The 144,179-nt window shown below is 39.8% G+C and overlaps 2 protein-coding genes across 2 annotated transcripts in view; one reads left to right on the plus strand and one right to left on the minus strand.

Moving 5' to 3' along the window:
* Positions 1 to 48,996: 48,996 nt before the first annotated feature.
* LOC137239860 (uncharacterized) lies at positions 48,997 to 111,237 on the plus strand. The gene is made up of 5 exons (XM_067765599.1): positions 48,997 to 49,609; positions 49,689 to 50,019; positions 77,650 to 78,520; positions 107,553 to 107,846; positions 107,919 to 111,237. Exons 2-5 carry the CDS (start codon positions 49,967 to 49,969, stop codon positions 108,270 to 108,272), a joined length of 1,572 nt encoding a protein of 523 aa, XP_067621700.1. The 5' UTR covers positions 48,997 to 49,609; positions 49,689 to 49,966; the 3' UTR covers positions 108,273 to 111,237.
* An 11,873-nt stretch (positions 111,238 to 123,110) lies between these two features.
* The window catches only part of LOC137241528 (neurotrimin-like), a 27,054-nt gene continuing 5,985 nt past the window's right edge, over positions 123,111 to 144,179 (minus strand). The window contains exons 2-7 of the mRNA XM_067769122.1: positions 124,375 to 124,472; positions 123,818 to 124,319; positions 123,464 to 123,745; positions 123,327 to 123,398; positions 123,205 to 123,266; positions 123,111 to 123,161 (exon numbers count right to left, since the gene is read on the minus strand). Of these exons, the coding sequence (XP_067625223.1) occupies positions 123,111 to 123,161; positions 123,205 to 123,266; positions 123,327 to 123,398; positions 123,464 to 123,745; positions 123,818 to 124,319; positions 124,375 to 124,472 (1,067 nt within the window). The remainder of the gene's footprint in view (positions 123,162 to 123,204; positions 123,267 to 123,326; positions 123,399 to 123,463; positions 123,746 to 123,817; positions 124,320 to 124,374; positions 124,473 to 144,179) is intronic.

The raw sequence follows: 144,179 nt of genomic DNA on the forward strand, positions 1-144,179 counted from the left end.
AACCAAGATGTGCCACTTACTCTGTTGTGCCTCTGTAATATTGATCACATTTTTCACCCACTTGGCATTAAATTTTATTTGATATACTACGTTGTTCTGTTGCTCTTTTCCCACCGGATCCTTTGTTTTTGTAAAAATATTTCTTAAAGTGAAGTTTGGCTTGTGTGCACAGTTCACATTTTTAATTTTCATTATTTTATGAAGATTTTGGTTGTCCGTTAAACCCGGATAAATGTTACTCCGATATAATTTTTGGTGAGTTTCTTCGGATTTTAGTGTTTCCTTTTTATCTTCGCGAATTTTGTTTGTTACATTTTCTATTAATTTATCAATAAGCTTTGTGGATAGCTGTTTTGTACAAATGTTTATAATCTTGTGTTTGTTTTCTGGCATAAACTCGTGGTCAGTGAGTAATATTCACCCCTATTCTGCATTTCGATTTGGATTGGAATTTTTTCGATTTGGCAACTTTGGTATTCTGTGTTCCAATCTCTTTCGATCCAACTTCGAATCGTTCGATTTTGTGTATTCTGCATTTCGATCGTAGTTCCGTTTTCCTAAGTTGCAAATATGTTGGCGGAAAATATTTTCTTATTATTTTTTTATTATAATTTATAACAGAATTTTAACAAAAAATGTAAGTAAAACTTGTTGAGAAACGTAAAAGTCTTGATGGTGATTGTTTTTTATGTTTCCAACACAAGTGCAGTATGAGGCGTTGGCTAATTTAATGGCAACAAAGCTGGATATGATGACTCCTGGGAAGCCAGCCTTCGCATAAAATTCTTGCTTCGCTTGCATTTTCTCCTCTTCACTTTGTTCAAATGTTATCCACTGAGGGCATAATTTTGGTTGCATTACATCCAGAATCGTAGACAGTGACTTTGACACTGTTGACTCTCCCATTCCTACATTATAATCCGCCCCTATTCCATGCTGGTAACTGCCTTCTGCAAAAAATCTCAAAGCAGCTACTACAATATTAAGGGCAGATGTCAATGCCGAAGTCCTTGGACGAATTTTCCCCGCAAAAGTATCTAACACGTACTAGAAAGCATCCTTATTAAGTCGAAAGTTTTTTTTTTTTAACCTAAATAAGAAAATAAGTCATTAAACTTTACCACTTTTTAAGTTCAATCTCTTACAATTCGTTTACACAAATCGCGCAATATTTGCCTTTCCATTCTCGCCTGCCCATTTTCGTATGCGTTGCTTTCCAACTCCGCCGCGGCTATTGATTCCATTATAATAGACATCTATAATTTGTGTCTGTTCGTTGGGTCCAGTTATATGCCAAAGCAAGCTGCCGGAGTAGAGGAAGGTGAAGCGAAAACGTAAATAATCCTTGCGGAAAGAATAAATAAGTTTTTATAAAGTATTTTAGGCCAGTGCAATGAAATTAGCATCCATAAAATTCAGAAAATGTCAACTATATTCGTGCAGGAATCCGTTTTAACAAAACTTGGTGGCCACGGCAGGGAATTGGCCAAAAGAACGACAAAAACACACTTACATTTATGAAAGCATTTCACTCAAAAAAATATAACACTATTGCTTTTTTTTGTGTTTTTTTTTTAAATTTTCTTTAATTTATTTTGTTCCAATGTTCACACATACCGTACAAACAGCTGATTTCGAAAAATGATTTGCTCTTCCTCTTCTCGTTACGATTCCGTCGTAATGCAGAATACCCAACTTCGATTAAAGCGGCAATTACCCACCGACGTGTGCCGTACGTACGGACGTTTGTCGTACGAAACACGTTTGACCGAACCCTCAAGTCCGTAGGCATCATGTGTGCGTCTGTGTACATGTACATAACATATTTTTGTGCGTATTGTTAACAGCAAAGCACTGTTTGCATGCATGCTTATGGAAACATCAATTTTTTCCATTTTAATTTTTGATGTTGTAAAAGGCTGGAATCAATATTAACGCCCCGATTCTAGGGTGGTAACAACATTCTTTACTACGGTAACGAAATCATGTGGAAACTTTTACACCTTTTTGGTATTCTGTCCGCGAAAGTAGCCGGATAATTTTTTACCTACAAAAGTAGGTGGTTACATCGAAATAACCAAACAACAGCTGTTGTTTAGAAAAAGGCAAAACTGAAAAATAAAGAATTGTAAGCGCAAATAAGTTAAGATAATAGTAAAAAAGTGTTGCCTCTTGCTATATATTATATATTTGTTTACATTATGTACTTTCACAGAATAAATTACAATATAACTATATAAAATCTTATGCATGTATGTACATATATCCACATCGTCTCGTTTATTTGTTAACCTCGTATCTACGAGTGACACATTTTCGGTAAAGCCATGGCGGAACCATACAAGATGGCAGCATGGTGACATACCTACAAACATAAATAAAAATTCTATGTACTTTGTTTTTGTAAATTCGATGGACAAATGTCAAGATAATACTGCGCCGGAGGTTGATGTATCAAATCAAATAAAAGAAGTTTATATTCAGCTGTCGCATGCTGCCACTTTGTATCGTTCCGCCATGGGTAAAGCGAAGAAAACCAACTTTTAAATTTCACCACAGACATTGGTGAGTTTTTCGGTGATGGACAGCGTTACCACTTTGGCCAGAATTGCGAATAAAAGAACTGGTAACGATTTTCGGTTACATAATGTTCTGGGGACTATTTTACCGGTAACGCTCAGAATCGGCCCGTAAGTAAATATAAATAGATTACATATTTATAATCTGCACTTTTACATAATTATTTCGAACTATTTTCACAATTTTTCAAACTTTAATTAGGTGTTTTTATTAGTACACAAAAATTTACTAGGCAACTCTGTCTAGTGAGAGAGCGACCAGCTGACACGTTTTTACGCAAAAAATCAAAATTGTTTTGATTTCTACGTTCCGGGTTACATACGTACGGGCGTTGCACGTCGGTGAGTTTTTCCTTTACATTGCACATCATAAGATATGTCGTGTCAGCTGACACATTTTTTTGTACGTACGTTCGTGGGTAACTGCCGCTTAAAGCAGAGCGTAGAACGGAAACGTAATAGAAATGCAGAATAGGGGTGATTGATTTTCTAATTAGGTTCTTCGCTGTGTTTAACTTTTGCTTCTATGGATGGTTCGAATGGCAATTAATTGTTCTCCCCCGATGAAATGGTTTTCGTGTACCATTTCGTAGACCTAAAAGTAATCCGTAAAAATAGAAAATGTACAACGAAATGGTACACGAAAAGCATTGCATCGCGGAGAATAATTAATTACCCTTCGAACCATCCATGGAAGCAACCAAAATCTTCATAAAATAATGAAAATTAAAAATGTGAACTATGCACACAAGCCAAACTTCACTTTAAGAAATATTTTTACAAAAAATTCCCGGTGGGAAAAGAGCAACAGAACAACGTAGTATATCAAAGGAAATGTAATTGCAAAGTGGGTGAAAAATGTGATCAATATTACATAGGCACAACTAAACGGCAACTGGGTATACGGCTAAACAAACACAGAAGAAGATGCGAAAAATAAAAAGACAACGGCTCTCGCGCAGCACCTTACAAAGAGTGACCATACAGCGGATTTTGTCCATGCACAAATATTAAGGCGGTGACACAATCACATTTTTCATATAGATGCGTTTAACACCAAGCTTATGCATTCCAATAACATCGCAAAAATCAACCAAGATGTTGCGTTTGTAAATATGAAGGAACTTCAACTTGCCAATTGTAGTTTATTACGCCTTGCCCATTCACATACAAAATTCGCGAAGCACTGTTGTAAACATTCTCCCTATACAACAAAAATACTTGTTAACATATTAGCAGTGTTTGTTAACACGTGTATATCCGTTTACGCTTAAACCTTTATATGGACTGCTAAGCGACAAACTTTAAATACACCTCTGAAATTGCTGCGCATAAATTTTGTCCTACTAAATTTCAATACGCATTATACTCAGGTGTAACTGAAATACGTGTCTTTGTTTCACCCTCTACACTAATTCTATGTATTCTATGTGTGTCCACAATTCATCGCAACTGATTCAGCTATATGTTATACCCCATGGCCATCAGAGCGTTGTGTCTCCGCTTTTCGGTACACCCAGTTGCTGTAGCTAGTTGTTTAACCACAGCCGTTAGATGGATTTCCATTAGCATTATCTAAGCGAGGATAGGCGTTTTTTTCACGCGGAAAGGAAACGTATACGCGTGTAAAAAAAACACGGCTCTTTTGTGTCGTATTCGATTGTTATATTGCAGTTTTGAATTGCGAAAAATGTTAAAAATTTTACCAACCAGTGGGAAAAATAATTTCACTTGCAAAGTGTGCCATCATTCTTAGTCAAAGCAAATGTCAAATTCTTCTTCTTATGATTTGCTTGGAACAAAATTTGAGAGATGGCTACTTTTCAATATCAGATGGCGCCAGTGTTGCTCATTCTACTGTTCTCCATAAATATACGTGCAATCTACTCATAATGCATAAGCTTGTGTTTAATACGGCAGTTACTCACGAACGTACGTACCAAAAACGCGTCAGCTGACACGACCTATCTTATGAGTGTGCAATGTAAACGAAAACTCACCGACGTGCAACGCCCGTACGTACGTAGCCCGGAACGTAGAAATCAAAACAATTTTGATTTTTTCCGTAAGAACGTGTCAGCTGATCGCTCTCTCACTAGACAGAGTTGCCTAGTAAACTTTTGTGCGCTAATTTTTAACCGTTTGCAATTTTATGCAAAAACACCTAATTAAAGTTTGAAAAATTGTGAAAATAATTCGAAATAATTATGTAAAAGTGATGATTATAAATATGTAATCTATTTATACTTATTTAATATGTATTCCGGCCTTTTACAATATCAAAAATTAAATTGGAAAAAGTTGATGATTCCATAAGCATACATGCAAAATGGTCAATGGCAACAGTGCTTATCTGTAAACAATATACACACAAATATGTTATGTACATGTACACAGACGCACACATTGATTCCTACGGGCTTGAGAGTTCGGTCAAACGTGCTTCGTACGACAAACGTCCTTACGTAAGGCACACGTCGGTGGGTAACTGCCGCATAACTCATCTATATTAAAAAGTGTTTATGTGAATTTCAAAGAGGACGCCAACAATATAAGCAACATTTATACCGCAGTTGTACAAAGAGCGAAGAGACAATCAAAAATCAGTGATAGTTAGTAATCGCCGTCTTTCGGTGAGTTTTACAGCTCCGGCTCACGCTCAATTCTCACGGGAATGCTCGGGATCACTGAGAGATTTGAGAAGCAGATATCGTGAAATTTTCGCACACGTGAAATGTGATAGGCAGATGCCGCCGCTGTTTTTCATTCATACGGCGAAAGGCTAAGCAGCGACATCTATTTTTGAAAAAGTAGGTATTTTAAAGGCCACGTTGCCAACCTAAAAAGAAGTAATTAACAAATAATCTGGCTCACAAATTGAACCAGACTTCTATCTGGATTTATCTGGCTCAAATCGTTGTTGTTGCATTAACATGCAAAATTATTTATCTGGCTCAGGATTTTGCCACCGGATGATAACTAATATGTAAATATTGTCACGGATATTACCATCACTAAGTTATCCCATCACTAAGGCGATGCTAAGGCCATGCCAAGCAGTATTTACGTTAATAATCAAATCAAGTATACACATACATATATAAGGCAGCCCAGAGAGATGTCACACACAGATGCATTTACTTATACGCCTATGTGCGCGCGAGAGACTGTAAACTACAAACATTCACATCAATAATTCAATCTTTATGTATCTACATAAACGAATAAATAATTGCGTCTACACATATGTACCATGTACGAATACAAGCAGCGGAGAGTCAATGCGCAAACACATGCATATATCTGAGAAGTTTGAGAGCTACTGGACTAGTAGATTCTGGAAGCGCCTAAAAGATGTATAAAATTGTGCAATTTTAGTTATAGCTGAGAAGTTTGAGAGCTCATGGACAATGCTAGTACATTCTGGAAAAATGCGAACGAGGAAACCAAAGGGTATAAAAGGCAACAGATGAAGACGCGCTGGAATTCAGTTTGATTTGAGTTATCAATCAGTTTGGTTACTAAGCCAGCGAGTAGCAAAGTATAAGTGTATTGTGAAGTACTTTAATAAAGGCCATTTTTCCATTATTCAATATTGGAGTTATTTATTCAACAGTTTAGTGATTCGAACTTAGCAGAGGATTGTAAATAAGAGGATTTGCAAGCAATTTCGTTACAATTGGTGTCAGAAGAGGAATTGTTGAATAAATTCCAGAGGACAACAAGGACATGGCAAAGTTCAGTGAATTGAAGATCCAGCAACTAAAGAAGGAGTAGGAGAGCCGTGGATTGAATACAAGCGGCGTTAAACTTGAACTTCAGGCACGGCTACGAGAGGTAATGGAAGCGGAAGGAATTGATGTGGAAGAGTATGACTTTCATCTTGATGGTGAGGAAGTAACAAAAATTGAAGAGAAAAACGAAACATCGCAGACAGTTACGAGCACAGACTTGAACATGATTTTGGCTGCAATATCTGCTCAAACATCGACAATGACATCACAGATGGAATCCCAAGAGACACGAATTACATCGAAAATTGAAGCACAAGAAACGCGTATGTCAGAAATGTCGACACAGATTACATCAAAGATGGAGACACAACTGAAAGAACAAGAGGCACGCATAACAGTACAACTCGAAGCGCAAGAGGCGCGTATATCATCAAAACTCGAAGCACGTATGGACGAGAAAATAACGCAGTTTGAAGAAAAAATCGAAGCCGAGGTGGATGCTTTTAGAGGTCGTATACAAGAGTTGCAACTAAATCGCCCAGCAGTTTCAACGAGTAATAAAAAGGTAAAGACACCATCCTTTGACAGTTCTGTTCCTTTCCAGGTCTTTAAGCTACAGTTTGAGAAGACCGCAGCAGTGAACAATTGGAATGCGGAAGATAAAGTTGCTGCACTGTTCGTGGCATTGAAGGGGCCAGCAGCGGAAATCCTACAGACGATTCCCGAAGGAGAGCGGAACAATTATGAAGCATTGATGGCTGCTGTAGAACGACGATACGGAACTGAGCATAGGAGACAGATATACCAAATGGAGTTGCTGAACCGCTTCCAGAGGCCTGGTGAAACATTGCAAGAGTTTGCGTCGGATATTGAAAGGCTAGCACATTTAGCGAATGCGGACGCACCCGTGGAATACACTGAAAGGGTAAAAATTCAGAGCTTTATAAATGGCATACGGGACGCCGAAACAAAGCGAGCTACATACGCAAACCCAAAGCCAACATTCGCAGAAACGGTGTCACAAGCTCTGATTCAGGAAACAGCGGCGCTTCTGCGTAAGCCAGTTTTCAAAGCACGCCGTGTGGAAGTAGAAAGGCCAGAGTGGGTAGACACAATTTTGGAAGCACTGAAGGGATCTCAACAGAAGAAGGCCGGAGTTATTAAATGTTTCAAGTGCGGCAACTCAGGTCACATTGCACGTCATTGCGATCTTGGTCCTAATAGTTCCAACAATGTGGGTGGCCGTAAACGCAAAGCTGGCGAAAATGAGCAAGAGCGTGTCGAATGTAAAGAACGAAAACTTGCCCCGGCTATTGAATGTCCTGTGATATCTGTGTCGCAAATTGGAAGGAAATCAAGCAGTCTTACCGTCAGAGGGAATGTGGATGGTAAAGAACGTGTACTGACTGTATATACGGGCGCATCTCATTCCTTGATTCGATCTGACTTGGTCAACAGGAGAGTAAAGTCATTACCTGGAGCAAGGTTGCGTACGGTCACAGGCGAATATAATCAAGTCCAGGGCGAAGTGGTATGTGAGGTATTAATTGGGAAAGTCATGGTTCTACATAAATTCGTTGTGGCGGAGATCGTTGATGAAGTCATATTGGGAGTGGACTTCTTGGTTGACCATGACGTCAGGATCGATATGCGGAGAAAAATTATGCGCTATAAGAACCAGGACATACCACTTAACTTTAGTTTGGAAAAAGGGTTCAGCAGTAGTCTGGTACTGGTGGAAAAGACTCGACAAAGGCCACGAAGGTCAAAGGCAAAAGTTGATAGATCGAATGGGCCAAATAAATCAAAATAAAAAGTACCTGCGAGAGAAACACTGGCATTGACAAAACCTAAAAGACGTAGGAAAACGAAGCAACGAATTTCCGAGAAAGAATGCGAGGGTAGTTTCAAGCCGGAGCGCACTACTGTTGTAAAATGTGGGAACGATACCGATTATGCAAAGAAAATTCGTTCAGCGCAAGCTCTACGAAGTGGTTCATTGACCAAACAACAGAGTGTGAAGGAACGGCCCAGGGTAATGAGTAGTAAGATGAAACACTGGCATGACAAGTACTTTAATTCGGAAGGTTTCTTGGCGGGAGATTTGGTACTGTTAAACAGCCCTCACCGGCGGAAATGTGTTCCAGCCAAATTTCGGTGCAGTTGGGAAGGCCCGTACAAGGTTGTGAAAAAGATCAGTGATACCATCTACCGCATACAAACCATTGAGAAACCACGGAGTAGAAGAGTGGTACATTTGGCGATGTTAGCAGCGTTTAGATCGAGAGATTTATCTGATCGGGACGGGAGGAGGGCAGTGTCACGGATATTACCATCACTAAGTTATCCCATCACTAAGGCGATGCTAAGGCCATGCCAAGCAGTATTTACGTTAATAATCAAATCAAGTATACACAAGGCAGCCCAGAGAGATGTCACACACAGATGCATTTACTTATACGCCTATGTGCGCGCGAGAGACTGTAAACTACAAACATTCACATCAATAATTCAATCTTTATGTATCTACATAAACGAATAAATAATTGCGTCTACACATATGTACCATGTACGAATACAAGCAGCGGAGAGTCAATGTGCAAACACATGCATATATCTGAGAAGTTTGAGAGCTACTGGACTAGTAGATTCTGGAAGCGCCTAAAAGATGTATAAAATTGTACAATTTTAGTTATAGCTGAGAAGTTTGAGAGCTCATGGACAATGCTAGTACATTCTGGAAAAATGCGAACGAGGAAACCAAAGGGTATAAAAGGCAACAGATGAAGAGGCGCTGGAATTCAGTTTGATTTGAGTTATCAATCAGTTTGGTTATTAAGCCAGCGAGTAGCAAAGTATAAGTGTATTGTGAAGTACTTTAATAAAGGCCATTTTTCCATTATTGAATATTGGAGTTATTTATTCAACAGTTTAGTGATTCGAACTTAGCAAAGGATTGCAAATAAGAGGATTTGCAAGCAATTTCGTTACAATATGTTTGTTTGTATTATACTGTGATATTATAATTAGTTATATAATCAATGCAAGTAATAATTGTCAAGATTGAATTTTCGTGTTTATTGTTGGAAAAAGTGGTTAATTTTTATATATTTGATATATTTTCAAATAAAACAGCTTTCTGAAGATGACGCAGTAAGCGTCGAAACGCGGTAATAGCTATCATCCGGTGGCAAAATCCTGAGCCAGATAAATAATTTTGCATGTAAATGCAACAACAACGATTTGAGCCAGATAAATCCAGATAGAAGTCTGGTTCAATTTGTGAGCCAGATAATTTGTTAATTAATTCTTTTTAGGTTGGCAACGCGGCCTTTAATATACCTACTTTTTCAAAAATAGATGTCGCTGCTTAGCCTTTCGCCGTATGAGTTAAATGAAAAACAGCGGCGACATCTGCCTATCATATTTCACGTGTGCGAAAATTTAACGACATCTGCTTCTCAAGTATCTCAATGATCCAGAGTATTCCCGTGAGAATTGAGCGTGAGCCGGAGCTGTAAAACTCATGCGGCAGTTACCCACCGACGTGTGCCTTACGTAAGGACGTTTGTCGTACGAAGCACGTTTGACCGAACTCTCAAGCCCGTAGGAATCAATGTGTGCGTCTGTGTACATGTACATAACATATTTGTGTGTATATTGTTTACAGATAAGCACTGTTGCCATTGACCATTTTGCATGTATGCTTATGGAAACATTAACTTTTTCCAATTTAATTTTTGATATTGTAAAAGGCCGGAATACATATTAAATAAGTATAAATAGATTACATATTTATAATCATCACTTTTACATAATTATTTCGAATTATTTTCACAATTTTTCAAACTTTAATTAGGTGTTTTTGCATAAAATTGCAAACTGTCAAAAATTAGCGCACAAAAGTTTACTAGGCAACTCTGTCTAGAGAGCGATCAGCTGACACGTTCTTACGGAAAAAATCAAAATTGTTTTGATTTCTACGTTCCGGGCTACGTACGTACGGGCGTTGCACGTCGGTGAGTTTTCGTTTACATTGCACACTCATAAGATAGGTCGTGTCAGCTGACACGTTTTTTCTACGTACGTTCGTGAGTAACCACGGCTTTACTCACGAACGTACGTAGCAAAAACGTGTCAGCTGACACGACCTATCTTATGCGGTAGTTACTCACGAACGTACGTACCAAAAACGTGTCAGCTGACACGACCTATCTTATGAGTGTGCAATGTAAACGAAAACTCACCGACGTGCAACGCCCGTACGTACGTAGCCCGGAACGTAGAAATCAAAACAATTTTGATTTTTTCCGTAAGAACGTGTCAGCTGATCGCTCTCTCACTAGACAGAGTTGCCTAGTAAACTTTTGTACGCTAATTTTTGACCGTTTGCAATTTTATGCAAAAACGCCTAATTAAAGTTTGAAAAATTGTGAAAATAATTCGAAATAATTATGTAAAAGTGCTGATTATAAATATTTTATCTATTTATACTTATTTAATATGTATTCCGGCCTTTTACAACATCAAAAATTAAATTGGAAAAAGTTGATGTTTCCATAAGCATACATACAAAATGGTCAATGGCAACAGTGATTATCTGTAAACAATACACACACAAATATCTTATGTACATGTACACAGACGCACACATTGATTCCTACGGGCTTGAGAGTTCGGTCAAACGTGCTTCGTACGACAAACGTCCTTACGTACGGCACACGTCGGTGGGTAACTGCCGCATTATGAGTGTGCAATGTAAACGAAAACTCACCGACGTGCAACGCCCGTACGTACGTAGCCCGGAACGTAGAAATCAAAACAATTTTGATTTTTTCCGTAAGAACGTGTCAGCTGATCGCTCTCTCACTAGACAGAGTTGCCCAGTAAACTTTTGTGCGCTAAGTTTTGACCGTTTGCAGTCTGATACAAAAACACCTAATTAAAGTTTGAAAAATTGTGAAAATAATTCGAAATAATTATGTAAAAGTGCAGATTATAAATATGTGATCTATTTATATTTAATTAATATTAATTCTAGCCTTTTACAACATCAAAAATTAAATTGGAAAAAGTTGATGTTTCCATAAACATGCATGCAAAATGGTCAATGGCAACAGTGCTTATCTGTAAACAATACACACACAAATATGTTATGTACATGTACACAGACGCACACAATGATTCCTACGGGCTTGAGAGTTCGGTCAAATGTGCTTCGTACGACAAACGGCCGTACGTATGGCACACGTCGGTGGGTAATTGCCGCATAACTGCCGCATAACTGCCGCATCACTGAAAGACGGCAAAAGTAACACAAAAACAACAAAGTGTACTTATTTAAAACGACCATAAAAGTTCTACCCAGCAAACCGGAAATTGTAAATGTTCACCAAAAAAAAAAAACAAAAACACGAAAAATATCACCAAATAGTTTTTTTGTAAACATTTACAATTTACTTTCACAGTTAAAATATTTATAAACATTTACCCTCAACGCTTCAAAATGTTTTCTGAAAAACATTAAAATATATTTAGTATTGAAAACGCTTATATATCGTTTAATACAGCAAGTTTACTTTAAGTTACTTTTAAAAACATTTCCAGAAATGCCTGTTGGATTATTAAAAGCTTACATTACGTTTGCTTTGCTTGTTGACATCAGTTCAATTCGTCAAAAAACAAAAAATCTAAGTTGTATAATTAAAAAGCTGGCAGCTAAAAGGCTGGAATTTAAGTGCAGATATAGGGCGCTTCACCACAAGTGTTCTCACTCGAAAAACTTGATATCTTCAAAATCCATTCAAGTTGGTGAACATGTTGTCATTGTAGTGGACATCACCTCTGAAAACGCTGTGGTCCAAATATGAACAGATTGCGATGATACTCGGTGCCGAAAATTGTTTTTTCTTTGCGATTTTTTCAATATACTCATGGACCTTTAATGGTACGGAAAACATCCTATCAAAATCATCCAAACTTTTATTGTACATCGAAATTTGGATAAAAAAACGCAAGGAAAAAACAATTTTCGGCACCGAGTATCATCGCAATCTGTTCACATTTCGGCCACGGCGTTTTCAAATGTGATGTCCACTGTAGGGTTATATTTATATTCAACTTTAAATGTACCTACTTTAAATAAATTGAATTTTTGGTTCTTGTTAATTTTTTATATTTCAATTTTGGAATGATTGTTTCAAAAATTTTCATTCTGATATAAAATTTTAAAAACGAATTATTAGCATACATTTAGGAGTCATTATAATAAAGATATTTTATAAAATAAAATAGTGCGTGTATAATAAATAGTGGTATAGTTAACGACTACCTAGTGCGTGCTCAATAAATAATGGTATAATTAACAACTACCACATTGGCGATCAGCCAGCCTTTTTTAAAAGCATGCAAAACAACCCAAAATATAACTACAACAAGATTAGCAGAAAATTTACAAATGCTCAGTGCCATTACTTGATCATCTTGTTGAGATCCTGAACGCTGAATGTATAAAAGCTAGAAAGCAACAACATCAAGAAGAAAAAACGCTCCTCGTTGATGTAAATTGCTGGGCAACAATTAAAAGCAGAAAAAACGCCTCAGCTAAAGCTATAAATTGGAGCCGAACAATAACATTGAGCTGAGAGCGTAATCCTTGTGCATTTAAGCCAAAATTTTATTCAAAGCCAAGTCACAGTAAAGCAGAATTTCAATCTACAATCCAATCCCAAACAACAATCTAAATTCAACTAAAGAATTCATTTGAAATAAAGAACAGTGAACAACAACAACTACAATAGAAAGCACGTACGTGTGAGAACGTGTGGAGAAGCAACTTAGGAAAATTTGTTACGAAGTTTTGGGTCTTCTGGACAAACACCTTTATTTCAAAATCAATAAAAAATAAACAATTGCGACAACTATCAACAACAAATAAAGGAATTTGGTGAGCTGTATCTAACATTTAGTTTATTTAAATTTATATTATTTATATGTATATGTATATGTATATGTATCAAAACAAATTAAACATTTTTGTTTTGTAAACGCTCCTTTCCGGACATTTTTTATTTCTTCCTATAATATAATTTTTGTAATTATTTTTATTAACAATCTTTCATTCACCATCATAATACACGTACATCTACACCACGAAATCAAGTAAACGATTCGTTTATTGATTTGGATAATGAAAATTGTCAAAATGATTTACCAAATCCATATGCGAATCAAAATAACGAAATTTTGGCTACATCGGTAAAACGTCCCCAATTTTGGACTAATTGCCCTGAGGCATGGTTCATCTATGCTGAAATGCGATTTAGTCGAAAGAACATTACTCAAGAAGGGACAAAATATGAATATGTCATAACTGCACTTCCGCAGGAGGTATATATTCTTGATTTTATTCAAAATCCTCCTGAAGGTGAGACATTTTCTGCATTAAAGAAAATTTTAATTGAACGGCATTCATTAAGTGAGAATGCCAAGTTAGATCGAGTGTTATCCGATTCAGAAATGGGAGATCGTAAACCTTCTGAATTTTATCGGTCTCTAGTGCTACTCTCTGGAAACAATTTTAGCAAGGAAATTCTAAAAAGCTTTGGATAGGGAAGTTGCCAAAAAATTTAAGTATTACCCTGCTAGTTCGAATTCGACTGAAATAAGTGAATTAGTTAAATTAGCCGATAATATTTGGTAAGCTTATAATAAAAATGAAATAGCTTCAGTTAGTAATTTTCCAAATTCTAAAAGCGAAAATACAACTATTTCAAATTTAGTTCAAACAATTAACATTATTTGCAAAAATTTTGAAAAATTATCATTAGAGATCAGTGAAATTAAAAATCAGATCAGTCAAAATTATTCAAGGTCCCGATCTTTTAGTAGGAATCGCTTTAGAAGTCCCTCTAGATATAGATCAAAGTCTCGTGACAACCCAAATTGGCTCTGTAGGTATCATTATAAGTTTGGTAATCAGGCTTTGAAGTGCGAACAACCATGCGCTTTTAAAAATAACAATAGTTCGTCAAACTAAAGTCATCCGTTGTTGAGGCGACAAACAGCGGAAATTTAGACACCTTTACACGTCGCTTATTTATTTTTGATAAAAAAAAACAAATTGAATTTTTTTAATAGATAGTGGAGCAGAAATTTCAGTGCTTCCGGTTTCAAAATCTTCATGTTCGAAAAAGTCATCAGATGTTATTTTAACGGCAGCTAACGGTTCAACGATTTCGACATACGGTAAAAAACTTTTAACTATAAATTTGGGACTGCGTCGCGAATTTACGTTCACGTTTTTAATAGCAGATATAGCTAAACCAATTATCGGTGCTGATTTTCTGTGTAAATATGGTCTCTTAATTGATGTTAAACGCAAATGCTTAGTAGATCCGGTAACAAGTCTTTCAGTTAACACAATTTCATGTGTTTGTAATGTTTCGCTACCAAAAGTTTTCGCTGTTGATGACAAATTTACAAAGTTATTGAAAGAATTTCCTTCTTTATTTTCTGAACCAGATTATTCACAACCAGTTAGACATACAACAGTTCACAGACTAGTCACTGAAGGAAATTTACCATTTTCTAAACCAAGGCGTTTAGACCATATTAAATTCAAAGTAGATAAAACTGAATTCGATTTTTTAGTAAAGACAGGGATATGTAGGCCTTCTAATTCAGCGGTAGCATCTCCTTTGCATCTTGTACCCAAGAAGGAGTTAAATGACTGGCGTCCTTGTGGAGATTTTAGAAGATTAAACGTTGTTACAGTCCCTGATCGTTATCCTTTGCCCCATGTTCATGACTTCAACATGAATCTCAGAAATCAGAAAGTATTTTCGAAGCTAGATTTGGTAAGAGCTTACCACCAAATTCCAATGGCAGAAGAGGATATCTATAAAACTGCAATTACTACGCCTTTTGGCATGTTTGAATTTGTACGAATGCCTTTCGGGCTTAGAAACTCCGCACAAGCTTTTCAACGGTTTATTAATGAAGTACTTAATGATTTAGAATTTGTTTTTACATATATATATATATTTCTTAGTGGCAAGCGAAAATGAGGAACAACATTTCAAAGATCTTCGCGTACTATTTCAGCGCCTCACGGAGTACGGTTTAAATATAAAACCAAGTAAATGTACTTTTGGCGTAACAAATGTTGACTTTTTAGGACATAATATTTCTGAAACGGGAATTAGGCCCTCGGAAGAAAAAGTTTTAGCCATTCGAAATTTTGATCGTCAAAAATCTATTAAGCAGGCACAAAAATGTATTGGTATAGTTAATTATTACCATCGATATATACCAAAATTAGCAGAGTTTACGACAGTTATCTATGATTTAATTAATAGAACAAATAAGAAACGAGACAAGATTTTAATTTGGGACGATATCTAATCTAATCTAATATCTAATCTAATATATATTATAAATGGCAAAGTTTGGATGTGAAGATGTTTGGATGTTTGGATGTTTGGATGTTTGTCCAGACGTTTGTCTTTGTGACTCAATAACGCAAGAACGGCTGGACCGATTTGGATGAAATTTTGCACACATATAGCCAATATTCTAGAAGGATCTACTAGCTATATATTTTTCAAAAGGGGCGTGGTCTCCGCCCCCTAGGAACAGTTATAATTTAATTATTATATTTTTTCGTCTTTGCGACTGAATCACGCCAGAATGGCTACACGGATTTTGATGAAATTTGGGACACAGACAGTGGTCTACTAGCGAAATTTTTTTCGAACATGGAAAGAGGGGTAGGGGTCCCACGACCCCTTCGAGAAATAATTTTTCAATAATTTTTACACATTATAACTTTACGTATACTGGCCTTCACCAATATCACAGACTCAAGGGGTCAAATAAGTCAAGGGCTTACAAAGTAAGCAGTGACACCCTCCGCCCGCCCCCCTTTATCACCCCCTCTGGTGTAAAATCTATAAATTGTTATAACTCAATATAAATTTTCTTCTAAATCAATAGTTTTTGGTATCTGGTACATACAGAACGAGATCTAGACAATTTTGGAGGAACGATCAGTGGTCCTCTCCTCTACTCCCGCCATCCGCCCTCCATCAATTGCTTTTATTAGCACGCTTATATTAGCTTTACCTGTATGTTTCTATGTAACTTTTTATTCGCTCCAATGCGCCTGCTGCCTTATTAACATGGTTTTATAATTAGCTTCACCTTATTTGTAATCCCGTAAGGGTCATATCGAGACCCTTCCGGGATCATTTCTGGATGGTTTTCGGGATCGGTCCGGGATTACGCCGGGGTAATTTCGGGACTTTTTCAGGACTATTTCGGGATCATTTTGGGACCCTTCCGGGATCATTTCTGTATAGTTTTCGGGATCCGTCCGGGATCCCGTCGGGGTTATTTTGGAACATTTTCGGAACTATTCCGGAATCATTTCGGGACTATTTCGCGATCGTTTGGGGACCCTTCCGGCATCATTTCTGGATGGTTTTCGGGATCCGTCCGGGATCCCGTCGGGGTACTTTCGGGATCATTTGCGTACCTTGGAGACATAAATTCTTGATGGTTTCCGGGATCATTACGGGACTTTTTCGGGGTTATTTTGGGTCCCCTTAGACATCATTTCTGGATGGTCCTCGGGATTCGTCCGGCATCCCGTCGGGGTCATTTCGGGACTTTTTAGCGACTAATACGGGATCATTCGGCATCATTTCTGGATGGTTTTCGGGATCCGTCCGGGATCTCGTCGGGGTCATTTGGGGACTTTTTCGGGATCATTTGGGGGCTCTTCCGGCATCATTTCTGGATGGTTTGCGGGATCCGTCCGGGATATCGTCGGCGTCATTTCAGGACTTTTTCGGGATCATTTTGGGGCTCTTCCGGCATCATTTCTGGATGGTTTTCGGGATCCGTCCGGGATCCCGTCGGGGTCATTTCGGGACTTTTTCGGGATCATTTGGGGGCTCTTCCGGCATCATTTCTGGATGGTTTGCGGGATCCGTCCGGGATATCGTCGGGGTCATTTGGGGACTTTTTCAGGATCATTTGGGGGCTCTTCCGGCATCATTTCTGGATGGTTTTCGGGATCCATCCGGGATCTCGTCGGGGTCATTTGGGGACTTTTTCGGGGTCATTTTGGGGCTCTTCCGGCATCATTTCTGGATGGTTTTCGGGATCCGTCCGGGATCCCATCAGGGTAATTTCGGGACTATTAGGGGATCATTTGGTAACCTTTCCGGCATCATTTCTGGATAATTTTCGGGATCCGTCCGGGATGCCGACGAGGTCATTTCGGGACTATTTCGGGATCATTTGTGATACCTACCGGCATCATTTCTGGATGGTTTTCGGGATCCGTCCGGGATTCGTCGGGGTCATTTCGGGACTTTTTCGGGATCATTTTGGGGCTCTTCCGGCATCATTTCTGGATAGTTTTCGGGATCCGTCCGGGATCCCGTCAGGGTCATTTCGGGACTTTTTCGCGACTAATACGGGATCATTTTGGAACCCTTTCGGCATCATTTCTGGATGGTTTTCGGGATCCGTCCGGGATCCCATCAGGGTAATTTCGGGACTATTAGGGGATCATTTGGTAACCTTTCCGGCATCATTTCTGGATAATTTTCGGGATCCGTCCGGGATGCCGACGAGGTCATTTCGGACTATTTCGGGATCATTTGGGATACCTACCGGCATCATTTCTAGATGGTTTTTGGGATTCGTCCGGGATCCCGTCGTGGTCATTTCGGGACTTTTTCTCGACTAATACGGGATCATTTGCGGACCCTTTCGGCATCATTTCTGGATAGTTGTCGGGATCCCGTCACGGTCATTTCGGGACTATTAGGGGATCATTTGAGAACCTTTCCGGCATCATTTCTGGATTGTTTTCGGAATCCTTTCGGGATCCCGTCAGGGTCATTTTGGGACTATTTCGGGGCTAATACGGGATCATTTGGGGATCCCCTAGGGGTCGTTTCGTGACTTTTTCTGTTTTATTTCGGGATCATTTGGGGACCCTTCCGGCATAATTTCTTGATGGTTTGCCGGATCCATCAAGGTGATTTCGGGACCATTTTGGGATCATTTGGGGATCCTTCCGGGATCATTTCTGGATCTGTGCGGGATCCCATCCGGGTCATTTCCCGACTATTTCGGGATCATTTTGGGATCCTTCCGGAATCATTTCTGTATGGTTTTCGCGATCCGTCGTTGATTCCCTCGGAGCCATTTCGGAACTTTTTCTGGAGTATGTCGGGGTCATTTGGGGACTTTTTCGGGATCATTTGGGGGCTCTTCCGGCATCATTTCTGTATGGTTTTCGGGATCCGTCCGGGATCCCGTCGGGGTCATTTCGGGACTTTTTCTCGACTAATGCGGGATCATTTGGGGACCCTTTCGACATCATTTCTGGATAGTTGTCGGGATCCGTCCGGGATCCGGACGGGGTCATTTCGGGACTATTTCGGGTTCATTTGGGATACCTACCGGCATCATTTCTGGATGGTTTTCGGTATCCGTCCGGGATCTCGTCGGGGTCATTTGGGGACCTTTTCGGGATCATTTGGGGCTCTTCCGGCATCATTTCTGGATGGTTTTCGGGATCCGTCCGGGATGCCGTCGGGGTCATTTCGGGACTTTTTCGCGACTAATACGGGATCATTTGGGAACCCCTTCGACATCATTTCTGGATGGTTTTCGGGATCCGTCCGGGATCCCATCAGGGTAATTTCGGATATATTAGGGCTCATTTGTGGACCTTTCCGGCATCATTTCTGGATAATTTTCGGTATCCGTCCGGGATGCCGACGAGGTCGTTTCGGGATTATTTCGGGATCATTTGGGATACCTATCGGCATCATTTCTGGATGGTTTTTGGGATTCGTCCGGGATCCCGTCGGGGTTATTTCGGGACTTTTTCTCGACTAATACGGGATCATTTGCGGACCCTTTCGGCATCATTTCTGGATAGTTGCCGGGATCCGTTCGGGATCCCGTCACGGTCATTTCGGGACTATTAGGGGGTCATTTGAGAACCTTTCCGGCATCATTTCTATATAGTTTTCGGAATCCTTTCGGGATCCCGTCAGGGTCATTTCGCGGTTTTTTCGGGATCATTTAAGGATGTCTTTCAGGATTCGTCCGGGAACCCGTCAGGGTAATTTCTGGACTTTTCCGAGACTATTTCGGGATCATTTTGGGACCTTCCCAAGATCATTTCTGGATGGATTTCGGGATTTGTCCGGGATGCCGTCAGGGTAATTTTGGGGCTATTAGGTTTGAATTTGAGGACCTTTCCGGCATCACTTCTGGATGGTTTTCGGTATCCGTTCAGGATCCCGTCGGAATAATTGCGGGACTTTTTCGGGATCATTGGGGTCCCTTCCGACATCATTTCTGGATGGTTTTTGGGATTCGTCCGGCATCCCGTCGGGGTCATTTCGGGACTTTTTCTCGACTAATACGGGATCATTTGCGGGCCCTTTCGGTATAATTTCTGGATAGTTGTCGGGATCTGTTCGGGATCCCGTCAGGGTCTTTTCGGAACTATTGGGAGATCATTTGAGGACCTTTCCGGCATCATTTCTGGTTAGTTTTCGGGATCCTTTCCGTGTCCCATCAGGGTCATTTCGGGACTTTTTCGGCATCATTTAAGATTGGTTTTCAGGATTCGTCCGGGATGCCGTCAGGGTCATTTTGGGACTATTAGGTGATCATTTGAGGACCTTTCCGGCATCACTTCTGGATGGTTTTCGGTATCCGTTCAGGATCCCGTCGGAGTAATTGCGGGACTTTTTCGGGATCATTTGGTGTCCCTTCCGGCATCATTTCTGGATGGTTTTTGGGATTCGTTCGGCATCCCATCGGGGTAATTTCGGGACTTTTTCTCGACTAATACGGGATCATTTGCGGGCCCTTTCGACATCATTTCTAGATAGTTGTCGGGATCCTTTCGGGATCCCGTCAGGGTCTTTTCGGAACTATTAGGAGATCATTTGAGGACCTTTCCGGCATCATTTCTGAAAAGTTTTCGGGATCCTTTCGGGGTCCAGTCAGGGTCATTTCGGGATAATTTAGAGATGGCTTTCAGGATCCGGTCGGGGTCATTTAGGGGTGCGTTCGAGATCCCGTCAGGGTCATTTCGGGACTTCTTCGGGACTATATCGGGATCATTTCTGGATGGTTTATGGGATCCGTCCATGACCCCTTACCTTCTGACCTTTCTGGCATCACTTCTGGATGATTTTCGGTATCCGTTCGGGATCCCGTCGGAATCAATGCGGGACTTTTTCGGAATCATTTGGGATTTCTTCCGGCATCATTTCTGGATGGTTTTCGGGATTTGTCCGGGATCCCGTCGGGGTTATTTCGGGACCTTTTCGGGGCTAATACGGGATCATTTGGGGATCCTGTAGGGGTCGTTTCGTGACTTTTTCTGTATTATTTCGGGATCATTTTGGGATCCTTTCGGCATAATTTCTTGATGGTTTGACGGATCCATCAGGGTCATTTCGGGACCATTTTGGGAACATTTGGGAAACTTTCGAGATCATTTCTGGATCCGTCCGGGATGCCGTAGGAGCCATTTCCGGATTTTTTGTTACTTTTCCGGGATAGTTTTTGCACCCTTCCGGGATCATTTCTGGATCTGTGCGGGATCCCATCTGGGTCATTTCCGGACTATTTCGGGACCATTTTGGGATCCTTCCGGAATCATTTCTGTATGGTTTTCGCGATCCGTGGTGGATCCCCTGGGAGCCATTTCGGAACTTTTTCTGGAGTATGTCGGGATAATTTAGGAACCCTTCCTCGATATTTTCTGGATGGTTTTTGAGATCCGCCCGGGAGCCCGTCAGGGTTATTTCGGAACCTTTTCGGGATCATTATGGAACACCTTCAGGGATCATTTCTGTGTGGTTCTCTAGATACGTCTAGAATCGTGTCGCTGTCATTTCGGGTTTTTTTGGGACTATTCGGGGAACTTTTGGAGACCCTTTCGGGGCATTTCTGGATGGTTTTCGGGATCCGTCCGCGATAGCGTGGGGGTAATTTCATAGCTTTTTCTGGATAATTTCGGGATCATTTGGGATCCTATCAGGTTATCAGCTCATTTAGTTCTTTTTTTTACTCAATTACAAAAATAAAATGCATTAGACAGAAAACAAAATTTTAAACAGATAATAAGTAGGCTAACGCGAATAGCCCATATATTTAAATTTCTCCTTGCGGACGGGGCCGCGGGTAAAGGCTAGTATATATTATAAATGGGAAAGTTTGGATGTTAAGATGTTTGGATGTTTAGATGTTTGGATGTTTGGATGTTTGGATGTTTGGATGTTTGTCCAGACGTTTGTCTTTGTGACTCAATAACGCAAGAACGGCTGGACCGATTTGGATGAAATTTTGCACACATATAGCCAATAGTCTAGAAGGATCTACTAGCTATATATTTTTCAAAAGGGGCGTGGTCCCCGCCCCCTAGGAACAGTTATAATTTAATTATTATATTTTTTCGTCTTTGCGACTGAATAACGCCAGAATGGCTACACGGATTTTGATGAAATTTGGGACACAGACAGTAGTCTACTAGCGCAATTTTTTTCGAACATGGAAAGAGGGGTGGCGGTCCCACGACCCTTCGAGAAATTATTTTTCATAATTTTTACACATTATAACTTTACGTATACTGGCCTTCACCAATATCACAGACTCAAGGGGTCAAATAAGTCGAGGGCTTACAAAGTAAGCAGTGACACCCTCCGCCCGCCCCCTTTATCCCCCCTCTGGTGTAAAATCCATAAATTGTTATAACTCAATCTAAATTTTCTCCTAAATCAATAGTTTTTGGTATCTGGTACATACAGAACGAGATCTAGACAATTTTGGAGGAACGATCAGTGGTCCTCTCCTCTACTCCCGCCATCCGCCCTCCATCAATTGTTTTTATTAGCACGCTTTTATTAGCTTTACCTGTATGTTTCTATCAAACTTTTTATTCGCTCCAATGCGCCTGCTGCCTTATTAACATGGTTTTATAATTAGCTTCACCTTATTTGTGATCCCGTAAGGGTCATATCGAGACCCTTCCGGGATCATTTCTGGATGGTTTTCGGGATCGGTCCGGGATTACGCCGGGGTAATTTCGGGACTTTTTCTGGACTATTTCGGGATCATTTTGGGACCCTTCCGGGATCATTTCTGTATAGTGTACGGGATCCGCCTGGGATCTCGTCGGGGTTATTTTGGAACATTTTCGGGACTATTCCGGAATCATTTCGGGACTATTTCGCGATCATTTGGGGACCCTTCCGGCATCATTTCTGGATGGTTTTCGGGATCCGTGCGGGATCTCGTCGGGGTCATATGGGGACTTTTTCGGGATCATTTGTGGGCTCTTCCGGCATCATTTCTGTATGGTTTTCGGGATACGTCCGGGATATCGTCGGGGTCATTTGGGGACTTTTTCGGGATCATTTGGGGGCTCTTCCGGCATCATTTCTGGATGGTTTTCGGGATCCGTCCGGGATCTCGTCGGGGTCATTTGGGGACTTTTTCCGGATCATTTTGGGGCTCATCCGGCATCATTTCTGGATGGTTTTCGGGATCCGTCCGGGATCCCGTCGGGGTCATTTCGGGACTTTTTCGCGACTAATACGGGATCATTTGGGAACCCTTTCGGCATCCTTTCTGGATGGTTTTCGGGATCCGTCCGGGATCCCGTCGGGGTCATTTCGGGACTTTTTCGCGACTAATACGGGATCATTTGGGAACCCTTTCGGCATCATTTCTGGATAGTTGTCGGGATCCCGTCACGGTCATTTCGGGACTATTAGGGGATCATTTGAGGACCTTTCCGGCATCATTTCTGTATTGTTTTCGGAATCCTTTCGGGATCCCGTCAGTGTCATTTTGTGACTTTTTGGGGCTAATACGGGATCATTTGGGGATCCTCTAGGGGTCGTTTCGTGACTTTTTCTGTTTTATTTCGGGATCATTTGGGGACCCTTCCGGCATAATTTCTTGATCGGAACTTTTTCTGGAGTTAGTCGGGATAATTTAGGGACCCTTCCTGGATATTTTCTGGATGGTTTCTGAGATCCGTCCGGAAGCCCGTCAGGGTAATTTCGGAACTTTTTCGGGACTATTTCGGGATCAATTTGGTACCCTTCAGGCATCATTTCTGTGTGGTTATCTGGATAAGTCTAGAATCGTGTCGTTGTCATTTCGGGTTTTTTTGGGACTACTTCGGGAACTTTTGGAAACACTTCCGGGGCGTTTCTGGATGGTTTTCGGGATCCGTCCGCGACAGCGTCGGGGTCATTTCGTGGCTTTTTCTGGATAATTTCGTTATAATTTTGCGATCCTATCAGGTTATCAGCTCATAAAGTTCTTTTTTTTACTCAATTACAAAAATAAAATGCATTAGACAGAAAAAAATTTTAAACAGATAACTTTACTAGCCTTTACCCGCGGCCCCGTCCGCAAGGAGAAAATGAAATATGTGGGCTATTCACGTTAGCCTGCTTATAAAGTTATCTGTTTAAAATTTTTTTTCTGTCTAATGCATTTTATTTTTGTAATTGAGTAAAAAAAAGAACTTTATGAGCTGATAACCTGATAGGATCCCAAAATGATAACGAAATTATCCAGAAAAAGCCACGAAATGACCCCGACGCTATCGCGGACGGATCCCGAAAACCATCCAGAAACTCCCCGGAAGTGTTTCCAAAAGTTCCCGAAGTAGTCCCAAAAAAACCCGAAATGACAACGACACGGTTCTAGACTTATCCAGATAACCACACAGAAATGATGCCTGAAGGGTACCAAATTGATCCCGAAATAGTCCCGAAAAAGTTCCGAAATTACCCTGACGGGCTCCCGGACGGATCTCAGAAACCATCCAGAAAATATCCAGGAAGGGTCCCTAAATTATCCCGACTAACTCCAGAAAAAGTTCCGAAATGGCTCAGAGGGGATCCACGATGGATCGCGAAAACCATACAGAAATGATTCCGGAAGGATTCCAAAATGATCCCGAAATAGTCCGGAATTGACCCAGATGGGATCCCGCACAGATCCAGAAATGATCCCGGAAGGGTGCAAAAACTATCCCGGAAAAGTAACAAAAAATCCCGAAATGGCTCCTACGGCATCCCGGACGGATCAAGAAATGATCTCGGAAGGGTCCCCAAATGATCCCAAAATGGTCCCGAAATGACCCTGATGGATCCGGCAAACCATCAAGAAATTATGCCGAAAGGGTCCCAAAATGATCCCGAAATAATACAGAAAAAGTCACGAAACGACCCCTAGAGGATCCCCAAATGATCCCGTATTAGCCCCGAAAAGGTCCCGAAATAACCCCGAGGGGATCCCGGACAAATCCCGAAAACCATCCAGAAATGATGCCGGAAGGGATCCCAAATGATTCCGTAAAAGTCCCGCATTGATTCCGACGGGATCCCGAACGGATACCGAAAATCATCCAGAAGTGACGCCGGAAAGGTCCTCAAATGATCACCTAATAGTCCCGAAATTACCCTTAAGGGGTCATGGACGGATCCCATAAACCATTCAGAAATGATCCCGATATATTCCCGAAGAAGTCCCGAAATGACCCTGACGGGATCTCGAACGTACCCCTAAATGACCCTGACGGGATCCCGGACAGATCCCGAAATCCATCCAGAAATGATCTTGGGAGGGACCCCAAATGATCCCAAAAAAGTCCCGCAATGATTCCGAGGGGATCCTGATCGGATACCGATAACCATCCAGAAGTGATGCCGGAAAGTTCCTCAAATGATCACCTAATACCAAAATGACCCTGACGGCATCCCGGACTGATCCCAAAATCCATCCAGAAATGATCTTGGGAAGGTCCCAAAATTATCCCGAAATAGTCTCGGAAAAGTTCAGAAATTACCCTGACGGGTTCCCGGACGAATCCTGAAAGCCATCTCTAAATGATCCCGAAAAAGTCCCGAAATGACCCTGACTGGACCCCGAAAGGATTCCGAAAACTATCCAGAAATGATGCCGGAAATGTCCTCAAATGATCACCTAATAGTTCCGAAAAGACCCTGACGGGATCCCGAACGGATCCCGACAACTATCTAGAAATGATGTCGAAAGGGCCCGCAAATGATCCCGTATTAGTCGAGAAAAAGTCCCGAAATGAACCCGACGGGATGCCGGACGAATCCCAAAAACCAGCCAGAAATGTTGCCGGAAGAGACACCAAATGATCCCAAAAAAGTCCCGCAATAATTCCGACGGGATCCTGAGCGGATACCGAAAACCATCCAGAAGTGATGCCGAAAAGGTCCTCAAATGATCACCTAATAGTCCCAAAATGACCCTGACGGCATCCCGGACAGATCCCGAAATCCATCCAGAAATGATCTTGGGAGGGTCCCAAAATTATCCCGAAATAGTCTGGAAAAGTCCAGAAATTACCCTGACGGATACCGGACGAATCCTGAAAACCAATCTTAAATGATGCCGAAAAAGTCCCGAAATGACCCTGATGGGACCCGGAAAGGATCCCGAAAACTAACCAGAAATGATGCCGGAAAGGTCCTCAAATGATCTCCCAATAGTTCCAAAAAGACCCTGACGGGATCCCGAACGGATCCCGACAACTCTTCAGAAATGATACCGAAAGGGCCCGCAAATGATCCCGTATTAGTCGAGAAAAAGTCCCGAAATGACCCCGACGGGATACCGGACGAATCCCAAAAACCATCCAGAAATGATTTTGGAAGGGACCCCAATGATCCCGAAAAAGTCCCGCAATTATTCCGACGGGAATCTGAACGGATACCGAAAACCATCCAGAAGTGATGCCGGAACGGTCCTCAAATGCTCACCTAATAGTCCCAAAATGACCCTGAGGGCATCCCGGACAAATCCCGAAATCCATCCAGAAATGATCTTGGGAAGGTCCCAAAATGATCCCGAAATAGTCTCGGAAAAGTCCAGAAATTACCCTGACGGGTTCCCGGACGAATCCTGAAAACCATCCTTAAATGATCCCGAAAAAGCCCCGAAATGACCCTGACGGGATCCCGAAAGGATTCCAAAAACTATCCAGAAATGATGCCGGAAAGGTCCTCAAATGATCCCCTAATAGTTCCGAAATGACCGTGACGGGATCCCGAACGGATCCCGACAACTATCCAGAAATTATGCCGAAAGGGTCCGCAAATGATCCCGTATTAGTCGAGAAAAAGTCCCGAAATGACCCCGACGGGATCCCGGACGAATCCCAAAAACCATCCAGAAATGATGCCGGTAGGTATCCCAAATGATCCCGAAATAATGCCGAAATGACCTCGTCGGCATCCCGGACGGATACCGAAAATTATCCAGAAATGATGCCGGAAAGGTCCACAAATGATCCCCTAATAGTCCCGAAATTACCCTGATGGGATCTCGGGCGGATCCCGAAAAACATCCAGAAATGATGCCGGAAGAGCCCCCAAATGATCCCGGAAAATCCCCAAATGACCCCGACGATATCCCGCACGGATCCCGAAAACCATCCAGAAATGATGCTGGAAGAGCCCCAAATGATCCCGAAAAAGTCCCCAAATGACCCCGACATACTCCAGAAAAGGTTCCGAAATGGCTCCGAGGGAATCAGCGACGGATCGCGAAAACCATACAGAAATGATTCCGGAAGGATCCCAAAATGATCCCGAAATAGTCCGGAAATGACCCAGATGGGATCCCGCACAGATCCAGAAATGATCCCGGAAGGGTCCAAAAACTATCCCGGAAAAGTAACAAAAAATCCCGAAATGGCTCCTACGGCATCCCGAACGGATCCAGAAATGATCTCGGAAGGGTCCCCAAATGATCCCAAAATGGTCCCGAAATGACCCTGATGGATCCGGCAAACCATCAAGAAATTATGCCGGAAGGGTCCCCAAATGATCCCGAAATAAAACAGAAAAAGTCACGAAACGACTCCTAGAGGATCCCCAAATGATCCCGTATTAGCCCCAAAAAAGTCCCAAAATGACCCTGACGGGATCCCGAAAGGATTCCGAAAACAATACAGGAATGATGCCGGAAAGGTCCTCAAATGATCCCCTAATAGTCCCGAAATGACCGTGACGGGATCCCGACAACTATCCAGAAATGATGCCGAAAGGGTCCGCAAATGATCCCGTATTAGTCGAAAAAAAGTCCCGAAAGGACCACGACGGGATCCCGGACGAATCCCAAAAACCATCCAGAAATGATGCCGGTAGGTATCCCAAATGATCCCGAAATAGTCCCGAAATGACCTCGTCGGCATCTCGGACGGATCCCGAAAATTATCCAGAAATGAAGCCGCAAAGGTTCCCAAATGATCCCCTAATAGTCCCGAAACTACCCTAATGGGATCCCGGACGGATCCCGAAAACCATCCAGAAATGATGCCGAAAGGGTTCCCAAATGATCCCGTATTAGTCGCGAAAAAGTTCCGAAATGACCCCGACGGGATCCCGAAAACCATCCAGAAATGATGCCGAAAGGGTTCCCAAATGATCCCGCATTAGTCGCGAAAAAGTACCGAAATGACCCCGACGGGATCCCGGACGGATCCCGAAAACCATCCAGAAATGAAGCCGGATGAGCCCCAAAATGATCCCGGAAAAGTCCCCAAATGACCCCGACGAGATCCCGGACGGATCCCGAAAACCATCCAGAAATGATGCCGGAAGAGCCCCCAAATGATCCCGAAAAAGTCCCCAAATGACCCCGACGATATCCCGGACGGATCCCGAAAACCATCCAGAAATGATGCCGGAAGAGCCCCCAAATGATCCCGAAAAAGTCCCCATATGACCCCGACGAGATCCCGCACGGATCCCGAAAACCATCCAGAAATGATGCCGGAAGGGTCCCCAAATGATCGCGAAATAGTCCCGAAATGATTCCGGAATAGTCCCGAAAATGTTCCAAAATAACCCCGACGGGATCCCGGACGGATCCCGTAAACTATACAGAAATGATCCCGGAAGGGTCCCAAAATGATCCCGAAATAGTCCCGAAAAAGTCCCGAAATTACCCCGTCGTAATCCCGGACCGATCCCGAAAACCATCCAGAAATGATCCCGGAAGGGTCTCGATATGACCCTTACGGGATTACAAATAATGTGAAGCTAATTATAAAACCATGTTAATAAGGCAGCAGGCGCATTGGAGCGAATAAAAAGTTAGATAGAAACATACAGGTAAAGCTAATAAAAGCGTGCTAATAAAAACAATTGATGGAGGGCGGATGGCGGGAGTAGAGGAGAGGACCACTGATCGTTCCTCCAAAATTGTCTAGATCTCGTTCTGTATGTACCAGATACCAAAAACTATTGATTTAGGAGAAAATTTAGATTGAGTTATAAAAATTTATGGATTTTACACCAGAGGGGGAGATAAAGGGTGCGGGCGGAGGGTGTCACTGCTTACTTTGTAAGCCCTCGACTTATTTGACCCCTTGAGTCTGTGATATTGGTGAAGGCCAGTATACGTAAAGTTATAATGTGTAAAAATTTTGAAAAATAATTTCTCGAAGGGTCGTGGGACCCCCACCCCTCTTTCCATGTTCGAAAAAAATTTCGCTAGTAGACTACTGTCTGTGTCCCAAATTTCATCAAAATCCGTGTAGCCATTCTGGCGTGATTCAGTCGCAAAGACGAAAAAATATAATAATTACATTACAACTGTTCCTAGGGGGCGGGGACCACGCCCCTTTTGAAAAATATATAGCTAGTAGATCCTTCTAGACTATTGGCTATATGTGTGCAAAATTTCATCCAAATCGGTCCAGCCGTTCTTGCGTTATTGAGTCACAAAGACAAACGTCTGGACAAACATCCAAACATCCAAACATCCAAACATCCAAACATCCAAACATCCAAACATCCAAACATCCAAACATCCAAACATCTTAACATCCAAACTTTCCCATTTATAATATATACTAGCCTTTACCCGCGGCCCCGTCCGCAAGGAGAAAATGAAATATGTGGGCTATTCACGTTAGCCTGCTTATAAAGTTATCTGTTTAAAATTTTTTTTCTGTCTAATGCATTTTATTTTTGTAATTGAGTAAAAAAAAGAACTTTATGAGCTGATAACCTGATAGGATCCCAAAATGATAACGAAATTATCCAGAAAAAGCCACGAAATGACCCCGACGCTATCGCGGACGGATCCCGAAAAACATCCAGAAACGCCCCGGAAGTGTTTCCAAAAGTTCCCGAAGTAGTCCCAAAAAAACCCGAAATGACAACGACACGGTTCTAGACTTATCCAGATAACCACACAGAAATGATGCCTGAAGGGTACCAAATTGATCCCGAAATAGTCCCGAAAAAGTTCCGAAATTACCCTGACGGGCTCCCGGACGGATCTCAGAAACCATCCAGAAAATATCCAGGAAGGGTCCCTAAATTATCCCGACTAACTCCAGAAAAAGTTCCGAAATGGCTCAGAGGGGATCCACGATGGATCGCGAAAACCATACAGAAATGATTCCGGAAGGATTCCAAAATGATCCCGAAATAGTCCGGAATTGACCCAGATGGGATCCCGCACAGATCCAGAAATGATCCCGGAAGGGTGCAAAAACTATCCCGGAAAAGTAACAAAAAATCCCGAAATGGCTCCTACGGCATCCCGGACGGATCCAGAAATGATCTCGGAAGGGTCCCCAAATGATCCCAAAATGGTCCCGAAATGACCCTGATGGATCCGGCAAACCATCAAGAAATTATGCCGAAAGGGTCCCAAAATGATCCCGAAATAATACAGAAAAAGTCACGAAACGACCCCTAGAGGATCCCCAAATGATCCCGTATTAGCCCCGAAAAGGTCCCGAAATAACCCCGAGGGGATCCCGGACAAATCCCGAAAACCATCCAGAAATGATGCCGGAAGGGATCCCAAATGATTCCCTAAAAGTCCCGCATTGATTCCGACGGGATCCCGAACGGATACCGAAAATCATCCAGAAGTGACGCCGGAAAGGTCCTCAAATGATCACCTAATAGTCCCGAAATTACCCTTAAGGGGTCATGGACGGATCCCATAAACCATCCAGAAATGATCCCGATATATTCCCGAAGAAGTCCCGAAATGACCCTGACGGGATCTCGAACGTACCCCTAAATGACCCTGACGGGATCCCGGACAGATCCCGAAATCCATCCAGAAATGATCTTGGGAGGGACCCCAAATGATCCCGAAAAAGTCCCGCAATGATTCCGAGGGGATCCTGATCGGATACCGATAACCATCCAGAAGTGATGCCGGAAAGTTCCTCAAATGATCACCTAATACCAAAATGACCCTGACGGCATCCCGGACTGATCCCAAAATCCATCCAGAAATGATCTTGGGAAGGTCCCAAAATTATCCCGAAATAGTCTCGGAAAAGTTCAGAAATTACCCTGACGGGTTCCCGGACGAATCCTGAAAGCCATCTCTAAATGATCCCGAAAAAGTCCCGAAATGACCCTGACTGGACTCCGAAAGGATTCCGAAAACTATCCAGAAATGATGCCGGAAATGTCCTCAAATGATCACCTAATAGTTCCGAAAAGACCCTGACGGGATCCCGAACGGATCCCGACAACTATCTAGAAATGATGTCGAAAGGGCCCGCAAATGATCCCGTATTAGTCGAGAAAAAGTCCCGAAATGAACCCGACGGGATGCCGGACGAATCCCAAAAACCAGCCAGAAATGTTGCCGGAAGAGACACCAAATGATCCCAAAAAAGTCCCGCAATAATTCCGACGGGATCCTGAGCGGATACCGAAAACCATCCAGAAGTGATGCCGAAAAGGTCCTCAAATGATCACCTAATAGTCCCAAAATGACCCTGACGGCATCCCGGACAGATCCCGAAATCCATCCAGAAATGATCTTGGGAGGGTCCCAAAATTATCCCGAAATAGTCTGGGAAAAGTCCAGAAATTACCCTGACGGATACCGGACGAATCCTGAAAACCAATCTTAAATGATGCCGAAAAAGTCCCGAAATGACCCTGATGGGACCCGGAAAGGATCCCGAAAACTAACCAGAAATGATGCCGGAAAGGTCCTCAAATGATCTCCCAATAGTTCCGAAAAGACCCTGACGGGATCCCGAACGGATCCCGACAACTCTCCAGAAATGATACCGAAAGGGGCCGCAAATGATCCCGTATTAGTCGAGAAAAAGTCCCGAAATGACCCCGACGGGATACCGGACGAATCCCAAAAACCATCCAGAAATGATTTTGGAAGGGACCCCAATGATCCCGAAAAAGTCCCGCAATTATTCCGACGGGAATCTGAACGGATACCGAAAACCATCCAGAAGTGATGCCGGAACGGTCCTCAAATGCTCACCTAATAGTCCCAAAATGACCCTGAGGGCATCCCGGACAAATCCCGAAATCCATCCAGAAATGATCTTGAGAAGGTCCCAAAATGATCCCGAAATAGTCTCGGAAAAGTCCAGAAATTACCCCTGACGGGTTCCCGGACGAATCCTGAAAGCCATCCTTAAATGATCCCGAAAAAGCCCCGAAATGACCCTGACGGGATCCCGAAAGGATTCCAAAAACTATCCAGAAATGATGCCGGAAAGGTCCTCAAATGATCCCCTAATAGTTCCGAAATGACCGTGACGGGATCCCGAACGGATCCCGACAACTATCCAGAAATTATGCCGAAAGGGTCCGCAAATGATCCCGTATTAGTCGAGAAAAAGTACCGAAATGACCCCGACGGGATCCCGGACGAATCCCAAAAACCATCCAGAAATGATGCCGGTAGGTATCCCAAATGATCCCGAAATAATGCCGAAATGACCTCGTCGGCATCACGGACGGATACCGAAAATTATCCAGAAATGATGCCGGAAAGGTCCACAAATGATCCCCTAATAGTCCCGAAATTACCCTGATGGGATCTCGGGCGGATCCCGAAAAACATCCAGAAATGATGCCGGAAGAGCCCCCAAATGATCCCGGAAAATCCCCAAATGACCCCGACGATATCCCGGACGGATCCCGAAAACCATCGAGAAATGATGCCGGAAGAGCCCCCAAATGATCCCGAAAAAGTCCCCAAATGACCCCGACGAGATCCCGCACGGATCCCGAAAACCATCCAGAAATGATGCTGGAAGAGCCCCAAATGATCCCGAAAAAGTCCCCAAATGACCCCGACATACTCCAGAAAAGGTTCCGAAATGGCTCCGAGGGAATCAACGACGGATCGCGAAAACCATACAGAAATGATTCCGGAAGGATCCCAAAATGATCCCGAAATAGTCCGGAAATGACCCAGATGGGATCCCGCACAGATCCAGAAATGATCCCGGAAGGGTCCAAAAACTATCCCGGAAAAGTAACAAAAAATCCCGAAATGGCTCCTACGGCATCCCGAACGGATCCAGAAATGATCTCGGAAGGGTCCCCAAATGATCCCAAAATGGTCCCGAAATGACCCTGATGGATCCGGCAAACCATCAAGAAATTATGCCGGAAGGGTCCCCAAATTATCCCGAAATAAAACAGAAAAAGTCACGAAACGACTCCTAGAGGATCCCCAAATGATCCCGTATTAGCCCCAAAAAAGTCCCAAAATGACCCTGACGGGATCCCGAAAGGATTCCGAAAACAATACAGAAATGATGCCGGAAAGGTCCTCAAATGATCCCCTAATAGTCCCGAAATGACCGTGACGGGATCCCGACAACTATCCAGAAATGATGCCGAAAGGGTCCGCAAATGATCCCGTATTAGTCGAAAAAAAGTCCCGAAAGGACCACGACGGGATCCCGGACGAATCCCAAAAACCATCCAGAAATGATGCCGGTAGGTATCCCAAATGATCCCGAAATAGTCCCGAAATGACCTCGTCGGCATCTCGGACGGATCCCGAAAATTATCCAGAAATGAAGCCGCAAAGGTTCCCAAATGATCCCCTAATAGTCCCGAAACTACCCTAATGGGATCCCGGACGGATCCCGAAAACCATCCAGAAATGATGCCGAAAGGGTTCCCAAATGATCCCGTATTAGTCGCGAAAAAGTTCCGAAATGACCCCGACGGGATCCCGAAAACCATCCAGAAATGATGCCGAAAGGGTTCCCAAATGATCCCGCATTAGTCGCGAAAAAGTACCGAAATGACCCCGACGGGATCCCGGACGGATCCCGAAAACCATCCAGAAACGAAGCCGGATGAGCCCCAAAATGATCCCGGAAAAGTCCCCAAATGACCCCGACGAGATCCCGGACGGATCCCGAAAACCATCCAGAAATGATGCCGGAAGAGCCCCCAAATGATCCCGAAAAAGTCCCCAAATGACCCCGACGATATCCCGGACGGATCCCGAAAACCATCCAGAAATGATGCCGGAAGAGCCCCCAAATGATCCCGAAAAAGTCCCCATATGACCCCGACGAGATCCCGCACGGATCCCGAAAACCATCCAGAAATGATGCCGGAAGGGTCCCCAAATGATCGCGAAATAGTCCCGAAATGATTCCGGAATAGTCCCGAAAATGTTCCAAAATAACCCCGACGGGATCCCGGACGGATCCCGTAAACTATACAGAAATGATCCCGGAAGGGTCCCAAAATGATCCCGAAATAGTCCCGAAAAAGTCCCGAAATTACCCCGTCGTAATCCCGGACCGATCCCGAAAACCATCCAGAAATGATCCCGGAAGGGTCTCGATATGACCCTTACGGGATTACAAATAATGTGAAGCTAATTATAAAACCATGTTAATAAGGCAGCAGGCGCATTGGAGCGAATAAAAAGTTAGATAGAAACATACAGGTAAAGCTAATAAAAGCGTGCTAATAAAAACAATTGATGGAGGGCGGATGGCGGGAGTAGGGGAGAGGACCACTGATCGTTCCTCCAAAATTGTCTAGATCTCGTTCTGTATGTACCAGATACCAAAAACTATTGATTTAGGAGAAAATTTAGATTGAGTTATAAAAATTTATGGATTTTACACCAGAGGGGGAGATAAAGGGGGCGCGCGGAGGGTGTCACTGCTTACTTTGTAAGCCCTCGACTTATTTGACCCCTTGAGTCTGTGATATTGGTGAAGGCCAGTATACATAAAGTTATAATGTGTAAAAATTATGAAAAATAATTTCTCGAAGGGTCGTGGGACCCCCACCCCTCTTTCCATGTTCGAAAAAAATTTCGCTAGTAGACTACTGTCTGTGTCCCAAATTTCATCAAAATCCGTGTAGCCATTCTGGCGTGATTCAGTCGCAAAGACGAAAAAATATAATAATTACATTACAACTGTTCCTAGGGGGCGGGGACCACGCCCCTTTTGAAAAATATATAGCTAGTAGATCCTTCTAGACTATTGGCTATATGTGTGCAAAATTTCATCCAAATCGGTCCAGCCGTTCTTGCGTTATTGAGTCACAAAGACAAACGTCTGGACAAACATCCAAACATCCAAACATCCAAACATCCAAACATCTAAACATCCAAACATCCAAACATCCAAACATCTTAACATCCAAACTTTCCCATTTATAATATATATTAGATTAGATTAGATAGATAAGCAGGCTAACGTGAATAGCCCACATATTTCATTTTCTCCTTGCGGACGGGGCCGCGGGTAAAGGCTAGTCTAATATATATATTATAAATGGGAAAGTTTGGATGTTAAGATGTTTGGATGTTTGGATGTTTGGATGTTTGGATGTTTGGATGTTTGTCCAGACGTTTGTCTTTGTGACTCAATAACGCAAGAACGGCTGGACCGATTTGGATGAAATTTTGCACACATATAGCCAATAGTCTAGAAGGATCTACTAGCTATATATTTTTCAAAAGGGGCGTGGTCCCCCGCCCCCTAGGAACAGTTATAATTTAATTATTATATTTTTTCGTCTTTGCGACTGAATCACGCCAGAATGGCTACACGGATTTTGATGAAATTTGGGACACAGACAGCAGTCTACTAGCGAAATTTTTTTCGAACATGGAAAGAGGGGTGGGGGTCCCACGACCCCTTCGAGAAATTATTTTTCATAATTTTTACACATTATAACTTTACGTATACTGGCCTTCACCAATATCACAGACTCAAGGGGTCAAATAAGTCGAGGGCTTACAAAGTAAACAGTGACACCCTCCGCCCGCCCCCTTTATCACCCCCTCTGGTGTAAAATCCATAAATTGTTATAACTCAATCTAAATTTTCTCCTAAATCAATAGTTTTTGGTATCTGGTACATACAGAACGAGATCTAGACAATTTTGGAGGAACGATCAGTGGTCCTCTCCTCTACTCCCGCCATCCGCCCTCCATCAATTGTTTTTATTAGCACGCTTTTATTAGCTTTACCTGTATGTTTCTATCTAACTTTTTATTCGCTCCAATGCGCCTGCTGCCTTATTAACATGGTTTTATAATTAGCTTCACCTTATTTGTAATCCCGTAAGGGTCATATCGAGACCCTTCCGGGATCATTTCTGGATGGTTTTCGGGATCGGTCCGGGATTACGCCGGGGTAATTTCGGGACTTTTTCGGGACTATTTCGGGATCATTTTGGGACCCTTCCGGGATCATTTCTGTATAGTTTACGGGATCCGTACGGGATCCCGTCGGGGTTATTTTGGAACATTTTCGGGACTATTCCGGAATCATTTCGGGACTATTTCGCGATCATTTGGGGACCCTTCCGGCATCATTTCTGGATGGTTTTCGGGATCCGTGCGGGATCTAGTCGGGGTCATATGGGGACTTTTTCGGGATCATTTGGGGGCTCTTCCAGCATCATTTCTGGATGGTTTTCGGAATCCGTCCGGGATATCGTCGGGGTCATTTGGGGACTTTTTCGGGATCATTTGGGCGCTCTTCCGGCATCATTTCTGGATGGTTTTCGGGATCCGTCCGGGATCTCGTCGGGGTCATTTGGGGACTTTTTCGGGATCATTTTGGGGCTCATCCGGCATCATTTCTGGATGGTTTTCGGGATCCGTCCGGGATCCCGTCGGGGTCATTTCGGGACTTTTTCGCGACTAATACGGGATCATTTGGGAACCCTTTCGGCATCATTTCTGGATGGTTTTCGGGATCCGTCCGGGATCCCATTAGGGTAATTTCGGGACTATTAGGGGATCATTTGGGAACCTTTCCGGCATCATTTCTGGATAATTTTCGGGATCCGTCCGGGATGCCGACGAGGTGATTTCGGGACTATTTCGGGATCATTTGGGATACCTACCGGCATCATTTCTGGATGGTTTTTGGGATTCGTCCGTGATCCCGTCGTGGTCCTTTCGGGATTTTTTTCGACTAATACGGGATCACTTGCGGACCCTTTCGGCATCATTTCTGGATAGTTGTCGGGGTCCCGTCACGGTCATTTCGGGAATATTAGGGGATCATTTGAGGACCTTTCCGGCATCATTTCTGTATTGTTTTCGGAATCCTTTCGGGATCCCGTCAGGGTCATTTTGGGACTTTTTCGGGGCTAATACGGGATCATTTGGGGATCCTCTAGGGGTCGTTTCGTGACTTTTTCTGTTTTATTTCGGGATCATTTGGGGACCCTTCCGGCATAATTTCTTGATGGTTTGTCGGATCCATCAGGGTCATTTCGGGACCATTTTGGGATCATTTGGGGACCCTTCCGAGATCATTTCTGGATCCGTCCGGGATGCCGTAGGAGCCATTTCGGGATTTTTTGTTACTTTTCCGGGATAGTTTTTTGGACCCTTCCGGGATCATTTCTGGATCTGTGCGGGATCCCATCTGGGTCATTTCCGGACTATTTCGGGATCATTTTGGGATCCTTCCGGAATCATTTCTGTATGGTTTTCGCGATCCGTCGTTGATTCCCTCGGAGCCATTTCGGAACCTTTTCTGGAGTATGTCGGGGTCATTTGGGGACTTTTTCGGGATCATTTGGGGCTCTTCCGGCATCATTTCTGGATGGTTTTCGGGATCCGTTCGGGATCCCGTCACGGTCATTTCGGAACTATTAGGGGATCATTTGAGGACCTTTCCGGCATCATTTTTGGATAGTTTTTGGAATCCTTTCGGGATCCCGTCAGGGTCATTTCGGGGCTTTTTCGGGATCATTTAAGGATGGCTTTCAGGATTCGTCCGGGAACCCGTCAGGGTAATTTCTGGACTTTTCCGAGACTATTTCGGGATCATTTTGGGACCTTCCCAAGATCATTTCTGGATGGATTTCGGGATTTGTCCGGGATGCCCTCAGGGTCATTTTTGGACTATTAGGTGAGCATTTGAGGACCGTTCCGGCATCACCTCTGGATGGTTTTCGGTATCCGTTCAGATTCCCGTCGGAATAATTGCGGGACTTTTTCGGGATCATTGGGGTCCCTTCCGACATCATTTCTGGATGGTTTTTGGGATTCGGCATCCCGTCGGGGTCATTTCGGGACTTTTTCTCGACTAATACGGGATCATTTGCGGGCCCTTTCGATATCATTTCTGAATAGTTGTCGGGATCCGTTCGGGATTCCGTCAGGGTCTTTTCGGAACTATTGGGAGATCATTTGAGGACCTTTCCGGCATCATTTCTGGTTAGTTTTCGTGATCCTTTCCGGGTCCCATCAGGGTCATTTCGGGACTTTTTCGGCATCATTTAAGATTGGTTTTCAGGATTCGTCCGGGTTCCGTCAGGGTAATTTCTGGACTTTTCCCAGACTATTTCGGGATAATTTTGGGACCCTCCCAAGATCATTTCTGGATGGATTTCGGGATCTGTCCGGGATGCCGTCAGGGTCATTTTGGGACTATTAGGTGATCATTTGAGGACTTTTTCGGCATCACTTCTGGATGGTTTTCGGTATCCGCTCAGGATCCCGTCGGAATTATTGCGCGACTTTTTCGGGATCATTTGGTGTCCCTTCCGGCATCATTTCTGGATGGTTTTTGGGATTCGTCCGGCATCCAGTCGGGTTCATTTCGGGACTTTTTCTCGACTAATACGGGATCATTTGCGGGCCCTTTCGGCATCATTTCTAGATAGTTGTCGGGATCCGTTCGGGATCCCGTCAGGGTCTTTTCGGAACTATTAGGTGATCATTTGAGGACATTTCCGGCATCATTTCTGGATAGTTTTCGGGATCCTTTCGGGGTCCAGTCAGGGTCATTTCGGGACTTTCGGGATCATTTAGAGATGGCTTTCAGGGTTCGTCCGGGAACCCGTCAGGGTAATTTCTGAACTTTTCCGAGACTATTTCGGGATAATTTTGGGACCTTCCCAAGATCATTTCTGGATGGATTTTGGGATCAGTCCGGGATGCCGTCAGGGTCATTTTGGTATTAGGTGATCATTTGAGGACCTTTCCGGCATCACTTCTGGATGGTTTTCGGTATCCGATCAGGATCCCCTCGGAATCATTGCGGGACTTTTTCGGGATCATTTGGGGTCCCTCCCAAGATCATTTCTGGATGGATTTCGGGCTCTGTCCGGGATCCCGTCAGGGTCATTTAGGGGTGCGTTCGAGATCCCGTCAGGGTCATTTCGGGACTTCTTCGGGACTATATCGGGATCATTTCTGGATGGTTTTATGGGATCCGTCCATGACCCTTAAGGGTCATTTCGGGACTATTAGGTGATCATTTGAGGACCTTTCCGGCATCACTTCTGGATGATTTTCGGTATCTGTTCGGGATCCCGTCGGAATCAATGCGGGACTTTTACGGAATAATTTGGGATTCCTTCCGGCATCATTTCTGGATGGTTTTCGGGATTTGTCCGGGATCCCGTCGGGTTATTTCGGGACCTTTTCGGGGCTAATACGGGATCATTTGGGGGATCCTCTAGGGGTCGTTTCGTGACTTTTTCTGTATTATTTCGGGATCATTTTGGGACCCTTTCGGCACAATTTCTTGATGGTTTGCCGGATCCATCAGGGTCATTTCGGGACCATTTTGGGATCATTTGGGGACCCTTCCGAGATCATTTCTGGATCCGTCCGGGATGCCGTAGGAGCCATTTCGGGATTTTTTTGTTACTTTTCCGGGATAGTTTTTGCACCCTTCCGGGATCATTTTTGGATCTGTGCGGGATCCCATCTGGGTCAATTCCGGACTATTTCGGGATCATTTTGGAATCCTTCCGGAATCATTTCTGTATGGTTTTCGCGATCCATCGTGGATCCCCTCGGAGCCATTTCGGAACTTTTTCTGGAGTTATTCGGGATAATTTAGGGACCCTTCCTGGATATTTTCTGGATGGTTTTTGAGATCCGCCCGGGAGCCCGTCAGGGTCATTTCGGAACCTTTTCGGGATCATTTTGGAACACCTTCAGGGATCATTTCTGTGTGGTTCTCTGGATACGTCTAGAATCGTGTCGCTCTCATTTCGGGTTTTTTTGGGACTATTCGGGGAACTTTTGGAGACCCTTTCGGGGCATTTCTGGATGGTTTTCGGGATCCGTCCGCGATAGCGTTGGGGTCATTTCGTAGCTTTTTCTGGATAATTTCGGGATCATTTGGGATCCTATCAGGTTATCAGCTCATTTAGTTCTTTTTTTTACTCAATTACAAAAATAAAATGCATTAGACAGAAAACAAAATTTTAAACAGATAATAAGCAGGCTAACGCGAATAGCCCATATATTTAAAATTTTCCTTGCGGACGGGGCCGCGGGTAAAGGCTAGTATATTATAAATGGCAAATTTTGGATGTTTGGATGTTTGGATGTTTATATGTTTGGATGTTTGGATGTTTAGATGTTTGGATGTTTGGATGTTTGGATGTTTGTCCAGACGTTTGTCTTTGTGACTCAATCACGCAAGAACGGCTGGACCGAGTTGGATGAAATTTTGCACACATATAGCCAATAGTCTAGAAGAATCTACTAGCTATATATTTTTCAAAAGGGGCGTGGTCTCCGCCCCTAGGGACAGTTATAATTTAATTATTATATTTCTTCGTCTTTGCGACTGAATCACGCCAGAATGGTTACACGGATTTTGATGAAATTTGGGACACAGACTAGCGAAATTTTTTTCGAACATGGAAAGAGGGGTGGGGGTCCTACGACCCCTTCGAGAAATTATTTTTCAATAATTTTTACACATTATAACTTTACGTATACTGGCCTTCACCAATATCACAGATTCAAGGGGTCAAATAAGTCGAGGGCTTACAAAGTAAGCAGTGACACCCTCCGCCCGCCCCCCTTTATCTCCCCTCTGGTGTAAAATCTATAAATTGTTATAACTCAATATAAATTTTCTCGCTAAATCAATAGTTTTTGGTATCTGGTACATACAGAACGAGATCTAGACAATTTTGGAGGAACGATCAGTGGTCTCCTCTACTCCCGCCATCCGCCCTCCATCAAATGTTTTTATTAGCACGCTTTTATTAGCTTTACCTGTATGTTTCTGTGTAACTTTTTATTCGCTCCAATGCGCCTGCTGCCTTATTAACATGGTTTTATAATTAGCTTCACCTTATTTGTAATCCCGTAAGGGTCATATCGAGACCCTTCCTGGATCATTTCTGGATGGTTTTCGGGATCGGTCCGGGATTACGCCGGGGTAATTTCGGGATCATTTTTGGGACCCTTCCGGGATCATTTCTGTATAGTTTTCGAGATCCGTCCGGGATCCCGTCGGGGTTATTTTGGGACATTTTCGGGACTATTCCGGAATCATTTCGGGACTATTTCGCGATCATTTGGGGACCCTTCCGGCATCATTTCTGGATAATTTTCGGTATCCGTCCGGGATCCCGACGAGGTCATTTCGGGATTATTTCGCGATCATTTGGGATACCTACCGGCATCATTTCTGAATGTTTTTTGGGATTCGTCCGGGATCCCGTCGGGGTTATTTCGGGACTTTTTCTCGACTAATACTGGATCATTTGCGGACCCTTTCGGCATCATTTCTGGATAGTTGTCGGGATCCGTTCGGGATCCCGTCGGGGTCATTTCGGGACTATTAGGGGGTCATTTGAGGACCTTTCCGGCATCATTTCTGGATAGTTTTCGGAATCATTTCGGGATCCCGTCAGGGTCATTTCGGGGCTTTTTCGGGATCATTTAAGGATGGCTTTTAGGATTCGTCCGGGGACCCGTCAGGGTAATTTCTGGACTTTTCCGAGACTATTTCGGGATCATTTTGGGACCTTCCCAAGATCATTTCTGGATGGATTTCGGGATTTGTCCGGGATGCCGTCAGGGCCATTTTGGGACTATTAGGTGAGCATTTGAGGACCTTTCCGGCATCACTTCTGGATGGTTTTCGGTATCCGTTCAGGATCCCGTCGGAATAATTGCGGGACTTTTTCGGGATCATTGGGGTCCCTTCCGACATCATTTCTGGATGGTTTTTGGGATTCGTCCGGCATCCCGTCGGGGTAATTTCGGGAATTTTTCTCGACTAATACGGGATCATTTGCGGGCCCTTTCGGTATCATTTCTGGATAGTTGTCGGGATCCGTTCGGGATCTCGTCGGGGTCTTTTCGGAACTATTGGGAGATCATTTGAGGACCTTTCCGGCATCATTTCTGGTTAGTTTTCGGGATCCTTTCCGGGTCCCATCAGGGTCATTTCGGTTCGTTTTCGGCATCATTTAAGATTGGTTTGCAGGATTCGTCCGGGATCCAGTCAGGGTAATTTCTGGACTTTTCCAAGACTATTTCGGGACAATTTTGGGACCCTCCCAAGATCATTTCTGGATGGATTTCGGTATCTGTCCGGGATGGCGTCAGGGTCATTTTGGCACTATTAGGTGATCATTTGAGGACCTTTCCGGCATCACTTCTGGATGGTTTTCGGTATCCGTTCAGGATCCCGTCGGAATAATTGCGGAACTTTTTCGGGATCATTTGGTGTCCCTTCCGGCATCATTTCTGGATGGTTTTTGGGATTCGTCCGGCATCCCGTCGGGGTTATTTCGGGACTTTTTCTCGACTAATACGGGATCACTTGCGGGCCCTTTCGTTATCATTTCTAAATAGTTGTCGGGATCCGTTCGGGATCCCGTCAGGGTCTTTTCGGAACTATTAGGAGATCATTTGAGGACCTTTCCGGCATCATTTCTGGATAGTTTTCGGTATCCGTCCGGGATGCCGTCGGGGTAATTTCGGGACTTTTTCGCGACTAATACGGGATCATTTGGGAACCCTTTCGGCATCATTTCTGGATGGTTTTCGGGATCCGTTCGGGATCCCATAAGGGTAATTTCGGGACTATTAGGGGATCATTTGTGGACCTTTCCGGCATCATTTCTGGATAATTTTGGGTATCCGTCCGGGATCCCGACGAGGTCATTTCGGTATTATTTCGGGATCATTTGGGATACCTACCGGCATCATTTCTGGATGGTTTTTGGCATTCGTCCGGGATCCCGTCGGGCTTATTTCGGGACTTTTTATCGACTAATACGGGATTTTTTGCGGACCCTTTCGTCATCATTTCTGGATAGTTGTCGGGATCCGTTCGGGATCCCGTCGGGGTCATTTCGGGACTATTAGGGGGTCATTTGAGGACCTTTCCGGCATCATTTCTGGATAGTTTTCGGAATCCTTTCGGGATCCCGTCGGAATAATTGCAAGACTTTTTCGGGATCATTGGGGTCCCTTCCGACATCATTTCTGGATGGTTTTTGGGATTCGTCCGGCATCCCGTCGGGGTCATTTCGGGACTTTTTCTCGACTAATACGGGATCATTTGCGGGTCCTTTCGGTATCATTTCTGGATAGTTGTCGGGATCCGTTCGGGATCCCGTCGGGGTCTTTTCGGAACTATTGGGAGATCATTTGAGGACCTTTCCGGCATCATTTCTGGTTAGTTTTCGGGATTCTCTCATTTAAGATTGGGTTTCAGGATTCGACCGGGATCCCGTCAGGGTAATTTCTGGACTTTTCCAAGACTATTTCGGGACAATTTTTGGACCCTCCCAAGATCATTTCTGGATGGATTTCGGGATCTGTCCGGGATGGCGTCAGGGTCATTTTGGGACTATTAGGAGATCATTTGAGGACCTTTCTGGCATCATTTCTGGATAGTTTTCGGGATCATTTCGGGGTTCAGTCAGGGTCATTTCGGGACTTTTTCGGGATCATTTAGAAATGGCTTTCAGGATTCGTCCGGGAACCCATCAGGGTAATTTCTGAACTTTTCCGAGACTATTTCGGGATAATTTTGGGATCTTCCCAAGATCATTTCTGTATGGATTTCGGGATCAGTCCGGGATGCCGTCAGGGTCATTTTGGTATTAGGTGATCATTTGAGGACCTTTCCGGCATCACTTCTGGATGGTTTTCGGTATTCGATCAGGATCCCGTCGGAATCATTGCGGGACTTTTTCGGGATCATTTGGTGTCCCTCCCAAGATCATTTCTGGATGGATTTCGGGATCTGTCCGGGATCCCGTCGGGGTCATTTAGGGGTGCGTTCGAGATCCCATCAGGGTCATTTCGGGACTTCTTCGGGACTATTTCGGGATCATTTCTGGATGGTTTATGGGATCCGTCCATGACCCCTTAAGGGTCATTTCGGGACTATTAGGTGATCATTTGAGGACCTTTCCGGCATCACTTCTGGATGATTTTCGGTATCCGTTCGGGATCCCGTCGGAATCAATGCGGGACATTTTCGGGATCATTTGGGATTCCTTCCGGCATCATTTCTGGATGGTTTTCGGGATTTGTCCGGGATCCTGTCGGGGTTATTTCGGGACCTTTTCGGGGCTAATACGGGATCATTTGGGGATCCTCTAGGGGTCGTTTCGTGACTTTTTCTGTATTATTTCGGGATCATTTTGGGACCCTTTCGGCATAATTTATTGATGGTTTGCCGGATCCATCAGGGTCATTTCGGGACCATTTTGGGATCATTTGGAGACCCTTCCGAGATCATTTCTGGATCCGTCCGGGATGCCGTAGGAGCCATTTCGGGATTTTTTGTTACTTTTCCGGGATAGTTTTTGCACCCTTCCGGGATCATTTCTGGATCTGTGCGGGATCCCATCTGGGTCATTTCCGGACTATTTCGGGATCATTTTGGGATCCTTCCGAAATCATTTCTGTATGGTTTTCGCGATCCGTCGTGGATCCCCTCGGAGCCATTTCGGAACTTTTTCTGGAGTATGTCGGGATAATTTAGGGACCCTTCCTGGATATTTTCTGGATGGTTTTTGAGATCCGCCCGGGAGCCCGTCAGGGTCATTTCAGAACCTTTTCGGGATCATTTTGGAACACCTTCAGGGATCATTTCTGTGTGGTTCTCTGGATACGTCTAGAATCGTGTCGCTGTCATTTCGGTTTTTTTTGGACTATTTGGGGAACTTTTGGAGACCCTTTCGGGGCATTTCTGGATGGTTTTCGGGGTCCGTCCGCGATAGCGTGGGGGTCATTTCGTAGCTTTTTCTGGATAATTTCGGGATCATTTGGGATCCTATCAGGTTATCAGCTCATTTAGTTCCTTTTTTTACTCAATTACAAAAATAAAATGCATTAGACAGAAAACAAAATTATAAACAGATAATAAGCAGGCTAACGCGAATAGCCTATATATTTAAATTTCTCCTTGCGGACGGGGCCGCGGGTAAAGGCTAGTATCTAATAAAGCTTTCGAATGCATTAAAGAAAAGTTTGCATCTGCGATATTGTTAAATCATTTTAACAAAGATGCAAAACTTTCTTTAAATGTAGATGCATCCAATACGGCAATAGGTGGTGTCATACATCAAACGTTCAATAATAAATCAGAACCACTTGCATTCTTTTCAAAGAAATTGTATCCATCCCAAATTAAATATAGTGCATTTGATAGGGAACTGTTAGCTCTTTATTTGAACATTAAACATTTTCGTTACCTTCTAGAAGGACGTCAATTTACAGTTTTCACAGATCACAAGCCTCTAGTATTTGCTTTAAATTCAAAAACAGAACGCAGTCCAAGACAAACTAGACATATGGAATTCATTGCACAGTTTACGAATGACATAAGGTATATTAAAGGACAGGAAAATGTTGTAGCTGATACATTATCTCGTGCGTTTGAAGTAGAAGCGATTAATAATTCGGACATTAATTTAAAAATTTTACAAAGTGAACAACAACAAGATAGTGAATTAGGCAAACTTACCTCAGAGCAAACATTTTTAAATTTGAAACTAATAAAAATTCCTGTTCTTAACTTTAATATATGGTGCGAAGTGTCAGGAGAAAATCTTAGACCATTCATTCCAAACAATTTAAGTAAAATAATATTTGATATGTTACATGGGATTTCATATCCTGGTAGTAGAGCTACACGTCGTTTGATAGTTAAGAAATATTTTTGGCCAAAAATGAATAAAGACATCAATACTTGGTCCAAAGAATGTATAAGTTGTCAAAAATCGAAAGTACATCGTCATACAAAATCTCCAGTTGTGAAAATTACAATTCCAAAAGCTAGATTTGAACACATTCACTTAGATATTGTCGGACCCTTGCCTGTTTCAAAGGGATATCGTTACATATTAACTATAATTGATAGATTTACACGTTGGCCAGAGGCATTCGCGCTAAGAGATATTTCTGCAGTTACGGTTGTAAATAAATTTTTTAAGGAATATATTTCACGTTTTGGGGTTCCATTGGAAATAACAACGGATCAGGGATCTCAGTTTACTTCAAACTTTTTTTCAGAATTAACGAAACTTCTTGGAAGTCATCAAATAACGACTTCTTCCTATCATCCCCAAGCTAATGGAATGATAGAACGCTTCCATAGACAGCTTAAATCTTCAATAATTGCTAGGAATGGGTCCAGGGATTGGTATGAGGAGTTACCAATAGTGCTTATGGGTTTGCGATCGATTTTTAAGGAAGATATTTCGGCAACACCAGCTGAAATGATTTATGGCCAAAATTTAAGATTACCTGGTGAATTATTTGTTTCAACTACAGAGAATGTAACTTCAGCGGATGTTTTAAGTAGTTTGCGGGAACATTTTAAAAATTTTAAATCAAATTTGGAACATTATCATAATTCTAGCGGTATTTTTCTTCCAAAAGATTTAAAAGATTGTCATTTTGTTTTTGTACGTGTGATAAACAAACATTCCTTGCAGCATCCGTATGAGGGTCCTTATAGAGTTATTGAAAAAGATATTAAAAACTTTAAAATTGAGATAAATAATGAAATTAAATCTATTCCTATTGATCGTTTAAAACCAGCAATGATTGATAAAATACAGAAACAAAAAAAGAAAGTTACTTTTAATTTATTTAACGTTAAATCTCCGGAAGAGGGAGTATTGTAGGGTTATATTTATATTCAACTTTAAATGTACCTACTTTAAATAAATTGAATTTTTGGTTCTTGTTAATTTTTTATATTTCCATTTTGAAATGATTGTTTCAAAAATTTTCATTCTGATATAAAATTTTAAAAACGAATTATTAGCATACATTTAGGAGTCATTATAATAAAGATATTTTATAAAATAAAATAGTGCGTGTATAATAAATAGTGGTATAGTTAACGACTACCTAGTGCGTTTACAATAAATAGTGGTATAATTAACAACTACCACATCCACTACAATGACCAACTTGAATGAATTTTAAGAATATCAAATTTTACGAGTGGGAACACTTGACGGGAAGAGCTCCATATCTACCTTTTAATTCCAGGCTTTCAATTGTGGTAATTAATTACTTAATAGTAGGGTCTTCATAAAGGCATTCCAGGTACTCTATTTCATCATTTTCCTCAATTTGGGCTTGCATGACGATGTCGGTGCAACGTTGTAAGACCACCGCCCGTTTCGATTAGTTCAAGTTTGAAAGGACAGAGCACATCATCAAACCAAATCCGCTTATTTCTGCACTAAAATTCTCAAGTTCGGCCCAACGTGCACATATGTACCTCCTTGAAAGTTTTCACCGTTTCCATGGGATTGCGAAAGTAACATATCCAAATTGTTCTCTGAAGTATAGTTTGATTCGGAAACCGTAGCCGTAGTTTTGTCTAAAATTTGAGAGCTCTGCCGCATTCTGTTGAAATAGAAAACTTGATGGTAAACATTACATATTAAGTCAATTGGTTATACTCACGGGCGAGATACTATATGCGCTCTTAAAAACTGCAGGCTTACTAATAGTGCCAACGGCTTTCCATTAGACGCACCGCTTCCTGACGTGTTTTTCGTCTGGCGAATTTCTTTCGAAAAGCGTTCTCTCAAATTCCCCCATCGCTTTATTGCTACGGGTGCTATTGCAAGCGTTGATATATGCATTAATGTTGTGTATAATATGTATAATTACAAATTTACGGTATTCTTTTTTGCTTGAACCTTGAAATCTTTATTCGCCTTATCATAAAGGCAGGGCAAATCGCGTACCAACCCTATTAGTTTAAAATCATCCATAACTTCTTTACAAATAAATAAAGTAGTTAAATAAAGTATGTATGTATGCACAGACAAAAATTATAGCACAAACAAAACTATAAAAAAACTGCGAATTAGCAATCAGCTGTTTATGAATATGGGAGAAAACCAAAAACCAATTGGTTGGATATGGTATGCTTATGGCTAGGGCGTTATGGTATTGCACCATAGCATAGTTACATTGATTTCCATAAGACAGGTTGGATCAGCTCTTTTATATGGATAAGGATACGTCAACTTTGCCTGCCCCTTAAGGAAGTTTAATTGGCCCTTTACTGATTCAGCTATTACGTGCTACGGCCCCATAGTACAGTTTTAAATTTTGGCACATTTTAACAACTCTGTATAAAAAATTGGGCACTTATGCCACCCAGCTGTTTTGTGAGCGCTGCTAAACTTTTTGGCCATTCTCTCTGTCATAGATGAATGGATTTGCAACTCTTTGTTTCGAGAGAGCGCTGTCAAAATGCAAATTTTTTAAACATTTATCAATGATGCTACTACAAACAAAAATGAATAGATCTGAAAATGGGGATTTTTGACATACATTTCGGCGATTATAGTTTCAATCATTTAATAAAATGATAGTCGTAAAATATTTATTTCCTTAAAGTTATTTTACAATAATACGACCAGTTAGAGTTAAATATAAACAAATCTAAGTAAATTTACATTTCCATTAAATTAATTAGTCAAATATTGTAACGCATTTAACTCGCAGTTAAAACCATATATTCTTTTGAAATTTCAGAAAATCGGACGTATGATATAATAGTTAACATTATTTAATGGATAGGGCTTATCCTACATATCTGGCGTTCCAGGTCCTGTGATCAAAATGGACTGGTTGCATCGGGATTTCATATTTACAAAACCTATTTTTAGTGATAACTTTTGAATGGGAAATAATATTTACCCTCCGCCTTCGAACTAATAATACTTACACTAAAACAAGTATTTTTATCCTTTTTCCCATAATTTTTGAACGCTATTCTACAGTTGTAGGTCAAACTAAAGTTTAGCAAAATTTTTGGGACGTTTTTCGTTTTGGCTGAAAATTTTTTGTTCTGGCACCCGCTTCAGCTGGCGCGAGGGATTTATCAGTGATTGTTGCCAGCAACAACTATAAGATAAATCCCTCGTGAGAGCGAAAATATGAGAGCGTAAGCCAAAGATTCGTATCAATCTAATCTATGCTCTCTGTCATCAGTGCTCTCTGTATATGTCATCTATGCTGTATATATGTATATTAGTTTTGATTGCTAAAATTTTGTAATTTTCCACTTCATTAAATTATTAATTAAATTCAAAACAGTGCTACAAAGAATATGGTAATAAAGTCGAATATAAAAGAAAATGAACATTGTGACAGTTTTATCAAGTTGTGGGTGGATTTTTCGTCAGACGAGTGGAAGGTGACTGCAGTTAAAACACCAGTTAAAACCAACCACCAATTGAACAAACCATTCAACATCGGTTTGTTGTAGAAAAATCCGAAATTTTACATTTTGCTGTGGATATTTATATAATATATATGTTAATTATAGTGAACAAGTCAATAATTTAAAGGTTGTAAAGCAGGCGGGTGAGAAATTGTGGGATTAGTGACTATTGGCGACTGTAATGCAGTTAACGGTACATTATTGGACTATGCCAATGGAAGCACTGTTCCATTGGCCATTTGATTGCCGTAGTAATCCTTGTCGCTGATCATTTCTCCGTTAATAAAGAAGAAAAAAAAAATTGTTTCTTAAATAAAAAAGTAGAAAATCGTCTAGGATATGTTATTTTGAAATTGGAGACTTTTTCAAGGTACACTGCAAAAGTACTGCATTTGAGGGAGTGCAAACGTTTGGACGGCCAAGTGCTCAAAGTAAGAGACAAAATCTGAACAGTTTATTTATAATTTACCTAACTACTCTTTTGGAATTTTTTCTTAAATTTGTTTGTAGGGTCACTACGAATTGGCGGTCAGCAACACCGTGATACCTACATAAATTATTAGATATACACATATGTGCATATGTACATACATTTGAGCAGCAAATGTGACAACCACTGAACAGGAAACCAACCGACACTAAAGCATGTACAGATGTGTATGTTCTTCATCGTAGATGTACGAAATTCGCAAAATATATGAATAACACGTGCCGCACAAAAAAAAAAAAATTATGTAAAATTAGCTAACTAAATTATTCAACAAAAATACCATTTAAAAAAGAAATACATGAATTTCAAACCTTCGAAGAACATTCTCAGCTGCATCAGCCTGCTTACAAGGTAAGAACATGGACATGCGCATATCAACGGTCGGAAATAAAATAATTGTATTATTTCAGCTATGCTGTCAGGAAACTCCTTAATATAGGGCTATGTATGTATGTATATGCACTATGCATATGGGCAAATCCCAAATAAGGTCCATCCCGAACCGAAATTTAAAAATCGCCGGACCTTATTTCTATGACTTGTTTAAAATAGTTTATTGTTTTCCCTCATCCTGGACAGGGAAAACATGATTTCAGAGAAGGAATTCGTTGCGTCCGTTAGCCTTCTTTCATCGGCATTTTTGTTCAGTCAACGAACAAAACTTGTTGCCGGAAATAAGCATTTTTGCGCTTTAAGCAGTGTATGAACTGTTGGTTGGTTCTTGGGGATGTTAGAGAAAATTAAATAAATGGAAGAAGCGATAAGCTCCAAAGAGATTTCAGACCGAACTTCTTTCCAATGTGCGCCGTGCTCCTTTTAGTTTTTCCTACAAATAGGCAGGACGGGTTCTACTTGTTTAATGCCGACTCCGAACGGCATTTGCAAGGCAAATGGTTTTCACTGAGAAGCTTTCCATGGCAGGAATACAGTCGGAGTGCTTGCAAAACACTGCCGAGGCGCGACCCCGCTTAGAAAAATTTTCTTCTAATGAAAAAACTTGTTTCTAAAATTTTGATCTTGCTTTGCCCGAGGCGTGAATCTAGGATCTTCGGTGTGGTAGGCGGAACACGCTACCATATATTTGTCGACTAGAAATGGGAATATCTTAGCCAAATTTCAATGGATCTATTAGTTTGGAGTTTTTGAAAGCAAAATTTATTATGGCCTTTTAGTTATTACTCTTTTACATACTGACAGGCGAAATAGTAAAAAAAGGCTATTCAAAATGCAAAATTCAAGTTATTGGTTTATTTTGTACTATTCTTAAGCATTTTTGTCAATAAACCCAACATTTTTACATCATTAGAACCCAAAAATGGTACTCTGTTGATTGACCTAAAAATTGATGGTAGAAAAAACAGATGGAAAATTATATACAGTTTATGTCTCCACTCATGAAAAAATATTTTTTGGCCTCTAATTCCGAATTTTGGGGACGTATTCGACATTACAGGTATGCAGATTTTCTTTACACGACTAGACCTATAAGGTGAGGTATGTATCTCAAAGAATAAATTTTCAATGTCATATAGTCCTCATGTTCCAATGGTACATGAACCGGATACGGATAAAGATTTAACATGCAAATGTAACAACAATGTGATCCATATGGTTCACATTGTTGTTGCATTTACATGTTAAATCTCTATCCGTATCTGGTTCATGTACCATTGGAACACGAGGAGTGTTATTCATAGGGAAAAAATTGGCGCGTCCATAACCGTACTTTAGCTTATTTTTGAAAACGCTAAAAGGATATCAGATTTTTTAAATCTACGGGTATAGGGTCTTTTTCACCTTCAGTATTTTCCATTTAAGGAATTTACAACTTTCCCTCGCTAAGTTTTGCATACTTTCACAAGCATTATAAAATTACTTCTACTTCTTGTTGCGTACAAATCTCATTATGTATGGTGAATATATAAGTACTGTATGTAATGTTTGAGGTACCCAAAATGTTTATCGAATGAAGCATTCTGGTAGTGCTCTCCAACATAATATCCGCTCAGTCCCCTGCTATGTTCTCTTTTATGTAGGTTGCAATGAGTGCGAATGTCGACCCCAGCGGGTTAGGGGGTCAGAATATTCCCGCGGTAGGTATGGCTGTCGTAAGAGGCGACTAAAATACCAGATTCAAGGGGCTGTGTAGCGCAACCCTTCAGGTTGCCAGCGCAATATATAATAGCTTCAACCTCACCTATCCGCGGCGAATTCTGTTTCACTAACAGACGGGGCTCTGCGACCCCAAGCTCCTCATGGAACTGGGGAGGGAGGGAATGACCTGAAGGTTTAATGTGGTCACATAAATCGTTCCCGAAATGGTCGGGTTAGCAACTTAATGGTGCTGTGGTACCGGAGCGTACCGGATCTGTATCCGGCAAAGGACCATTACATCGATAAAACTCCTCAAAGCCTTCGTGGAGCAACCTTACCGCTACAACAACAACAACAGTGAGAATGTCGCGTCCGTTACAGAGGAATTGCCGATATAATTATGTTCGTACTAGAGATGTTACGGAAGTGAGTTTACCGGACGAAGTAGGACTTTTTTAAAATCTTATAAATTGATAAAAAGTATAGTAGAATATATGAGTGTATACACATTATTTTCATTTATTTTCTGAAGTCCATTCAAGCAAATCGGATAGCGCGCTGATACTGCATATTGGGCCATATTTATTAAAATTTCTGCCAAAAAGACGTATGAAATTTTTCAAAACTGGCTTAGCTCAAATCGAAGTAGAGCTAGAGTGACGCGAAATATGTTTTTGAATAATTTACATATTTGTATGTAAAAACTAGCCGATATAAAACTCACAGAGTTTGAGATATTTAATTGTTTGGATTCATTTAAAAAAAATATTTGTAACGATTGCAACAAGAATATTTCTTAGAATGAAAATTTCTGATGTATTGAATTGAAATATGAAATGAGTTTTTCTTTGAATATAAGAAATGTCTTTTTGGTACAAAGTTGTTTAACAATTTATAGTAGAAATCAACAATAATTAAAAGTTAACATAATAACATAACTCGCGCATTCCGCTAGGGAGAATTCTCTTCAGCGAGTTTAGGGTATTTATCTTTAAGAACGGGGTTCGCGGCAGTTCCTGGCATAGAGATCCGACGCCTTTTTGTGAATATCACTGGGGACCTGTTTGTGTTTTCTTCTACAAACAGCTGTGTTATGCTTGTGGAGAAGACTTCTCAAGCCCCTGGGAGGTGGGGCCTCTTCAATAAGATGTCTGTTAGGATGCCCAGGTTTCTGGGTATTCAACAGAAATTGTTTGTTCAGCATTTCATTTCTCTCCCTAATGAGGAGTACTCTCGCCTCACTGTGTAGGTGGTATTCTGGGGACATAAAAAGACAGTCCTTAGCGATTCTGCGAGCAGTGTTTTGGCAGGCCTGTATTTTCTTCCAGTAAGTAACTTTTAGGCTTGGCGACCATATCGGGAACGCGTAGCATGAAAGCGGCCGGCCAATTGCTTTGTAAGTGGTAATGAGCGTCTCTTTGTCTCTACCCCATGTGCTGCCGGCAAGACATTTGAAGATTTTATTACAGCTCTGGATTTTAGGTACAATTGCGGTTGTAACTATGCTTGACAAAACGAAGGTTTATGGGAGTATCGAGAATGTGGACAGTCCTTCGCCGAAATCAAGGGGATATGGATTTTAGGTGTCTCTTACGATAGGCATGCCTACAACAACAACAAAAACAAACTAAGTCCCTTTACCCGCTGCGTACAATGTCTTGTCCTTTTACTGCGATAATCATTCTTGATACTGCATACTTTTAAAATATGATTCGTAATAATAAAGTTTTAGAAAAAAAAATCAGTGACCCAGAAACTTTAGGTGGTGCCATTCCACAGATTTGTCCGTTTCACGACCACATCTGCGGATGTAAAATCCGCATTCGCAACGCGTAACATCCGTAACAAATTCCACATTCGCAATAGCGCTACTGCTGCGCCCGTCTGTCGTGCATTGTTATCTATGAATAACTTTATTTCCGCCGAAAAGCACCTCAGTCTTGAACTGTTTGAAAAGCTATATTTATTGTTCATACACATGTTTGCATGTACATACATATGTATGTAAAAAAATTAAGGTATCCAACCATAACCGACAAAAAGAAGTAAGGGCAAAATTTTCGATTTTCCATATTGGGTTGGACTCGATAGAGTGTCACCATATGCATCAGCTGTCTAAATTTCAAAGTTCTATGGTAAACTGTTGAGAAATTATCGCTAAGCCAACTCAAACGTAAGCGACCACTTTCATATATGGTCGACGCCGCGGTAAAAAATGCTGGTTCCACTTTTGACTCAAAACGAATTTTGCACAAATTAGTAAAAATAAAACTTGCTAACTCCAACAAAATTATATTTTCAAAAAATGTAAGGTCTCAGTAGAAATTAAAATTTTTAATCTGAGTCTTAAGTAAGTAGGACCAATTATTCCTATAATTTTTATGAACAGTCTGGAAGATATTGTAAATTAGAATATGGTTATATAAAAATTCGAAAAAGATTGTATGTGCACTTACTGAGTTTTGATCATTTTAGATTTGAGATTTATCATTTTATTTACCAGTGAATACAAAAAAGGTAACACAAAGGTCGATATAATTTCTCGACGCAAACAATTACGTGTTGGACATACTACATTTCCGGCACTTGTAAGGGCTCTTTGAGAAGCTGTTGCGGCACAGCAAGATATCTTTTGGCAAGTTTTAAAAAATAGGGATATATTTTTTCATGATCATCCCACTAATCGCTGCCACTGAGATGGTGGTTGTTGTTATTGTAGCAGTAGATGGTGGTCTATTTGTTTTTTGAATACTTAGAGCAGAGCTCAAATTCGTCTTGTACCCAGCCCTTTCTGTGGTAAGGCTATCCGTTACTTCCCGAACTGCAAATCCTCCAACAGGCAGGTTCGCAAAACATCCTGGATTGGGGGGGTTGGCAGTTGACGAAAGTTCTGCACACTTTGGACTCATTCAGTCGAATGTGAGGTCCTCACGGACCAGCCCGTTCAACCTAATTAAACCATCGTTTTGTTGTATTTTTCCGATCAGTTCGATTATGTTCTTGGATTTTTTGAGTAGGCTAGTCTGATCTAATATTGCCGTGTACAAATAAAGATTTTTTTTTACCTTTCGTCCGACGTTTCGCTGAATTTTTCAGCCTCTTCAGGGGCCGTTTAAACTTGACGTATCTATATACATATAAAACAGCTGATCCAATGAACCTTATGGAAATCAATGTAATTGGTCAATGGTGCCATACTATAACGCCGTAGCCATAACCATACCATAGCCATATACGTAACCTAAAAATATTTGAGTTGATGAATTTATTAGCTTTTTGTAAATTTTATTTATTGTGGCCAAGTCTTCCTCCATTTTCCTCGCACAACTCAGTGAAGGTCTCCCCTTCCTCTGCTTTCAAACTGCGGTGTCGATTGAAATACTTTTATAGCCGTCTTCATCCATTCGCATAACATGAGCTAGCGAGCAAAGCTTTTGAGTTTTTATTCGCTGCGCTTTCGTCATATCTGTGTAAAGCTCCTACAACTCATTATTATATCTCCTTAGATACTCGCCGTCGACATAAAGGGCCGTTTAAACTTGACGTATCTATATACATATAAACCACAGATGATCCAATCAACCTGATGGAATCAATGTAATTGGTCAATGGTGCCATACTATAACGCCGTAGCCATAACCATACCATAGCCATATACATAACCTAAAAATATTTGAGTTGATGAATTTATTTGCTTTTTGTAAATTTTATTTATTGTTTTGGATACGTTTTGACTAAGAGACTTATTGTTTGTGGAATATGTTCGTAATTTTTTGCGTTTTCTTCATTTTTTTTTTTTTTAATTTTACGATTTTTAGGTTAAGGCAGCAATAATTGATGCCAATTGATATGGATAAGTAAAAATATGGCTATAACTATGTCAACTTTGTCAGGCCTCTAACGGAGAGGACCGTAAAACTTCCGGAGAACTTTTCGACTCAAGAGCTATCTTATCTTCTCTTTATGTTTTATACGAAATAAAAAAGTTAAAATAAAATGAATGTGTCTGAAGAATTGCATGCTTAAAATCTTCCTGAAACTCTGAACAAAGTTTTGGAAATTTTAATGAAGATTTTTAAAAGTTTTTCGAATTTCCGTTTTCGATTTTTCCCCGCTAACTGAAAATTTTTAGGGTATATTCGAAATTCGGAGCATAGATTTTTTGTATGCTTGACTGTACGAGATCAACAATTTGAGATAGGTTCCGAAACAAGTATTCCTTAACTGCCTCATTGTAATATATTTATGGAGCCGAGAGATTTGAAAAACAAACTTGATTTAGGGAAAAATGTGAAATACGCTTATTGGTGTTGTAGTAGTGCTTCGTCCCATCCAATAGGCGCGATCGATCACAAATTGTCATCAATGTCTTCTAACGGGAGTCCAAGGAAACTTGCTGTTTCAACAGGGGTGGACCATATTGAGAGGGGTGTTAGAGGCGTTGGTTCCAAATCAGTGAAACCCCATTTAATTTGTGAGATACGTTCTTTCCATACTATACTAACGATATTTATTAGCATTTCGCTTCCCAAGGCAGTCGGTTCTATGTACCGGAGCGACTCGGCATTTTTCCCGACCAAGGACTGTCATTTCAGTGTGACCCCATCTAATTTGTTTTGTCCCTCCCACAAATTGTCATCCTCCCAGCAGCTCCTTGCAGCAGGACTGCTCCATATTCTGTTACTCCGGGAAGGCATCGAATCCAATCCGGGTCCGTCTCCTGACCCCGGTCCTGAGAAATGGTTTTGCTGCATCTGCCGCAAAAGAATCTTTTTAGGACGGTCATACTCTGTTAAGTGTGTCTCGTGCAAGGGATGGTTGCATCGGACAGGTTGTTCTGGGCTTGATCCCAAAACCCGACGTCCACGTAACTTTTATAAATCTTTTGTGGCTCCTTGCTGTTCACGCCCAAGGGCGTCCCGTAGTCTACGCCTAAGCGCGCGCCTCCTGGCCTTCCACAACCCAGGCGTTGTCACCCGTCACTTACCCCCAGAGTGGCGAGGTCTCCCCTTATGCACTTTAGAATTCTGCAGTTAAACTGTAATGGACTAACTGGGAAGGTTACGGAGATAGTCGATTTCATGAAGCGGCACAACATCCGGATTGCTGCGATTCAAGAGACTAAACTCACAGCAAGATCTGCATTGCAGACCTGCTCTGGGTATAATGTCCACAGGAACGCCCGCGAGAGCGGAAATGGAGGCGGTCTCGCGTTTATCATACACCACTCTGCAATATTATATATTTGATCCTGGCATCGACCGCAGGGACAATGTCTTAGAACGTCAAGGCCTATCTGTCCGGTCAGGCGATGCAAACCTAGAAATCATCAACATCTACATCCCTCCTGCCACCTGTTGCCCCAGTGGATACCGCCCTAATATCAGGGCCTTACTCACTGGCAACAATCGCATTATCTTAGGCGATTTCAATGCCCATCATGATCTATGGCATTCAAACTTGCGGTCGGACAGTAGGGGTGAGATGTTGGCGGATCAAATAGAAGAAACGACGTTCTGCACAATAAACGGAGACGCCCCCACACGTATGGTAGGAAGCTGTCACAGCTCGCCAGATATCTCAATCGTTAGCGCAGAACTCGTAAACTGCGTCAACTGGCAGCCGATGGTAACATTGACATCCGACCACCTGCTCATACTTATTTCGCTTGAGCGTACCGCCGACTTCATCATCACCGAAAAACGCACTTCCATAAACTTCAAAAAAGGAAAGTGGGAAGAAGATAAATCCTTTACAGACAGCCGCTTTGCTGCCCTCCCTATCCCGACTGATGGCCGCCAAGGGGAGCGTGCCTTCCATAAGGTCATTAAATCCGCCTCGGCACATTTCATTCCCGCCGGGAGAATTCCCGAAATCCGGCCCCACTTCCCGGCGGAGGCCGCAAACTTAGCGAGAGAACGTGACCTTATAAGACAGCTTGATCCAGGCGACCCCCAAATAAGGGATATAAACCAACGCATCAGATTGCTTGTGGATGAACACAAGCGGGCGAAATAGGAGGAGCACCTAAGAGGTTGTAACCTCTCTATCGGTGTGGGTAAACTTTGGTCCACCGTAAAGTCCCTATCGAATCCGACTAAGCACAAAGACAAAGTTTCCATCGCCTTTGGTGACAAAGTGCTGTCGGACGCGAAAAAATGCGCCAGCGCTTTCTGCCGACAATATATAATGCATCCTACGGTCGACAAAGATAGACGGAGAGCCAATAGACACGCACATAAACACAAATTCAGCGCATCACTAATCACCATCACCGCTAAAGAGGTTGAGGACGCCATTGGTCGTGCTAAACCATCCATAGCAGTGGGCCCAGACGGCATAGCCATGCCGATGCTTAAAAGCCTAGGGAAAGAGGGTTTCAAATATTTAGCGCATGTCTTCAACCTGTCTCTTTCCACCTTTGTCATACCTGAGAAATGGAAAATGGCCAAGGTGGTCCCGCTACTAAAGCCTGGGAAACCAGCTAACATAGTGTGAGGGCGAGTTAACATCACCCATAAAAAACATGCACAGATACGAGTTAACAGCGCCATCAATGTTGCTGACATACGCCGTCTCAGCCATAGCAACATTAAGCCCTGCTGCTAAACATATTGGCACTTGCAACAAGGAACAGTGTGAGACGAAATAAGACTGACAAGTATACATGTGTTTGGTTAGGTGTGTATTCGAACTATAGGCAGATATCGTATGATTTTTGGTACCGAAAGGAGGAATGACCCAGTAGGTTCGGCCCAAAAACAAGTGAATAGAGAAGGAGTTAGTTCGAAAACAATAATCAGGTGATCACTAATGCAATTCATGGTAATAAGAAATTAGTTCGAAAAGAACGAAAAGACCACCAATGCAATTCCAATGAAAATAGCAGCTTCAACTAAAGGAGACAAATGAGAAGAAGTCAGTTCCGGACAAATTCGCAATCAACACGGTCAGTACTTTAAGTCCGACTTGAAAATTATTGAATAATGACTTATAAACTTTAATATGTGTACATAAATTATATTATATAAAATTGTGCCGCGAAAGCAGAAAAAAAAGAAAATTTCGAATTTCGAATTTCGATTATAATGTCGCGAGTCGCACGATCAGAAAAAAAAAAAAAAATATAGTGATAATTCGCCAAGAGTTTGAACGTTGAAAAAAAATAAAAAAGATATACATTTAAACGAACTGGTGTGTGGCATAACAAAATTAGAAGTTTCACTTTTAATTTACGACAGAGGTCTGTTAGGACTTGTAAAAAGGTTCAAAGATTGTCGATGAATGACCAAATAAAGTGACAGTTAAAAAATAATATATAATTAATCCTGCCAAAAGGATTCTATTCCCTATTTATAAAAGTACACGGAAATGAAGAAATAGTTATGGAAATCAATAAATTCGCAGGCAAAATCTCCATAGCAAAAGCAGCGAATCCCAAATAATGGTGATTAAATATTACAAGTGGTTTTAAACACAAAAATCTTTAAATTGACGAAAATGTGTCAGGACTTTAAGTCCGATTGCGTTACGTGATTGATGGTACAAATCTTATTTCACCAAAGATATTCGAAATATCGTCGGATGAAAAACATATATTTTATTCAGTGACTGGGCTTAAACAAGATCCGTAAAGGACACAAAAAGGTTAAACAAATTTGAATAAGGGAAGAGAAAGAAATGTCACAGTTGAACTATAAAAGTTTTAGAAGATCACCATTCTGAAAAGTAAAGAAAATTGTTTAAAGTTGGAAATCGAAAATTAATAAATCTACATATTATGCCGCTTGGACGAAAGATCAGTACGGACCAGGTTCAGCACCAGCAAGGATATACAAAGTCGAAAGGATACAAGCCGAAAATTCTAAACTTATTTAAAAATTAAATTTATTTAAGTGATAGTGTTTGTAAGGTAGGAGAAAGGGTTAGGAAAATTTTGTGAAATGAAGTAGAATTTGAAAATGGGAAATAATTACTTAAATATTTGACAAAAAAAAAAAAAAAAAAAAAAAGATTTGGTACTAATACTTCAAGGGTTAAAGTGGAAAGTGCGTTTAAGTAATTAAACGAATAACCATATAATTATATGTGTATAGACATACATATATACATACCTAAAAGGGGAAAAATAAGATAATACAAAAAGAAATTTTTTTTTGTATTAATTTTGAAAAGGGACTGTAGGATTATTTGTGGAAAAAAAATTTCGAAACTTTTAAAGGTCTACGAATCCCCGACAGTTGACCAGTGGACGGAGGAACTGGAAACCGGAAATTAATGTGAGTAGCAAATTTTTATTTACTAAAATTTTTCCATTTATAAATTTTTTTTCTTTTCCAAAATTTATTTATTTTTTTTTCATCTAAATAAATAAAATTTTGGATTAACGTTATTTTTCTTTATGAAAGTAAGATTTTCGCTTTATTGCAAATTTTAGCTTATATAGAGAAAGTCCATATGTATTTTGCTTCAATAAACATATTTTGAATTTAATAACTTTGTTTGATGTGGACAATCGCATTTGCTATTGATAATACATTTATGTATACACACTAGTTTATATACATATGTATGTACATGCATATATATTAACATTTTGCCGTTTCATGTTTAAACTCTTTCGCCACTTAATCAGGGGCAAAAGTTAGGCCTACGAACATATAAATTTTAATTTAATATGAAATAATATCGCCTAGATTATGTAATATTTAAATATTTCCATTTAAAAATTTTTATAAAGAGATTAGTTAATAGTCAGAATTTACTATCTACTTATGTTCCACATTTTCGATGTTAATATTGTGGAATGTAAGAGCGAATTGAGAGTTAGGTTTTGAGCATGCTTATGAACATGTTGATATCGTATTTGGTTTAGATCAGCGTTCGATAGCTTTGTTGTAGTGCTAAATTAGGTTTCTATAGTTATCAAGCAACATTAAAAAAAAAATATGAAATACGTAAATGGAAAACGTATGTAAATGGTTGCATGCACATACCAATGTAAAAATCGAAGGAAAGGTAATCAACTTAAAACTAAGTAAATATGAATAAAATATCATTTTGAATTTGTTAATATAAGATAACGATGGAGTAGATTTTATTTAATTGTGTGAGAGGCAATATAGGGAAAATGGGCTAAGAGTGACATGGTAAGGGTACTCTTAGCAGGCTGGGTGGGTAAAGAGGCGGAGAGGCAAATGACAGCTGAAGCCCTCCTAGACATCCGGTGAGTGAGTATTTTGATATCAGATATGTGTCCTTTAACGGTAGTTGTAGGCCAGTTTAGTTCTGTTTTAGTTTCTTTGTGGTATTTCCCGTATTTGAGAAGAAAACTTTCCTCGTAGGTCCAAACTACCCCTTTCATCTGCGAACTACGCAAAGTAAGAATCTCTGTTTATTATTTACTAGCCTTTACCCGCGGCCCCGTCCGCAAGGAGAAAATAAAATATATGTGCTATTCACGTTAGCCTGCTTATCAAGTTGTCTGTTTAAAAATTTTTTCTGTCAATGTATTTTATTTTTTAATACAGTAAAAAAAAAAGAACTAACTGAGCTGATGGGCACGCTTATATGAATAGTACAATACACTTTTTTCGAATTAAAAAAAATACATTTTGTTTCTAAGTTAAATTAATTGATATGACAGGGGTGAAAGAATTACTACTCATAGAACAAAGGAGTGAAACTACAATTAGCTAAAACCAAAAAGAAGTTTTTAAATGAAAGCAGTGTTGCTTTTTCGGGTATTTAGTTGGTTAAAATATTACAAAAATTTTAATTATAGTTGTAATAGTTCGTTACAGGATTCATTTAAAAACAGAACGAAAAAGCTGTGATATATTAAAGATAAAACATACCGAATTTTAATTACGAATAATTTGCCGTAAATCCACGGCCATGTGTGCTGAATTACCGGTTTCGAAGAGACCTAAAATGATCCCGGAAGTGTCCCTAAATGACACCAAATAGTCACGAAATGATGCCGACGGGATCCTGGACAAATCTCGAAAACTATCCAGAAATGATGCCGGAAGGGTCCCAAAATAATCCCGAAGTAGTCACGAAAAGTCCCGAAATGACCCTGACGGGATCCCGGACGGATCCCGAAAACCATCCAGATTTGATTCCTGAACGGTCCGCAAATGATCCCGATATAGTCCGAAAAAGTCCCGAAAAAACTCTGACGGGATCCCGGACAAATCCCGAAAATCGCCCAGAAATTATCCCGGAGGAGTCCCAAAATGATTCCGAAATAGTAGTCACGAAAAAGGCCCGAAATGACCCTGACGGGATCCCGAAAACCATCCAGAAATGACTTTGGAGGGATCCCAAATGATCCCGGAAAAGTCCACAAACCATCCAGAATTGATCTCTGAAGGTTTCGCAAATGATCCCGAAATAGTCCCGAAAGTCACGAAAAACTCAGACCCATCCCGAAGATCATGAAGAAATTATCCTGGAAGGGTCCCCAAAATTACCCCGAAATAACTCTGACGGGATCCCGGACAGATCCCGAAAATCATCCAGAACTGAGCTCTGAAACGTCCCCAAATAATCCAGAAATAGTCCGGAAAAAGTCCCGAAAAAACTCCGTCGGGATCCCGGACAGATCCCGAAAATCACCCAGAAATTATGCCGGAGGGGTCCCAAAATGATTCCGAAATAGTCCCGAAAAAGTCCCGAAATGACCTTGAGGGGATCCCAGACCGATACCGAAAACCATCCAGAATTGATCTCTAAAGGGTCCGCAATTTATCGCAGATAAAGTTGCGAAAAAACTACGAAGGGATCCCGAACAGATCCCGAAAATCATAGAGAAATTATCCCGGAAGGGTCCCAAAATGATCCCGAAATAGTCCCGAAAAGGCGCGAAATAACCCTGACGGGATCCCGGACGGATCCCGAAAACCACCCAGAAATGATCTTTAAGGGCAACTGACCCCGAAATAGTCGTGAAAAAAGTCCCGAAATTACCCCGACGGGATCCCGAAAACCATCCAGAAATTATCCCTGAAGGATCCCCAAATGATCCAAGAACAGTCTCGAAACTCCCTGACATTTTCCCGAAAAAGTAAAAAACAAACCCGACGGGATCTCGGACGGATCCCGAAAACGATCCAGAAATGATGCCGGAAGGGACCCCAAATGATCCCGAAAAATTCCCGAAATTCCCCCGATGGGATCCCGGACGGATCCCGGACCATCCAGAAATGATGCCGGCTGGTACCCCAAAATGTTCCCGAAATAGGCCAGAAATAACCCCGTCGGGATCCCGGACGGATACCCAAAAGTATACAGAAATGATGCTGGAAGGTGAAATGATCCCCTTAAAGAAAGATGAAAAATGAAATGATCCCCTTATAGTTCCGAAATGATCCTGACGGGATTTCCCGACGGATCCCGGAAACTATCCAGAAATGATGCCGGAAAGGTTCCCAAGTTATCCCCAAATAGTCCCGAAATTACCCTGACGGTATCCCGGACGGATCACGAAAACCATCCGGAAATGATGGCGAAAGGGTCCCCAAATGATCCCGCATTAGTCGCGGGTTCCGAAATGACCCTGACGGGATCCCCGAAGGATCCCGGAAACTATCCAGAAATGATGCCGGAAAGGTTCCCAAGTTATCCCCAAATAGTCCCGAAATTACCCTGACGGTATCCCGGACGGATACCGAAAACCATCTAGAAAAGTGGCCGGAAGATACCCCAAATGATCCCGAAAAAGTCCTGAAATGATCCAGACGGGATCCCGGACGGATCCCGAAAACCATCTAGAATTGATACCGGAAGGTACCCCAAATGATGCCGAAATAGTCCCGAAATGACATCGACGGGATCCCGGACGGATCCCGAAAACCATCCAGAAATGATGCCGGAATGGACCCCAAATGATCCCGCAAAAGTCCCAAAATGACCCCGACAGGATCCCGGACGGATCCCGAAAACCATCCAGAAATGATGCCGGAATGGACCCCAAATGGTCCCGCAAAAGTCCCAAAATGACCCCGACAGGATCCCGGACGGATCCCGGAAACCATCCAGAAATGATGCCGGAATGGACCCCAAATGGTCCCGAAATGACACCGACGGGATCCCGGACGGATACCGAAAACCATCCAGAAATGATGCCGGCAGGTACTCCAAATTATCCCGAAATAGTCCGGGTGATACCGGAAGGTACCCCAAATGATGCCGAAATAGTCCCGAAATGACATCGACGGGATCCCGGACGGATCCCGAAAACCATCCAGAAATGATGCCGGCAGGTACTCCAAATTATCCCGAAATAGTCCGGTGATACCGGAAGGTACCCCAAATGATGCCGAAATAGTCCCGAAATGACATCGACGGGATCCCGGACGGATCCCGAAAACCATCCAGAAATGATGCCGGAGGAGACCCCAAATGATCCCGCTAAAGACCCAAAATGACCCCGATAGGGTCCCGGATGGATCCCGTAAACCATCCAGAAATGATGCCGGAAGAGACCCCAAATGATCCCGCAAAAGTCCCAAAATGACCCCGACAGGATCCCGGACGGATCCCGTAAACCATCCAGAAATGTTGTCGGAAGAGACCCCAAATGATCCCGCAAAAGTCCCAAAATGACCCCGACAGGATCCCGGACGGATCCCGAAAACCATCCAGAAATGATGCCGGGAGAGACCCCAAATGATCCCGCAAAAGTCCCAAAATAACCCCGACAGGATCCCGGACGGATCCCGTAAACCATCCAGAAATGATGCCGGAGGAGACCCCAAATGATCCCGCTAAATTCCCAAAATGACCCCGACAGGGTCCCGGACGGATCCCGTAAACCATCCAGAAATGATGCCGGAAGAGACCCCAAATGATCCCGCAAAAGTCCCAAAATGACCCCGACAGGATCCCGGACGGATCCCGTAAGCCATCCAGAAATGATGCCGGAGGAGACCCCAAATGATCCCGCAAAAGTCCCAAAATGACCGCGACAGCATCCCGGACGGATCCCGTAAACCATCCAGAAATGATGCCGGAAGAGACCCCAAATGATCCCGCAAAAGTCCCAAAATGACAGCGACAGGATCCCGGACGGATCCCAAAAACCATCCAGAAATGATGCCGGAGGAGACCCCAAATGATCCCGCAAAAGTCTCAAAATGACCCCGACAGGATCCCGGACGGATCCCGAAAACCATCCAGAAATGATGCTGAAAGAGACCCCAAATGATCCCGCAAAAGTCACAAAATGACCCCGACAGGATCCCGGAAGGATCCCGTAAACCATCCAGAAATGATGCCGGAAGAGACCCCAAATGATCCCGCAAAAGTCCCAAAATTACGCCGACGGGATCCCGGACGGATCCCGGAAACCATCCAGAAATGATGCCGGAGGAGACCCCAAATGATCCCGCAAAATTCTCAAAATGACCCCGACAGGATCCCGTACGGATCCCGAAAACCATCCAGAAATGATGCTGGAAGAGACCCAAAATGATCCCGCAAAAGTCCCAAAATGACCCCGACAGGATCCCGGACGGATCCCGTAAACCATCCAGAAATGATGCCGGAAGAGACCCAAAATGATCCCGCAAAAATCCCAAAATGACCGCGACAGGATCCCGGACGGATCCCGTAAAGCATCCAGAAATGATGCCGGAAGAGACCCCAAATGATCCCGCAAAAGTCCCAAAATGACCCCGACAGGATCCCGGACGGATCCCGTAAACCATCCAGAAATGATGCCGGAGGAGACCCCAAATGATCCCGCTAAAGTCCCAAAATGACCCCGACAGGGTCCCGGACGGATCCCGTAAACCATCGAGAGATGATGCCGGAAGAGACCCTAAATGATCCCGCAAAAGTCCCAAAATGACCCCGACAGGATCCCGGACGGATCCCGTAAACCATCCAGAAATGATGCCGGAAGAGACCCCAAATGATCCCGCAAAAGTCCCAAAATGACCGCGACAGGATCCCGGACGGATCCCGTAAACCATCCAGAAATGATGCCGGAAGAGACCACAAATGATCCCGCAAAAGTCCCAAAATGACCCCGACAGGATCCCGGACGGATCCCGTAAACCATCCAGAAATGATGCCGGAGGAGACCCCAAATGATCCCGCAAAAGTCTCAAAATGACCCCGACAGGATCCCGGACGGATCCCGAAAAGCATCCAGAAATGATGCCGGAGGAGACCCCAAATGATCCCGCAAAAGTCCCAAAATGACCCCGACAGGATCCCGGACGGATCCCGTAAACCATCCAGAAATGATGCCGGAGGAGACCCCAAATGATCCCGCTAAAGTCCCAAAATGACCCCGACAGGGTCCCGGACGGCGCCCGTAAACCATCCAGAAATGATGCCGGAAGAGACCCCAAATGATCCCGCAAAAGTCCCAAAATGACCCCGACAGGATTCCGGACGGATCCCGTAAACCATCCAGAAATGATGCCGAAAGAGACCCCAAATGATCCCGCAAAAGTCCCAAAATGACGCCGACGGGATCCCGGACGGATCCCGTAAACCATCCAGAAATGATGCCGGAAGAGACCCCAAATGATCCCGCAAAAGTCCCAAAATGACCCCGACAGGATCCCGTAAACCATCCAGAAATGATGCCGGAGGAGACCCCAAATGATCCCGCTAAAGTCCCAAAATGACCCCGACAGGGTCCCGGACGGCGCCCGTAAACCATCCAGAAATGATGCCGGAAGAGACCACAAATGATCCCGCAAAAGTCCCAAAATGACCCCGACAGGATCCCGGACGGATCCCGTAAACCATCCAGAAATGATGCCGGAGGAGACCCCAAATGATCCCGCAAAAGTCTCAAAATGACCCCGACAGGATCCCGGACGGATCCCGAAAAGCATCCAGAAATGATGCCGGAGGAGACCCCAAATGATCCCGCAAAAGTCCCAAAATGACCCCGACAGGATTCCGGACGGATCCCGTAAACCATCCAGAAATGATGCCGAAAGAGACCCCAAATGATCCCGCAAAAGTCCCAAAATGACGCCGACGGGATCCCGGACGGATCCCGAAAACCATCCAGAAATGATGCCGGAAGGGTCCCAAATGATCGCGAAATAGTCCCGAGATGATTCCGGAATAGTCCCGAAAATGTCCCAAAATAACCCCGACGGGATCCCGGACGGATCCCGAAAACTATACAGAAATGATCCCGGAAGGGTCCCAAAATGATCCCGAAATAGTCTCGAAAAAGTCCCGAAATTACCCCGGCGTAATCCCGGACCGATCCCGAAAACCATCCAGAAATGATCCCAGAGGGTCTCGATATGACCCTTACGGGATTACAAATAAGGTGAAGCTAATTATAAAACCATGTTAATAAGGCAGCAGGCGCATTGGAGCGAATAAAAAGTTACATAGAAACATACAGGTAAAGCTAATAAAAGCGTGCTAATAAAAACAATTGACGGAGGGCGGATGGAGGGAGTAGAGGAGAGGACCACTGATCGTTCCTCCAAAATTGTCTAGATCTCGTTCTGTATGTACCAGATACCAAAAACTATTGATTTAGGAGAAAATTTATATGAGTTATAACAATTTATAGATTTTACACCAGAGGGGGAGATAAAGCGGAGCGGGCGGAGGGTGTCACTGCTTACTTTGTAAGCCCTCGGACTTATTTGACCCCTTGAGTCTGTGATATTGGTGAAGGCCAGTATACGTAAAGTTATAATGTGTAAAAATTATTGAAAAATAATTTCTCGAAGGGGTCGTGGGACCTCCACCCCTCTTTCCATGTTCGAAAAAAATTTCGCTAGTAGACTACTGTCTGTGTCCCAAATTTCATCAAAATCCGTGTAGCCATTCTGGCGTGATTCAGTCGCAAAGACGAAAAAAATATAATAATTAAATTATAACTGTTCCTAGGGGGCGGGGACCACGCCCCTTTTGAAAAATATATAGCTAGTAGATCCTTCTAGACTATTGGCTATATGTGTGCAAAATTTCATCCAAATCGGTCCAGCCGTTCTTGCGTGATTGAGTCACAAAGACAAACGTCTGGACAAACATCCAAACATCCAAACATCCAAACATCTTCACATCCAAACTTTCCCATTTATAATATATACTAGCCTTTACCCGCGGCCCCGTCCGCAAGGAGAAATTTAAATATATGGGCTATTCGCGTTAGCCTGCTTATTATCTGTTTAAAATTGTTTTTCTGTCTAATGCATTTTATTTTTGTAATTGAGTAAAAAAAAGAACTAAATGAGCTGATAACCTGATATGATCCTAAATGATCCCGAAATTATCCAGAAAAAGCTACGAAATGACCCCCACGCTATCGCGGACGGATCCCGAAAACCATGCAGAAATGCCCCGAAAGGGTCTCCAAAAGTTCCCTGAATAGTCCCCAAAAAAACCCGAAATGACAGCGACACGATTCTAGACGTATCCAGAGAACCACACAGAAATGATCCCTGAAGGTGTTCCAAAATGATCCCGAAAAGGTTCCGAAATGGCTCCGAGGGGATCCACGACGGATCGCGAAAACCATACGGAAATGATTCCGGAAGGATCCCAAAATGATCCCGAAATAGTCCGGAAATGACCCAGATGGGATCCCGCACAGATCCAGAAATGATCCCGGAAGGGTGCAAAAAACTATCCCGGAAAAGTAAAAAAAAAATCCCGAAATTGCTCCTACGGCATCCCGGACGGATCCAGAAATGATCTCGGAAGGGTCCCCAAATGATCCCAAAATGGTCACGAAATGACCCTGATGAATCCGGCAAACCATCAAGAAATTATGCCGAAAGGGTCCGCACATGATCTCGTATTAGTCGAGAAAAAGTCCCGAAATGACCCCGACGGAATCCCGGACGAATCCCGAAAACCATACAGAAATGATTCCGGAAGGATCCCAAAATGATCCCGAAATAGTCCGGAAATGACCCAGATGGGATCCCGCACAGATCCAGAAATGATCCCGGAAGGATCCAAAAATGATCGCGAAATAGTCCCGAAATGATTCCCGAAAATGTCCCAAAATAACCCGACGGGATCCGGACGGATCCCGAAAACTATACAGAAATGATCCGGAAGGGTCCCAAAATTATCCCGAAATATGCCCGAAAAAGTTTCGAAATGACCCCGACGGGATCCCGGACGAATCCCGAAAACCATACAGAAATGATTCCGGAAGGATCCCAAAATGATCGCGAAATAGTCCCGAAATGATTCCCGAAAATGTCCCAAAATAACCCGACGGGATCCGGACGGATCCCGAAAACTATACAGAAATGATCCCGGAAGGGTCCCAAAATTATCCCGAAATATTCCCGAAAAAGTCCCGAAATTACCCCGGCGTAATCCCGGACCGATCCCGAAACCATCCAGAAATGATCCCGGAAGGGGTCTCGATATGACCCTTACGGGATTACAAATAATGTGAAGCTAATTATAAAACCATGTTAATAAGGGCAGCAGGCGCATTGGAGCGAATAAAACGTTAGATAGAAACATACAGGTAAAGCTAATAAAAGCGTGCTAATAAAAACAATTGATGGAGGGCGGATGGCGGGAGTAGAGGAGAGGACCACTGATCGTTCCTCCAAAATTGTCTAGATCTCGTTCTGTATGTACCAGATACCAAAAACTATTGATTTAGGAGAAAATCTAGATTGAGTTTATAACAATTTATGGATTTTACACAATAGGGGGAGATAAAGGGGGCGGGGGTGTTACTGCTTACTTTGTAAGCCCTCGACTTATTTGACCCCTTGAGTCTGTGATATTGGTGAAGGCCAGTATACGTAAAGTTATAATGTGTAAAAATTATGAAAAAATAATTTCTCGAAGGGGTCGTGGGACCCCCACCCCTCTTTCCATGTTCGAAAAAAATTTCGCTAGTAGACTACTGTCTGTGTCCCAAATTTCATCAAATTCCGTGTAGCCATTCTGGCGTGATTCAGTCGCAAAGACGAAAAAATATAATAATTAAATTATAACTGTTCCTAGGGGGTGGAGACCACGCCCCTTTTGAAAAATATATAGCTAGTAGATCCTTCTAAACTATTGGCTATATGTGTGCAAAATTTCATCCAAATCGGTCCAGCCGTTCTTGCGTTATTGAGTCACAAAGACAAACGTCTGGACAAACATCCAAACATCCAAACATCTTAACATCCAAACTTTCCCATTTATAATATATACTAGCCTTTACCCGCGGCCCCGTCCGCAAGGAGAAAATGAAATATGTGGGCTATTCACGTTAGCCTGCTTATAAAGTTATCTGTTTAAAATTTTTTTTCTGTCTAATGCATTTTATTTTTGTAATTGAGTAAAAAAAAGAACTTTATGAGCTGATAACCTGATAGGATCCCAAAATGATAACGAAATTATCCAGAAAAAGCCACGAAATGACCCCGACGCTATCGCGGACGGATCCCGAAAAACCATCCAGAAACGCCCCGAAGTGTTCCAAAAGTTCCCGAAGTAGTCCCAAAAAAAACCCGAAATGATATAGACATGATTCTAGACTTATCCAGATAACCACACAGAAATGATGCCTGAAGGGTACCAAATTGATCCCGAAATAGTCCCGAAAAAGTTCCGAAATTACCCTGACGGATTTCAGAAACCATCCAGAAAATATCCAGGAAGGGTCCCTAAATTATTCCGACTAACTCCAGAAAAAGTTCCGAAATGGCTCCGAGGGGATCCACGATGGATCGCGAAAACCATACAGAAATGATTCCGGAAGGATTCCAAAATGATCCCGAAATAGTCCGGAATTGACCCAGATGGGATCCCGCACAGATCCAGAAATGATCCCGGAAGGGTGCAAAAACTATCCCGGAAAAGTAACAAAAAATCCCGAAATGGCTCCTACGGCATCCCGGACGGATCCAGAAATGATCTCGGAAGGGTCCCCAAATGATCCCAAAATGGTCCCGAAATGACCCTGATGGATCCGGCAAACCATCAAGAAATTATGCCGAAAGGGTCCCAAAATGATCTCGAAATAATACAGAAAAAGTCACGAAACGACCCCTAGAGGATCCCCAAATGATCCCGTATTAGCCCCGAAAGGGTCCCGAAATAACCCCGACGGGATCCGGACAAATACCGAAAACCATCCAGAAATGATGCCGGAAGGAATCCCAAATGATTCCGTAAAAGTCCCGCATTGATTCCGACGGGATCCCGAACGGATACCGAAAATCATCCAGAAGTGATGCCGGAAAGGTCCTCAAATGATCACCTAATAGTCCCGAAATGACCCTTAAGGGGTCATGGACGGATCCCATAAACCATCCAGAAATGATCCCGATATATTCCCGAAGAAGTCCCGAAATGACCCTGACGAGATCTCGAACGCACCCCTAAATGACCCTGACGGGATCCCGGACAGATCCCGAAATCCATCCAGAAATGATCTTGGGAGGGACCCCAAATGATCCCGAAAAAGTCCCGCAATGATTCCGAGGGGATCCTGATCGGATACCGATAACCATCCAGAAGTGATGCCGGAAAGGTCTTCAAATGATCACCTAATACCAAAATGACCCTGACGGCATCCCGGACTGATCCCAAAATCCATCCAGAAATGATCTTGAGAAGGTCCCAAAATTATCCCGAAATAGTCTCGGAAAAGTTCAGAAATTACCCTGACGGGTTCCCGGACGAATCCTGAAAGCCATCTCTAAATGATCCCGAAAAAGTCCCGAAATGACCCTGACCTGGACCCCGAAAGGATCCCGAAAACTATCCAGAAATGATGCCGGAAATGTCCTCAAATGAACACCTAATAGTTCCGAAAAGACCCTGACGGGATCCCGAACGGATCCCAACAACTATCTAGAAATGATGCCGAAAGGGCCCGCAAATGATCCCGAATTAGTCGAGAAAAAGTCCCGAAATGAACCCGACGGGATGCCGGACGAATCCCAAAAACCAGCCAGAAATGATGCCGGAAGGGACACCAAATGATCCCGAAAAAGTCCCGCAATAATTCCGACGGGATCCTGAGCGGATACCGAAAACCATCCAGAAGTGATGCCGAAAAGGTCCTCAAATGATCACCTAATAGTCCCAAAATGACCCTGACGGCATCCCGGACAGATCCCGAAATCCATCCAGAAATGATCTTGGGAGGGTCCCAAAATTATCCCGAAATAGTCTGGGAAAAGTCCAGAAATTACCCTGACGGATACCGAACGAATCCTGAAAACCAATCTTAAATGATGCCGAAAAAGTCCCGAAATGACCCTGATGGGACCCGGAAAGGATCCCGAAAACTAACCAGAAATGATGCCGGAAAGGTCCTCAAATGATCTCCCAATAGTTCCGAAAAGACCCTGACGGGATCCCGAACGGATCCCGACAACTATCCAGAAATGATACCGAAAGGGCCCGCAAATGATCCCGTATTAGTCGAGAAAAAGTCCCGAAATGACCCCGACGGGATGCCGGACGAATCCCAAAAACCATCCAGAAATGATTTTGGAAGGGACCCCAATGATCCCGAAAAAGTCCCGCAATTATTCGGACGGGAATCTGAACGGATACCGAAAACCATCCAGAAGTGATGCCGGAACGGTCCTCAAATGCTCACCTAATAGTCCCAAAATGACCCTGAGAGCATCCCGGACAAATCCCGAAATCCATCCAGAAATGATCTTGGGAAGGTCCCAAAATGATCCCGAAATAGTCTCGGAAAAGTCCAGAAATTACCCTGACGGGTTCCCGGACGAATCCTGAAAGCCATCCTTAAATGATCCCGAAAAAGCCCCGAAATGACCCTGACGGGATCCCGAAAGGATTCCAAAAACTATCCAGAAATGATGCCGGAAAGGTCCTCAAATGATCCCCTAATAGTTCCGAAATGACGGTGACGGGATAACGAACGGATCCCGACAACTATCCAGAAATTATGCCGAAAGGGTCCGCAAATGATCCCGTATTAGTCGAGAAAAAGTCCCGAAATGACCCCGACGGGATCCCGGACGAATCCCAAAAACCATCCAGAAATGATGCCGGTAGGTATCCCAAATGATCCCGAAATAATCCCGAAATGACCTCGTCGGCATCCCGGACGGATACCGAAAATTATCCAGAAATGATGCCGGAAAGGTCCACAAATGATCCCCTAATAGTCCCGAAATTACCCTGATGGGATCCCGGACGGATCCCGAAAACCATCCAGAAATGATGCCGGAAGAGCCCCCAAATGATCCCGAAAAAGTCCCCAAATGACCCCGACGATATCCCGGACGGATCCCGAAAACCATCCAGAAATGATGCCGGAAGAGCCCCCAAATGATCCCGAAAAGTCCCCAAATGACCCTGACGAGATCCCGCACGGATCCCGAAAACCATCCAGAAATGATTCCGGAAGAGCCCCAAATGATCCCGAAAAAGTCCCCAAATGACCCCGACATACTCCAGAAAAGGTTCCGAAATGGCTCCGAGGGAATCAACGACGGATCGCGAAAACCATACAGAAATGATTCCGGAAGGATTCCAAAATGATCCCGAAATAGTCCGGAAATGACCCAGATGGGATCCCGCACAGATCCAGAAATGATCCCGGAAGGGTCCAAAAACTATCCCGGAAAAGTAACAAAAATCCCGAAATGGCTCCTACGGCATCCCGGACGGATCCAGAAATGATCTCGGAAGGGTCCCCAAATGATCCCAAAATGGTCCCGAAATGACCCTGATGGATCCGGCAAACCATCAAGAAATTATGCCGGAAGGGTCCCCAAATGATCCCGAAATAAAACAGAAAAAGTCACGAAACGACCCCTAGAGGATCCCCAAATGATCCCGTATTAGCCCCAAAAAAGTCCCAAAATGACCCTGACGGGATCCCGAAAGGATTCCGAAAACAATACAGAAATGATGCCGGAAAGGTCCTCAAATGATCCCCTAATAGACCCGAAATGACCGTGACGAGATCCCGACAACTATCCAGAAATGATGCCGAAAGGGTCCGCAAATGATCCCGTATTAGTCGAAAAAAAGTCCCGAAAGGACCACGACGGGATCCCGGACGAATCCCAAAAACCATCCAGAAATGATGCCGGCAGGTATCCCAAATGATCCCGAAATAGTCCCGAAATGACCTCGTCGGCATCCCGGACGAATCCCGAAAATTATCCAGAAATGATGCCGGAAAGGTTCCCAAATGATCCCCTAATAGTCCCGAAATTACCCTAATGGGATCCCGGACGGATCCCGAGAACCATCCAGAAATGATGCCGAAAGGGTTCCCAAATGATCCCGTATTAGTCGCGAAAAAGTCCCGAAATGACCCCGACGGGATCCCGGACGGATCCCGAAAACCATCCAGAAATGATGCCGAAAGGGTTCCCAAATGATCCCGTATTAGTCGCGAAAAAGTCCCGAAATGACCCCGACGGGATCCCGGACGGATCCCGAAAACCATCCAGAAATGATGCCGGATGAGCCCCAAAATGATCCCGGAAAAGTCCCCAAATGACCCCGACGAGATCCCGGGACGGATCCCGAAAGCCATCCAGAAATGATGCCGGAAGAGCCCCCAAATGATCCCGAAAAAGTCCCCAAATGAACACGACGATATCCCGGACGGATCCCGAAAACCATCCAGAAAGGATGCCGGAAGAGCCCTCAAATGATCCCGAAAAAGTCCCCATATGACCCCGACGAGATCCCGCACGGATCCCGAAAACCATCCAGAAATGATGCCGGAAGGGTCCCCAAATGATCGCGAAATAGTCCCGAAATGATTCCGGAATAGTCCCGAAAATGTTCCAAAATAACCCCGACGGGATCCCGGACGGATCCCGTAAACTATACAGAAATGATCCCGGAAGGGTCCCAAAATGATCCCGAAATAGTCCCGAAAAAGTCCCGAAATTACCCCGGCGTAATCCCGGACCGATCCCGAAAACCATCCAGAAATGATCCCGGAAGGGTCTCGATATGACCCTTACGGGATTACAAATAAGGTGAAGCTAATTATAAAACCATGTTAATAAGGCAGCAGGCGCATTGGAGCGAATAAAAAGTTAGATAGAAACATACAGGTAAAGATAATAAAAGCGTGCTAATAAAAAACAATTGATGGAGGGCGGATGGCGGGAGTAGAGGAGAGGACCACTGATCGTTCCTCCAAAATTGTCTAGATCTCGTTCTGTATGTACCAGATACCAAAAACTATTGATTTAGGAGAAAATTTAGATTGAGTTATAACAATTTATGGATTTTACACCAGAGGGGGAGATAAAGGGGGGCGGGCGGAGGGTGTCACTGCTTACTTTGTAAGCCCTCGACTTATTTGACCCCTTGAGTCTGTGATATTGGTGAAGGCCAGTATACGTAAAGTTATAATGTGTAAAAAATTATGAAAAATAATTTCTCGAAGGGTCGTGGGACCCCCACCCCTCTTTCCATGTTCGAAAAAAAATTTCGCTAGTAGACTACTGTCTGTGTCCCAAATTTCATCAAAATCCGTGTAGCCATTCTGGCGTGATTCAGTCGCAAAGACGAAAAAATATAATAATTAAATTATAACTGTTCCTAGGGGGCGGGGGACCACGCCCCTTTTGAAAAATATATAGCTAGTAGATCCTTCTAGACTATTGGCTATATGTGTGCAAAATTTCATCCAAATCGGTCCAGCCGTTCTTGCGCTATTGAGTCACAAAGACAAACGTCTGGACAAACATCCAAACATCCAAACATCCAAACATCCAAACATCCAAACATCCAAACATCCAAACATCTAAACATCCAAACATCCAAACATCCAAACATCTTAACATCCAAACTTTCCCATTTATAATATATTAGATTAGATTTTCTTGTGCCGACCCAAAAGTCAGTGTAGGAGCGAGAACCCCACCCCATTCGCTGAAGCATAGCTGGTTGATATTAAACAGAGTATGCTCCTTGAACTCTATACCTATACGGTCGGATAGGCAATCCATGGTTCGACCCCGTACTGTGGCACTGCCTATTAATGTCCTTTTGGTCTTTTGTTGTAGTAAGGCTGGCTGTTCATACCTTGATAAGGAAGGTCGGCTAAGTGTTGGGCAACATGGACCGACTGGTTCGTTACAATAGGTGAGTGGTATCGTCCGATATCTCTCTTATCGCCAGTGGCAAAGACGCTTGAAGCCATTTTGCTCCCTTATTTCCAAGCAAATTTGCAGCTAGCCCCTCATCAGCATGGTTTCAGAAAACTCCATAGCACTACCACCGCGCTAAATGCCATTAGCACCCAGATAAATTGCGGTTTAAATCAATACCCCCCACCATAGAACAGTACTCGTAGCGCTAGACCTATCAAAAGCTTTTGATACGGTCAACCATGGCTCGTTGCTGCAAGACCTGGAAGGGTCTACCCTTCCCCATGTCTTAAAAGGTGGACCGCAAATTATCTGGGTGGTCGGCAGGCATCGGTGCAATTTAGAAACGAAACATCAAAACCAAGGAGAATTAAACAAGGGGTGCCACAGGGTGGTGTCCTATCCCCACTTTTGTTTAATTTCTACATATCTAAGCTACCTTCACCACCGGAAGGAGTCACAATCGTTTCCTACGCCGATGACTGCACAATAATGGCCACAGGCCCAGGCCCAAAGATCGATGCGCTATGCAATAAAATAAACGGCTACCTCCCTGATCTCTCCATTTTCTTCGCCTCGCGAAACCTGGCATTATCACCGACTAAATCTTCCGCGACCTTATTTTCAACATGGACGTCCCAAATGTCGACCATTTTGAACATCCACGTCGATGGCACTACGCTACCGATTGTCCTACACCCCAAAATCTTGGGTGTGACGTTTGATCAGGATCTACATTTTGGTGAGCACGCAGCCGCAATTGTTCCGATAATTCAGAGCCGTAACAAAATCCTCAAATCCCTCCCTGGCAGTACTTGGGGAAAAGATAAAGAAACGCTCATGACTACATACAAAGCAATCAGCCAGCCGATTACGTGCTACGCGTCACCCATATGGTCGCCAAGCCTAAAAATCACCCACTGGAAGAAACTACAGGCCTGCCAAAATACTGCTCTCAGAATCGCCACGGGCTGTCTTCTTATGTCCCCAGAACACCATCTGCATAATGAGGCGAGAATACTCCCCATCAGGGAGAGAAATGAGATGCTGACCAAACATTTCCTGTTGAATACCCAGAAACCTGGGCATCCAAACAGACATCTGATTGATGAACCAGCACCGCATAGGGGCTTAAGGAGTCATCTCCGTAAGCATTTTGAGGAAATACGGCACCTGAGAACCCAGCCGTATGAAGTGAAAAACACAAGCAGGTCCTTGGTGAACTCCATAAACAGGCGTCGGACCTTTATGCCGGGAATTGCCCGGTGAATCCAGTGCTTAACGAAAATTATCCAAAACTCGCGGAAGGGGAACGCATACTCCCCAGGGAAACGCGTGTCACTCTTGCTCAACTTCGTTCTGGATACTGTAACAGGTTAAACTCTTACCTATCCAGAATCAACCCCGACATACAAAATCTATGCCCCGCTTGCATTGTGTCCCCACATGACACCAACCATCTCTTCAATTGTAATGTGGAACCAACGCCTCTAACACCCCTTTCTTTATGGTCCACCCCTGTTGAAACGGCAAGTTTCCTTAGACTCCTGTTAGAGGATATTGATGACAATTTGTGATTGGTCGCGGCTATTAGGTGGGGCGAGCATTGCTACAACAATAACAACATTAGCATTTCACTGTCCGAGAAGAATTGCTACATTTCAAAATGCTTGTGCATATACATACACACATATTTTTTAGAAGTATTTTAAATATGTACGCAACTATTTGTTCCTCTCAAAATTATTTATATAAAAGTATTCTCTACGTTAATACTTATTCTCTATTTTATTTATATTTTCAGTAACTCAATAAAAATGCTCTCCATTCAGCAATTGACTAAAGCTCTCCGCAAGCTACAAAACCGCGGCGCCAACACAGCTGGTGGAGATTTGGTAAAACAAAATCTCAAGAGAGTTGTAGCGGCTACGTACGCATCCACCACTAGAACAAAATCAACAAATATAGAAGCGGCTAACTCATATTTAGTATATCCAATAGTCCAGAAAGCCGAGCGAGACATTGTAGTGACAGCAAAAAGTTCGACGTCACAGCTATCGATGAACGATTTGATGATATCACCACCGCCCAGTCAGCCCCACCAATCCAATGTAGAGTATGAGCAGCAGATGTTGTTGGCAAACGATTCTAGTCAAATACAAAAACAAAAACCACATAAACAACAATCATATCAACAAAAACCACTTCGATATTCGCATACACATGACGACGAATTGGTGAGCTGTCAAAGTACTCAACAGAGTAATGTCAGTTTAGATTCTCCTGCTATCGAAAACAGTAGTGTCACTGTTGGTTCGGAATACCAAATTGCCGTGTATCTAGTTAATACGCCAAATTATAAAATACCATTAACATCATTATCTACAACACGCTCACAACGTATACATAAATTTTATCAGCAACATTATTTCCATACAGAAAATAATAAAATTTTAAAAAATAAACAAATCTGTAACGCAATGTCTTCGTTGGCAGCAGAACCTAAGACACGCAAACAAGATGAAGCAGCAAATGTCACCACAAAAACGGATGCAAAAAATCCTAATGATTCTACTTGTAATGGTGAACAGCAAAAAAATGCATCTGATAAACCATGTTTCAAGACAGGCTTTGGTGAAATTATACAATTTATGGAATTGATTGGTAACTTAAAGGTGAGATAAAGCTTAAAATTTGCAGTTATTTTCTTGCATATCGATTATTTCACAATATGTACATTAAAAAACTCTACACTAAATAGGTACAAAGCAAGTATGATAATACTTATAAATATACAAATGTTGTGTTTGTATGCATGCATGAATACTCAGCATATATGCAAAATATTTGCTGAACATATTGTGTTAAAATCCAAACAATAGTGTTTACTAAAAAGTCAGGTGCGACAAAATTGTCAAAACTGCTCACAAGGCGTGTAGGTAAAGCACGTACATTTAACTGGGTTTGTTTACAACCCTTTAATAAGATATGTACATGCATTCACATAATTTGTATATGTACATATACATATGTACACTAGGGTGCCTCATGAAAAGAAGTTGTATTTTTATACTCAGCATGCTTTGCACACAGAGTATATTAACTTTGATTGGATAACGGTTGGTTGTACAGGTATAAAGGAATCGAGATAGATATAGACTTACATATATCAAAATCATCAGTGTCGAAAAAAAATTTGATTGAGCCATGTCCTTCCGTCCGTCCGTCTGTCCGTTAACACGATAACTTGAGTAAATATTGAGATATCTTCACGAAATTTGGTACACGAGCTTATCTGGACCCAGAATAGATTGGTATTGAAAATGAGCGAAATCGGATGATAACCACGCCCACTTTTTATATATATAACATTTTGTAAACGCAAAAAACCGGATTATTTAGTAAATAATACACCTAGAATGTCGAAATTTGACATGTGGACTGATATTGAGACTCTTGATAAAAATTTGAAAATTTTTTTTTTAAATGGGCGTGGCACCGCCCACTTGTGATAAAATCAATTTTACAAATATTATTAATCATAAATAAAAAATTGTTAAACCTATCGTAACAAATTTCGGCATAGAGGTTGCCTTTACTATATGGAATGCTTTGAAGAAAAATTAACGAAATCGGTTAAGGACCACGCCCACTTTTATATAAAATATTTTTAAAAGGGTAGTGGACGAATAAAATAAGCTATATCTTTACAAAAAAGAGTTTTATATCAATGGTATTCCATTTCCCAAGTGCATTTATAACAATAAATGGGAAAAACTTCAAATTTTAAAAAATGGGCGTGGCACCACCCCTTTTATGACTAAGCAATTTTCTATGTTTAGGGAGCCATAACTCGAAGAAAAATTAACGGATCGTAAATAAATTGTGTACACAGATTTTCCCTATAGCAGGAAATATTTCTAGAAAAAATGGACGAAATCGGTTAAAGACCACGCCCACTTTTATATAAAAGATTTTTAAAAGGATCGTAGACGAAAATAATAAGCTATAACTTGGCAAAAAATAGTTTTGAGTCAATGATATTTCACTTATCGTTTTATTGTGAGAGGAAATGGGGAGACATTTTTTAAATGGGCGGTCCCACGTGTTGTGTAGAGAAGTAATTTATCTGAAATGAAATGTGCAATTGAAGCTCACGCTGAGTGTATAATGTTCGGTTACTCCCGAACTTAGACACTTTTACTTGTTCCATTACGATTTAGTATGTTATAAAACACTTGGGCAATTCAAAAGAGTGTCGTATCAATGCAAAATTACAAGATATTAGTTGTTTCCATGGATTCCAATACAAAATTTGATTAAAGCACAGCATATACGGTGAAAGAGAGACCTTGTGAATTGCCTAACTGTATTACTATACACACCATTAAGTGCCCTAAAATGATAGATTGTTATACTTGACTTTTGTATTATGCTATTTCTAATTCAAAAAACATTTTTCTAAAATTCCGATAGGTCTAGCTAATTTTTACATTTTTAAGCTTTGTGTATTTGTTTGTCGTCGGAAATGTGACTTTCTTCAAGAAACAATGCAAACCAGAGTTGCCGTGTTAACATGTTCATAAACATCTTTAGAAAATAGTAGTAGTAGTAGAAATTTCATAAGAGGTGCGTAAAACAAAAGAAAAATTTTCAGACGAAATTTTTCTTCAAGAAACTTAATCGAATCACAATTTTATTTAATGAAATAATTAAGTTTCCCTTTTCATACAGGACCTTTTGCTTCATTATGCGAACATCTGTCAGCCGCCCCAAAAAATATTTCGTTTTTACAAAAAAATAGTTAAAATGGAACGCAGCCGTTTCCTTCTTAACTATAAATACAATCAAAATTAAATGCATGCGCATCTACCCATAGATGTTGCACCTAATCAAATATGTGCCTATTTTCGAAAAAGCCATATTATCTTTTGCAGCGAAAATTAAATTTTGAATTCTTCGTGTTTTTTTATTTTTTGTAAATTATTGAAAATAAATTTTTGATTGTCATTTCTTACATTGACAATAAAATTCGAAGCACCAAGCAAAACAGACTGGATTTTAACCTGGATTAGGCACACAATAAAGTAATAATGAGATAATTAAGAATTTGTATTTTGTATGGAAAATCGAGTTCGATTAGGGCTTTAATGTAGAAAACTTGGCTAATTATTTCATTAAGCCTCTGTGTGAAATTGGCATAATTTTATATTTATATTTAGGTTTTCTTTAGATCAGAATTAAGAGAAATTTTAATATTCACACAATTTGCAAATACTATATGAGACTTAACTTACAAAATTTAATTACATATCTAGTTCTATGTTTTACAAAAATAGGGATTTCGAAAAAGTGATTTTGTTTATACTCCGACTTTTCCCCACTTTTAATAATTCTTTGTATACAGCTGGGCATGACCATATTTGCTTTGCATTAAGCTTTATTGGGAAATTTCATTTAATTGAATATTGAACAGGTAGTCTATACCATTTTAAAACCGTAGGGTACACAGAAATATCTCCTTAAACTTAGAAAAAATCGCCTTAGAAAATAGCAGAATTTGTATTCTCGAAAGTAATTCGATGCCCACCTTTAAAAATATTTCTTTTTAAGATCTATCAAATTTGGTGCCACGGTTAATCTTTTGAAGGAAGTTCTAACCAAGTGGGTGAATGTAGCGAAAAAAATGTAAGTATGCTCAGTAATTTGACGCAAACTCCCGACCGTTGAGTGGATCAAAATATTCAATGGTGCGTTCAGAAAGTTATCACCAAACGTCTAATCAAAAGTGGTGTTCGCTGAAAGCGCCCATTGTCTTCTTTAAATGAAGGCAGTATCATTTTTCGAAACTTCGATATCGAAAAGGTGTGTGGGAGTGGAGCTACCTGGAGTATCTTAGGACCTAATCATATTTTTTCACTCTCAAAACATGTCTTAGATCCTATAGCTCATCGGTAATCTTCATCGGTACTTGCTACCTCTAAAGCATAAGTAAATCTTGCAAAGAACTTTTCTCTCGAATACTCCAAATCTGTCTCACCTGATGCTGCCATGGCCCATGCTTCTGTACCATATAGCCGTATGGGTACGATAAGTGATTAGCAGAGCTTAATCTCCCTTGGCAGAGAGAAGGCTTTACTTTTCAATAGCCTATTCAGCCCAAAGTATTAGCAATTGTTGAAAAGATTAATACAAGTATATATTAAATTTCTATGCAAATCTTTCATGCTTAAACTTTCTATCATGCGAAGTAAATTATCTGTAATTATTATTAAATTAAGCCATATAATCCCAACTCGTAAAAAAAACATTTTTAAGTGAATTAAATATCACTAGTCTGCTTTGAGACCATGCGATTAAGACATCTTTTTCATATCTTTGACCAATTTCGAGAAAATGTCCGCTCCAAAAATGGGGCGCTTGGCTCATCATATACCACAAAATTATACTAAGTTACAAAGGGAAAATTATAAACTCACTTAAAGTTTCAGTAGTAATTTATTGAATTAAGTTTAATATAAACAAAAACGTAGGCCTTGGAACACTCAAAACAATTCGATACTTCGTACATATGCTCTGGGCTCATCAGAGACCACAAAATTATACTCAGTTACTAAAGGAAAATTATAAACTCACTTAAAGTTTCAGTAGTGAGTTATTCAACTAAGTTTAATATAAACAAAAACGTAGGACTTGGAACACTCAAAAGAATTCGATACTTCTTGGTGGAATTTTTACACTGCATATAATTATCAGAACCTCTTCGTCTTCTATATACGATGTGTGGAAATTAAGTTACGGGAATTTAGTATAAATTCTGGGAATTTGTGAAAAAAAAAACAAAAGAAAATTAAGTTTTGGGAAACACTTTACTATAGACCTTCACAATAGACACCTTCTAGCTCTACACAATGATTCCAACGTTTTTCACCTTCGTAGTCCACCGTACAGGATCTCCTTTATGCTGCCATGATGTGTTAAGGCTTGGTTTCCTCGGAAAGCGGTGCCGCTTTATTACGACCGCTAAAGAATGCCCGGTTTACTCACCATTTTCAGCGGCACCGCTTTGTTGGAAACTACGAACACCTACGGCAGAAGATCCACAAAATTTTATTTTACATTTTTCCCTTTTTTTTAGTTTTTCCTCTTATTTTTTTAACTGCACATACCAACTGCACATACAAATTAAAATTCAAAAATGTTGTGTATTTTATAAATATTGGCAAAATGTTCACCGCTTTGACAATAGCAGTGGCAAAAGGCGGTGATGAACGAGTTTCTATCGTCATGACGGCCGTAATATTTTATGCCTTACCGCTATATTACTTTACGGTGAACTTCACCGTCTTCTTAGTTTGCACATAATTACTTTTACACTGCAACAATTTTGACAACATACTTTACCGCTATACCGGGGAATAGAAAAAGGTGGGGTTAAACAGTGGGTGAGGCACCTTGTGATGCCTTTTTTGCCAAATAATCTTTCACAACGAACGAGGAATTGGCCCATGAACTGTTAGCCCTATATTTAATTATTTTTTTAACTACATACATAAACTTTACTACTATTTCGAGATAACGCAAATCTGACAGAACAAGGAACGCCTTCCACACGTTTCATAGAAAAAAATTGAATGATTCAAAAGTTTTAACGCATCGTAGGATTTCAGCACAATACTAAATTAAGAAACTTAAAGATTTGCCAAATATAAACAACCATGATTTTGAGTAATTCATAAATGTAATTCGTTTTAAAAATAAGGCGCTGGGCGTATATGGGTTAAAAAGAATAAATTTTTACTAATTTTTCCAAATCATTTTTTTTTGCATGGAGAGTGGAGCACCTTAATGTACATATGTATGTACGGAATACTTACCTACATATTTGTGCTATGTATACCCTCTTATTTATAATAAACTAGAAGACCCGGCAGACGTTGTCCTGCCCTAAATTTGGCCTATCTGCATACATTTTAATAAGCGTTTTCCGTCTGACTCTGCCCTCCCTCTTCACTTTTTCGTAATCCGTTTCTTCACTCCTCCCTCCTTCTTTTTCGCTTCATCTATCTCTATCTTCGTCTTATTCTATCTCTTTCTCAATCTCCCCCTCTCTTTTCTCTTCTCTCAATTTCTTCTTATTCTTCTGCATCCCTTATTGCCTGTCCCCGAGGGTGGTATGTATTTTATTCCAGTCCCAGTCCCACTCCGAGTCTCAGTCCCAGTCATAGTCCTAATCACAGTCCCTTTCCGTCTCTGGATAATATATTACTCTGTACTAAAGCACTCATCAACAGCTTTGATTTGATATCCATATTCTATAAACACATTCTAGGGGTACTCGGGTCCACGTTTCGGCCTATATCACGAGACCCTGTACGTCGATCGCAACCAAACCTATGTAGTAACCATCGCGTGAGGTTTACGCAACTTGTGTGAAAGTTTGAACAAAATCGACCGACGCATCTCTTCAAACACCGGCGACCAACTAACACACATTTTAGCCTTTCTTTTTATACTCAGTTGAGCAGAGCTCACAGAGTATATTAACTTTGATTGGATAACGGTTGGTTGTACAGGTATAAAGGAATCGAGATAGATATAGACTTCTATATATCAAAATCATCAGTATCGAAAAAAAAATTTGATTGAGCCATGTCCATCCGTCCGTCCGTCTGTCAGTTAACACGTTAAATTTTGAGATATCTGGATGAAATTTGGTATGTAGGTTCCTGGGCACTCATCTCATATCGCTATTTAAAATGAACGATATCGGACTATAACCACGCCCACTTTTCCATATCGAAAATTTCGAAAAATCGAAAAAGTGCAATAATTCATTACCAAAGTGTGATAAACCGATGAAACTTGGTAGGTGGGTTGAAATTATGACGGAAAATCGAAAATTAGTAAAATTTTGGACAATGGGCGTGGCACCGCCCACTTTTAAAAGAAGGTAATTTCAAAGTTTTGCAAGCTGTAATTTGGCAGTCGTTGAAGATATCATGATGAAATTTGGCAGGAACATTACTCCTATCACTATATGTGTGCTTAATAAAAATTACCACAATCGGATGAAGAACACGCCCACTTAAAAAAAAAAAAATTAAAAGTCAAATTTTAAGAAAAAATTCAATATCTTTACAGTATATAAGTAAATTATGTCAACATTCAACTCCAGTGATGATATAGTGCAACAAAATACAAAAATAAAAGAAAATTTCAAAATGGGCGTGTCTCCGCCCTTTTTCATTTAATTTGTCTAGAATACTTTTAATGCCATAATTCGAACAAAAATTTACCAATCCTTATGAAATTTGGTAAGGGCAAAGCTTCTATGACGATAACAGTTTTCTGTGAAAATGGGCGAAATCTGTTGAAGCCACGCCCAGTTTTTATACACAGTCGACAGTCTGACCTTCCGCTCGGCCATTAACACGATAACTTGAGCAAAAACCGATATATCTTTACTAAACTTAGTTCACATACTTATATGAACTCACATTATCTTGGTCTTGAATGTGGGCGAAATCCGACTATGAACACGCCCACTTTTTCGATATCGAAAATTTCGAAAAAAATGTCATAATTCTATGCCAAATACGAAAAAAGGGATGAAACATGTTGATTGCATTGGTTTATTGACGCCTTCACATATACAACTAAGGGCCACTCCCTTTCAAAACCTTCATTAATACCTTTAGTTTGATACCCATATCGTACAAACACATTATAGAGTCACCCCTGGTCCACCTTTATGGCGATATCTCGAAAAGGCGTCCACTTATAGAACTAAGGCGCACTCCCTTTTAAAATACTCATTAACACCTTTCATTTGATACCCATATCGTACAAACACATTCTAGAGTCACCCCTGGTCCACCTTTATGGCGATATCCTGAAATGGCGTCCACCTATAAAACTATGACCCACTCCCTTTTAAAATACTCTTTAATACCTTCCATTTGAAACCCATGTCATACAAACACATTCCAGTGTTACCCTAGGTTCATTTTGCTAAATGGTGATTTTCCCTTATTTTGTCTCCAAAGTTCTCAGCTGAGTATGTAATGTGCGGTTCCACCCGAACTTAGCCTTCCTTACTTGTTATATATATATATTTTTATTTTTCACTTCACTATAATATTAAAACGAAATGCAGATTTTCATTGCTTTTGAAATTCGGCTTAAAAATTGCACATGGAACAACTAAAGGCTCTCCTGAATTAAAAAAAAATGTCATAGTACCTCTAAGTCGCGGGCGGTATAAACAAATAAAAAAATTTTCAATAAAATAATATTGCGACTATAAGCTGAGATATAACCTATCCTATATTTCAAGTTAGATCAAACTACACACGGGGTGCAAAACAAATTCAAAATCGGTTCAGTAGTTTAGGAGTCCATTGGCGCCAAACATAGTGACACGTGATTTTTATATATTAAGATAAAATAGGTTTATAAAGCTCTTAGAATTGGCAATTTGTATGGAAATGTCATTTTAAACGCTTTACCTATAAACCGTTCAATTTTTTTATGAATAAGGGGGATAATTTGTATACATTTAACTAGACATAGATATATGTATGTTTGTAGTTTTTTCAAATTATTTGTGCTATTGAAACGCAAGTAAAGGTGCTGTCAAAATCTGCAAGTTTACGCTTGAACAGTCGAAGACACTGTCAGCAATTACGTTTTAACTTTTCGGAGGTTAATTTCTATAAATAAAATTTACATAAGACTTCAACGAGCTGTCAGAAAAGTCAGTTTTAGAAAGGGCTCCAGCGGCATTATTTTTCCTAAAAGTTTGTTCCTGATGTAATTGTTTCTTCCAGCGTTTGATTATGACGAACAAGCCGCAAGAGCTTTCATACATATGTAAAGTCTGTGTCTGCTTTCTCTCTACTTTCATTTACCGGCAAGTTTCCTGCTGTACAAAGGTCAAACGCGTTGTTTAATCAATAAAGTAACAAACTTCCTACCCTGATATAATTCATGCACGTGGCTATTAAAGTTGTCAATGTATTAACAATGCCCATGTAGTCACTAAGTTCAATATGTACTAGTACATGTGCAGTTGGCTATAGAAGGCGTTTTGGGTGATATCATTAACTTAAAGAAAACAAATAAGGAAGACTAAGTTCGGGTGTAACCGAACATTACATACTCAGCTGAGAGCTTTGCAGACAAAATAAGGGAAAATAACTATTTAGCAAAATGAACTTAGGGTAACCCTGGAATGTGTTTGTGACATTGGTTTCCAATGGAAGGTATTAAAGAGTATTTTAAAAGGGAGTGCGCCATAGTTCTATAGGTAGACGCAATTTCAGGATATCGCCACAAAGGTGGACCAGGGGTGACTCTAAAATGTGTGTTGTACGATACGGGTATCAAATGAAATGTTTTAATGATTATTTAAAACGTAGTGGGCCTTAGTTCTATAGGTGGACGCCTTTGTGAGATATCGCCATAAAGGTGGACATGGGTGACTCTTCCGAAGGTCGTCGGTTTTATGTACCGGAGCGACTCGGGATTTTTCCCGACCAAGGACTGCCATTTCACTGTAACCCCATTTAATTTGTTGCGTCCCTCCAACAAATTGTCATCCTCCCAGCAGCTCCTTGCAGCGGGACTGCTCCATATTCTCTTGCTCCGGGAAGGTATCGAACCCAATCGGAGTCCGTCTCCTGACCCCGGTCTTGAGAAATGGTTTTGCTGCATCTGCCGGAAAAGAATCTTTTTAGGACGGTCATACTCTTGTCAGTGTGTCCCGTGTAAGGGATGGTTGCATCGGACAGGTTGTTCTGGGCTAGACCACAAAACCGGAAGTCCACGTAACTTCTATAAATCTTTTGTGGCCCCTTGCTGTTCACGTCCTTGGACGTCCCGTAGTCTGCGCCTTAGCCACTTTCTTAGATGTTCTGGTCTCCGCGACGGCAACCCTCCGACGGGTTTCATTGCGCCATGTTGCCAGGCCGCATACCCAAATACACCGGGTATCCCAATGCCTACCCAAGGACGTCTAGTCCCAGGGCCTCAACAGCAATCGCGTTCTGGCCTTCCACAACCCAGGCGTAGTCATCTCTCACTTACTCCCAGAGTGACGACGTCTCCCCCTATGCACTTCAGAATTCTGCAGTTAAACTGTAATGGATTAACTGGGAAGATCACGGAGATAGTCGACTTCATGAAGCGGCACAACATCCGCATTGCTGCGATTCAAGAGACTAAACTCACGGCAAGATCTGCATTGCAGACCTGTTCTGGGTATAATGCCCACAGAAAAGATCGCGAGAGCGGAAATGGAGGCGCTCTCGCGTTTATCATACACCACACTGTGCAATATCATATATTTGATCCCAACATCGACCGCAGGGACAGTGTCTTAGAACGTCAAGGATTATCTGTCCGGTCGGTCGATGCAAATCTAGAAATCATCAACATCTACATCCATCCTGTCACCTCTTGCCCCAGTGGATACCGCCCTGATATCAGCGGCGTACTCACTGGAAACAATCGCATTATCTTAGGCGATTTCAATGCCCATCACGATTTCTGGCATTCAAACTTGCGGATGGACAGTAGAGGTGAGATGTTAGCGGATCAAATAGAAGAAACGACGTTCTGCACTATAAACGGGGACGCCCCCACACGTATGGTAGGAAGCTGTCACAGTTCGCCCGATATTTCAAGCGTGAGCACAGAACTCGTAAACTGCGTCAACTGGCAGCCGATGGTAACATTGGCATCCGACCAACTGCCTATACTTATTTCGCTCGAGCGTCCCGCCGACTTCATCGTCGAAGAAAAGCGCACTTTTATTAACTTTAAAAAAGGAAAGTGGGACGAATACAAATCCTTTACAGACAACCGCTTTGCTGCCCTCCCTATCCCAACTGATGCCCGCCAAGGGCAGCGTACTTTCCGCAAGGTCATTGAATCCTCTTCGGCACGTTTCATTCCCGCCGGTAGAATTCCCGAAATTCGGCCCCACTTCTGGCAGAGGCCGAAAGTTTAGCGAGAGAACGTGACCTTATAAGACAGCTCGAGCCCGGCGACCCCCAAATAAGGGATATAAACCAACGCATCAGATTGCCTGCCATTTTGAACATCCACGTCGATGGCACTACGCTACCGACTGTCCTACGCCCCTAGTTTTGGAGTTAATTTGATGTGAGTGGAGCGCTCTCCACTAGTCGGACTATTGATTTGCTCAATAGGTATGCTTTGGAGGTGTTTAGACGGAGGAGACGTGGTGGTGATCGTGGTGGTTAATTTGTGTGTATGTCCGTGGATGTGGGGGGGTTCTAACCCCACCGCACCCCTAGGCGGTCGGTCCGGAGTAGGTGGATACTCAACCGGAAGTGGCTTCGGCTGCGAAAGTCAGACCAAGACTTTAAAGTGGTACCACGGGTAACAGATAGCCGCGGAGCTTGCTCCGTTTCTGTTCATTGCGTTTGGCCCCTTTGGGAGCATCGTGGTGGCTGTGGTTGATATCCGAATGCGGTAAGAGTTGGTCAGCTCGAATGTGGAGTTGCATTGCAACCGGGTGCCATGACCCATAGAATGGAAGAGGTGTTAGATAGGCCTCCAACCTCACCAAGGTGATGATGTGTCCACTCACATTATCGATTGGTACCAAGGTAAGCGAGCCTTGGGGGCTGGTCAGACCTGCTTTGACCTGTGTACTTGGTACATACGTGAGGTTAGGTCTTCGAAGACAGGTACTCACGTAAAACCTACACTCGCTGTCCTACGCCCCGAAATCTTGGGTGTGACGTTTGATCAGGATCTACATTTTGGTGAGCACGCAGCCGCAATTGTTCCGAAAATCTAGAGCCGTAATAAAATCCTCAAATCCCTTGCTGGCAGTACTTGGGCAAAAGACAAAGAAACGCTCATTACCACATACAAAGCAATTGGCCAGCCGTTTGCGTGCCACGCGTCCCCTATATGGTCGCCAAGCCTAAAACCTACCCACTGGAAGAAGCTACAGGACTGCCAAAATACTGCGCTCAGAACCGCCACGGGCTGTCTTCTTTTGTCCCCAGAACACCATCTACATAACGAGGCGAGAATACTCCCCATCAGGGAGAGAAATGAGATGCTAACCAAATAGTTCCTGTTGAATACCCAGAAACCTGGGCATCCCAACAGGCATCTGATTGATGAGCCAGCATCGCCTAGGGACTTAAGTAGTCATCTCCGTAAGCATTTTGAGGAAATACGGCACCTGAAAACTCAGCCGTATGAAGCAAAAAACACAAGCAGGTCCTTGGTGAACTCCACAAACAGGCGTAGGACCTTTATGCCGGGAATTGCCCGGTGAATCCAGTACTCGAGGAACAGTACCCAAAACTTGCGGAAGAGGAACGCATACTCCCCAGGGAAACGCGAGTCTCTATGGCTCAACTTCGTTCTGGATACTGTAACAGGTTAAACTCTTACATATCCAGAATCAACCCCGACATACAAAATGTATGCCCCGCTTGCAATGTGTCCCCACATGACACCAACCATCTCTTTAATTGTAATGTGGAACCAACGCTTCTAACACCCCTTTCATTATGGTCCACCCCTGTCGAAACAGCAAGTTTCCTTGGAATCCCGTTAGGGGATATTGATGACAATTTGTGATCGGTCGCAGCTATTAGGTGGAGCGAAACATTCCTACAACAACAACAACAGAGGTGACTCTAGAATGCGATATGGGTACCAAATTAAAGGTTTTAATGAGAGTTTTAAAAGGGAGTGGCCCTTAGTTGTATATGTGAAGGCGTTTTCGAGATATCGACCGAAATGTGATCAAGGTGACCCCGAACATCATCTGTCGGGTATCGCTAATTTATTTATATATGTAATACCACGAACAGAATTCCTGCCAAGATTCTAAGGGCTTTTGATTTCGCCCTGCAGAACTTTTTCATTTTCTTCTACTTCATATGGTAGGTGTCACACCCATTTTACAAAGTTTTTTCTAAAGTTACATTTTGCGTCAATAAGCCAATCCAATTACCATGTTTCATCTCTTTTTTCATATTTGGTACAGAATTATGACATTTTTTTAATTTTTCGTAATTTTCGATATCGCAAAAGTGGGCGTGGTCATAGTCGGATTTCGGCCATATTTTATACCAAGATAAAGTGAGTTCAGATAAGTACATGAACTGAGTTTAGTTAAGATATATCGATTTTTGCTCAAGTTATCGTGTTAACGGCCGAGCGGAAGGACAGACGGTAGACTGTGTATAAAAACTGGGCGTGGCTTCAACCGATTTCGCCCATTTTCATAGAAAACAGTTATCGTCATAGAATCTATGCACACACCAAATTTCACAAGGATTGGTAAATTTTAGTTCGACTTACGGCCTTAAAATTATTCTAGACGAATTAAATGAAAAATGGCGGAGCCACGCCCATTTTGAAATTTTGTTTTATTTTTTGTATTTGGTTGCACCATATCATTACTGGAGTTGAATGTTGGCATAATTTACTTATATACTGTAAAGATTTTAAATGTTTTGTTAAAATTTGACTTTAAAATTTTTTTTAAAAGTGGGCGTGTTCGTCATCCGATTTTGCTAATTTTTATTTGGAGCAACGTGCCTGCCAAATTTCATCAGGATATCTTCAACGATTGCGAAATTACAGCTTGCAAAACTTTTAAATTACCTTCTTTTAAAAGTGGCCGGTGGCACGCCCATTGTCCAAGAATTTACTAATTTTCTGTTTTGCGTCATAAGGTCAACGCACCTACCAAGTTTCATCGCTTTACCCGTCTTTGGTAATGAATTATCGCACTTTTTCGGTTTTTCGAAATTTTCGATATCGAAAAAGTGGGCTTGGTTGTAGTCCGATTTCGTTCATTTTAAATAGCAATCTGAGATGAGCGCCCAGGAACCTACATACAAAATTTCATCAAGATACCTCAAAATTTACTCAAGTTATCGTGTTTACAGACGGACGGACGGACGGACATGGCTAAATGAATTTCTTTTTTCACCCAGATCATTTTGATATATGGAAGTCTATATCAATCTCGTTTAGTTTATGCCGTTACGGATTACCGTTATGCGAACAAGGTTAATATACTCTGTGAGCTCTGCTCAGCTGAGTATAAATATTGGAAACGATGGTCGCTTTAAAATGCCAAAATCACAGCAATTAGGATTCTTTTTTCAAAAATGTCGGAGTATGAAACCTTTGGTGAATCATTTTTGTGACTCACATTCCTTCTTCGAATTTAACTTTTCAAAACAATTTTGTCAAATAAATTTTTTTTAAACCTACTGCACTTCCGCTGTTGTAGGGTAAACAATTTATTACGAAAGAAGTTCTCTGATCAACTGCTGTCGACCCTTAATTTTTCAATTACCTACAGAGCTGGAATTCTGGAAATTTACTTTCAAGCAAAGTACAATAAACTTCAACAAATTTTGACAAAGCTTCTCTTGCCAGCTTTCCACCTCAAAAATTAATAGTACGGCATTTGATTAAAGTAAAAAAAAAAATGGCTTGGGGTTATACCGACCTCGCGATCTCTCTGTTGGCTTTCTTTGACAACGGAACTTTGGCTAACAAATTTAAAGTCCCAACAACAACCAAATTATCCGAACATGCTTTAATCTGCTTTGGCTTTACCTTGGCGAATTCTCAAAGCAAACAGTACAACGACCGATTGAAATTTTTTCGCTGCTGGCCGGTCAATTGCTGTAAGAAAAAAATTCCGATTGTCTAAGTTTGGATCCCCCTGTGGGTTAGGGGTTAGAATATGCCCACGGTAGGTATACCGGTCGTAAAAGGCGACCATAATACCATGGGTACCCAATCCATGAGTAAGGTGTTTTACTCGAAAGGTAGCAGGGTGGACGCGGTGTATCACCCTGTGAGACCCTAGGCAAGGTCTTTATAAAAAGTGCTACCGCGGGAGCAGGAGAAGCCAGTGTGATCTGGTGCACTGCATCGAACGATGCTTTGTACTCAGGTCTCACCTCCTGCCCTGGGATGGCCCCCTTGTGGGAGCATCGCGGTGGCTGTGGTTTCAAATAGAGTTCACTTATGACACACGCTCTGAGTAGACTTGTTTTCCCTTGGGCACCCAAGACCCAAGGGAATTCGGTCTCATGCTTGCCACGGCGGTCCCAATTTCATTGAGAAGCTGACCCTGAGGGGCAGATGATAGGTTGGTCACATCCCTTAAATTGTGACAAATGCTGAAAATAGTTGACGAAAGATGGTGTAAGAGCGCATGTCTATCGTCAGCCAAAAAGCAATCGATAATTGTACGAGTGGGCCGGTGCTCATCTCGTCTTTTGAGATGTTTTGAGGCTGCTTTAGACTGCGCAAGCGAATAGAAGGCGTTCGCTGTGTGGATGGCCACACCCTATATGTGGCAAGATTTGACGATGTCAAATCACTGTAGTGTGGCGGACTGCAGTGCAAAGATGTTGCTGGGGCAGGTACTCGGTACTTACAGGTCTGTGAGCGGAAAAGGTTGGCCACATCCCTTAATTGTGGTAGGAGTGTATTTGGAGGCAAATCGGTGCATAATTGTTGTGTAATTGAGTGGAAATTGGAGCGAAATTAGTAGCGAAAATGGAAGCCAATAGAAGACGATATGGCACACAATGTTTGTCAACGTAGTGTGGCCTCAAGCGATGTCGAGGGGCATTGTTGAGGCGGGCACTCGGCACTCACAGGTCTGTGTGCGGAAAAGGTTGGTCACATCCCTTGATTTAAATTGTGATGGTGTTTGGTGTTGAAGACGGCACATAATTGGATGCCAAGCTCACTTTGTTTGTCAACGTAGTGCGGCCCTTTAAGCAACATCTAAGCAAAACCAAGCGCCGCTAAATATCTCAATCTGGTTAACTTGTTAACCAGATACTGAGATATCAAAATCAATGAAAGAGGGACCTTGAGGCAAGCACGGAACTCGCGGTGGAGTTGCCGTGCAACCGGGTGCCATTACCCGAAAATGGAAGAGGAGGATGGATAGTCCTCCTCGGCCAAACCAAGGCTGGTTGACTTGAACACCCCAGCTCACCGCATTGGTACCAACTTGTTGGGCCGAAGATCAACGGACATTGATCTGTGTTTTACACCGGAGGTAAGTCTTCACGACAGGGACTCCCGTAATTCACGTTCTTTCGTCTGTCTAAGTTTGGAGAAGTAATCCGCATACGTACTCCAGTAGCTGCGGTATTAACAACTTCTGGTACCAGCTCGGCTGCCGTGGGTACGATTTCTTTAAACTCATCTGCTCCCTAAAAGATGTGTGAAGCTAACAGTTTCTTCTGGAAAGACAGAGGTTGACTTTTTCTCGTATTATGTTGAAAAACTAAAAATATAATTTTAACTGAAAGAAAAGAAGAAAATACAATAATTTAATAAGAGAAATTATTGTGGAAACGTCTCAAACTCATTAAATTTACGTATGTGAAAAAGAAGCAAGATAAAAATTTGTAGCTCAGCCAAATTCATATTGTAAGGTCAAGGTATATTTGTGTAGTTCGGAGACGTTTGCTCGTTCAATGCTGCTCAATATTGTTCAGTGAACGACATTGCTTGTAAATGACATTTTCCGTTGTGTACACAAACCACAGCGAATTTTTCCGCGTTCTGACCGTAGCTGAACGGCGAATGTCTATTGAATCTAATTTCTTTATCGCCTTCGCTACAACGGTTTGTGCCCAATTGTACTGCCGAGTTATCTTTCTCTTGTTTAAAACGGTTAGATAGTTGTCTACGTTCTATAATTCTAGTCATGGTTTCATATTTTTCTTTAAGAATTCGCTATATTCAAGCTTAGTAGTGCTCAGCTAGGAAATTGAGTTTAGCATTCACTTTTTTTAATTTTGATCTACATATGTGCTTAATGATGATTCCGAATTCGTAAATTGATCTCAAGTTGGACGGTTATATTTTTCAAGGGCGGGAAATGTAGTGCAATGCTGCACCTCTAATCGGTAAAGCTCCCAAGAAAAGGGCCTTTAAAAAAAATATATATATGGGGTATTCCATCCCATTTCGACTAATTTTGAACCCGATCCCTTTAGAATTGGCTGAAAGTTTTTCTTCTTTTTCTAGCTTACGAAAGACGTTTTTCAGTAGTTTTTCATCCAACTCAAAAAAAGTTATGAATCTACAAAAAAAAAAAAACCGTTTTTGTTTTCAAAATGCTATAACTTTTTCAAAAATTGACCGTTTGGGATCTTTTTTTTTTTTAAATTTGTTTTTAAATGTACTTTTCGGAAAAAATTTAAAAAAATTTTTAGTTTTTTTTTTTTGTAATTTTTCAGTTTTTCGAGATTTTTCGAATTTCGCCCTTTTTTTTCTCATAAACAACTTCAATCAATTCTGAAATCATCCCCACTAATCCCGGAGTGGGCCGAGATTTTTTTATTTAATTGAAAAAAAAACAGACTGAAAACTTGAATTTTTTTTTGTATTTTTTCCGAAAAGTACATTTAAAAACACATTAAAAAAAAAAATTATCCCAAACGGTCAATTTTTGAAAAAATTATAGCATTTTGAAAAAAACACCGTTTTCCAACTCAAAATAAGTTTTAAATATTTTGAAAAAAACGGTGTTTTTTCAAAATGCTATAACTTTTTCAAAAATTGACCGTTTGGGATTATTTTTTTTTTTAAATATGTTTTTAAATGTACTTTTCGGAAAAAATACAAAAAAAATTTTAAAGTTTTTTTTTTCAATTAAATAAAAAAAAAAAAATTCTCGGCCCACTCCGGGATTAGTGGGGATGATTGCAGAATTGATTTAAGTTTTTTATGAGAAAAAAAGGACGAAATTCGAAAAATCTCGAAAAACTGAAAAATTACAAAAAAAAAAACTTTAAACATTTTTTTGAATTTTTTCCGAAAAGTAAATTTAAAAACAAATTTAAAAAAAAAAAGATCCCAAACGGTCAATTTTTGAAAAAGTTATAGCTTTTTGAAAACAAAAACGGTGTTTTTTTTTTAAATTCATAACTTTTTTTGAGTTGTATGAAAAAATTTGAAAAACTTCTGAAAAACGAAAAGAAGAAAAAGAAGAAAAACTTTCAGCCAATTCTAAAGGGGTCGGGTTCACAACTGGTCGAAATGGGATGGAATACCCCATATATATATGTATTTTCAAAAAAAAAAAAAATTATTTTAAAATTAATTCACATTCTTCTTATTATTAATAGATTCAAAGAACGATACATAGCGCATAAAGAATGGTAATTTTTTTAGTCACATTTTTTTGCACAAAAGCATTTCATTGTCAAATGTTTGCTTTTTGTGTGTTATTAAACAAATAAGTGTCTAAGTTCGGGTGTAGCCGAACATTATATACTCAGCGTGAGCTTCAATTGTACATTTCATTTCAGATAAATCACTTTTCTACATAACACGTGGCACCGGCCGTTTAAAAAAAAATTTCTCCCCATTTCCTCTCACAATAAAACTTGATAAGTGAAATATCATTGATTCAAAACTATTTGTTTGCTAAGCTATATCTTATTATTCTAGTCCACGACCCTTTTAAATTTGTTTTATATCTAAGTTGCCGTGGTCTTTAACCGATCCCGTCCATTTTTAATAGAAATATAAATATGTGTACACAATTTGATTACGATATGTTAATTTTTCTTCGAGTTATGGCTCCCGAAACATAGAAAATTGCTTGGGCGGTGCCACACCCATTTTCAAAAATTTAAGTGTTTTCCAATTTAATGTTATAATTCAATTTAGAAAGTAAAATTCTATTGATACAAATCTCTTTTTCGCTAAGATATAGCTTTTTATTTTCGTCTACGACCCTTTTAAAAATCTTTTATATAAAAGTGGGCGTGGTCTTTAACGGATCTCGTCCATTGTTTCTAGAAATATTTCCTGCTATAGGGAAAATTTGTGTACCCAATTTTATTACGATCCGTTAATTTTTCTTCGAGTTAGGGCTCCGAAACATAGAAAATTGCTCAGTCATAAAAGGGGCGTTGCTACGCCCATCTTTTAAAATTTGAAGTTTTTCCTATTTATTGTTAAAAATGCACTTGGGAAATGGAATACCATTGATATAAAGCTCTTTTTTGCAAAGATATAGCTTATTTTATTCGTCCACGACCCTTATAAAAATCTTTTATATAAAAGTGGCCGTGGTCCTTAACCGATTTCGTAAATTTTTCTTCAAAGCATTCCTTATTCTGCCGAATGTTGTTACGATAGGTTTAACGATTTTTAATTTATTATTAATAATATTTGTAAAATTGATTTTATCACAAGTGGGCGGTGCCACGCCCATTTTAAAAATTTTTTCCAAATTTTTATCAAGAGTCAATATCAGTCCACATGTCAAATTTCAACATTCTAGGTGTATTATTTACTAAATTATCAGGTTTTTTGTGTTTTCCAAAATATTATATATATAAAAAGGTGCCGTGGTTATCATCCGATTTCGCTCATTTTCAATACCTATCTATTCTGGGTCAAGATAAGCTCGTGTACCAAATTTGTTGAAGATACCTCAATATTTACTCAAGTTATCGTGTTAACGGACGGACGGACATGGCTCAATCAAATTTTTTTTCGATACTGATAATTTTGACATATGGAAGTCTATATCTATCTCGATTCCTTTATACCTGTACAACCAACCGTTATCCAATCAAAGTTAATATACTCTGTGTGCAAGCACGCTCAGTATAAAAAACAAGTAAGGAACTCGATTGTTAGCAAGCAACCACATACCCGGCTGCGATTTTTTACCGCATTTTATTTATTGAATAGATTTATTACATATCGATAACCTGACATATATATTAGTTGTCCAGGAATTATTGGGATGCCCCCATTAATCCGGAAACATTCACCGGACAAATATTCTTGTTCTTGAATATTTTTTATTGTTTCTTTTCTTCCCATTTTTGTTGTTGTTCTTGTGGTTTTGTTACGTTTTTGTTGCTGGCGTGTTTATTGGAGTTGCTGTTGTTGCGTTTATTTAAACAACAACTTACTTATTTATAAACAAAAAAACATTCGTCCGGAATTTCCTGATAAATAGCCACTTACAAATTTTTAACGTTCAGCAATGTTGTGTGAAGTGCATATACCGAATCAAAATGAGATCAAAGTTTTTACGAAAAATAATTTTCAAAAAATGGTCATGCGAAAAATAAATTACATACCATAGATATATACAGCCCAATTTTAAACAAAAATTCCGTGCGAGTTTTTTCCCTTCTCCCATTCCTCGTATACTAAATAAAAATTCCTTGTGAGTTTTTTCACTTCTCCCTTTCCTCCTATTCTGAACAGTGTTCGAAAAAGCGGAAACCGGTTATGGGTGAAAAGTAGGTATTATGAACGCGAGTGAGAGGGAGATTTCTCGGCCATTACTTAGGAGTTTTTTCACTTGTTAAATTAAAGGGAATGCACCGAATTACATAGCTAAAGGAAATTGGTTCTTTTGAGAAAGAGCACTTATTTGTACAAATTTGTGCTAAAATATGTACATTCTACCACAATCGCCCCTATTCTGCATTTCGATTACGTTCCCGTTCTACGCTCCGCTTTAGTCGAAGTTGGGTATTCTGCATTACGACGGATTTGTAACGAGAAGAGCAAATGATTTTTCGAAATCAGCTGTTTGTACGGAATGTGTGAACATTGGAACAAAATAAATTAAAGAAAATTTGTAAAAAACACTGAAAAATATTTATATTTTATTATCCACGCCATTTTGTAAAAAAAAAGCAATAGAATATATTGCCGCAGTGTTATATTTTTTTGAGTGAAGTGCTTTCATAATTGTAAGTGTGTTTTTTGTCGTTCTTTTGCCAATTCCCTGCCGTGGCCACCAAGTTTTGTTAAAACGGATCCCTGCACGAATATAGTTAACATTTTCTGAATTTTATAGATGCTAATTTCATTGCACTGGCCTAAAATACTTTATGAAGATTTATTTATTCTTTCCGCAAGGATTGTTTACGTTTTCGCTTCACATTCCTCAATCAATCAATAGCCGCGTCATTATTTGTGGAGTTGGAAAGCAACGCATACGAAAATGGTCAGGCGAGAATGGAAAGGCAAATATTGCGAGATTTGTGTAATCCATTTGAGTGACGAATTGTAAGAAATTGAACTTAAAAGTGGTAAAGTTTAATTTTATTTTCTTATTTAGGTTAAAAAAAAAACTTGAATTAATAAGGATGCTTTCAAGTATGTGTTAGATACTTTTGCGGGGCCAATTCGTCAAAGGACTTCGACATCGACATCTGCCCTTAATATTGTAGTAGCTGCTTTGAGATTTTTTGCAGAAGGCATTTACCAGCATGGAATAGGGGCGGATTATAATGTAGAAATGCAACTTCCTCCCAAAATGTCTGCACTTCTTCCTTCGGGCGCCTGGTTAGTCTCTGTGCGATATCCCGCTTTGTTGCCATTAAATTAGCCAACGTCTCATACTGCACTTGTGTTGTTGTTTTTGACCTGGAAACATATAGAAAACAATCATCATCAAGCCTTTTACGTTTCTCAACAAGTTTTACTTACATTTTTGTTAAAATTCTGTCATAAATTAATAAAAAAATAAAAAGAAAATATTTTTCCGCCAACAAATTTGCCACTTAGAAAAACGGAACTACGATGTTGTTGTTGTTGTTGTTGTAGCGATTAGGTTACTCCCCGAAGGCTTTGGGGAGTGTTATCGATGTGATGGTCCTTTGTCGGATACAGATCCGATACGCTCCGGTAACACCCGACCATCTCGGGAACGATTTATATGGCCACATTGAACCTTCAGGCCATACCTCCCTCCCCACCCCCAAGTTCCATGAGGAACTACGGAACTACGATCGAAATGCAGAATACACAAAATCGAACGATTCGAAGTTGGACCGAAAGAGATTGGAACACAGAATACCAAAGTTGCCAAATCGAAAAAATTCCAATCCAAGTCGAAATGCAGAATAGGGCTGAATATTCTTTATTTTAAGTCGAAAAGTATATCATAAGCAACGGAAGAGCTCTTGGTATATTTGATGCAGCCATCCAAAATTTGCGCAAGGATTTTTTAAGAAGGCTCAAATAGATTTTGGGCGCCAGAAAATTGCTTTGCTGAATGGAAGTAGGCAACTCCGGCGGATTTGTGTTAGCCCGCCGTCTTCTACTTCTTATGCTCCTCTGTTGATGTTGCTGTGGCACCAATTCATTACTCATTTCAGTGAATACCACATGAAATTCAATACTGTGCATTGTTTATATTTTATTTCTTAATTTAAAACAAATTCGCAACAATAATTAAACTTTTAAATTTTTTAAACACAATAAGAATTGTGAAATTGTAATCGACAAAACAGCTGACTTCGAAAATTCGAAATTCCTATTCTCGAATTATTGTTCTCCCTAGAGCGAAAGAATTGGAGGAATTTTTCCGCGGGAATAAAAACCCGCGAGAACAAAATTCCGAGGGAATATTTAGAATCGGGCTGATAGACAATTTTATTTTTCGCCAGCCTAAACAAGAGTTTGTAAAAAATTGGTCTTCAATCGATTTTTCTTATTCAAAATATATTCAATACCAACAATACTTACTCCACGTGACATATTTTGGCATAACAACTTTTAACAGGGTTTTGATTTATGTCTACGATTTCGCCCATTTTTTGTATCTAAATATTTTTTGGCAAAACAGCTAAAGTTTCCTGAAATAATTGCCTTAACCAAGAGTAAATCGTTATAAGTCAGTATTAAAATAAAACAAACAAGGAAGGCACTATCTTCGGCTGTGCCTTTTAATAATGCAGCTGAACAATAATCTGATGCAATTTAAAATTCATAAAATCCGAATAATGAGTTGTATGAGATGTTTATCATATGAACTACCGATCTTGACGACAACAATGTGTGCCTATGTAAGCAATCTGGGAAATTTCAAGCTTCTAGCGGTTAAAATGAGAAAGAAATTATGTAAAACCTTTTATCCGAACAATCGGTTGTATGGGATATATATTATAGGTATGACCGATCTTGAAAACTTTTTCAGACTACAATATATGCCTAAATGTAAGCATTCAAGCGTCTAGCTTATAAAATGATGAAATTACGAAAATTCTGTTATCCGAAAAATCGGTTGTATGGGAGATGTATGCTATAGTGGTCCGAGCCAGTCGGTTCCGATAAATGATTAATTGAATACCCAAATAAATAAACGCTCACCAAATTTGATCAAGATATCTCAAAAATTGGAGGGCTAGCTTGCGTTCGAACAGATTGACATGGGTATATCAACTCAGCTCATAATCCTGATCATATCGATACACTTATTGAGTTTAATTTTTGATACTCGGACCAAACTTAATTTACCATTTCATTTTCATGGAAGGTATTAAAACCATGCTGTAGGGATATTTCCGCCTCTATAAGAAGTACACCAACACATTCCTTATTGTACATAAATAGTATCGATAAATGAGTTTTGCTATAAAAATCGAGATAGTATTATTAAAAAATTTTTTTTTTATTGTTCTGCTATTGTTAATAACTATTTTTCGTTAACTTTTCATTTTGCTCAAATAATAAACGTATAACGACCCCTGTTGCCCGCAGTAAATCAATCAAAGTTATAATACATAGCGTAGGCGTCGTACAACTGGGTACACACAAATTTTAAATGGTATGTCGACACGTATAGAAATGTCTAATGCCAAACACAAAATGTTCATGCACTTGTTATTTATTATACCCAGCTGCACTTGTACACAGGGTATTATAACTTTGATTGGATAACGGTTGGTTGTACAGGTATCGAGATAGATATAGACTTCCATATATCAAAATCATCAGTATCGAAAAAAAATTTGATTGAGCCATGTCCGTCCGCCCGTCCGTCCGTCTGTCCGCTAACATGATAGCTTGAGTAAATATTGAGATATCTTCACCAAATTTGGTACACGATCTTATCTGGACCCAGAATAGATTGGTGTTGAAAATTGATGATAACCACGCCCACTTTTTGTATATATAATAACATTTTGGAAAACACGAAAAACCTGATTATTTGGTAAATAATACACCTAGAATGTTGAAATTTGACATGTGGACTGATATTGAGGCTGTTGATAAAAATTTTGAAAAAATTGTTTAAAATGGGCGTAGGTAGCACCGCCCACTTGTGATAAAATCAATTTTTCAAATATTATTAATCATAAATCAAAAATCTTTAAACCTATCGTAACAAAATTCGGCAGAGAGGTTGCCCTTACTATAAGGAATTCTTTGAAGAAAAACTAACGAAATCGGTTAAGGGCCACGCCCACTTTTATATAAAAGATGTTTAAAAGGGTCGTGGACGAATAAAACAAGCTATATCTTTGCAAAAAAGAGCTTTATATCACTGGTATTTCATTTCGCAAGTGGATTTATAACAATAAATAGGAAAAACTTAAATTTTAAAAAATGGGCGTGGCCCCGCCCCTTTTATGACTAAGTAATTTTCTATGTTTCGGGAGCCATAACTCGAAGAAAAATTGGTTCAGAATAGAACCATATGTATATGTATTATTGCGCAGCCTTGTAACACTATTAAGCACACAAAACAACAACAGCATTTCAAGTGAACCGCTGGGTATGTAATGTTCACCCGAACTTAGACTTCCTTACTTGTTTTCGTTTATTTTTGTTATTTTGAGGGCCAAGATCAAAGTCAACGACAGCAACAATGCAAGCGAAAATAAAATTTAAAAAAGTGGTTTTGAGTGTGAAAATATTCATGCATAAATTTACTTACATATGTACATACTAGAGATGTAACAGGGTTCAATTTTCTATAAGGTACGTCTGAACTCTCGATTTCAGTTCCCACCGATTTGAATCGGATGTAAAAGGGTCGTCGACCAGTGAAGAAGTCTAATAGTAAGGTCTAACAGTCTTTGTATTATTTCATTCGTCATCCTCTTCTATTTACCAGGTATCTTATACCCTGCTCCAATACCGCGTTCGGTTGCAAATCTGATTCCGATAAAACATTTTTCGAACTATTTTCCTTACGTCTCTACTACGAACATACTACTTAATATTTCTGTGGCCGCAGGCAATACTTAGAATTCTACTTAGAAAATGAGCAGGATACAAAGGTTCACTGCCGATTTTAATAGTAAAGCCTCATACTTTTTCAAAGGTCAAAAAGTAAGCCACGGTGTGGAGGTAGTGTGATTGCCTATCATACAAAATGTCCCATGTTCATATACTGACGAATATAGCATCAAAACGTCACCTTCTGTAGGAAAAAATATTCAAATATTTCAAACTTTGTGGTAATGCTTATTAAAATCCCGACGCAACAGTCGAAAGCTTAGAAAATTTCAAAAATCAACCTGCATGTCATCAAGAAAACCTCATAAAAACTACTTGATAACCTTGATAAGGCGGCGGACCTCTATGCCAGAAATTGCCGACGAACCCAGTTCTTAAAGTCGCAGAAGAGGAAAGCACTCTCTCTAGGGATACGCGCGTTCCTCTAGCTCAGCTGCGATCTGGATACTGTAACTTTAAACTCCGACATACATAATGTATGTGCTGCTTCCAATGAGTCCCCACATGACACTCACTAACTTTTTAACTTCAATGTGAAACCAACATCTCTAACCCCTCTCACTCTGGTCCACCCCTGTTGAAACTGCAAGTTTCCTTGGACCCCCGTTAGAGGATATTGATGACAATTTGTGAGTGGTCGCACCTTCTGGATTGGGCGAAGCACTGCTACAAGAACAACAACAACAACTTGATAACCTCATAGGACCAAAAACATTTTTCATTTCACCATTAACAACGCTCGCTAAAATTTCTTCGGAGCTTATCGCGCCTTATTTAAATATATATTATTATTTTATTTATAATCATTTCAATACTATTCTCGAGGTAGATGTATGTATAAGCTTTGCACAGCTTTTGTAGAAGAAAGAAGCTTCCTGGCTGCATCCCATGCTAAATCAGGCAGCGCAAAAACAGGCATGCGTTTTCAGTCCGTTAAAGTTGAGTCCATTTATCGAACAAAGTACAAGGTTAAACTCTAGTCAACTTCAACTGGAGCCTTAACTGATATGAATATAATACTCAAGCTGATAATGTGCCGGAATAGCGGAATGAAAAGATTGTATGTTTTGTTTGATATGCTAGTGATGATCAATCGATTCTCAACATTTCATTCAACAAACGCGCGACGTTGCCACAGCGGTTCAGACTTTGCCAAAGACGTGATGCTTTGTCGTAAAAAGTAACGCTGATGCAAAAACTCTTCAGCTCGAACACACTCCTGCTCTACTTTGCAGAATACTAAGAAAAAATAATTGTACACGAATACTTTGGCGATACAAAGTAGTGTTTCATAACTTCAAACAACGACGGATGGCGCCGTGCTGCATGATATGAATGGCTGCCTAATATAGGAATACATTTTAATCAATTTGTAGTTGTGAATTTTCTAGATTTTATAGCGCATACGCCAGAACATTATTGTTGTGACCATTGAAGTGTAATGTGACACTTTGGAATTCCTAAAAAATGTTTTTATTTACAACACGTCCGTTAAATGTTTATGTTTACATTTCTACAAAATATAAATATGTATGCACATAACTAGGTTTGTAGTATATGCATTATTGTAAATAAATAATTAGCCATTAGTATGAATGAATGAAGACTTTTGGAATCCCATTTTGAGTTAATTCGACACCATTATTTGTTGTAGTATGTTGATCCGAGATTTTTGTTACCCACTTTCAGTTGAATTTCTTACTCATTATAAATCTTATCACATACAAACATAAATACACAAGCATGTACATATACTAAAAGGCCACTTCCTTTTACATGGCTTATTATTTAATATTCCATACTTTACAATTAGTTATAAATAAAACAAATTTTAAAAAGGAAAGTAATTAAAGTACAAAGTTAGGCCTTAATGACAGTGACAATAACAAATATTTCGTATATTTTACTGTTAATTTCTGTAAAAACTATTGTAGCGCATAAGTTTTTTTTTTGTCGATTTTTTTAACAAAATATGTGATATTTATGTTCATTGGCTATAGGTTTTCTGAAGATGGCATCAAAGTTCGAAACGCGTAGAAGAAAAATGAAATTTTGATATTTTCATTTTACATTAGAACGGCCGAAGTAGCTCCTACCCAACAAACAATCGACTTTAATACTGTAACGAATTTACTGAAATTCCTCTTATTTGCAACCTCCTGCTAACGTTCGTATCGCTAAACTGTTGAATAAAATAACTCCAATATTCAATAATGCAAAATGGTCTTTATTATACTACTTACAAAATACAATACATATACTTTTCAACCAATAGCGTGCTTAAATCAAACTGATTGCTCATGCCTCAGATTGTGCTCCTTTTGTACTCTACGGTTTCCTCGTTCGCATACTTCTAGGCGTTTCTTTTTCTAGAATTTACTACTTAGTTACCAGCTATAAACTACAGATGTATGTTTATAGCTACTCGCATAGCAATATGCGCCGATGATTACATACTTTTGTGAGTTTCTCAGATATATGCATGTGTTTGTGCGTATCTCTCCGCTGCTTGGATGTACATATGTGTAGACATAATGATTGATTTGTTTATGTACATACAAATGACTGCTTAGTATCGGCTTAGAGATGATAGTATCCCTTAAAAAAAAAATGTAAGGCGCGATAACCTCCGAAGAGATCTAAGGCCGAGCTTCTCTCCCAATTTGTGTCGTGCTCCTCTTGCTTTTCCCTACAAATTGGCCGGACGGGACCTACATGTTTTATGCCGACTCCGAACGGCATCTGCAAGGCAGGTGAGTTTTCACTGAGAGCTTTTCATGGCAGAAATACACCCGGAGCGCTTGCCAAACACTGCCGAGGGGCGACCCCGCTTAGAAAAATTTTCTTCTAATTGAAAAACCTTATTTCTAAAATTTTGATGTTGCTTTGTCCGGGGTGTGAACCCAGGGGATACGGTGTAGTAGGCGGAGCACGCTACCATCACACCACGGTGGCCGCCATAGTATCCCTTAGTGCTGCTAATATTCGACACAATTCTTTGGACTGAGTAGTCCATTGTGGATAAAACAAATGTGATATCTTATCCGTCAACTGCCTGACAGGATCTTCAATATGGCTACTTTTTAGCGTTTTGACAGGGTGTTCAATATGGCGGCGCATAGGGCCGGCTATCTTCAGCGGGTGATAGAAAGAGATACAGACCGAGACGGCGATAGTCAATTGCAAATCAGGTGATCCATTCTATTTGTAACTTTGACGTTTATGCAGAAGCTATCACACTTGTTTTATCCACAATGGCGTAGTCGATTAAAAAGTATTATTATTATTATGTACATATATATTCAGACTTAAAATCAATTTTAGGACTAACAAAAAAAAAAAAAAAAACGCACTAGCTGCTATGGCTATCAGCTCAAATCAATTGAAAAGTAAAGTCATTTCTCTTGAAGAAAAATATCAATTCCATAGGTCACATCAAACCTATCCTGATGTATGAAAAGAAGATGGAATGGCGCATGAAATATTTGAAAGAAAAGTTTGTCTGATAAACTTATGGTCCATGACATGATGATAACGGCGTGCTCAAAACGAAGGTAAATGACGAATGTAGATCATCATTATCATTGTTGTCTTGGTCAAGATATGCGAATGATTAAAAAGCTGCCGGATCAGAAAGTATTACTATGAACACCCGTATTTGGTAGCAGTGGATAGATAATCCCTGCACTGAATTGGGAGAGATAGGTTGAGAAATACTTAATCTCTCTTGATGCGAGCAAGACTCGAAATCGTTCTCGATGGTGCGACTTGGTAGCTCCTGCTGGCGTCTGTTTTATACGTACCAAAATGCGTGATATGGAGTGATCTAATCAGCATAACCAACCAGTTCAGTACTGTTTCGGAATAATTTCTGTTTTTGTCGCTTTTTTTATAGAAAATTTCGATAACTATTTCGAGATTGTGCAAGTGTAGCTGCCAACTGTCCCGTTGTTGTTGTTGTTGTAGCGATAAGGATACACCCCGAAGGCCCTGGGGAGTGTTATCGATGTTAATGGTCCTTTGCCGGATGCAGATCCGGTACGTTCCGGTAACAAGCACCATTAAGGTACTATCCCGACCATCTCGAGAACGATTTTGTATGACTACATGAAACCTTCTAGGCCAAAGCACACTACCACCCCCTAGATCCATATGGAACTTGGGGTCGCCAGAGCCTCGGCTGTTAAAGAAATAGGATTCGCCACGGGTAGGTGAGGTGGTTGGCAATTGGGTTGGAGAAGCTATATATTGCGCTGGCAACCCCTTGAATCAATTTGGTATTTTAGTCGCCTTTAACGACAGGCATACCTGCCGCGGGTATATAATAGTCCCCGTAACCCGCTGGGGTACTGTCCCGTTGTGCTTCCGATTAGTGGTCATTAAACCTGTAGTGCGCAACTGTTGCTTTGCGTGACTGTCTCCTATTTTTTCTGCAGGCGTCTAATTCTAAGACATTTCAGTAGCTTTGTAAAAACTGAATTAGGTTTTAAATAGGTTATAATTGGTAGATATATTTATTTTACCCTCACTTAATTATGCATATACAAACGTATCTAAATATGCACAACAAAAATTGTAAAATTCGCACTAATTAAATTCAATTTATACATATTTGTGCTCTTATTATTTTAGCATACAAAACGTACTGGCTGGGTATTGCGCAATGTAAGCGACCCAGAATCCATTTCGGGTCACATGTATCGCATGAGTATGATGACGTTCTTACTAGACGGCAGCGAAGGTCTCAATCAAATACGTTGCATGGAATTGGCGTTGGTACATGATCTTGCTGAGAGTGTAGTCGGTGATCTAACACCATTTTGTGGCGTTTCCAAAACAGATAAACGAGCTATGGAATTAAAAGCAATGGAAGATATTTGCAAATTAATTGAACCACGTGGCAAGCGTATAATGGAACTATTTGAGGTGATAATTACTTATATTTAAATATGTCAATTGTTTTGTTATGCTTTGTTTGTTTTGTTTCCTCTAACATAGGAGTACGAAACTGGCGAGAGCGCTGAATCGAAATTCGTTAAAGATCTTGATCGACTCGATTTGATTATGCAGGCATTTGAATATGAAAAACGTGACAATTGCCTATTGAAACATCAAGAATTCTTCGATTCAAATGAAGGCAAATTCAATCATCCTTTCATTAAAAAGCTTGTTGATGAGATTTATGTGCAACGTGAAAATTTGGCGCGCACTAATGGTGCTACACCACCACCACCAGTGTATGTGCCCGATCCGGAAGCAATGCCCAGTACCAATGGACAACATAGTGAACAAGAGGCAGCGGCATCAATGGAGGAGGTGACGTCAAAAAGCATCACAAATAGTACAAGTTGATTGCACAACCCGTAGATATGAATGTGTGCAACAACAATATACATAGATATAAATGTAGTATGTTCGATAAGCCATAGAAACTGTCAACGAAAGACTTGTTTGACAACATTCTAAAAAAAAAAAAAAAAACAAAATAACTTTCTCTCGCTTAAGTTATACATGAAAAAAAGTTAAGAACAATTAAACTTTCTCGCGTATAGTAGTAATTAGTAATTCAAAAAAAATTATAAAAATTTATTTGTTTCTTTTTATGTTTGAAAATTACGACTTATGTTATTGAAGTAAGTGTGCATCGTTAGTATAGTACCTACTGTAAAGTCTTAACTCGCATTTTTCATATCTTACTGTTCAAACGCATTTTCAATTCAAGCAAAGGTGTACCATCATTACCAATTTTGAAGAAAGTGCGTGCAAAAAAGATCTGTGACTCACCTTTTACATGCCAGTTTTAAATCTTAGTTCAAACGGTATTAATTCTCAATTTACAGCTTTGACCTGATAACATTAGAGCGCAATGGTTTACAAGGGGTGGGATATACATAAACTTCCGTATATCAATATTATTAGTGACAAAAAATATTTTGATTTGGCCAGCTCCGTCCGTGCGCTATTAACATTTTTCATAATACCTGCCTTGAGAATCAACATCATGGCCTTCGATATGGAACTCTAGCTTTGCCCACCATTACAAGGCGTCATTCTCGAAACATAGCTCAACATAAACGCTACATTAAAAAAACTAATACATTGTTTGTTCTGCAAAAACTTCTATTATCAGTATTTTTTTGAAAATTTATAATTAAAACCAAAACAGTCGGTAGTATCAACATGAGAAAATAATTTCCATACGAATAGCTAAAAGCGCCATATGACTTTTAAACAAAATTAAACTGATTTGAATACACAACGGTACTTTTCATGTTGTTGTTGTTGTTGTTTTTGTAGGGATAAGGACACTCCCCGAAGGCCTTGGGGAGTGTTATCGATGTTGATGGTCCTTTGCCGGATGCAGATTGGTACGTTCCGGTACCAAGCCAGACCATGTCGGGAACGATTTGTTATGACCACATGCGACCTTGGCCATACCGTCCTCCCAACCCCTAGATCCAAGAGGAGTTCGGGGTCGCCAGAGCCTCTGCTGTTAATGAAACAGGATTCGCCACGGATAGGTGAGGTTAATAATTGGGTTTGTAGAAGCTGTATATTGTGCTGCCAACCTGAAAGGGTTGCGCTACACCACCCCTTGCATCTGGTATTTTATTCGCCCCTTACCACAGGCATACCTACCGCGGGTATATTCTGACCCCCTAGCCCGCTGGGGGACTTTTCATCACCCACTGTTGTACCTTATATTATCAGCAATTTACAATAGAGCTAAAAAACAATTTTTTTACTCTACTGAAAAACTTAATTTTTGCTGATAAGAGGGTATTGAATGTAAGCCGGCGAAATACATTTTGTTTCTGTTATGGAAAGATTGTCTTAAATTATACCAAAGAAAAATATTTTGTTAATTATGTTTTCGCGTTTGAAGAGTCAGAAACAATTTGCATATTCATTGTGACGATGATCTTAATTTTTTTTGGTTTGGTTTCGATTTGAGTTCTGCTGTAATTAATTTAAAAGAGGGTATGTATTTGAAATCAACCAAACAATCCTAAAGAGTCCGATTAAAAAATGTAGCAAACGAACGATATCTTTATTTTTTTGAATATCATTCATAAAATTTGTAATTCTTAAACTGCATTGTGGTATTTGTAATACAATTTTTTTAAATCATTGAACAAAAAAATCGTATTTACATCCTTAAGTATCTAATCTCTCATACACGCTAACGAACAGCATATGAGGCGAAAATTTTAAAATTTGTTTAAGGTCATTTGGCGAGAAAGACTAAACTCATTTAGCGATATAAGTATGTATTTCAATGTTCCATGCCATGGCTAGATTATTTTATTTTATTGTAAAGTAAATTAAATGACATAAAAGAAAGTTTTTTCTTATATAAGAAATAAATTTTGAGAAAATTTTCGTTTATGAAAGATTAAGTTAGTAATGTCTTCAAAAAGATGGCTTAGCATAATTTTAAAAATTTTACTTTAACACACTTGAATTTTCAAGAAAACGCTAAGACTATTTAGATAGACACAGATTTAAACTTTTGTATAAATTTTGTGCAAGCGCTTTTAAATTTGACTTACGTTGTTTTATGATAGCTTAAAACCTTTCATGCATATTTTGTTTTAACTGTACTATTGCAAGATAAATAATATTTTTTCGGTACTGTAATTGAATTTGCACTATAAGTAAACTTTGGCCAAGGCAATAAATGCTGCATTATTTTGCGTAGTACAGTTTTTTTCTCCACTAGTAAAATTACATTTTCAGCAGTAAAATTTTATTGGCAATGTATATTAAATTTAAGTACAACTAAATTTAACTGACTATTGATTTGCCCATTAGAGCGTATCATACAACAACGTTTATAATGTTCCAGCATAAAATGAATAACTTGCCTGTGAACATTTTAAAAATCGGAAAATAACTATTTTAGCACCCTGTTAAAACAGTGACATTTTTTTTCCTCTAAGTTACATATGTTGTAATAGATTTTTTTGAGTGACATATTTTTTGTGAATGAAGCATTACGTCACAGTGAGAGATATCTTCGGAAATGTCACTTGCGTTTTTTTTACAGGGTGTCGATAAAATTATTTAAAACAATTTTGAAATACTCCCAAGCTAAACGTTCAGTGTCGTGCGGAAAATGTTCTACTTTTTTTTACACGCTCTAATGTCCGTGTATATGCCGAAATAAAACAAATAGTATACATTGTGATAACATCCATTATAAATTTACACTAATTCATATACAATACCACTAACATAGTAAATTTTGTATAAAGGTAGGAAATTCCTAGTTCGACTTCTTATATCGAATAAAAGACTCAATGGAAAAGCCACATTTCAATACACGTTTAATTTGGAATAAGAACAATCGAGCCAAAGTCAATAAATGTAGACAGCTCTGTTATTATCAAACATATAAACACGAAAGTGCAGAAAAAGAGGATTTGTTCTTTGGTTTTAAAAATTTTTTTTAAACATACATGCATGCTAGAAAAAAAGTAATCAATCGCTACTGTAAATTCTGTAACACGCTCATATCATTTGTTTATTCAGCAATAGATTGATTTTATATCTGATCGCGACATTTAATAAGATAAACAATGTAGCTTGAGCATCAAAAAAATTATTAACAAAAAAAAGGCAGTTCTAATGCTCACATCAATCAGATTACGCAGCAGCTTTAAATTTTATTTTTAAACTAATAATATACTGAAATAAAAATGTAAAAGTCACAAAACAAGCGAACTCTATTTTATTTCAAAGTGAAAGCTCGCAGTCAGTATTGAGGGTAGGTTAAATATCCCACTAAAATTTAATTACTTATCACTTGACCAAAGTACCAATGATTTCTGGAGTAATTAATGAGAGAAAAACGCAAGATAATAAATTTAAATTTGTGAAAAAAATACTTGATACTGAAAGAGAAAATTTCTAACGAAGTGGCATTTTATAGTAATAAGTTTTTAATAATTTTCAAAAAGATTGAAAGCAAACAGTTTTATAATCAGGACAAGTCCCCAAACGAGGATGCATATTCAGTTAGCCTAATTTTTTTTAGCAATTTCTTGTTCTTTCAGTTGGATTGTGTTTTCTAACGTAATGATAATGAAACTTCCATGTCATAAATACATATGTATGTGGGGTTCAAAAAGGATTTAACACGCTCTTTTCTTTAAAATTACGTCAAATTGTTTGTATTTCATTTATTTCCGTTTTACAATTAACATTTCAAGTTAGTATTATTTTGCGTTGTACGCTACTATTATAGGTTACATAGACACGTTTAGTTCACATTTACACATGTTTTAGTTCAAATTTATTTATTTAGTTAAACATTTTTACTTTGCACTTATGCTTCGGCATATACAAAAAAGAAGTTATTTTTACTTGCCGTGGCGCGTCCGATTCACTACTCAACTTCATATGAACTGTCGTCAAGCGCAAACTATGACTTTGAAATTTGTCTATTCGCTATTTTAAAAGTTCCGTTATCCCTTTGTTGCTTGTTTGCATTTTATCTTATTTATTCATGTTTCTGCTGTTAGTCCGTTGTCCGCCTGCAGTCGCTTCATGACATACAGTGTTGTAAAATGTCTTAATTACTTTAAGGCTCCCACATCCGGCCATCCTGAGTTTAGTTCGCCTCGAACGATGGGTCGAATGCCTTCATGTACTCCGCTACCGTTGTACTACGTCTTGGACCCTCGTGGTCTCCTACCTTCTCCACTTCGTATCTACCGTGATTCAATTTCTTGGTAACTCTATATGGTCCTAAGTACTTTGGTTTCAGTTTTAACCCTGTGCCGAACTGGGTACGCTTGATGGCTACCAGTTGGCCTAGTTTATACTCTATTTCCCGTTTTCGTTTAGCGTTAAAATTTCTCTTGTTTTCTTCTTGAATCTTCTCTATGTTCTCTTTTGCCGTCTGTCGGACTTCATAACGTTCACTATCTATCTCTTCGACTCTAAGTTCTTCTAACATTTCCCTAAGTTCTGGTACATCCGCAACCCTCATTTCTAACCCCGTTAGGATTCTAAAGGGTGAGAATTTTGTGGTTCTGGGAGGAGTATTATTTATAGCGCGTTGTACTCTATCTACATGTTTGTACCAGGACTTTGGATCGTCGACGCAGAGTTTAGTTAGCATTGGCAAAATAACTCTATGAATCCTCTCGACTTGACCGTTACCTCTAGGGACACCTGTGGCTATGTTTAAAAGTTGTATATCTTCGCTTACGCAATATTCCCTGAAGGAATTTGACGTAAACGCGGTACCCCTGTCAGAAATAATACGTTTCGGATTGCCGAAAACTGACGACTGCCCTTTTAGTATGTTGATCACCGATTCTGCGCCCGTGTTCTTCGTCGGATAAAGCCATGTGAACTTTGAGAACGCGTCGATTACAACAAATAGGTAATTGTATTGCTTGTTTGTCGTTTCCATTGGCCCTAAGTGGTCTACATGATAAGTACCCAATGGTTGGTCCTCCTTATTGATCGGAGTCAGAAATCCCTCTTTTTTTCCCCGCCTTCGCTTCCGAGACAATACATTCCATGCACGATCTAACAAACTTTGCTACCTTCTTTGACAACTGTGGCATGTAATACTTTTTCTCGATTGCTTCTTGAGTTTTTTTGTTAGAAAAATGTCCCTGGTTATGCGCGGTTCGTATAATTTCGTCCTCCATCTGAGATGGGATAACCACTAACGTCTTAACTGGATCTTTGAATAAAATGTCATTGTATAGGTAATAATCTTCGTAAGGACCTGTTTCTAGTACTTTCCTAACTGCCTTAATCCAATCATCGTCCATCTGAGCTAATTTCAACCGATGACTTAATGTATCCTCCAATAGCAAGCACGACATTCTACTGAGCGCGTCTACATGTCTCATTTTTGTTCCGCTACGGTGTTCGATTGTGTAATCAAAATCCTGCAAATACAAAGCCCAGCGTGAAACTCTTAACGGTACATCACGCTTTTTTAACGTCATCGTGAATGCATTGCAGTCGGTTACGATTTTAAATTTGATGCCTATCAGGTAAACCCTCCATTTTTTTAGTGCCTCAATTATTGCTAAAACTTCCAACTCATACGAGTGGAGTGTTTCCTCAAATGGTTTAGTTTTCCTGCTCATATATTGCACAGGATGAAATTCTCTATCGTCGACGTCTCTTTGCAATAAAACCGCGCCATAGCCGTACATACTTGCATCTGTGTGGACCTCAGTGACTGCTTTAGGGTTATATAAAGCTAAAACCGGGGCCGTAACCAAAGCTACTTTAAGTTGCTGGAATGCGGCTAGCTCCTCGTCTCCCATCTGAAACCTATTGTCTTGGCGGAGAAGCTCAGATAGCGGCTTTGCTATAATCGCGTAACCTTCAATAAACCTTCTGAAATACGACGTTAACCCTAAAAAGCGCTGAAGACTTTTCTTTGAAGTTGGTACCGGAAAACCCTCTACTGCCTTTGTCTTTGCTAAACATGGCTTAATTGTGCTATTTTCTATCACATAACCTAAGAATTCAACTTTTTTCTTCAAGAACTGACATTTTTCCCATTTTATCTTCAAACCACTTGCGGATGCAACTTCCAGAACGAGTTCCAAGCTCTTCATGCCTTCCATTTCGTCTTTCGCCGGAATAATCAAGTCATCCATGTATACGACTACCACGCCTGATTGTATTAGAGGGCGTAATACTGCCGTTATGTACCGTGAAAAGACTGCGGGTGAGTTGGAAATTCCGAATGGGACATAGAGGAACTCGTATTGACCACTATGGGTCACGAACGACGTATATTTTCTGGAATCTTTCTCTATAGGCACGTGGAAGAACCCATTTGACAGGTCGAGCGTCGTGAAGACTTTGGCGCCTTGAAGTCGTTCTAAAACGTCGTCAATTAACGGCATAGGGAAATTGTCTCTATAGATTTTTTCGTTTAACTGGCGGTAATCGCAACAAAGTCTTTTACTTCCGTCTTTTTTCGATACCAAAACCACAGGTGACGCATATTCCGAAGAGCTGGATTGGATGATGCCTTCTTCCAGCCACTTCGCAATTTCGGCGTCTACCCAACACCTATCTTCATATGAAAGTCTCCGTGGCCTTTGATATACTGGCTTTTCATCGGTTAAAATGATCTTCATTTCTACTGGAGACATTTTACTTCTCACGGGTACATAACTTTTAACTAAAGACCTAATTTTTGCCTCTTGGAGTGCATCTAAGTGCGCCAGATCTAACTCTTTCTCTCTTTCTTGGCTTTCCGCCGTGCATATATTTCCAAATTCATTAAAAAGTTCGAACGTCTCTTCTTTTCTACCAACAACTGACTTAGTGTCCGTAGCTAATTTGCTATCAACGGCTGACTGTCCACCAGCAACTGCACTACTTCTTTCTATTTTTATTGGCTCACAACTCGCGGACACAGTTCCCCGTTTTCTAAATTGCACTTCATCATTCTTTATTACTATGTCCACCCATTTCAAAACGTCATTGCCAATAATAACACCGAATCTGGAATCTCTCTCGCGAACAACATGAAAGTTAATAACAACTGCGGAGTCATCAAACTCTACTTCGGTCTTAAACCCACCTAAAGTTATCAAGGCACTATCGGCTATACCGAATAGTTGATGCTTTTCGTTGGTTAACTCGAATTCGCCTAATGATACCAACACGTCATATCTAATCAAGCATAAATCACATCCTGTATCTATGAGTGCTGAATGTACGAAGCTCCGAATTTTAATGTCTTTAAAAATAAGTCCGCCCCGTGATACGGTTCTGCTTTTTGTACTCATCATGGTTGCATTAAGCGATTCTGCCTTCAACTCCTTTTTGGGGTTTTTACAATTCGACGCTATATGACCCAGTTGACCGCATTTGAAACAAGTGACTGTAGCCTGGGGACAATTACGCAAAATGTGGTTTGTTTCACCGCACCGAAAACAGCGTTTATCTTGTTGGTGTTGCGCTTGTTTTGGTAACTTCCCAGATTGTTCGCTTGATTTAACTGCAGCTGCTCGGCTACCTCCCCGGATTTTCTCGTAAACTCTTATTTGTTCTTTTAACTCGTTTATGTTTCTTGCCAGGTAGAGATTTGCCTTGTTGGACCTCGTATCTGGCAAGCCATCTATAAAATATTCGATTATGCTAACATCATCTAAATCAATCATTTTCCCTATTTCCATGAGGTTGTACAAGTACTCTTTGTAATCTTCGTTATACTGTTTTCGCCTATTGCGCAACATACGATGCACTTCATTCGCAGATACTGCTGAACCAAATTCTTCTTTTAACGATTTTTTCAAAGAGTCCCAGTCTTTTATACCTTTTTGGCACTGAACAAACATCTTAGCACCACCTTTTAGCAATTGCTTTGCATAAATAAATTTTTGCAATTCATTCCACTGCACTGCTGCAGCATTCTCCTCAAAAATTTCTAACCACTTTTCTATTGATGCTTGGCCTGAACCTGAAAAACAAGACAAAGAATCTTCGATGTCACGAAGTGTGAAGGGTGTTCTAGTTGTTTCACGCACCCCAACGGCAACGGAGTGTACAGAGGAAGCATTCTCGAAGACTTCGTCTTCGTCATCGCTAAGCTCAATTCCATAATGCTCCATAAGTCTGTCTTGAAGGACTACCTTACGACCACTTGTGGAAAGCCCTAGTTCAGTGAGTTTGCTTTTCAAATTACTTACGGTCAACCCTAATATTTCATCTCTATCCATTGTGCCACGGTAAGCTTTATAACTTTTTTTTGGTATCTACCTTGTTATAATGTATTGAAATGGATATTCTTATTTTTTGCAAAAATTAGTACTAATAGCAATTCTACAATACAATCGAGTTAGTATATAAACTTATACTTATCGTTAGTTTGTCTCGACAGTGTTCAGCTTTCTCATTTGTAAGTGCGGCATCGGCTCGTATCAACAACTGCAACTTAGTAGGTGTAAAGTTTCTTCCATCAACTGCAACATAGGTTCGCCAAATATTATCAATCATCGGAATCGTAGATTTACTGCTGGGCTACTTCGACTTATTCGCCCATGTCAGTACAGTAACACATCAACGGTTGGGCTTTTACTTAGTCGCCCACAACAACAACATTTAAGTTTTACTGCTTGGCTACTCGACTTGTTCACCAACAACAGTACAGTAACACATCAACGGTGGGGCTTTTACTTAGTCGCCCACAACAACAACATTTAAGTTTTACTGCTTGGCTACTCAACTTGTTCGCCAGCACAGTATAGCAACACTTCAAGGTTCGTGTTCCGTTGTTCATTAAACGGACGCCGCAAAGCGACAAAATTTATTATTTCTTTTTCACGCAAAATATGAGCGATGAGCATAACGGCTTTTCAACGATAGGGTTTTGCATATAGGCACCCCAATGTATAACTGTTCTATCGTATGACTTCAATTAAACCCGATATGAATTTTTGGTACAGTTTTATGCAGATATTGCTGCATTTCTAGCACTGAATTTTTCACAACGATCTGTGACAAGCTTTTTTTTTGTATGTACGTGTGTGGCTTAACGGCTTTAGCACAAATAATCGGACGGCGCATGAAATAAGTTTTTATTAAAAAAATTTCCGCACTTCTGACACCATTTGTGGGGTTCAAAAAGGATTTAACACGCTCTTTTCTTTAAAATTACGTCAAATTGTTTGTATTTCATTTATTTCCGTTTTACAATTAACATTTCAAGTTAGTATTATTTTGCGTTGTACGCTACTATTATAGGTTACATAGACACGTTTAGTTCACATTTACACATGTTTTAGTTCAAATTTATTTATTTAGTTAAACATTTTTACTTTGCACTTATGCTTCGGCATATACAAAAAAGAAGTTATTTTTACTTGCCGTGGCGCGTCCGATTCACTACTCAACTTCATATGAACTGTCGTCAAGCGCAAACTATGACTTTGAAATTTGTCTATTCGCTATTTTAAAAGTTCCGTTATCCCTTTGTTGCTTGTTTGCATTTTATCTTATTTATTCATGTTTCTGCTGTTAGTCCGTTGTCCGCCTGCAGTCGCTTTATGACATACAGTGTTGTAAAATGTCTTAATTACTTTAAGGCTCCCACATGTATGTATTTATTTATAAAATACGACTACTTAAGTAAGACTGAAGAAGAGTTATGTTTCAGTTTTAGCCAATTATTCTTGCATATATTAAAAATATGTACCTAATCGCTTTCATTGTTATGGTATAGTGACGAATCCTGCTTCCTCCAATCGCAATTGTAAAATCAACAGAAAGTCGGTTCTATGTACCGGAGCGACTCGGGATTTTTCCCGACCAAGGACTGTCATTTCAGTATGACCCCATTTAATTTGTTTCGTCCCTCCCACAAATTGTCATCCTCCCAGCAGCTCCTTGCAGCAGGACTGCTACATATTCTCTTACTCCGGGAAGGTATCGAACCCAATCCGGGTCCGTCTCCTGACCCCGGTCCTGAGAAATGGTTTGCTGCATTTGCCAGAAAAGAATCTTTTTAGGACGGTCATACTCTGTTCAGTGTGTCTCGTGCAAGGGATGGTTGCATCGGACAGGTTGTTCTGGGCTTGATCCCAAAACCCGACGTCCACGTAACTTTTATAAATCTTTTGTGGCTCCTTGCTGTTCACGCCCAAGGGCGTCCCGTAGTCTACGCCTAAGCGTATCCCCACTACCTTCCAGCAGCTTCGCTGCTCAGCAAGCCACAACAAGTACCCGCTGCTGCTCGCGCCCTACGGCGCCAACAACTCAAACAGCTGATACCACTCATAACTACTACCTTCGTAGTAGAGCTGATAGCAATGCTGAGCATCAGCCCCTGCCCCCGTCTTCTCTCCCCCCCCCCCCCCCCCCCCTCTTTTCTGGCAGCAATCGTGCAGGTCAGGGAAACAGACTCTTAGTCCCTGCCTCCGTTTGCACCGTCTGCCAGCACAGAATATATAGGTTTGCGACATCCGCTCAATGCAGCTCCTGCCTTGGGTGGTGCCACTTTCCTAGATGTTCTGGTCTCCGCGACGGCAACCCCTCGACGGGTTTCATCGCGCCATGTTGCCAGGTCGCAAACCCAAATCATCCGGGTACCCCAATGCTTGCCCAAGGGCGCCCAGTCCCAAGGCCACAACAGCAATTGCGTCCCGGCCTTCCACAACCTAGGCGTAGTCACCCCTCACTTACCCCTAGAGTGGCGGCGTCAACCCTCATGCACTTCAGAATTCTGCAGTTCAACTGTAATGGACTAACTGGGAAGATTACGGAGATAGTCGATTTCATGAAGCGGCACAACATCCGCATTGCTGCGATTCAAGAGACTAAACTCACAGCAAGATCTGCATTGCAGACCTGCTCTGGTTATAATGTCCACAGGAAAGACCGCGAGAGCGGAAATGGAGGCGGCCTCGCGTTTATTATACACCACTCTGTGCAATATCATATATTTGATCCTGGCATCGACCGCAGTGACAATGTCTTAGAACGTCAAGGCCTATCTGTCCGGTCAGGCGATGCAAATCTAGAAATCATCAACATCTACATCCCTCCTGTCACCTGTTGCCCCAATGGATACCGCCCTTATATCGAGGCCTTACTCACTGGCAACAATCGCATTATCTTAGGCGATTTCAATGCCCATCACGACCTATGGCATTCAAACTTGCGGGTGGACAGTAGGGGTGAGATGTTGGCGGATCAAATAGACGAAACGACGTTCTGCAAAATAAACGGAGACGCCCCCACACGTATGGTAGGAAGCTGTCATAGCTCGCCAGATATCTCAATCGTGAGCGCAGAACTCGTAAACTGCGTCAACTGGCAGCCGATGGTAACATTGGCATCCGACCACCTGCCCATACTTATTTCGTTCGAGCGTACCGCCGACTTCATCGTCACCGAAAAACGCACTTTCATAAATTTCAAAAAAGGAAAGTGGGAAGAATATAAATCTGCAACAGACAGCAGTTTTGCTGCCCTCCCTATCCCGACTGATGCCCGCCAAGGGGAGCGTGCCTTCCGTAAGGTCATTGAATCCGCCTCAGCACATTTCATTCCCGCCAGGAGAATTCCCGAAATCCGGCCCCACTTCCCGGCGGAGGCCGCGAGCTTAGCGAGGGAACGCGACCTTATAAGACAGCTTGATCCAGGCGACCCCCAAATAAGGGATATAAACCAACGCATCCGATTGCTTGTGGACGAACACAAGCGGGCGAAATGGGAAGAGCACCTAAGAGGTTGTAACCTCTCTACCGGTGTAGGTAAACTTTGGTCCACCGTAAAGTCCCTATCGAAACCGACTAAGCACAAAGACAAAGTTTCCATTTGGCGATAAGGTGCTGTCGGATGCGAAAAAATGCGCGAGCGCTTTCTGCCGACAATATATAATGCATCCTACGGTCGACAAAGATAGACGGAGAGCCAATAGACACGCACATAAACACCAACTCAGCGCGTCACCAATTACCATCACCGCTAGAGAGGTTGAGGACGCCATTGGTCGCGCTAAAGCATCCAAAGCAGTGGGCCCAGACGGCATAGCCATGCCGATGCTTAAAAACCTAGGGAAAGAGGGTTTCAAATATTTAGCGCATGTCTTCAACCTGTCTCTTTCCACCTTTGTCATACCCGAGAAATGGAAAATGGCCAAGGTGGTCCCGCTACTAATGCCTGGGAAACCAGCTAACGTAGGTGAGTCATATCGTCCGATATCTCTCCTATCGCCAGTGGCAAAGCCGCTTGAAGCCATTTTGCTCCCTTATTTCCAAGCACATTTGCAGCTAGCCCCTCATCAGCATGGCTTCAGAAAACTCCATAGCACTACCTCCGCGCTAAATGTCATTAGCACCCAGATAAATTGCGGTTTGAATCAATATCCCCACCATAGAACAGTACTCGTAGCGTTAGACCTATCAAAAGCTTTTGATACGGTCAACCATGGCTCGTTACTGCAAGACCTGGAAGGGTCTACCCTTCCCCCATGTCTTAAAAGGTGGTCCGCAAATTATCTGGGTGGTCGGCAGGCATCGGTGCAATTCAGAAACGAAACATCAAAACAAAGGAGAATTAAACAAGGGGTGCCACATGGTGGTGTCCTATCCCCGCTTTTGTTTAATTTCTACATATCTAAGCTACCTTCACCACCGGAGGGAGTCACAATCGTTTCCTACGCCGATGACTGCACAATAATGGCCACAGGCCCAGGCCCAAAGATCGATGAGCTATGCAATAAAATAAACGGCTATCTCCCTGATCTCTCCGGTTTTTTCGCCTCGCGAAACCTGGCATTGTCACCGACTAAATCTTCAGCGACCTTATTTACAACATGGACGCCCCAAATGTCGACCATATTGAACATCCACGTCGATGGCACTACGCTACCGACTGTCCTACACCAAAAAATCTTGGGTGTGACGTTTGATCAGGATCTACATTTTGGTGCGCACGCAACCGCAATTGTTCCAAGAATTCAGAGCAGTAATAAAATCCTCAAATCCCTTGCTGGCAGTACCTGGGGAAAAGATAAAGAAACGCTCTTGACCACATACAAAGCAATTAGCCAGCCGATTACGTACTACGCGTCACCCATATGGTCGCCAAGCCTAAAAACCACCCACTGGAAGAAACTACAGGCCTGCCAAAATACTGCTCTCAGAATCGCCACGGGCTGTCTTCTTATGTCCCCAGAAGATCATCTGCATAATGAGGCGAGAATACTCCCCATCAGGGAGAGAAATGAGATGCTGACCAAACAGTTTCTGTTGAATACCCAGAAACCTGGGCATCCCAACAGACATCTGATTGACGAACCAGCACCGCCTAGGGGCCTAAGGAGTCATCTCCGTAAGCATTTTAAGGAAATACGACACCTGAGAACCCAGCCGTATGAAGCGGAAAAACACAAGCAGGTCCTTGGTGAACTCCATAGACAGGCGTCGGACCTTTATGTCGGGAATTGCCCGGTGAATCCAGTACTTGAAGAAAAATATCCAGAACTCGCAGAAGAGGAACGCATACTCCCCAGGGAAACGCGTGTCACTCTTGCTCAACTTCGTTCTGGATACTGTAACAGGTTAAACTCTTACCTATCCAGAATCAACCTCGACATACAAAATGTATGCCCTGCTTGCAATGTGTCCCCACATGACACCAACCATCTCTTTAATTGTAATGTGGAACCAACGCCTCTAACACCCCTTTCCTTATGGTCCACCCCTGTTGAAACGGCAAGTTTCCTTGGACTCCTGTTAGAGGATATTGATGACAATTTGTGATCGGTCGCGGCTATTAGGTGGGGCGAGCATTGCTACAACAACAACAACAACATTAAATGTCTTGTCCTCACAAGAAAAGCGAACTTTATTACTTGGGTAAATTTCAACTCCATAAACTTTCGAACTTAAATATATTTTTTAAATTGTTTTTCCTAAATTTATTTAAAGTATGTTTTAAGTATTAATTCACAATAAACCAAGTGTAATCATGAAAGTTTAAAAAAATTATCAAACAGCAAACATTTCTGAATACGACAAAACCTAAAAACCATTATTGAATTTATTTATCGTTAGGTGAAGTTCCGTTGGGCTGAATGGGCACAGGTTTGTGGATCGGATGAATAAAAAAAAATGGAAAAACATTTTGTGGTTTTGATATACCTCAAGATTCCGATTATTTGGTGGAAATGATGAGGCTTGGCCGCAGCTGAGCTCGAGAAATTTGCTCATAGAAGTCACTTCCGACGTTTGAAAAGTTCATTTCTCTAAAATTTGGAAATTGTTAACTAATTTTTTTTAATAATTACGGAGATATACATAACAATGTGGTGCTTCAACAAAGTTAAACACTAAAAACACAGGGCTGCAAACCGATTCGAACCAAACCACCTGCTGTTTTAAGACTTTAAGCCACACCACGAACCGAACCGAATTTCCGACTTCACCTGATTTTAGAGAAATTTGCGGAGGAAGACTTGATCTAATTTGGAGCTCCCAATTGGCGTTTATCATTGCGAAGCAGGAATGCTTAGCGCAACTTGCTACGCTACGGCCAGAGTTGCCTAGGCGGGCAAGTGTAGTTAATGATGATGATGTAATGGATTGAATTTTCTTTTGTACTTCGTGCTGAAAATCTCTGGAGTGTGGCTGAAATAAGTATTAGATTTATGTTGTCAAAGGCGATACTTAAAACCGCCTAAAACTATGATACATCTGAGTTAACAAAACAAGCTTTTCGAATTTCGTTATGATTCTGTGTGCGGAAATTAAAATTTATTTCTTTTAAAAAGACATACAGTCAAAGTTAGTAAAATATTACAAAAAGCGGAAGCCCGTGATGTTCCAAGAGATGTGTATTCTGAAAACAATAATTTTTGTTTTTTAAACAGCTCTACTATAGTATAATGTATTAAATTACCCTCTATCAATATCAAATTATTGCCTTTTCCATCCAGTTGGTGATAATGGTGACTATACTTCTTAGCTTTGTCTGCAAATACATATGATCGAATAAATATGAAAAAAAACGCTAAAATCTATGCCAAAGTTACTTACGATGCACTGATATAATGCGCTGTGATTCACCCATCAGATTTTTCGCCACGCAATAATAATCGCCAAAATCCTTCGGATCTAGGGGCCGTATCGCTAGCCGCATCACGATTCTAAAAACATTATCCAAAGTGATCGATTCGTAGGTGCCACTCTGTACAAACTCCGCGCCTTTCAACCAAAAGTTAACTGTCGTTGGATGAGCTTCGGAAATGCACTCAAGAGTCATTTTTTGACCATAGCCAACGTAGATGCTATCGTAACGGGTCCATATTGTTGGTGCAACTGTAAAAGGGAAAAAGAAAGGGTCGCATACAATTAGGCACATTGCATTTTAGGAAAAATATGTGAACACACAATTAACAGCAATCATAATTCGCTTGCTGACTGTTGGTGGTATTCCATTTGAAGCTATGCACAAATAGGCTCCCATGCTCTCTCTTGTGACCTGCCAAAGTGTTAGGTTTGCACCTTCTATGCTATACACTTCAGATCCATCCGCATTATTATGTAGAATGGGCATATCACGTTCACGTCGCCAAATAACCGTAGGCGTTGGCAGTCCTGTCGCAGTACATGTTAGACTGACATTTTGCCCCTCTTGCACAATCATATCGTTACTGCTTTGATAGTCGATAATATCAGGTGGAACTACCACATCCAAATAACCAACTTGACTTTTCATTGGATCCGTATTTATTTGGCACATATACCAACCACGATCTGATTCACGTACATCACGTATGCGTAACTGCCAGATACGATGCTCCGTGTGACTAATGCCTATGCGATGATTTTTTGTAATGACATGATTTTGTATGCTGAGAATAGTTTGGGTGTCGACTCTGAGCCAAGCAAGCTAAAAACAAGTATGAAATTTTTAGTTTTTATCCTCGTCTGGGAAAACTAACTACCTTATATGACATCAAGTCATGGACAACGCAGGTAAGAGTTGCATCACGTCCAACCGGCGCTGTTACGTTAATTATTGGTCCACTAAATTTTGGATCAGCTAGAAGAGGAAAAGAAAAAATTGGATTCATATATGTATGTATGCTCATGGATATTGAAAGCTGAGCACATTTTTGTTTGTATATGTGTATATACTAGTAAACTGAGTTTACCGAATATACTGATAGGAGTTTACAAATTTGCTTTGTTGAAATCGGAAATGTAGGCAGGGTACATGACCCATATATCTAGCCAGTACGGAAAATATATAGTTCAAGACTAGTGCGCTTCTAGTGCATTCGGAAGCTCTACTAGTTCGCCCCCAATCTCTTTTATATGATTTCAACTGGCGAATTTAGCATGGCGATGTATTTCCTTTTCTATAGTTCCGTACTAGATCAAATTCGCCAGTTTACATATACATAGTTCGTTGATTGGTACTATTTAGATAGTTCGTTCGTATTAAAAAACTCACAGTTTCGATATAATTCTGAAATTCTACATGCTTATCCATGTTGATACTTACTTTTAGCTTCTTGCAATTTTAGCAAACTCTCTATTTTTGTGCCTAGGAAATCTGGTTAACGAAATAATTTTTATTGATGCTTTAGATCTAGTTTTGAGTCAGAATTTTTACCTACTTTACTCTGTATGTGGACTATCAATGCTTAGCATAACAACCCCAACGGCAGCACTGTATGCCATTTTGTATATTCCCTCAGTAGACCTGGTGGGGAAGAACCTAGCGTTTACAACTGCAAAGAGACTCAATGCCTCGGAGCAGCTTGAGTGCAGATCATACGGCTATATTAGTATAGCGTCATCAAATATTGGACGGCAGACACCTAGTTCCCTACCTGCACTTAGATGGGTATCTTAGAGCCATGATAGAGGTGTAAGGTTGGCGCAAGGGGGCTCAAATAGCAGACGAGGCGATATACGTATATACCGATGGTTCCAAAGTAGTGGAAGAAAATAAACAAATCCTATAACCTGCCACAACGGGCGCTGTAACAACACCATAGCGTATTCCAGGCGGAAGTAGTAGCCGTGAGTACAGCAGTAGAAATACTGGAGGAAAATAAATAGCGCAAACTGCGGCCGCGTCAATTCTTATATTGACAGCCAACCAGCAATTAAGGCTATAATCTCGCACAGCGCAGGATATAACTAGAAAGAATGAGGGAAAAATATGGGAAAGGATGGAAACTAAAAAGTAGATGAGCTAGCTGAACAAAAGAAGGCAAGAGCTGCAAACGATCGAACAAGCAGGAAATGTCTGGAAACATGTGCAGGTCTTAGAAACTTAGATCAACGAAGTTACTCCTATTGAAAAGAGTGGACAGTGGGCGCATGATGGGTATTCTGACTGGACACTGCCTTCCGGTGTCACATGCTTTTAAATTAGGCTTGATCAGTGATAGCAATTGTAGGAAGTGCGGCTTAGAGGAGCAAACGAACGAGAACGACTTCTGCACGTGTCTTGGGCTCGCAAGACAAAGACTCCAGTTGTTAGGTTTGGTACAGTTATCAGATTTAGAAGCAATAAGTAGCATGAGTTCTAGCTTCTAGTATTTGCCAAGAATACGGAGTTATTTTATAACATACGGCCTGGTTTCTGATAGGGGTTTTTAGTTTGGTCATTGAGCAAACTTCTGTTAACAATATGGGCTCATTCAGTATATGTACGTAAGGTCCTCATGGACCAACCTGTTCAACCTAACCTACTAACTCCTCTACAGGGTTATTAAAACGGCGCAAGATGTCGAACAAAGTTATACAAACAAATTAATTTTGCAACTTTCTTCAATCGAAGCGACTGCTGAGTATTACCCTATTTTGGCTGCCGCACGGTGGGGTATTTGATCAATCTAGCTGGCCAAAACTGAAACAGCAGTTATTTTTGTTAAAAAAGTAGTTGTCTCAATTCATTTTATGAAAGGAAATATTTGACAGTAAATTCACGGTGTTCCGCGCAGAATTACTATTGATCGAGTCCCCGGTTTCGGAGGGACCCGGGTCATTTTTTGGCATTACAAAAGATATGTATGTCAATATGGGTATCAAACGAAAGGCATTTTACCCCGCATTTTTACTGACACTTTTAAGTAGGGTTGCCACTTATGGTTGCCACCTCACTTCCTTTTTTATATTTCTTTGTATATCCACTACCATCTCGGAAACGGCTTAACCAATTTGAATCAAATTTGGTACATCGATACAGTATTACATTCTAAGACTTTTCACCTAGGTGTTGCCCCTGAGGATGTTTTCACAAGGTTGCCACCTTTTGCCAATAGGGGTATCAGTCTCTTACAAAATTAACCTCTACTCAAAAAACCGCGGGTATGCGCAGCCGTTTTTGTTATTAAACTTTGAAAAAACACAAGCTTATGTATTGCCAAAAAATTACTTTTTCCTTTTGTTTGCAAGATTTTTAAAAAAATTAATATTGAAAAGTAGTAGTATTACAAGTAGAATAAATCAGTTAAAACATGCGGTATAAAAAATCTAACATATGAACTAAAAACACATTTACCTGTCTTAAAAGAAAATGTAACTAGATTTGATTAAGGCTAAACAAGTAAAAAAGTATTTAGGTTAGAAGGGTATATTGCTTTTTAATCCAAAAATACATCGAACTGCACACAATTTTTATACAACTTTAGATGTGCGCGGTTAGCATCGTTGACGTTGCAGATGGGTTCTGGAGCATGTGTACTATTCAGTGGACATCTAGGGACGCCAGGGAGTATATTAAAAAATGGAATATTTTGAAAAATCGACTTTTGGCCAGCTAGATTGATCAAATACAACACCGTGTGCCGGTTGAAAAACGCCCTTATTTTAAAAAACGTAAATATATATATACCTTGTTTCAGAATTTGTTTATAGTAAGCAATACTTCCGAATTAATTCAAAAAAGCTTTATTTCATAATTGGTTTCAAAAACTGACTTCTCAGCATAAATTTAATACATTGATTTGGAAAAAATTCTGATAACTTAAGATGTTCTTCAACCGAATAGGAGATAGGGCATTTTTGAAAACCCATCTGATAGATCGTTATCTAACTGGCAGCCAAGACAGGGTGATATTCCACTTAGCATTCGATATGTATATTTAAAAAAAAAATTGTGTAACGAAAACTATGTAAACTAATTTCGAAAATGTTTTCGAAAATTCGAGTAGTGTTTAAAAATGAAAATATGCAAATATGTACTTTTATATTAGGAAAGATGCAATAAACCAGGCAGGTGAAGCCAATATTACAAAATGTGGTCGCATTTAACAATACTCGCACTCATAAATTTAAGTTTTGCTTCTTGACTTATCTGCAGCATTGATTTTTCCAATATCATAAAAAATACTACATTAATACCTTTCTGAAATATGAAGTGGCGTGCAGGAAAATAAAGGCTGTGGGCTGTATTTCCTTTTATGGGAGGGTTTACTTTCTTTTCCTGTGAGCAAATCGAAAAGTTTTAGGCAACGGAACTGAATGTCTGGCTCTCCAAAGTATCACTTTGTTCACAACTAAGGAATATTGAAACATACTGCTGACGTCAATGAGGTGATTGACGATCTCGAACAATATCATTAAATTGCGGATGAGTATCTAGGAAGCTTGCAATGCGAAAATTCGGGATTGACGGTATACGGTGTGCCCAACATTTATATATGTTTATATAGACGTTTTACAGCAACGATGCTTTTAGATTTACTTGATGGCAAAAAATATTTTGGCTTATCAAAACTTGATTTTAAATAGCTCTGGCTAACCCTGGAAACATGAAGTAATGACTATCTTCTCTCTAAACCTCTTTCTCTCTTATTTCCTCCCCGTTCTGCATTTTCCAGTTTACCTTAATCGGCTCATACTAATACCCTGCAAAAAGTGTTCATTACGCGTTCCATTTTCTTCATGTTGGAGTACTCTAACGATACTCCACCGCGCACTGGTTTTATATATACATGTTATAGTATAGAGAAATATTAGTTTCTTTATTCACGCAAATGCTAAATAACATAAGAATATTCGTAGTAAAAAAATTTAAAGTTGTATTGCCCCTCTTCATTTACCTTCATTATACCTTTCATGAAAATGAAATGGTATATTAATTTCGTCACGAAACCGAAAATTGTAAGTCCTTAAAGGAAAATAGATAGACCCACCATTAAGTATACCGAAATAATCAGGTTGAAGAGCTGAGTTGATTTAGCCATGTCCGTCTGTCCGTCTGTCCGTCTGTCTGTTTGTATGCAAACTAGTCCCTCAATTTTTGAGATATCTTGATAAAATTTGGTGAGCGGGTGTATTTGGGTGTCCGATTAGACATTTGTCGGAACCGACCGGATCGGACCACTATAGCATATATCCTCCATACAACCGATTTTTCAGAAATAGAGGATTTTTGTAATATCTTACCCAATTTAACAGATTGAAGCTTCAAACTTCACCATATACTTTCGTATATTGCACGTATTGTTGCCTGAAAAAATTGATGAGATCGGTCATATATATAGTATATATCCCATACAACCGATTGTTCAGATAAGGAATTTTTCGTAATTACTGCCCTATTTTAAGAGCTAGAGCCTTCAAATTTCAACGAATTCTTACGTATATAGCATATATTGTTGTCTGAAAAAATCATAAAGATCGGTGGTATATATAGTTTATATATGGTGGTATATATAGTATATATATATAGTATATATATATATATATATATATTTTTGCAAATTTTAGCCCCATTTTAACAGCTAGAAGCTTCAAATTTCACAGAATACTTACGTATATAGCATATATTGTTGTCTGAAAAAATCATAGAGATCGGTTGTATATATAGTATATATCTCATACAACCGATTGTTCAGATAAGAAACTTTTCGCAATTTCTACCCCATTTTAACAGCTATAAGCTTCAAATTTCACCGATTGCTTACGTATATAGCATATATTGTTGTCTAAAAAAATCATAGAGATCGGTTGTATATGTAGTATATATCTCATACAACCGATTGTTCAGATAAGAAACTTTTCGCAATTTCTACCCCATTTTAACAGCTATAAGCTTCAAATTTCACCGATTGCTTACGTATATAGCATACATTGTTGCCTGAAAAAATCATAGAGATCGGTTGTATATATAGTATATATCTCATACAACCGATTGTTCAGATAAGAAACTTTTCGTAATTACTGCCCTATTTTAAGAGCTAGAGGCTTCAAATTTCAACGAATGCTTACGTATATAGCATATATTGTTGTCTGAAAGAATCATAAAGATCGGTGGTATATATAGTTTATATATGGTGGTATATATAGTATATATATATAGTATATATATATATATATATATATATTTTTGCAAATTTTAGCCCCATTTTAACAGCTAGAAGCTTCAAATTTCACAGAATACTTACGTATATAGCATATATTGTTGTCTGAAAAAATCATAGAGATCGGTTGTATATATAGTATATATCTCATACAACCGATTGTTCAGATAAGAAACTTTTCGCAATTTCTACCCCATTTTAACAGCTATAAGCTTCAAATTTCACCGATTGCTTACGTATATAGCATATATTGTTGTCTAAAAAAATCATAGAGATCGGTTGTATATGTAGTATATATCTCATACAACCGATTGTTCAGATAAGAAACTTTTCGCAATTTCTACCCCATTTTAACAGCTATAAGCTTCAAATTTCACCGATTGCTTACGTATATAGCATACATTGTTGCCTGAAAAAATCATAGAGATCGGTTGTATATATAGTATATATCTCATACAACCGATTGTTCAGATAAGAAACTTTTCGCAATTTCTACCCCATTTTAACAGCTATAAGCTTCAAATTTCACCGATTGCTTACGTATATAGTATGTATTGTTGTGTCAAAAAATCATAGAGATCGGTGATATATATAATATATATATGATGGTATATATAGTATATATATATATAGTATATATATTTTTTTTTGCGATTTTTGCCTCATTTTAACAGCTATAAGCTCCAAATTTCACCAAATGCTTACGTGTATAGCATATATTGTTGTCTGAGAAAATCACAGACACCGGTGGTATATATAGTATATATCTCATACAACCGATTGTTCAGATAAGAAACTTTGCGCAATTTCTTCCCCATTTTAACAGCTAGAAGCTTCAAATTTCACCATATGCTTACGTATATAGCATATATTGTTGTTTGAAAAAATCATAGAGATCGGTGGTATATATAGTATATATCTCATACAACCGATTGTTCAGATAAGAAACTTTTCGCACTTTATACCCCATTTTAACAGCTATAAGCTTCAAATTTCACTGATTGCTTACGTATATAGCATATATTGTTGTCTGAAAAAATCATAGAGATCTGTTGCATATATAGTATATATCTCATACAACCGATTGTTCAGATAAGAAACTTTTCGCAATTTCTACCCCATTTTAACAGCTATAATCTTCAAATTTCACCGATTGCTTACGTATATAGCATATATTGTTGTTTGAAAAAATCATAGAGATCGGTGGTATATATAGTATATATCTCATACAACCGATTGTTCAGATAAGAAACTTTTCGCACTTTATACCCCATTTTAACAGCTATAAGCTTCAAATTTCACTGATTGCTTACGTATATAGCATATATTGTTGTCTGAAAAAATCATAGAGATCTGTTGCATATATAGTATATATCTCATACAACCGATTGTTCAGATAAGAAACTTTTCGCAATTTCTACCCCATTTTAACAGCTATAAGCTTCAAATTTCACCGATTGCTTACGTATATAGTATGCATTGTTGTGTAAAAAAATCATAGAGATCGGTGATATATATAATATATATATGATAGTATATATAGTATATATATATTTTTTTTTGCGATTTCGGCCCCATTTTAACAGCTATAAGCTTCAAATTTCACCAAATGCTTACGTGTATAGCATATATTTATGTCTGAAAAAATCATTGAGATCGGTGGTATACATAGTATATATCTCCTACAACCGATTGTTCAGATAAGAAACTTTGCGCAATTTCTGCCCCGTTTTAACAGCTAGAAGCTTCAAATTTCACAAAATGCTTACTTATATAGCATATATTATTGTCTGAAAAAATCATAGAGATCGGTGGTATATATATTATATACTTCATATAAACTGTCATTTTTGCCCCTTTTTTACTGCTAGAAGCTTCAAAATTCATCAAATTTCATCAAATAGTTACGTTTACGTCATATATTTTTGAAATACGTGATTCGTAGTCATAGTTTTTACATGCAAACCACAAAAAACGTGAAGCTTTGCATCCTCACACAAAGAACCTACCTATTTTTATACCTTTCATGAAAATGAAATGGTATATTAATTTCGTCACGAAACCGAAAATTGTAAGTCCTTAAAGGAAAATAGATAGACCCACCATTAAGTATACCGAAATAATCAGGTTGAAGAGCTGAGTTGATTTAGCCATGTCCGTCTGTCCGTCTGTCCGTCTGTCTGTTTGTATGCAAACTAGTCCCTCAATTTTTGAGATATCTTGATAAAATTTGGTGAGCGGGTGTATTTGGGTGTCCGATTAGACATTTGTCGGAACCGACCGGATCGGACGACTATAGCATATATCCTCCATACAACCGATTTTTCAGAAATAGAGGATTTTTGTAATATCTTACCCAATTTAACAGATTGAAGCTTCAAACTTCACCATATACTTTCGTATATTGCACGTATTGTTGTCTGAAAAAATTGATGAGATCGGTCGTATATATAGTATATATCCCATACAACCGATTGTTCAGATAAGGAACTTTTCGTAATTACTGCCCTATTTTAAGAGCTAGAGGCTTCAAATTTCAACGAATGCTTACGTATATAGCATATATTGTTGTCTGAAAAAATCATAAAGATCGGTGGTATATATAGTTTATATATGGTGGTATATATAGTATATATATATAGTATATATATATATATATATATATTTTTGCAAATTTTAGCCCCATTTTAACAGCTAGAAGCTTCAAATTTCACAGAATACTTACGTATATAGCACATATTGTTGTCTGGAAAAATCATAGAGATCGGTTGTATATATAGTATATATCTCATACAACCGATTGTTCAGATAAGAAACTTTTCGCAATTTCTACCCCATTTTAACAGCTATAAGCTTCAAATTTCACCGATTGCTTACGTATATAGCATATATTGTTGTCTAAAAAAATCATAGAGATCGGTTGTATATGTAGTATATATCTCATACAACCGATTGTTCAGATAAGAAACTTTTCGCAATTTCTACCCCATTTTAACAGCTATAAGCTTCAAATTTCACCGATTGCTTACGTATATAGCATACATTGTTGCCTGAGAAAATCATAGAGATCGGTTGTATATATAGTATATATCTCATACAACCGATTGTTCAGATAAGAAACTTTTCGCAATTTCTACCCCATTTTAACAGCTATAAGCTTCAAATTTCACCGATTGCTTACGTATATAGTATGTATTGTTGTGTCAAAAAATCATAGAGATCGGTGATATATATAATATATATATGATGGTATATATAGTATATATATATATAGTATATATATTTTTTTTGCGATTTTTGCCTCATTTTAACAGCTACAAGCTTCAAATTTCACCAAATGCTTACGTGTATAGCATATATTGTTGTCTGAGAAAATCACAGACACCGGTGGTATATATAGTATATATCTCATACAACCGATTGTTCAGATAAGAAACTTTGCGCAATTTCTTCCCCATTTTAACAGCTAGAAGCTTCAAATTTCACCATATGCTTACGTATATAGCATATATTGTTGTTTGAAAAAATCATAGAGATCGGTGGTATATATAGTATATATCTCATACAACCGATTGTTCAGATAAGAAACTTTTCGCACTTTATACCCCATTTTAACAGCTATAAGCTTCAAATTTCACTGATTGCTTACGTATATAGCATATATTGTTGTCTGAAAAAATCATAGAGATCTGTTGCATATATAGTATATATCTCATACAACCGATTGTTCAGATAAGAAACTTTTCGCAATTTCTACCCCATTTTAACAGCTATAATCTTCAAATTTCACCGATTGCTTACATATATAGTATGCATTGTTGTGTAAAAAAATCATAGAGATCGGTGATATATATAATATATATATGATAGTATATATAGTATATGTATATTTTTTTTTGCGATTTCGGCCCCATTTTAACAGCTATAAGCTTCAAATTTCACCAAATGCTTACGTGTATAGCATATATTTATGTCTGAAAAAATCATTGAGATCGGTGGTATACATAGTATATATCTCCTACAACCGATTGTTCAGATAAGAAACTTTGCGCAATTTCTGCCCCGTTTTAACAGCTAGAAGCTTCAAATTTCACAATATGCTTACTTATATAGCATATATTATTGTCTGAAAAAATCATAGAGATCGGTGGTATATATATTATATACTTCATATAAACTGTCATTTTTGCCCCTTTTTTACTGCTAGAAGCTTCAAAATTCATCAAATTTCATCAAATAGTTACGTTTACGTCATATATTTTTGAAATACGTGATTCGTAGTCATAGTTTTTACATGCAAACCACAAAAAACGTGAAGCTTTGCATCCTCACACAAAGAACCTACCTATTTTTATACCTTTCATGAAAATGAAATGGTATATTAATTTCGTCACGAAACCGAAAATTGTAAGTCCTTAAAGGAAAATAGATAGACCCACCATTAAGTATACCGAAATAATCAGGTTGAAGAGCTGAGTTGATTTAGCCATGTCCGTCTGTCCGTCTGTCTGTTTGTATGCAAACTAGTCCCTCAATTTTTGAGATATCTTGATAAAATTTGGTGAGCGGGTGTATTTGGGTGTCCGATTAGACATTTGTCGGAACCGACCGGATCGGACCACTATAGCATATATCCTCCATACAACCGATTTTTCAGAAATAGAGGATTTTTGTAATATCTTACCCAATTTAACAGATTGAAGCTTCAAACTTCACCATATACTTTCGTATATTGCACGTATTGTTACCTGAAAAATTGATGAGATCGGTCGTATATATAGTATATATCCCATACAACCGATTGTTCAGATAAGGAACTTTTCGTAATTACTGCCCTATTTTAAGAGCTAGAGGCTTCAAATTTCAACGAATGCTTACGTATATAGCATATATTGTTGTCTGAAAAAATCATAGAGATCGGTTGTATATATAGTATATATCTCATACAACCGATTGTTCAGATAAGAAACTTTTCGCAATTTCTACCCCATTTTAACAGCTATAAGCTTCAAATTTCACCGATTGCTTACGTATATAGCATATATTGTTGTCTAAAAAAATCATAGAGATCGGTTGTATATGTAGTATATATCTCATACAACCGATTGTTCAGATAAGAAACTTTTCGCAATTTCTACCCCATTTTAACAGCTATAAGCTTCAAATTTCACCGATTGCTTACGTATATAGCATACATTGTTGCCTGAAAAAATCATAGAGATCGGTTGTATATATAGTATATATCTCATACAACCGATTGTTCAGATAAGAAACTTTTCGTAATTACTGCCCTATTTTAAGAGCTAGAGGCTTCAAATTTCAACGAATGCTTACGTATATAGCATATATTGTTGTCTGAAAGAATCATAAAGATCGGTGGTATATATAGTTTATATATGGTGGTATATATAGTATATATATATAGTATATATATATATATATATATATATTTTTGCAAATTTTAGCCCCATTTTAACAGCTAGAAGCTTCAAATTTCACAGAATACTTACGTATATAGCATATATTGTTGTCTGAAAAAATCATAGAGATCGGTTGTATATATAGTATATATCTCATACAACCGATTGTTCAGATAAGAAACTTTTCGCAATTTCTACCCCATTTTAACAGCTATAAGCTTCAAATTTCACCGATTGCTTACGTATATAGCATATATTGTTGTCTAAAAAAATCATAGAGATCGGTTGTATATGTAGTATATATCTCATACAACCGATTGTTCAGATAAGAAACTTTTCGCAATTTCTACCCCATTTTAACAGCTATAAGCTTCAAATTTCACCGATTGCTTACGTATATAGCATACATTGTTGCCTGAAAAAATCATAGAGATCGGTTGTATATATAGTATATATCTCATACAACCGATTGTTCAGATAAGAAACTTTTCGCAATTTCTACCCCATTTTAACAGCTATAAGCTTCAAATTTCACCGATTGCTTACGTATATAGCATATATTGTTGTCTAAAAAAATCATAGAGATCGGTTGTATATGTAGTATATATCTCATACAACCGATTGTTCAGATAAGAAACTTTTCGCAATTTCTACCCCATTTTAACAGCTATAAGCTTCAAATTTCACCGATTGCTTACGTATATAGCATACATTGTTGCCTGAAAAAATCATAGAGATCGGTTGTATATATAGTATATATCTCATACAACCGATTGTTCAGATAAGAAACTTTTCGCAATTTCTACCCCATTTTAACAGCTATAAGCTTCAAATTTCACCGATTGCTTACGTATATAGCATATATTGTTGTCTAAAAAAATCATAGAGATCGGTTGTATATGTAGTATATATCTCATACAACCGATTGTTCAGATAAGAAACTTTTCGCAATTTCTACCCCATTTTAACAGCTATAAGCTTCAAATTTCACCGATTGCTTACGTATATAGCATACATTGTTGCCTGAAAAAATCATAGAGATCGGTTGTATATATAGTATATATCTCATACAACCGATTGTTCAGATAAGAAACTTTTCGCAATTTCTACCCCATTTTAACAGCTATAAGCTTCAAATTTCACCGATTTCTTACGTATATAGTATGTATTGTTGTGTCAAAAAATCATAGAGATCGGTGATATATATAATATATATATGATGGTATATATAGTATATATATATAGTATATATATTTTTTTTGCGATTTTTGCCTCATTTTAACAGCTATAAGCTCCAAATTTCACCAAATGCTTACGTGTATAGCATATATTGTTGTCTGAGAAAATCACAGACACCGGTGGTATATATAGTATATATCTCATACAACCGATTGTTCAGATAAGAAACTTTGCGCAATTTCTTCCCCATTTTAACAGCTAGAAGCTTCAAATTTCACCATATGCTTACGTATATAGCATATATTGTTGTTTGAAAAAATCATAGAGATCGGTGGTATATATAGTATATATCTCATACAACCGATTGTTCAGATAAGAAACTTTTCGCACTTTATACCCCATTTTAACAGCTATAAGCTTCAAATTTCACTGATTGCTCACGTATATAGCATATATTGTTGTCTGAAAAAATCATAGAGATCTGTTGCATATATAGTATATATCTCATACAACCGATTGTTCAGATAAGAAACTTTTCGCAATTTCTACCCCATTTTAACAGCTATAATCTTCAAATTTCACCGATTGCTTACATATATAGTATGCATTGTTGTGTAAAAAAATCATAGAGATCGGTGATATATATAATATATATATGATAGTATATATAGTATATATATATTTTTTTTTTGCGATTTCGGCCCCATTTTAACAGCTATAAGCTTCAAATTTCACCAAATGCTTACGTGTATAGCATATATTTATGTCCGAAAAAATCATTGAGATCGGTGGTATACATAGTATATATCTCCTACAACCGATTGTTCAGATAAGAAACTTTGCGCAATTTCTGCCCCGTTTTAACAGCTAGAAGCTTCAAATTTCTCAAAATGCTTACTTATATAGCATATATTATTGTCTGAAAAAATCATAGAGATCGGTGGTATATATATTATATACTTCATATAAACTGTCATTTTTGCCCCTTTTTTACTGCTAGAAGCTTCAAAATTCATCAAATTTCATCAAATAGTTACGTTTACGTCATATATTTTTGAAATACGTGATTCGTAGTCATAGTTTTTACATGCAAACCACAAAAAACGTGAAGCTTTGCATCCTCACACAAAGAACCTACCTATTTTTATACCTTTCATGAAAATGAAATGGTATATTAATTTCGTCACGAAACCGAAAATTGTAAGTCCTTAAAGGAAAATAGATAGACCCACCATTAAGTATACCGAAATAATCAGGTTGAAGAGCTGAGTTGATTTAGCCATGTCCGTCTGTCCGTCTGTCCGTCTGTCTGTTTGTATGCAAACCAGTCCCTCAATTTTTGAGATATCTTGATAAAATTTGGTGAGCGGGTGTATTTGGGTGTCCGATTAGACATTTGTCGGAACCGACCGGATCGGACGACTATAGCATATATCCTCCATACAACCGATTTTTCAGAAATAGAGGATTTTTGTAATATCTTACCCAATTTAACAGATTGAAGCTTCAAACTTCACCATATACTTTCGTATATTGCACGTATTGTTGTCTGAAAAAATTGATGAGATCGGTCGTATATATAGTATATATCCCATACAACCGATTGTTCAGATAAGGAACTTTTCGTAATTACTGCCCTATTTTAAGAGCTAGAGGCTTCAAATTTCAACGAATGCTTACGTATATAGCATATATTGTTGTCTGAAAAAATCATAAAGATCGGTGGTATATATAGTTTATATATGGTGGTATATATAGTATATATATATAGTATATATATATATATATATATATATTTTTGCAAATTTTAGCCCCATTTTCACAGCTAGAAGCTTCAAATTTCACAGAATACTTACGTATATAGCACATATTGTTGTCTGGAAAAATCATAGAGATCGGTTGTATATATAGTATATATCTCATACAACCGATTGTTCAGATAAGAAACTTTTCGCAATTTCTACCCCATTTTAACAGCTATAAGCTTCAAATTTCACCGATTGCTTACGTATATAGCATATATTGTTGTCTAAAAAAATCATAGAGATCGGTTGTATATGTAGTATATATCTCATACAACCGATTGTTCAGATAAGAAACTTTTCGCAATTTCTACCCCATTTTAACAGCTATAAGCTTCAAATTTCACCGATTGCTTACGTATATAGCATACATTGTTGCCTGAGAAAATCATAGAGATCGGTTGTATATATAGTATATATCTCATACAACCGATTGTTCAGATAAGAAACTTTTCGCAATTTCTACCCCATTTTAACAGCTATAAGCTTCAAATTTCACCGATTGCTTACGTATATAGTATGTATTGTTGTGTCAAAAAATCATAGAGATCGGTGATATATATAATATATATATGATGGTATATATAGTATATATATATATAGTATATATATTTTTTTTGCGATTTTTGCCTCATTTTAACAGCTATAAGCTTCAAATTTCACCAAATGCTTACGTGTATAGCATATATTGTTGTCTGAGAAAATCACAGACACCGGTGGTATATATAGTATATATCTCATACAACCGATTGTTCAGATAAGAAACTTTTCGCAATTTCTACCCCATTTTAACAGCTATAAGCTTCAAATTTCACCGATTGCTTACGTATATAGCATACATTGTTGCCTGAAAAAATCATAGAGATCGGTTGTATATGTAGTATATATCTCATACAACCGATTGTTCAGATAAGAAACTTTTCGCAATTTCTACCCCATTTTAACAGCTATAAGCTTCAAATTTCACCGATTGCTTACGTATATAGTATGTATTGTTGTGTCAAAAAGTCATAGAGATCGGTGATATATATAATATATATATGATGGTATATATAGTATATATATATATAGTATATATATTTTTTTTTGCGATTTTTGCCTCATTTTAACAGCTATAAGCTTCAAATTTCACCAAATGCTTACGTGTATAGCATATATTGTTGTCTGAGAAAATCACAGACACCGGTGGTATATATAGTATATATCTCATACAACCGATTGTTCAGATAAGAAACTTTGCGCAATTTCTTCCCCATTTTAACAGCTAGAAGCTTCAAATTTCACCATATGCTTACGTATATAGCATATATTGTTGTTTGAAAAAATCATAGAGATCGGTGGTATATATAGTATATATCTCATACAACCGATTGTTCAGATAAGAAACTTTTCGCACTTTATACCCCATTTTAACAGCTATAAGCTTCAAATTTCACTGATTGCTTACGTATATAGCATATATTGTTGTCTGAAAAAATCATAGAGATCTGTTGCATATATAGTATATATCTCATACAACCGATTGTTCAGATAAGAAACTTTTCGCAATTTCTACCCCATTTTAACAGCTACAATCTTCAAATTTCACCAATTGCTTACATATATAGTATGCATTGTTGTGTAAAAAAATCATAGAGATCGGTGATATATATAATATATATATGATAGTATATATAGTATATATATATTTTTTTTTGCGATTTCGGCCCCATTTTAACAGCTATAAGCTTCAAATTTCACCAAATGCTTACGTGTATAGCATATATTTATGTCTGAAAAAATCATTGAGATCGGTGGTATACATAGTATATATCTCCTACAACCGATTGTTCAGATAAGAAACTTTGCGCAATTTCTGCCCCGTTTTAACAGCTAGAAGCTTCAAATTTCACAAAATGCTTACTTATATAGCATATATTATTGTCTGAAAAAATCATAGAGATCGGTGGTATATATATTATATACTTCATATAAACTGTCATTTTTGCCCTTTTTTACTGCTAGAAGCTTCAAAATTCATCAAATTTCATCAAATAGTTACGTTTACGTCATATATTTTTGAAATACGTGATTCGTAGTCATAGTTTTTACATGCAAACCACAAAAAATGTGAAGCTTTGCATCCTCACACAAAGAACCTACCTATTTTTATACCTTTCATGAAAATGAAATGGTATATTAATTTCGTCACGAAACCGAAAATTGTAAGTCCTTAAAGGAAAATAGATAGACCCACCATTAAGTATACCGAAATAATCAGGTTGAAGAGCTGAGTTGATTTAGCCATGTCCGTCTGTCCGTCTGTCCGTCTGTCCGTCTGTCTGTTTGTATGCAAACTAGTCCTTCAATTTTTGAGATATCTTGATAAAATTTGGTGAGCGGGTGTATTTGGGTGTCCGATTAGACATTTGTCGGAACCGACCGGATCGGACCACTATAGCATATATCCTCCATACAACCGATTTTTCAGAAATAGAGGATTTTTGTAATATCTTACCCAATTTAACAGATTGAAGCTTCAAACTTCACCATATACTTTCGTATATTGCACGTATTGTTGCCTGAAAAAATTGATGAGATCGGTTGTATATATAGTATATATCCCATACAACCGATTGTTCAGATAAGGAACTTTTCGTAATTACTGCCCTATTTTAAGAGCTAGAGGCTTCAAATTTCAACGAATGCTTACGTATATAGCATATATTGTTGTCTGAAAAAATCATAAAGATCGGTGGTATATATAGTTTATATATGGTGGTATATATAGTATATATATATAGTATATATATATATATTTTTTGTTTGCAAATTTTAGCCCCATTTTAACAGCTAGAAGCTTCAAATTTCACAGAATACTTACGTATATAGCATATATTGTTGTCTGAAAAAATCATAGAGATCGGTTGTATATATAGTATATATCTCATACAACCGATTGTTCAGATAAGAAACTTTTCGCAATTTCTACCCCATTTTAACAGCTATAAGCTTCAAATTTCACCGATTGCTTACGTATATAGCATATATTGTTGTCTAAAAAAATCATAGAGATCGGTTGTATATGTAGTATATATCTCATACAACCGATTGTTCAGATAAGAAACTTTTGGCAATTTCTACCCCATTTTAACAGCTATAAGCTTCAAATTTCACCGATTGCTTACGTATATAGCATACATTGTTGCCTGAAAAAATCATAGAGATCGGTTGTATATATAGTATATATCTCATACAACCGATTGTTCAGATAAGAAACTTTTCGCAATTTCTACCCCATTTTAACAGCTATAAGCTTCAAATTTCACCGATTGCTTACGTATATAGTATGCATTGTTGTGTCAAAAAATCATAGAGATCGGTGATATATATAATATATATATGATGGTATATATAGTATATATATATATAGTATATATATTTTTTTTTGCGATTTTTGCCTCATTTTAACAGCTATAAGCTTCAAATTTCACCAAATGCTTACGTGTATAGCATATATTGTTGTCTGAGAAAATCACAGACACCGGTGGTATATATAGTATATATCTCATACAACCGATTGTTCAGATAAGAAACTTTGCGCAATTTCTTCCCCATTTTAACAGCTAGAAGCTTCAAATTTCACCATATGCTTACGTATATAGCATATATTGTTGTTTGAAAAAATCATAGAGATCGGTGGTATATATAGTATATATCTCATACAACCGATTGTTCAGATAAGAAACTTTTCGCACTTTATACCCCATTTTAACAGCTATAAGCTTCAAATTTCACTGATTGCTTACGTATATAGCATATATTGTTGTCTGAAAAAATCATAAAGATCTGTTGCATATATAGTATATATCTCATACAACCGATTGTTCAGATAAGAAACTTTTCGCAATTTCTACCCCATTTTAACGGCTATAATCTTCAAATTTCACCGATTGCTTACATATATAGTATGCATTGTTGTGTAAAAAAATCATAGAGATCGGTGATATATATAATATATATATGATAGTATATATAGTATATATATATTTTTTTTTGCGATTTCGGCCCCATTTTAACAGCTATAAGCTTCAAATTTCACCAAATGCTTACGTGTATAGCATATATTTATGTCTGAAAAAATCATTGAGATCGGTGGTATACATAGTATATATCTCCTACAACCGATTGTTCAGATAAGAAACTTTGCGCAATTTCTGCCCCGTTTTAACAGCTAGAAGCTTCAAATTTCACAAAATGCTTACTTATATAGCATATATTATTGTCTGAAAAAATCATAGAGATCGGTGGTATATATATTATATACTTCATATAAACTGTCATTTTTGCCCCTTTTTTACTGCTAGAAGCTTCAAAATTCATCAAATTTCATCAAATAGTTACGTTTACGTCATATATTTTTGAAATACGTGATTCGTAGTCATAGTTTTTACATGCAAACCACAAAAAACGTGAAGCTTTGCATCCTCACACAAAGAACCTACCTATTTTTATACCTTTCATGAAAATGAAATGGTATATTAATTTCGTCACGAAACCGAAAATTGTAAGTCCTTAAAGGAAAATAGATAGACCCACCATTAAGTATACCGAAATAATCAGGTTGAAGAGCTGAGTTGATTTAGCCATGTCCGTCTGTCCGTCTGTCCGTCTGTCCGTCTGTCTGTTTGTATGCAAACTAGTCCCTCAATTTTTGAGATATCTTGATAAAATTTGGTGAGCGGGTGTATTTGGGTGTCCGATTAGACATTTGTCGGAACCGACCGGATCGGACCACTATAGCATATATCCTCCATACAACTGATTTTTCAGAAATAGAGGATTTTTGTAATATCTTACCCAATTTAACAGATTGAAGCTTCAAACTTCACCATATACTTTCGTATATCGCACGTATTGTTGCCTGAAAAAATTGATGAGATCGGTCGTATATATAGTATATATCCCATACAACCGATTGTTCAGATAAGGAACTTTTCGTAATTACTGCCCTATTTTAAGAGCTAGAGCCTTCAAATTTCAACGAATGCTTACGTATATAGCATATATTGTTGTCTGAAAAAATCATAAAGATCGGTGGTATATATAGTTTATATATGGTGGTATATATAGTATATATATATAGTATATATATATATATATATATATATTTTTGCAAATTTTAGCCCCATTTTAACAGCTAGAAGCTTCAAATTTCACAGAATACTTACGTATATAGCATATATTGTTGTCTGAAAAAATCATAGAGATCGGTTGTATATATAGTATATATCTCATACAACCGATTGTTCAGATAAGAAACTTTTCGCAATTTCTACCCCATTTTAACAGCTATAAGCTTCAAATTTCACCGATTGCTTACGTATATAGTATGTATTGTTGTGTCAAAAAATCATAGAGATCGGTGATATATATAATATATATATGATGGTATATATAGTATATATATATAGTATATATATTTTTTTTTGCGATTTTTGCCTCATTTTAACAGCTATAAGCTTCAAATTTCACCAAATGCTTACGTGTATAGCATATATTGTTGTCTGAGAAAATCACAGACACCGGTGGTATATATAGTATATATCTCATACAACCGATTGTTCAGATAAGAAACTTTGCGCAATTTCTTCCCCATTTTAACAGCTAGAAGCTTCAAATTTCACCATATGCTTACGTATATAGCATATATTGTTGTTTGAAAAAATCATAGAGATCGGTGATATATTTAGTATATATCTCATACAACCGATTGTTCAGATAAGAAACTTTTCGCACTTTATACCCCATTTTAACAGCTATAAGCTTCAAATTTCACTGATTGCTTACGTATATAGCATATATTGTTGTCTGAAAAAATCAAAGAGATCTGTTGCATATATAGTATATATCTCATACAACCGATTGTTCAGATAAGAAACTTTTCGCAATTTCTACCCCATTTTAACAGCTATAATCTTCAAATTTCACCGATTGCTTACATATATAGTATGCATTGTTGTGTAAAAAAATCATAGAGATC

The sequence above is a fragment of the Eurosta solidaginis genome, chromosome 2 (assembly GCF_040869045.1).
Source record: "Eurosta solidaginis isolate ZX-2024a chromosome 2, ASM4086904v1, whole genome shotgun sequence".
In the NCBI taxonomy this organism is placed as follows: domain Eukaryota; kingdom Metazoa; phylum Arthropoda; class Insecta; order Diptera; family Tephritidae; genus Eurosta; species Eurosta solidaginis.

Coding starts and splice junctions, on each gene's coding strand:
- LOC137239860 (XM_067765599.1), top strand. CDS start 49,967: ATGAATTTCAAACCTTCGAAGAACATTCTCAGCTGCATCAGCCTGCTT. Junction 78,521..107,552: donor AATTGATTGGTAACTTAAAG/GTGAGATAAAGC, acceptor TTATTATTTTAG/CATACAAAACGTACTGGCTG. Junction 107,847..107,918: donor GTATAATGGAACTATTTGAG/GTGATAATTACT, acceptor CCTCTAACATAG/GAGTACGAAACTGGCGAGAG.